The 136657-nt window shown below is 35.5% G+C and overlaps 9 protein-coding genes and 1 non-coding gene across 13 annotated transcripts; 2 read left to right on the top strand and 8 right to left on the bottom strand.

Annotated features, from left to right (window-relative positions):
* Nucleotides 1-29599: 29599 nt before the first annotated feature.
* Nucleotides 29600-32466, top strand: LOC135681546 (RWD domain-containing protein 2B). Its single transcript, XM_065196074.2, has one exon. It carries the CDS (start codon nucleotides 29639-29641, stop codon nucleotides 30599-30601), a length of 963 nt encoding a protein of 320 aa, XP_065052146.2. The 5' UTR covers nucleotides 29600-29638; the 3' UTR covers nucleotides 30602-32466.
* Nucleotides 32065-36078, bottom strand: LOC135681545 (plexin domain-containing protein 2-like). Its single transcript, XM_065196073.2, has one exon. The coding sequence runs from the start codon at nucleotides 35926-35928 to the stop codon at nucleotides 34546-34548; it is 1383 nt and encodes a 460-aa protein (XP_065052145.2). The 5' UTR covers nucleotides 35929-36078; the 3' UTR covers nucleotides 32065-34545.
* A 2117-nt stretch (nucleotides 36079-38195) lies between these two features.
* On the bottom strand, nucleotides 38196-45193 carry LOC135681542 (alpha-(1,6)-fucosyltransferase). Its single transcript, XM_065196068.2, has 4 exons — nucleotides 43770-45193; nucleotides 41545-41721; nucleotides 40512-40662; nucleotides 38196-39187 (listed from the first exon to the last, which is right to left on the bottom strand). The coding sequence occupies exons 1-4, from the start codon at nucleotides 44837-44839 to the stop codon at nucleotides 38882-38884; spliced, it is 1704 nt and encodes a 567-aa protein (XP_065052140.2). The 5' UTR covers nucleotides 44840-45193; the 3' UTR covers nucleotides 38196-38881.
* Nucleotides 45194-51212: 6019 nt separating this feature from the next.
* Nucleotides 51213-57201, bottom strand: LOC148958707 (alpha-(1,6)-fucosyltransferase-like). Its single transcript, XM_089111839.1, has 4 exons — nucleotides 55404-57201; nucleotides 54879-55055; nucleotides 53148-53298; nucleotides 51213-52541 (listed from the first exon to the last, which is right to left on the bottom strand). The coding sequence occupies exons 1-4, from the start codon at nucleotides 56495-56497 to the stop codon at nucleotides 52233-52235; spliced, it is 1731 nt and encodes a 576-aa protein (XP_088967965.1). The 5' UTR covers nucleotides 56498-57201; the 3' UTR covers nucleotides 51213-52232.
* Nucleotides 57202-57721: 520 nt separating this feature from the next.
* Nucleotides 57722-66758, top strand: LOC135681544 (endoplasmic reticulum lectin 1). Its single transcript, XM_065196071.2, has 17 exons — nucleotides 57722-58179; nucleotides 58970-59074; nucleotides 59662-59748; nucleotides 60033-60110; nucleotides 60521-60566; nucleotides 60931-60998; nucleotides 61402-61542; nucleotides 61859-61941; nucleotides 62128-62184; nucleotides 62474-62537; nucleotides 62704-62883; nucleotides 63643-63702; nucleotides 64490-64537; nucleotides 65022-65068; nucleotides 65405-65482; nucleotides 66016-66091; nucleotides 66589-66758. The coding sequence occupies exons 1-17, from the start codon at nucleotides 57973-57975 to the stop codon at nucleotides 66673-66675; spliced, it is 1512 nt and encodes a 503-aa protein (XP_065052143.2). The 5' UTR covers nucleotides 57722-57972; the 3' UTR covers nucleotides 66676-66758.
* A 4633-nt stretch (nucleotides 66759-71391) lies between these two features.
* LOC135681539 (uncharacterized) lies at nucleotides 71392-95127 on the bottom strand. The gene is made up of 19 exons (XM_065196061.2): nucleotides 94706-95127; nucleotides 94039-94209; nucleotides 90955-91009; nucleotides 89837-89878; nucleotides 89336-89445; nucleotides 88223-88262; nucleotides 86576-86707; nucleotides 86150-86196; nucleotides 84954-84997; nucleotides 83685-83892; nucleotides 83067-83124; nucleotides 82618-82706; nucleotides 80245-80318; nucleotides 79349-79397; nucleotides 78638-78763; nucleotides 77719-77907; nucleotides 75720-75917; nucleotides 74054-74110; nucleotides 71392-72711 (listed from the first exon to the last, which is right to left on the bottom strand). Exons 1-19 carry the CDS (start codon nucleotides 94997-94999, stop codon nucleotides 72688-72690), a joined length of 2007 nt encoding a protein of 668 aa, XP_065052133.2. The 5' UTR covers nucleotides 95000-95127; the 3' UTR covers nucleotides 71392-72687.
* On the bottom strand, nucleotides 85796-85867 carry Trnam-cau (transfer RNA methionine (anticodon CAU)). The gene has a single exon. It is a non-coding gene; the product is annotated as a tRNA-Met (tRNA).
* Nucleotides 95128-98097: 2970 nt separating the features above from the next.
* On the bottom strand, nucleotides 98098-114092 carry LOC135681540 (REST corepressor 1). Of its 4 annotated transcripts, none has more exons than XM_065196062.2 (15): nucleotides 113794-114090; nucleotides 109862-109915; nucleotides 108613-108690; nucleotides 107935-107987; nucleotides 106939-107017; nucleotides 106046-106128; nucleotides 105078-105193; nucleotides 104084-104174; nucleotides 103385-103429; nucleotides 102221-102369; nucleotides 101581-101686; nucleotides 101039-101218; nucleotides 100744-100801; nucleotides 99972-100235; nucleotides 98098-99363 (listed from the first exon to the last, which is right to left on the bottom strand). In XM_065196062.2, the coding sequence occupies exons 1-15, from the start codon at nucleotides 113957-113959 to the stop codon at nucleotides 99179-99181; spliced, it is 1707 nt and encodes a 568-aa protein (XP_065052134.2). In that variant the 5' UTR covers nucleotides 113960-114090; the 3' UTR covers nucleotides 98098-99178. The 4 variants fall into 4 exon arrangements, with proteins under 4 accessions (XP_065052134.2, XP_065052136.2, XP_065052135.2 ...); XM_065196064.2 differs by having other exon boundaries at nucleotides 99220-99503; nucleotides 113794-114092; XM_065196063.2 differs by having other exon boundaries at nucleotides 99220-99453; nucleotides 113794-114092.
* Nucleotides 114093-127651: 13559 nt separating this feature from the next.
* On the bottom strand, nucleotides 127652-131169 carry LOC135681812 (ficolin-1-A). The gene is made up of 2 exons (XM_065196437.2): nucleotides 130775-131169; nucleotides 127652-129360 (listed from the first exon to the last, which is right to left on the bottom strand). Exons 1-2 carry the CDS (start codon nucleotides 131064-131066, stop codon nucleotides 128720-128722), a joined length of 933 nt encoding a protein of 310 aa, XP_065052509.2. The 5' UTR covers nucleotides 131067-131169; the 3' UTR covers nucleotides 127652-128719.
* A 712-nt stretch (nucleotides 131170-131881) lies between these two features.
* LOC135681813 (ryncolin-1) lies at nucleotides 131882-135073 on the bottom strand. Its single transcript, XM_065196438.2, has 2 exons — nucleotides 134696-135073; nucleotides 131882-134278 (listed from the first exon to the last, which is right to left on the bottom strand). Exons 1-2 carry the CDS (start codon nucleotides 134985-134987, stop codon nucleotides 133611-133613), a joined length of 960 nt encoding a protein of 319 aa, XP_065052510.2. The 5' UTR covers nucleotides 134988-135073; the 3' UTR covers nucleotides 131882-133610.
* Between the last annotated feature and the right edge of the window lie 1584 nt (nucleotides 135074-136657).

Raw genomic sequence — 136657 nt, 5'->3', positions numbered from 1 at the left:
TTGTAACACTTAACTAGCCCTATTTTCGTCAGAAGTTTCCTTATTCGATATAGCTACAAAACCTGTCCATATGAGCTCTCTGTTTATTCTGGTTGTTTCTTTACATGTCAAATCGCAGCCGCCTCCCCTCCAACCACTTCAAGATTTGCTCCGCCACCCCTGTACTCTATTGTAAAAGACAGGTTCAGCTGGTGGAGTACTCCTGGATAGTTTTTAGCTTTAAATAAAGAACAACCCTATAATTTACTTTTACCAATAGGATTTGCATAGCACTTGCAACAAATGCTATGTAGTTATTCCCTTCTTAAACTCAGAATTTGAATTCATATCATTTTCAATAGTTTTTACTGTTATATAATCTGATTTTCATTGTTATCATTATTATATTTTAAACTCAGTACTTAGGGTGCTGGGCTCGAAAACCGTCCCGGTTCCTCCTAGCATCCTAGGCAACTATATTGTTAAAATTTGTTTATGCTATTGTAATTTGCTAAATATACTTCAATATTAATCGCTTTATTGACATCTGATTTTGCAAATTGTTGCTGAATATGAAATGAATTTGAATATTCAATAAACACTTCTATATCAAGAGCCATCGAATAGGGAATGGTAGATAAATCATAGCTTGCATTTCTTTTGGAAGAATTGAACAGAAACAGGTTTCTATAGAGATTTTTATGCTGCTGAACAAATAAACTTGAAATTGCTGTGTCTGTCAGCATGAATTCAGTTCTCTTTGTCTATTTTAACCACTAGACAAAAATTATTTAGATGACACATTAAGCTGGACCATTCAATTGTTTTGCCTAAACGGAAACCACTGTAACTGTAACTTGAAATGAATTGCTGTCGTTAACATTTTCACAACGCTTGATTTTCCTTCACTATCTTTTATCTAGTTAATATCGTTTGCATTCAAAGAGACAATGAATAATCTGTTTAAAATTTTAGCAAAAATGTTTTTCGGTTATTGATGACTAACTTTGACGAACTTCCTTTTTTACTTGATATGATATTAATTACGTGTTGGTTTTGTCCACTAACCGTTGCCTACGTGAACCTGTTAGAGGTTGCTTTTTGCACTTGTCTGAAATCTGTACAGACAAGAAAAGTCTCTTGTACAGACACTTGTCTGAAAAGTTTTTGTGAATGAAAATTACAGAAACTTTTTTCAATTTTAACGAAATCACTCTATTTCTACTTCAAAATCGCAGTTAAGAAATGTATTTCACAATATTCTAACTGGCGTGCATAACCTGCTTTTGAGAAAAAAAGTTTTTTGACACACTGGAAGGTATATTATGACTATAATTATAAGAGCAGTTATGCATAAAGATCAAACACAGACAAATATTTCCGCACAAGCTTAGGCCAAACAGATCTACCTCTTAAAATGATATGAATAAAACTCAATATGCGAGCTAATTGGTAAAGCCGTTCAGTAGCAGCTGCGTACAAGCCATTTCTTATCCAGAAAAAGAATTCTTATCCGCCTTATCAAAGCGAATTCTTCGCCTAAGAAGTGACAACTAATTGAATTTAAAAGTCTAAGCATGTTTGCTAGTTTTAAAAACCTACGGATTTCACTTACTTTGTTCACGCTATTCGGTGAAATATTGAGAAATAAGACGTTTGAAAAGAGGGCAGAATTGTATGGGATTCCCATTTAGCAGAGCCTACTTTTTAGCCTTAGATTATACGTAGGATAATCTTTGGCATGGCGCCCAAACAAACCTACTTCACTTGAGAAGAAGCCAACAAAACAATTCTCTTTTGTTAATTCCATAATTTTTATTCTTTTCACATATGAACATATTTTCCGAAATTCAAAAGATTCGCTTCTCATCTATTGAAAACGGTCATATCTTGCGCATACTCCAGAACATCTTTAACAAATCCAGAATGAATTTGCATGATCTCACATATGGTTTCCACCTTTCAGTCGATTCCATAACCTAGAAAATGTTTTCGTATACCTAGATAGCATGAAAATAAAATATTTTCAATTACGCCAACAAACGCTCGTTATGTGCAGTTTTACTTTGCAATGTGGAAAAATACGCAGTTGCTAGATACTCAAAGAACGTCTTTTGATTATGTTTGTAATACACCATACTAAGACAAATAAAGAGCAGAAATAGTTGACAAGCAATCGAAATACAACTATCTTTAATACAATCGAAAAACAATTGAAACAAGTTGTTAGAAGAAACGAAAATGAACCTGATTGGTTTTGCTTTGACCAATCAGCTTCCTGCACCTAATATTTGTGAAAGGGAACACAAGAAACAGCAAAACACTTCCATTATTCACTAAACAAGCAACTGATCTTAAGGTGAATTGCCTCCAAAGGACTGAAAAAAGGCCTGCAAATGTAGATTTTTTATTCAAATTAATGCATTCAAACTTTTACATTATTCCTGTTTTCATATTGTGACTGTTTTATCTTTCTGGAGCACTTGCAAGGGCATTTGTTTATTGAATTTTTTTATTCACTAGTGTAAAGATTCGTGTTTGATACTTGGAGTTAACTATTCCCCTATAAAAACTGTACGATTTCCAAGGTATGAAGTCATCAGGTAAAACAGGTATTGGCCAATAAAGTTAAGTTTGAATGACTAGGAATTTGGTTGTTTTAGCTTAAGCAATAGGCACAGAATGATAGAAAAATAACGTTTGTAAAATATGAACAAGAATGAAAAGATCATGCTATCTGAAAAACATTACAAACAAAAACATAACTTTTCTAAAAGATTAGTCAAAACACCTTTACTGTCTTTCTTTTGAGACATTTTGCTTTAAAAATTGCTTCTTTTGGCTATCCATTGCTTTAATCCGACACTCTACATGCTACTTTGTCATAGGCACAGATTAAAAGGCCAGTTCTACATTCTATCTTTAACGCTTACGACGTTGCTATAAAAAAGAAATGGTCTTTCATAAATTTTAGGTTATTAGTTGCCTTTAACATCGCTAAATCGTTTGAAATAGCAGATAAGAACAGTTTTATAGAGCACTTGAAACTGCGCAGTTGAATGGGCGTCATTGCAAGTGACATGCCACACAAGATCCATTTTCCATCAGCCTTAAGAATATTCTCTTGTCACCGGATGATATGCAAATCAATTCAAGTTAATTTCTTCCCTGAAGAATCTTCAGAAAAACAACATCTCAAACAGCTGCTAAATATTCACTGAAGAAACAAGATCACTGAAAATATGAAGCATTGTTGAGCAATCGAGGTAGAAATTTACGGCTTACTTTCATGGACGAAACAAGATTGCTAAAGAAACCATTGGAAAATTACAAGCATCAACAAGAAGCAAAATACTGTGCCATAACGCCTTCTATGAAATTACTTAACAAAACCGTTAAAAATTTTCAAGTCGAAACAAGTAGGAAAAACTTGAATAACCCCTTCTTGGTACCTGATACATACTTCCTAACACCATCAAATTAGATTTTTGAAAGAATGCAAGAAAAATTTGCTAACACTAAGCATTTATGAACCTGTTGCTGCATTTGAAAACCGATAGATATATCAAATAGCGAGAAATCAAAGAACATCATCAGTGATTCACGCAGCCAGACCATATGTGAGAAATCAAATGCTTTAAAGTAACCTTCTAACGTATGGCGATAACAGACAATCACACCTGGATGCTGCGAGACACAACAGAAAGGTGTGTATTCAGAAGACTGCTACCGTACATGTAGTGACAATGATGAATTTCAAAAGGTTTGTCAGGTATTCAACGGAAAGAGAGGGATCAAAACATTTCGCATCTACTTCAAAGAACTTTCAGTTTGTGTGACAGATACTAATTTAGGCACTCGACAGTCGATGGAAATGGTAACATATGTGATTAAGCATCAAAGACGCAAACGTGTATGGTTAAATAATCAAGATTCACATTAAGATCATATCAATATCATGGAGGCGGCACTGCTAGACATATCCATCAAAATCGTCGATAATTAGAGTTCGTGTCATTTGATTGGATTTAACATTATATACTAGTTCTTATCTGAAACAAATCTTCTCATCGGAGACGGCAAAGTACTCAACTGTCACAAGTATGTCTATCCTATTTAGAGATTATTCTTCCTAGTCTTTCTCTTATCTCAGAAACATTTCTAACTCTATTTGTTTGTGTCTTTCTTTTGATGTTGCAGAGTCCATAAACGTGTTCTCGTGTTCCTCTATCGATCAAACATCTTTCATCAAGAATCTTTTCCCAATCGAAAAACAGATTTGCTGTAGTTGGTACACACGTTAAACAAGACTTAAACAATAAAAGTTTGCCTAAAACATTGTGATATCTTCTTAACTCTACGACAAAATTTCGAAGTTGCTTGAAAAACCAATCTGAAAAAGAAACCATTCGTACCTCAAAACTAGAAACCTTCAGAAAGGCAAAACCATATAAATACAAACTGACACAGTTCATGCCTTTTGAATATACGATTTTATTGCATGTAAATAAGATTCCGACTTTTCAGGCAGTGTTAAAATGTACCATATAGTCTTACTTTTCATGCTAGTACCACACAGTCTCTCGCATTTAATTTCATATTTCTCGTTGCAAGCTTATATTGAATTGGCTGCGCAAATAAAAACTTTTCCTTTTCTTTGTGACGATGAATAATCTGCAGAAATTTATTTAGCTCCATGTTTAGATTTTTGACAGCATTACACAAAACAGAAAAAAATTTGAAATGTATTTTGAAATCTTTAGGTCTGTAGATTAAGTGTTCCAAAAATTGTTACTTCTGAAAATTTTTATGTTTTTCTTTAGGAGAAACGTTTAATAAAATGGAGAACTTGCCAGTTACCACAATTAAATCATTTGAGGGCATTTTATAAACATTTTTAGCATTCTTGATGCACTCTAAAAAGTTCAAAAATTTCAAGAAGCTTTTCAGAAATTTCAAAAAGCTAATCAAATCTGCTTGTTGATAGAATGTATGGTATATTTACCAGTTTCTTTCCTCGAGTTCCTACACTTCTAAACACAAAATACGAAACCTGGAAACTTTTCCGATCAAGTCTATTGTCAATTTTGGTTGAAGCCAAGGTCACTCGGCCTTATTGACACATTAATGTAAAATAATAAGTTTAATAAACATGGCTTTTTACAACATTTATGAGGAAGGATTTTTATACAGCCACCCACACGCCCTGTGTTATGATTACGTCATTATGACCACAGACGCATGAATCATGCATAGAAAAGTACCTCTGCAAGCATCGTCATTAGAAGAACAAGCGAGAAAGCTTTGAAACTGAAATATTATCTGGTTGATTGGAAAGTTGTGTCTAAATGAAATTGCATGGAATCTGCTATCTACTATCAATATTAAAAAATACTGGTTTAAGAAAGAGCGTACGACATCTAGTTTTCGTCGTAGTATGCACCCAGCACAAGTGAAACGAACTTCTTATTAATCTTAGAAAAAAATCCGGCCTATCAGCCCAAGTCAAAAATAGCTAAACATTTAGTCCAACGTAGTCATAAAAATCAGAGAAAAGTTACGAAAACATAAGAAAATGCAGAGAATCATAACAAAAATGAAACTGAAAACGAAAATAAGGGGAACTTGAAGAAATTTAACTGGTTTACATATTTATACTTTGGCTTTCAATCTTGAGCATGAAGTACTCTAAATGTCCGTTTCAAATGCTCGTTTCCACTAGCCATTTTAGAATGCTCGATACTAACAAACTGAATTTTTGTTACGATGGTAGAGTTCAGATTTAGCTATAAACTCGGGGGTGTACAGTAATACCTATACGGCATTAGGCACTTTATGAGAGAAAAGTAAGCATTATTTTCATAGAAATACAAACCTACACTCTCAAAAAATAAGCATTTAAATGAAAATTATCGATAAAACTTCTTAGTAATATTTGGGTTAAGTATCATTACGTTTTTAATATCAATACAAAAAACTTTTTGACAAATAACAAAATAGGTTATACTTAATATCAGTCATCATTATATTATTCTGACAACAAACAGTTTATGTGAATCGGGCTATTTTCTGAATCAACGCGATTTCTAAGTTCTAATCTATTAAAGCATTACAACGGCCAATATTGCCCAGATCCTGTATCATTCTATTGAGATAACTTTTTGTGAGAAACTGTGTTTTAACTTATTTGTAAAAAATTTACAAATAGATTTTTTCGGGCTAGCTGCCCTAGGAACATTGGATTTATGTGCAAATAAATTTGAAATAGATTGTATAATAAGAAACATTATAGTTTATGTAACACAACTGTTATTTCATATATGTTAGAACTTTATGTTTCATGTTATGCTTAAAATTTTAAGCATTAAAGAGATTCGATTTCAACACCAGTACATCAAGTATCGTTTCAAACTTTAATTCTTAAAACGAACGTCAAAGTTTGCAAATTTGTTGAGTTTTGTGCACACAGGAGACTTGTTCAACAGTCATGGTTTTGTTTGCTCATCTGGTATAATTCAGAAATTTAACAGTAACGTAGAAGACTTTGCTTTAAAGGCAAAGCAAGTGGTCAAAAACTGTGCAGGCTTCACCACTAAAAACATTGCATTTTGATTTACAAAAACATCGTTCTGCATCAATATTTAAAAAAAATAAAACCAGTTGCTAAAAGAACTTTTGAGAAAAGTTAACAAAGTATATACGTTTTTAAGAATGAAAGTATAAGATGTTAGTGCACCCTTGTCTCTTCATAGACAGACTGATGAAACACGAGTCTTTATATACGTTAAATTAAGAAACTAGACCGATTGGGGATATAATCTGGTTGCTTATATATAGGCTCTCTATGTTTCTATTTGAATAATACAAGGATGGCGCGACATTCATTTTCAAATGAAAAAGCTGAACTAAAGAGGGATTGGTTACAAGTAAAGAAAGAATAAATCGAAAGCGAAAGGAACTCTCCAAATACTTTAAGCCCTTAATTTTAATAGAAGACTGCTTGGAGAAAGATACCAAGACTGACATATGACAAAGTTAATGTCAATGCCAACAAGCAACGACTCTTCAGAAAGAATTCATAAAAGAAGTACTCCTGATAACATATAGCATCAACATCAACAAGAATCAGGATGAGGAGGGTCTTTAGGGGTCAGTGTGTGGATGAAACCTTCAGATCAGACTACATCTATTAATACAAATCTTTCATTCATACATAAAAAATAGAAGCATTCATAAACAGAAAGATCCTCAAATCCTCTTCTCCTTCTATTCATTTAACTTTTGCAACAAACCTTTTTAGTGACTAAATGTTCATGAAACCCAAATAACCAAATAACCAAGACAGTAAAGAGTAAACTTTTGCTCACTTTATAGGGAAACAGAGAAAGGGACGTTGCACATTATTGAGAACTATGTTGCTAAAATGAACGTTTCGAAACTGCTTATTAAATACGATAAAAGATATCAGATTCTAAAAGGACAATTATATCGTCTGGTTCTTTTCTTCGAACCTTTTGTAGCTTGACGAATGAAAAAATTTGCAATATTTACCGCAGCTTGTTACAATTTCAAGTTTTTCCCATGGTACCTATTTGGTACTCGAGAAAACAGAACATTTGCACCATTTTAAAGCTTTCAACACCACCGTATGCAGTTAAATCGTCGTCTTTTGCATTTTCTCATTCAGTATAAAAGTAATTATTCCTTTCAGTGTTACAATTTCCCGTAATATCTTTAATGCAAATACCATTTTAACACTAAACAAGGTTGGTTGGTATCTTAATAGTTCATATAACAGTTTAACTGTGTATCGATTTATGCTAAGACAAGATCTACAAAATCTCATGTTTGATAAACAAACAAAGCAAAAGTAAGTTACTATGTTTATGTCAGTTTCTAATGCCTTTCCGTGCGTCTATATCGATTTCATAACAACGATAAATCGCCTTGATACGCTAACATTAATACGATACTTTTCTCTAAAAGTTGCCAATTAAAAACTCACCTTGTTTTAACTGCCGTCCTTGGATCTCACAATCCCGTTATAATTCTGCCCTTCTTTGTCTTCAAAATACATCTACTTCTTGTGGCTGTTCAGTGTATTTGTCGGCCTTCTTACGATTGCTCCTCATAAGCTTTCCACTGTCGGAAAATGAAAAGGTGAAAAGGCTTCTTATCAAATCCTATCAATTCGTTACGAACAATAGATGTTGAGCTGTAGCTACGATTGATTTCGTTAATCCTGACAGCGTCCGCCCCAAAATACGGGCGTCTTCTGTGACTTACTAGCTAAATAGATGATCCTCCTAATTTCTTTTCCCAAATTTTTCCCTTCTCCTTTATTGTTAAAGTTGTTCTGTCCGGTCCATTCTTTCTTTTTTAAGGCATCTGTGCGCATACAAATTCATAGTTTTCCATCGATCAGCAGAAAATAGCAGTTCTTTAAACAGGCTGGAATTAAAAGGAATATAATTATTATCAACCAATTGCAAGTAATTAATTTATAGCATTAATTTATAACCCATATTAGAATATAGCTTTTCATATTTTCTATTCTCATCATTTAAAATTAATGAAAAATTTCAGAATAAATGCAATGAAAAGTAGATTATAGTAAAATTTCAAAATGTGGCACCAATTAGACTTGACTCAATTCTAGGGAAATATATCTTATTTCTACAAAGCCTTTTCATCAGAGATTTTTTATAAGATCAGATAATAGATTTCTGGCAAACTATTGTGAATATTGTCATGATATGTCCGTTATTAGAAGGTGTCCATGACTAAGTGGGTGTCCGTTGATCATTGTCTCAGGGACGTCATTGGAAATAAATCACATGCTCCCTCTAGTATTATCAAGTAGGAGAAGTTTGTTTGCTGGACGAACTATTAGCTATATTCATGTCATGCTTCAATGGTTGAATGCAAAGGTAGTTAAAAACGGAATTCATCTTCGGTCTCTATCACATATACTTTATGCTGACTAGCAAAAGTTGCTACAAACTGTTTTTACAAAAAGGTTGGGGTTGAATGGGCGTGAAATTGAAATTCATTTTTATTGAAGACTTAGTTGCTTCTGCACCCTCCACAGCCTTAACGCTACAACGCCCCTATTCTCGCCGTACGACAGAGAAACACTTAATATCAACGTAACTATCAATTTTGTGAAATAAAATCTATTCAACTCAAAAAACTAAGTGGATTACATCTTCAGCAATAAGACAACTTTTTCATTACTCTAAAAGCATATCAAAACTCATTACATCAAACAGAACAGGTAGTCCATTGCATGATTAAGAGTCTTATAGCAGGAAAAGCGTTTATAAAACTGATAAACATTTGGACATCGTGGTATCATTGCTCTCTTGCATACTTGTTATTTTGTTTATTTATATTTGTATTACTTAGTGCGAAGTTATCTTCAGTCTCAAAACAGCCCTCCTTTTCCATTTTATATAAAATGGTGAATGGCCTTACTAATAGATTAAAATTTAAGTAAATATACATTACATAAGTAATAATTTATAATACATACAAGTGAACATATATTTGTATTTTTTCCTGATATTAAACGACACTTTGACCCAACCTTTGTAAAAATTTTTAAGCTCCACTCAAAACGTTATCAGCAGATGAAAAAGAAGAGAAATAAGAGCAAACAAGAACTGACTGTTTAGCTGGAAAAAGAAATAAGCTAACCTCCAATCAAGGCAAGAACAGTTAAATTACACAAAATTATTTAAGATACTGATTAAAGACTGTTGATTCTTGATACAGATATTCATAGCAAACTAAAACTATTAGCTAGAAACATAGAAGTTGCAAACAAGCCGACAAAAGCATCAAACCCTTCTCTTGACCAAAAACAAATATAGTCCAATGCCATCAATGGCAACAATGGTTGTTCCTTAAAAAATAATTATGGTCTTCGTCGCATTTTTCTTGGTCTCACTGTATACGAATTTATCTCCAGTCTCAGAACAGCCCCCCTTTACTTTTATATAAAATGGTGAAAGGCCTCACTGAATCAGAGGTTTCTAGACAAGCCTCGATTAGACAGCGAGGCTCCATATCAACGTCTGAAAAAAAGAGTCAAAACAAGTTTCTAAATATTTTGCAAGCTCTTCTGAAGCAAATATGAATTCAGCTTCTCTTTGAATCCTACATCACTTTCATATCATTTGCATACTAATTCAAGTTAAAATTTATTTGTCAATTGTTTAACGTTATTTCTACAATAATACAATTTTAGATCTGCTGTTTTCGAGAAAATGCTACATATACATTTGTTAAAAGTAGTATCTTTTGCAAAATCTGCTGCAATAATACGAAGATGTTTCATGTAAAGCAAGTGGCTGTGAGAAGATTAAAAAAACTAATATTATGTATTAACGCCTCACTTAATCAAATATCCAAGATGCATTATGCTTAATACGATCTTAAGGCAACTGTTGAATTAGAGCTGCAGCTTTGGTGCGTCACGTCCTATGCACTAAAGCTTGTATCACATGTTGTAATTACGATCATATATCTAATGTTCCATTATTCGACTTATAAACTAAAACCTCCTGAAAAACCTATTAAAGCCATCATCACCAAGTTTAACGAGCTAATCAGCTTCCAGTATTCTACCCACGCCTATATCATAATGTAATCCCAACAAATTTCATTGGTCCCTTTTATCCAATAAGGTCCCTTTTTGGAAAATCAACAGCTATAGTGTAGTTAAGTGGTGACTTTCTAATTTTCTTTCTAATCAAATTTTAGCAAATTGTAGCATTTTTTGGTACAGTTTTTGTAATAAGAGCCATGGAACGTAAATCATAAAGAGCACAATGAGTTACCTGGAAATGTATAAAACCTGTCAAATCTACTAAAATTGCCAGGTTCAGTTTCATTAACATAAATCCTTTCCTCTGGCTCGTCAATTTACAAACCAGGCCAAAAATCATTGCAAAAATCAGGTCTTCCATTTGCTACATCTCAACCACCTTCAGTAGATTATCTGTTATGGCAATAGGCATTTTAGTGTGTTTTCAGGTCCTCTGATCAAAGTGCAAAAATTCGAAACATATACAAGTATCACATCATAGCTTTTCCTTCCTCTTGAAAAATAAGCAATTTTTATATTTTTGTTGGCAAAAATTTAAGATAACGTTCATGGAGTTTCTTATCCACATGGAAAGGAACTTTAAAATTTAAACTACAAAATCAGAAAAAGCAACGCCTCATATAAAATCAACCAAAAATTGAAAGTTTTAAATAGTGGTAAGTCATCAAGCCCAGGTTTTGGTGAGAATCCTTTAGGAAGCAACCCCAGTCGTGCATAATTTAGGCTAACAATCCCATTTCGAATTTTCAGTGACCTTTCAAGTAAAAAGGTTCGCGAGCTTCATATTTCTTTTAGACCCAACATCTACTGCGTCAACCTTGTGCAAATTTATGTTGTCGACAAGTCGGTATTCCGTTTTATTCTTAGCTGTAGGGAATTTTTATCATTTTACCCCCTGTGAAACAATATTAAATTTTCTGGATAAGCCTTTCTAAGGCGATTGTTGTTAAGAAGAAGCACAAAAATGCGACTCTGTGAGACGTCATATTTTGTATTCATAAGCGTAGAGTCCTAGCTGCTAAACACAAAGAGTTTCATAGCCTTTTCTTTAATACTTCTGTTAAGCCAATCCCTCAAAGGCCCCTAAGTACATTTCACGCTGCTAAAAATCTCCGATAAAAGTTTTAACAAAGGAATACTTAAATCGATCCCATCCACATTCGTATTTTATCGCGTATACTTTGTAATAAAGTTTTCTTTATTGCAACATGCCATCACCCCGTCAAATTATGATCTTTATTAATCATTTACAACCGTGTGTCAAATGAATCCGGAGGTTTCTCTCAGAGGATCGGGATAAAGAAGACTCAGTGTCGCTTCTCAGTTCGTTTTGTGGCGGTGGGGCGAACAAAGCAAAACCTATTAACAAATCCTAGAGCCTGCTCAGACAATTTATAATCTAAACTATAGAAAGACCGTAAGGCTAGTCAAAAATAGGGTCAGTCGATATATATAAAGCGTCCGAGGAACCACAATCTTGGCTTTCCGAAGAGGGGTCGCAGAACTGAAAATGGTATTTTGACAGGCAGTTTGGGCATGGAACAGTGTAAGAAACAAAGTAATTTGGTCACCAAATTTTTGCCGCGCTGAAATTTAAATGGAAACAGAACGAATTATCGGCCTTTGAAACTGGCATGAATGGGTAATACAGCATTCCCAACAAAAATCTTTCTTCTCCATCCAGACAGCAGGACAATCCTTATTTCCTTTTGATTTCCCGTACGAACACAACACGTGGTTCAAAGAAAGCGGTCTGTATTAATTGACTTCATTTACTTGATCCAATTTTCTATGAAAAGGGATAATTCTGATCTCCTGTTAATATATCATTGACCTTTGTCGGGGAAGTAACCGTTCTGATTTCTTTTTCGGGGTATACTGTGCAATGGGTGTGCTTGGCTGTTTTACCTTCTAAATAAAACTTCTAGATAAGAGAGACACAGTCACTTCGAAGGACACTACAACTTCCCCTTACATATCTGCAGACAATACATGTGAAAACCTTAATTACACAGACTATTTCCATTCCAGGCCTGGTTATTAGCTATGTCTTCCTTTTCTGATTCCATTCTTTAGAACATTAACAAATGAGATCTTTGATTAGATATATAGAAACGATTCATCCGACAGATAATCCCTAAAAAATCTCCCATGCTCGTTGCAAAGACTTTAATTAAAGAAAACGATAGTGATTCCTTGAAAATGCAGTAAAGACGTTTAGACAAACAGCTATACACAGACGGACGTGATTGGTCTGATTTTGACAGGCATCAATCTTACAATAGGATAAAGTTCCTTAAAAGGCGTCTACATATTAATAAACATTTGATGTGTGATACCTCCAACGTTCTATTACAACACAAGTCTAAGAATACCATCTTTGTGCGAGCAACATTCCCTTCTCAGTCATGACTCGAATTATAAATTTGAAAAAGAGTTGTTTTTCTAGTATGCTGACGTTGACTAATTTTTCCCGCTCCATACAATGATGTAGAATGGGGACCCCTGTTGACAGCCTCTAAAGGGATATAACTTCAAAGAGGTTACGCCTTGAATGAATCTGACGACATGACGCAGTTAAATAAGGAAAGAAGCCATACCGATGTTTATATGTTTACAAGCTCTGCTAGGGATTCTGCAAACTTATGATGAGAATAACAGAGACTTGATAATAAAACAAAGGCATTATCGGTTGATATGTGTAGTAAGCTAGAAATAAGAAGAAAAGATAATAAATAAGAAGGCAGTTGAGTAACAAAACTCTCTCAGCCAGATAATCTATTGCCCGTTTGGGTGCTTGCAGACCCTATGGCGGTTTCTTATTAGGATGTCAGTATGAAAGAAGTACAGCATAAAACAATTTGATTGAAAATCAAGTATTGAGCCTCTTTCCTGGATTAACCTCGCACTAGTATTATAGATTACGGCTTATCCGAAGACCTCCTTTAAACAAAATTGTATAACTGCTGTTTCATAATCTACGGAGTCTAAAACTAGACCGGCACTCACCGTGATAAGTGCACAAAATTATGAAATATTTATGTATAGAAAACAAGACTATCCTACGTGGCATGAGGGTCTTGATTTGATTCACTTGGTTTTAAATACAAATGATTATGAAAAAAAGTTTCAAGCTGAATTCCATATAATGGGTAGACCTGTACAAGTGATTTCGATTGTGCCACAGCGGGTCGTTGATCAGTTTGGCCCCAATTGTTTCGAAAGTAACATTTCAAAGTGATTTGGCCCCAAAAGAGACTGATATCGTGATTGGACAAGATTGATCATGTGATCAACATCAAACAATTAACATATCTCAGTCAACTGCAGCCTGTTGCAGTAACGTTTCCATGGACCTCTTTTTGGTAAGGTATGCCATAACAGGTGAAAATGTTGAATCAGTTTGACTGTCCAAGCATAAAATACCTATTCGAGTTCCCGACAAGTAAATGCAGTACTGGCAAATAAATGTTTTTCAATTTAAATTCTTTTGTTGGCAAATAAAAAAATGACTAGATTCGCAGATTTTGCTCCAATGTTTTAAACTTTGAAAATATTTGAATAGCGATCAACAAATCCATGCAAAAAATGTCCTCCATTCCTGCCTGAAAGATTGTCAGCGTATTCTCAAAATGTGCAAGACATACACTTGGAGAGATATTTTGCCCGTGTAGTATGCTAATTGGTCCCCCATGCAAAAGTGTCCTGCTAATCGGTCCCCCATGCAAAAGTGTCCCCTTTGAGGCGATACGTATATGCGTTTCAGTAACCTTCGTGAAACGGGTTAGCGTTTCAGTAACCTATATGAAGCGGTAAGAAGCGTTAGTGTTCTATAGAGGGGACACTTTTGCATAGTTTCGTTTTTCTATGCGTTTCGGTCCCCCCCCCCGGACACTTTCGCATACAGTTTTGTTATGCAAAAGTGTCCCCCTATTGTTTCACAGAGGGGACACTTTTGCATAGTGTCGTTTTGGTATGCGTTTCGTTCCCCCCGGACACTTTCGCATGGGGGGACCGAAACGCATATTACACCGGCAAATCTAAGAATCTGCTCCCCCACCCACCCTTTAGAATTTTCATCCGTTTCGCCGCTGTCTCAAATCAGGCTACTTGAAACGGTGTTAATCCATAAAAAGTGGATTGCAATGGAACGTGTCAAAAATGATGAAAGTATGACTGTCTTAAGAGGATGGGACTCCCTAATCTATTTTAGTTTCAATAATCTGACATTACGACATCATGCTCGACATCAAAATAGCTGTTAAAATATCTCATTATCTTCTCGATCGTTTTATATTCATTTTGTATGTATGAATAAGCTCTTGGAGGGAAAAAATCGACCCAAAACTTACACCCCTCTCGAGAGTTGTTTAGCGCTTATTTTCTACAAACACAAAACTTATTGACATGATTTTCGATGTAAAGTTAACGTCACTGACACGCTTCAAAGAGTTCGTCCAGAATCAATTTTGATAAAGTTATATTAATCCTTTTGTCTCTTGCAATCCGTTTTTAATATGGATTAAAGAGAAAGCATTACAATTAATAAGATTCTTCCGTGCAATAGAAGATGCCCAAGGCAGCTTTCGAGCCTCTTTATTACTCTGTTCCTTCATATGTCCATAAATGATTATTGATATTACAATGGCAATAAATATGTCTAAGATCACTATATTTCTTATGACAGAGTTATTGTTTTATTATTGCACAGTGTAGTTATTCATAAGAACTAACACAAAGATAACCAGCTGCTTATTTGATGGCTCTTTAACTTAATTTAGCAACGCCTTTAAAGTCTGCCTGGCTTGTCAATTATGCATCTTGCAACCTTTTTAAGACATTACTACCAGTATATCGTTTGTAGAATCCTGCTGATTAACTTTATCGAGCAAGTTGTCATATGTTTTTGTCATTTTTGCGATTCTTCATTGAGATTGAAAGACCAAATTGAAAGGCCAGAAAGCTAAAATACTCTGGTCAGCCAAAGTCAAATCTTGTTTTTTGTGTAAGCAACTGTCAACATGACATGAAGCACGCATATTAAAGACATAGACAGGAGCTTTTTCAAATGATGTTCCCATATAGTAACACTCTCTAGGCAGCAGTAGGAAAAGTCTTTTTGCTTTATGAGCCATCATCGAGCGAAAAAGACACCCAGACCACATATGATTTTCTAGATAGAGACCTAAAGATAGAGACAATGTATTTCAGAGGGACTTTGGTTCACAAAAAACTTTTCATTACTTAATCAATTCTCTCCTAAATTGGGTATACTGTTAAGCATAACTGTTGAAATGAGAATAACTTAAAGAAATACATGCTTTCCAAATTCAATGCCTTTTATCCCTGAGGTTCATCATCTCACAAAACGGGCAGAATGCCTCATAAAACATGTGCAGCATGTCATTCCTTCCTGCTCAATGATACAATATCAAAAGTGCTAGTTTTCACCACATTTAAGAGCATACGCGTCATTTCCCTGGGATATACTGCATTTCCTAGATACCATTATGTTAACTTAGTCAGCTGCAAACGAGATTCTATTTAGAAATATCATTATAATCTGATGAGGAGGTCTTTGTGGTATCCTTCTGTCAACCATATCGCATCACGATGAGTTGAAATGCCAGAAATCTTATTAGATACATCAGATTGAAAGAAATTGTGTATTAAAATGTTATTTAGATCGATTTAATATAAACGCTGGCATGAATACAACAGAATCTAAGCAACATGTCTGACTGGCTTGCGTAATCTCAACTCAGAGAGCTGCAGCAATAAGAGTGTATTTTATGCTGTATTTTGGGACTTTTGTAAGTGCAAGGCTATAACTACTTGAAGATGGCATTAAATAACGGAAACATATCATACTGCAGCACTGTTCACCTGCCACTCTTCAGATTATAAACGTCTGATAACGAACGAAAGTAAGCAGAAAATGAATGTCCATTTGTGGATCAAAGGCAGCGTTTACGAGATATCAGAATTCCTCGAGTAAAAAGACGAATTCTTGAGAAATTCTGAAAATTGAAGTAATGCATGTCCAGATTTCGTAAATAGCACGCTGGAGAAAATATAAAAGACCTTACTGGATAGGTGTTAGGAGCACTAACAAGCTCACTCAATATCTAATAAGAAAAAACTAACCTTTGACCAAAAGGCACTATTAGAGAGTGACATCTAATAGCAAATCACACCTCAAAACAAACAACAGGCAAAGAACTTGTGCCTACAACTTAAAGTAAAAAAGTTGAAATACACTGTAAGAATGATGTTACTAAGGAAAATAGACTTTTAAGAAAAAAATGGTAATTATTTGTGTACGTGGATCATTTTTGAAACAAAAGGTTTTAACTAAGACCCCGTTTACATGAGACCTGGACCAGATCGGATCGACAAATATCCGGATACTTTTGGATCCAATCCCTGAAATGGCAATGCGTTTACACGGGATCCGATCCAGAACCATTTGCGTTTACACGGGAACGGATCCAGATGAATTATACAGGTTAGGCGCATGAGCTTTTCGAAAATTGGCGCGCCTATGACGTTTTCAGAACTTTGTGCGTGATCAAAACATAGTTCAACCTGAACATGAAGGGAGGTAACGCTAAAAGGGGTAAATTTGTGTGGACTAAGGAAAAAACTGCGCCACTTTTAAAAGTAGTATTGGACTACAAACTGCAAAGTTTGCAGGTGGACAGGATTGGGAAAATATGGAAACTAAGTACGACGACATATCGTCAAAGTTTCGTAATAATTCTTCAACACAATAGTCTGTCAACTTGATGTTCGGTCGGATCCACTCTCGTGTAAACGGGTTCTTATAGATTCTCTTTTTGTTGAAGATTGGAAAGGCGGCAATTAATATGCAAGAGTCAAAAACAATTCAAATAAGCTGAACTTGTGCAGAACCTTTGGTAACAGCTTAACTCACGGTAACAGCTGTGCAAAATTTTTGGTAACAGCTCAACTCATTTTTGCTTTTTGTTTAAAATAATCTAAGGAGTGTTGTTTTTTAGCAAAGGCCAATTTAAAGGGATCCTTCATAAAAAGGGAGCAGGGGGGTCCTCCATAAATGGGGGCAAGACAAGGACGACACCAGCAGTGATATATTGGAGGGGGACGGAGATCATAATATTTCCGAAGACATATCTATTTCAATGGTAAATTGATGCTACGCATGCGTATCTACTTGTCAGTTCCTATTTGCATGATATTGGTCTGGGTGTTCACTGTACAACCCAGCTATATTCTAGATGCAGATATATTTCTTCAAGGTGTTGTCTCCTATTTTGCTGAAGTGACTAGTCAAGACAAAGGACCACTTTGGCTATTGTCAGACAATGCAACATAAAATAGTCGATTAAAAGCAAAATTACTAATAACAAAATATGAAAAGCTGAGAAGATTAACATCAGTCAGTCATTGCGATGTGACTTGTTGAGAGTTCTAAAATTTTCCGACAAACATTCAGATTTCCGACTAACAGCCTTAAAAGGGGCGACGCTGCCTCCGATGCCCCCCCCCCCCCCCATTGGCATCGGCTCTGGAGCAAGGGTCCTCCTTTTATTTTTACTTTGCATTTCTTTCACTTTATTTTGCATTTCTTTAACTATTCGAAATCAAAAAGAAAGTATTGAAAATGTTTCCTTTTTGCCAATACTTTAATCACTACAGATATATTCTATTTGAAAAAAAATGAACATATATTCTTCAAATGTTTCTATGATTAGGGCGGAGTTTTGCGTTTTGATGTTTATTAAATATCCGTTCTAATCCAAAGGTCTACGATCTATTTCGTTTCATGGCCGTTGATTCATATTGCAGTCGACCATTCAAAATTCAAATGAAAAACATTCACACCGAACTGGATCTACTGATAATAACCGGCTGAGTTACTGACAAAAGATAAAATTGATTGAGTACACATCAAGCCAAATTTGGAGATTATTTGGTTTGAGATATCAACAAAAGACGAGTTATAATGTTAATAAAGCCATTAATATTTGATTGGATTATTCACGCGAATATATGTTAAAGAAGCAATTTAACTTGTCTCTGCCACAGAAGATGTCTCAGCAAAAGATCAAAATCGTATTTCTAATGACTCAAGTCTAAAATCTTCGCTTTGCTTCACTCAAACTTAACTTTGATATCTAGCTCCATATTCAAATATTGTTTAGACTCCTTTTGGGAAAAGGACGAAGAAAGGAAATTCAATTCATAAGGCTTTCAATAGAAATTTACTCTTTCGTAGGTAACTGATGTTCTTTTACAAGCGATACCGTCTCATAGATAGATAGATAGATCGATAGAAGAGATGGAAAAGTAGATACCAGAGGTATGTTATTCTCAGGGCAGAAACCTACTTAACAAGGGTGGTGAGGCATGGCATTGTTGAAGCAATACCTTCAAATGTAAAGCAAAACCTTCCAAATACAGCTGAATATCCCTAGACAATTTCATTCACCAACGTAGGATCATTGGTAAAACAATTAGGGGGCTTGTTTTTTAATGAAAAATGTCCTGGAGTCTGTTGGCTGCACGTAAGTATAGCGAGGAGACGTAATGCACTTTCAAATGTTTGCTGTAAGAAGGTTTATCTAGATTAATGCTCCTCTATCCTATCAACAGTCTTGATTTGTCTCTCTATGTGACATCGTCTGGCTCGTCATTGACTTTTAAAAGAAATTGATTTCTAACCAATTGCAACCACATTTAAAACAACAATATTAAAACGAGCCTACTTCTTAGATTAATTTGAGATTAACAGAGGTAATCGGGTACAAAACATCCTACATCGCCGTCTTCAGCGTAAACGTCGTTGAATTTTCTTTTAGTTTTGACACCTTAATAATATATTTGCCTTCTGTTTGCATGGTTGAGTTTACGAATATTCTAGAAGTTTAGCAAAATCAAGTCACGATGACGTAAATGGTGTGCTAACTGCCACAATACAAAAAGGTTAAGAGAACAAAGCAGAACCTTCAACCTTTCTTACTTTCATGAAAACGTCTCATATCTACTGAAATTACAGCACACGAAATAGAAGTACCCAGGCCAAAGCTCACTTTAATTCAATCTGTATCAGAATCTACTTTAGTTCATATGTATCGACAATTGTTTATATGGATGAAAATTTTCTTCAAATTATCCCGAAGATGACATTTAAAAGTAAACTGGCTTACATTCAAACCAAAGCTTCAAAAACTGGGCTGGATTGCACTGGACTGTACTGGAATTCTATGTACAGTGACCCTTCCTACAACAGATTTCTATCCTTTTTGTTGAATACTGCTAATATTTTTAATTTTCGGAAATTGAGCTTTTTGCGAATATTATTTTTTAACGCCTTTAAAAGGCTGTCGTGCTGCAAAAAAATTTAAAATTACACGACCAATTAAAAAATTTGTTTGCATATTAGAAGCACTTTTTCTGACATTCCACGGAGTATGCATTCTCGGATAAAGATAGAAAGTGAGGGAATACATGCTTAGGAAACACAGGATTTGTGTGAAAAGAAATGATATGAAAATAACGCACTTGATTGGTTGACTCTTTAGCCTTGTAAGGTTGAAGTGTCAAACCAAGAAAGCTACTTTTATGTACAAAAATCAAGATTTTTCTCCATAAAACATTATCTATCCAGTAATCGACAAATGATCAGTGATTTTTACGCCGAGTTTCATTTAGTTCGAACAACCCAACAAAGTTTCTGACAAGTAACTCTGACTCACAGCACTAAAATTTTTAACCTGCATCCTATGAAATATACAACTGATTAGTCTGAAGAAAGAATAAATTATTTGTAAAGCAAAGTAGACATTTTAGAACGTATTCAAAAGTTTGTCCTTACCAAACTCCAGGTGCGAATTCATTTCCAACACTCCTTTGATGCCTTTAAATGCAGTTAGCAATGCTTTTACCTGGAAATGATAATACGTTTAAACCAAAATGTTACGAAAAGGTTCCAACACAATTGGGAATTTCCAATATGGATATATAGTGAAAAGTTACAAAATGTTACTATTCACTAAGTGTCCATATTGGAGATTCCCAATTGTGTTGAAACGTGTAGAGCTTGTTTTTTCCAAACAACGCATCTTGATGAAGAATAACATAAATCACTTAACGTAGAAAAGGCAATTTAAACGTTAGCTAGGAATGAATGGCAATGCTGCAACTTTCAGAAAAATCGAAGGCAAAAATGTGCCAAGCTAGTGTAATTACTTGATAGCTGGTCAGATTTCGTGTCAAAAGAAATAGAAATGATGAAGGGTAAGGCAAATGAGAACATATTTAGGTTAACCAGCTGTTAAACAAAACAGCCAGCAGGGAAGCAGATATCACAATGTTTTCTTGCATAATTGATCAAGCAAGGTAAATGTACACTTAATGTTTAGAATTCTAAAACAAAAATGTAACGAATTCATATTTCTTTAACAATACTAGCAAACAATTTTTTGTGTTATGTTCTGTTGGATGAGAGCTGTGCAAAGTGCGGAGCAAGGAGAGTAGGCGTAATCTTATTCAACAAGTGTTGATTGTTGTATTGATGCACTGCTTTACTTGCTGGTGAAAAAAAAATTGATAATAAAACGAATCGTTCGAGTTCATTGTCGTGCTACGTGACTTATTTTCAACATTTAGTTCTATTTATTCTAATAAACAAACAAGAAATGTTTATTTTTTTCGCTGACCCTCCTTTCTAGATACGGATGTACACTTTTTAAGTATTGCATTGGCTTGAAATTGCATTGTATTTTATGTGTATACAGGGCGGGATAATCTTGAAAGCTGTATATTTGGCAGATGTAAAGATGTTGCTTGGGTTTGACAATTATTACTCTAATCTTCATTCATCCAAGGAGTCTGACATATTCCCTGGTAATGCCGTGATACGAACGTCCATGGGTTCTCGTTAAACTAGCTGCAGCGGTTGCCTTTCTTAGAACTAAACCCCCAAGATCAGACGCAAAGTTGGAGAAGATAACCCAAGATAAGTTAAACCGCCATTGTAATATCACAGCTGTAAAGATGAAAGATCACTTTCAAAGTTGATTGTACATTTGCCTAGTCAAGGAGAAGTAATCTCTACTCTAGTCTTGGTATTATCACTAGTAAGCCTCTTGGTTCACTTCTTCTCTTTTCCTCTCGGTGTGGCGCTCACAAATCTTAAGCGATAATATCTTGCTTGACGCCGTACTTCCCATCTTCAAACATCTAACTGTACTTACAAGGCTTCCGAAAAACATACAAAGAAGCCGCGAGCCAAGAGCAACCCTAAGACAATCAAAGGATAAGAATTTCATGAAGCTTCTGAAGTGACAGTAAATTTTATTTGTTTTTAATATTAACAAATCATGGATATTAAGGTTTGTTTCACCAGATACTACTGAAATTCCTTTCAAGGCGAATTTTTAAGTTCCGTATTCAAGGGTATTCAGTTTTTTGCTACAAATCTAAAGGTATGTCTTTGTGAAGAAGGAATTACTGAAAATAAATGTAAAACCTTAAAGTCACTACCCTAGCAAGGTTTTTTAAGACTTACAGAGATACTAGAAAAACTCAAATTTGAAAAAATTCTTGCATCCAACTTGGTATGAGTAGCTGATAGACCCTTCAAGGTAAGGTTCTGAGGCTGAATTTAACATAGAAAAAGAAAGATTATTTCAATTTCATTCGCCGCAGTTGAAACCGAGAAAAACTTTATCACAAGCTTCGGCTGCTGCATTCGCAAAACTTTTTCAATGTAAAACTTGGTGCATTTTCAAAATTGATCAGCTTAATCTAAGGGATTTTCCAATTAATGAAAAATCACTTGGTTTATTTATATGCAATCAATATAGCACTGGTAACAGAGTCGCGGTTCCAGTTCTTTTTTGTTAGTATCCAACCGCGGTACATGACCACTTTTCTGATTTAATGCCGTCGCTTGTCCTCTTTACAGTAAAATATAAAGATAATCATTTGTTTCCGTAGCTGTTTCTACAGTGCGAGCGTAACCTCTAGTTTCTGTGTCTCGAAAATATTCTTCTTTCGGTCGGGAGATAAAAGCATCCTTGGCCTCTTTGATAGATTAGACTGATGCAGCTCTTTATAGTACTTTCCTTTGCCTTTGCTTTATTCTTTTAATTGTTTCGCAAAAGTCTTCTTTAGTATCATTATAAACTTTGCTTTATATGATGAAGTTTGCAAAGGATTTTCAAAGTTTGTAAGACTTTGCGAGGAACATTATTGTTTTCGAAGTCTGTCACGTGCTGCATGCTGCTTTATACGCACGGGTGGCACAGTCAAGATTTACTTTCAATGAATTATCTCAAATTCCTAGCTTTTGAGTAACCTTTTGTACATTTCAGAATAAACTGGGACCAAACAGAAATGAACCGAAACTCAGTGCCAAAGCCAGATCTGGAGAGTTGGGGGGGGGGGGGGGAGGTACTCAATAAAAGTTAAGTTAGACCAGTTACCTTGGGAAAAATGTTAACAGCTATTGTGAAAATATTGTGAAAAAATAATTTTCAGAACTTTCTTAAGACATGTTTTTAAGAAAACTAGGTGCAAAACTTGCTTCTAAATTCTAAAATCCAATTTTTAAGTTGTTTGAATGCTTACTTGTATTCAAAATTCTGACACTCAATTTATTCGTATTTGCTATTTCAAGAGCTGTTTGCTTTACCTAATCAAACTTTCAGATACTGAAGAAAGGTTTTTTAAGATGATACACATAGATTTGATTCTCCCAATATCATATAAGATGTCTTTCTTTGATACATGACAAGATATAGAAACTTATGATAAACCTTTCCTTACTAAGAACTATTGTAATTATAAATAAAAATAGTTTTCTTTTGCAAATAAAACAATTAATGCCCATTAGTCAATGCTTGCTGAAAGAAGATTTTTGTATTATGCAATAGGTGATATCAATATAATATAAACATGCTTTGCTAACTTATTCAAAATTTCATTCAAAGGATTTGATAGAAAGAATTGATCATTAATGAAATATGAATATTAGAAATTGCCAACACAATTTATGTTCCAGTACTCAAGGTGCTTGAAGAGAGTGTCATTTCAAGGCAACCTAGATCCTTGTTGAACAAATTTTCACATATTGCTGTGCTGATTTCACAATAAATTGTAAACTTAGTATTTCATCAATAATCTTCAGTGGCTAATGCTTGTTTGCTAATTTCCTTTTCATAAATCAATAAACTGTTGTAGTTAATTTTGAATTAAATGCTTTCTCAGCGTAATCATTGTACCTTGTGTCTTGTAAAATACAAAGTTGTCTCTTTGATCTTGATAGGAAATATCGATTCCCTTGCATACCTCCTTTCGTTATTATTGTTTCTTCACTTACCTTTAATTCAGTTTAGTACGTTAATTGATATTTTACATGAAACTTAAATTTGATGAGTACTTTCAGCACAACTATCGGACCACTTTTTCTTGCAATGATGAAATGAAGAATATTAAGGACCGACTACGGTGAATGAATCATAGAAATTCGCGCTTCAAATAAATTTTTACAATAATAAAACAGCAACTTTTGATTAATCAAACTGCAATGCTTTCTTTTTGTGAATAACATGATTTATATCTATCATTGCAAGAGAATGCTCATTCGTTCAACATGTCTAGGAAGTTTTCCCAAGTATGCAAGTCTCCTTAAGCGAAATATATTTCTTCGGCCTTGACATTTTAGGATATTAAAAACTAGATGATGCATGAAGGAACACGTTTGTAATCGATGTTTACTTTTCTAAACAATAAGAAAAGCACGGAACGACTGATTCTCTAGTTGTAGGATTTTCTGTCAGTTTTCATGTGTTGAAAGAAAAGAAAGAGTACTTTTAGACGTAATTAATGTCCTTGAGGGCAGGAAGTTTGATGTAAGTATCATCAAAAATTTGAGTGCATAAATTGACTGCATAATTTCAAAATGTCAATGAGTAACCACAATAGTTAGCATCATTTCGTGTTAATAACATGCGGGTCCTGCGAAGTGAATGCATGTGTTAGGCGCATCACAACAACTGTTCAAGCAGATTCAAAAATTCAAAGAAATAATCACACAATATTTGCCGAAAAAATTCAACCATATTTTCTGCAGGTGATTGCATGTATGAGCAAGCAATTTGCACGGAGTTCCCATACGGGCGCCGATTAATACGTCCAGCAGCAGTGATTAGATCAAACAATTCATTGGCTAATCCAGTCTAAAAAGTTTCAGCAAGAATTAAAGCAACAAAATGATCCCACTTTAAACTGATCAGCTAAGGTAGAGCTTCTCAATTACGGTAATAGCTACAAACAAGCCGCGTCGCATTTTACAGTGAAAATAATTAAATGACGCGAATTAAGATGAGGAAAATCTTGTCAGTGAATTAGACGTCTACCACTGATTTTTATTTAGTTGTGTGCAAGCCGTATAACTGTCCTAATTGCTATTATTTTCGGCAGTATAAAACAAACTGGTCACATGCTAAATGTCTCCATTATTGTACATTGTACCATAAGGGCGATGTGAAACCAAGAGGTGAAACCCTCTGCAAAAAATTGTTTATCGTGACATTGTACCATAAGGGCGATGTGACACCAAGAGGTGAAACCCTCTGCAAAAAATCGTTTATCGTGCCTTGTATAAAAGGTTGCATACTGACTGGATAATACAGATTAATGATATACGAATAAACTCAGCTTTGCTACAAAAAACAACTTTCGTTCTCATCGAAACTCAAGTTGAACATTAAAACTCAATTTTCATATATTTTATGTTATACTATGAGCAATCTTCGGAAAAATTTATGTGATTCAGCATTTTAATTTTGATTTGTGAAAGCTTTACTTTCACAGTTTTGTCTTTTATTGTGCTCGTTTTAGAGAAAGAAAATATAGAAATCAATCATAGATTCTTTTTCCTGCTTCTCTCTCTCTATTCTTCTTTATTCGCATTCGTTCTCCGCTAGAACAGTCGATCTAAGGAATATGTATTTAATCTAATGCATTTATAGTAAATTTTACAGCTAATCCTTGGAACCTTGATAATTCGTGTAAAGCTTGTGCGAAAAGCTGACGTCCGATCAAGAAAAGCAGGTGATTTCAATATACTGTCTAAAGCATTGAAAGTACTCGAATCAATTTGTCAGTGAAAGTTTTAATCTAAGATGGTACAAATAGCTGAGACAATACACCCATCCAAATTACGACCTCATTTTGTAAAATTCTTCAAATTCCTTTGTATAAAATTTTTGACCTCAAGTCCTGGCAAAAGAACTAAACATTTCACTGAACATTTCACTAAACTTTTGTTTAGCCAAAAGTTTAGTGAAAAGTTTAGTCGTTTTGCCACCCTGTTTAGTGTTGTTTAGTCGTATTGAGTGTTGTTGAGTGAAGTTTGATCCTTGCCAAAAATGTTTAGCATTGTTTAGTGTTGTTTAGCAAATGTTTAGTCGTTTTGCCACCAATAAAACACTTGTTGTGATCACGCAGGCGCACTAGCTGTGGAAATCCAAAGGTTTTCGTCTGTTTTCGTTGGTTTTCCTGTCTCTGCATGACTCAAAAAGCCTTTATGAGACATCTGCATATCTCGTTGTACGCAACTGTGTCTTCTTCAACAGTCAACTTCGTTGTCAATGTGCTAAAAAGTATTTTCTTTCCCCGTCGCTTCATCCAATTCTTACGTTTATCCACTGCTTCTTCAAGCAAAAAAATAACCCACAAGCAAATTCCTATGCAAGATCTCCTACAACCCAACAGCGTCATAGACAGCTCGCTGTATTTGATCTTTATTTTCTTTGTATTATCGTGGTTTTCAAAATGCGACCAAATTTAGGCCAACTTATGCTTCATAGGCCAAGTCAATTTTCGACCGCCAAGGGTGGCTGAAACTGGAGGGAAACATTTGTAGATAGAGCAGCAAGGTAAAAAAGTACCTGTTAGCAGGAGAAATCAGAAGAATTCAGGAGATGCAGAAGGCGGCAATAGAAAATTTTAAAACCTTCGGCATAGGAATGCACCAAAAATGGAAACAGCAACGTCATTTAGAAGCAGGCGAGAACATTAAACAAGTGACCTCTCTACCATGAAAGGATAGAAGGGCACTCAGTTACATAAGAACAAACTTTATAAGAGGACCAAGGCTAAAGTTTCCAAAAAAACACGAACGTCGCAAGAACGTGTCTAGCCTAAGATAACTAAGAAAAAGTGAAACATCACTGTGCTTTCTAGATTTTCTCTTGTGTTAGCAAAACTGACCAGATTTTATCAGCAAATCAGCCGTTCAATTGATAATTTCATTCAGAACTGTTAGTAAGTTGTATTAGAAACAATTAATAGTATGCAGACATGTGTGTTGAAAAAATGCTAAAACAAGACAAATATTAAGAGCGCCCGACCCTCAAACTAAGAACCTAAGAACATCGAGCGTCAACAAAATTATCTGGCTTTTGTAAAAAAGAGTGTTTTAGGCAATCATGTTCGTGACAAAGACAGTGCACTTGCAACAAGCTTCCGGGATTTGAAAAAACTAATTCACTTCCAGACCTAAGTTGAAGATCTCTAATGAATTTAGGACTGCCGTGAGGAGAGCTGGAATATAGAGAGTGCTGAAATACGTAGAGCGATGTACGTAGAGAAAAAGAAAATGAAGGCCAATCAATTGTGGTTCAGGAATATTTAGATTAGTGGGTAGGGGAGGGTTTCCCTAGATACAATATCAGCCATGGATCAAGTCTGTCTATCATAGAAACCACAGCAGCATATTTCACATCATCTGACTAAACTGACAGAAATACTTCCAAAATGAAAATGCTTTGCCTCTCATTTTGGTTAAGACGAATAAATGAGTGAAAGAACGATGTTACTATTACAAAGTTTAAACTTAGAAAACACAAAGAAATGTTCAATATAGTTAGAACATTTTGTTAGTCCTTGTGCTTGGAACTCGAAACTCGACTTCAAATCAGTCATCTCAATCACCAGAACAGCTAACCTTTATACATTTATGTTAATGGTGCATAAAGGTGCAGTCTTTTACAATCACTCTAGTGTTTACCGTTACTTTGAGAATGCAATGTATTGTGTTAAGTTAAGTAAAAAATATCACCAGAAAAACAAACTTATTTGCAGCGCTCTACTGACATTTACAAAGCTGAACAAAAATGCTATAAATCCAGTAAAATTAGATTTTTTAAATATGGGTGCAGCATTTAAAATTTCTCAAAGTCACACCCATATGATTGATTTCGACAACTTTTCCGGTTACGGCAGAAAAAGATTATTCTGTCGGATTCAGTCTATACGCCAAAGTAAATTCAGCTCTTCCTATATGGAATCGAGCGCGGTATGACAGACTGGCCTAAGAAAAGTCTTTTGCATCTAATGAAGCCGATGGTTAAAAAACATTTGTCAAGGCTATTTATACGTTGGGCATGTTAGATGATATTTTATAAGAAACATGGAAGGCGATATTCATCTATATATGTAAAATCTTCTTCAAAAGTAAAGGAAAAACCTCTTCAGGTGTTGGAATATCACTGTTAACTTTAAATGTATACACTCACTTTTGAGATCCTGATGTCAGCGAAATTTTCAGGTGACAGCCTGTGCTGCCTTCCTTTTCTTGACTATCTGAGTAGTGAAGCTACGAAAAATGGAATTGCAAATCATTTAACGTTTTCTACACATAAAATTAGATATTGGGCTCTGGATGGGTGTTTTTTGTCTTTTCAGCATAAAATGTTTAATTTGAAGGAGGGGCAGTTGGTAGTTGGGGCGCTGAAAAATTTTCAAATATTGGTTACGAGAGTACGCTGTATACAACAATTTCAGATACCTTTTCAGAATAAACAACATAACTTTAAGGTAATCCTTGAAGCAAATTAACCTATCGGTCCAAGAACTTTTCTCATCTGATTCTCATTCTTCAAAAGGGGTGCACAATTTCCAAAAAAGGGGCGCCAGACTTGCTTCAACTCGTCGAGGGAGGCGCAACTGCCCCTAGTTGCCCCCTTTAAATCCGCCACTGTGAGTGAGTGAATGAGTTTTTTAGCCTATAAATTTTGATACTTCCATATACAGTACTAGCAAGGCCATTTAAGGATAAACGACAATGCAGTCATCAGGTAACTATGAATGCAAACACCAAATCGTTTACCGATCTGACTCTACAACCAAAGGTAAAGTAAAACATGACAACTAGCCAGGGTCAGCACTAGAAAAAGTTTTCTAGGAGCGGGGCTCACTGCCGGGTAGATTTCATAATTTATAATGACCACATTTTTTCGAGCAAGCGATGAATAACGCCAAATCTGCAGAGTAAAAAGCAAATTATTGTATCTTTCTCAGGAACAAGGGGAGGAGGTTACCTAAATAGGTTTTGAGGTACGGGGACGTGCCATTATTTAGTTGTACCTTTTCTGAAAAGTGCAGAATCATCGGTATCAGTTTTTTAAATATGTGCGGAACTATGGGTACCATTTTGGGGAAATATTGCAAAATTATTAGTAGGAAAATTAAAGGCAATCTGTCACGACATTGATTGATTATAAGAACAAAGAATTTTTTTATTGTTTCCAGTCCCCCTTTAATTTATCGCATTGTAAAAATATTGCGGAGCGCTGGAATCATGTTTTGGCTATGGTTCCAGCTATTGTTCTCGTTAACCAATTTTCAAACTGTAGTATGTTTCCTTTATAACAGTGTACTGAATGAGAAGGGATACAATGGGCAGCACCCCCCCCCCCCCCCCAATTAGAATTTCGCTCCGACGGCACTGTTACCTTGGCATATACCACGCTGTTTACAAGTATATATTAGATATTTGTCTCATTTCTTTCCTTTATCCATAGATTTTCATATTTTAATTTGCATATTTGCATATAAAGTTCAAGGGCATATGATACATTTTAGATTAAAGTTGAGTATTATGGGGGATAAAGAAGAAATTTATATGAAGGCGATCCTTTGACAAAATCAATGATAGATGAAGTTGCAAGTGAGGCTAGCAGACCTCGCTCTAACAAAATTATTACAAATATGGCGGAAAATAATGAAAACATTGAAAACGTGGGTGAAGAGTTGATCGAATGCCTTGAGGCGCAGTTAATGGAAATTGAGACCATAGAATATATGTTTCCTAATGATGGGGAACTTGATATTACGAATCGAGAGACTATGGATGATATTAGGGGGGTTTGCGAAAAATATAGATCATGTTCATCAGAAGATAGCGATTACAAAACTGCTCTTCTCAAACAGGCAAACTTGCTGCGGAACATATTGCTTGACATAAAGTTAGCAGTTGAGTTTGAATTCAATTCTAGTGCCAATGAAGTAATCAATATTAATTTTTCACTCCCGTTATTGTACCCTAACAAAGCTGTACCTAGTGTATTTGTATCAGCTGATTCGCTGACTAGGGAGCAGCAAGGACTGTGGAATGAAAGACTAAATGAATTTATAAAGGAAAATACAACAGAGGATGCAATGATTTACCAGATCACAGAATGGTTAAAGGACACAGGAGAAGGTTATTTTAAGGAGAGTTGTTCACATTTTGATAGCTGTTTGTCAGGTAAAATGCAAAAGAATGATTCAAAAAGTGATTCAGAAACCAAAGCATCTATGTGGTTGTATATGCATCACATTTATAATAAGAACAAACGTAGGGACATTATAAACTGGGCGAATGAATTAAAGCTAACAGGGTTCAGCCTACCTGGCAAGCCTGGTGTTGTACATGTGGAAGGGTGTGCTGACAATGTTGAAGAGTTTTTTGTGCGCCTTAGACGTTTATCCTGGAAAAGAATGTCTTGTGTTCATAAAGAAATTCATCACGAGGGTAGCTGGAAGCAGAGTTTTGAAAATTTTGAAGAGCTTTGTTTTGATGCACATGGCAGAAGAGATTATCACATGGACATGGGGAAATTTCAAATGTTTTTAAAAGAGCATGACCTTGGACATATGTTTTCCACTTTATTTGGTTTGAAAGAAAAATGATATGACTAGTAGAATTTTGAAGTTAAATTTTTAAATTTATTTTTGTAATACAAAACTAATCAAGTTTAAAAAGACATGTGTCATTAACTAGATTTGGCTAGTGCAATACATTTTGTGTAATTTATTGTGTACCTAGTGTAATTTATTTTTGTTTAGCACAAAGCAGGGGGTTGAAGATGGATTTTCACAGCAAAAATATTTTATGAAGCAGATGTGAAAAGTTTGTGTTGTATCAGCCAACTGCTAAATGCAACATATGCCCTTTCAAGAATTAACTTAAAGCAAAGGCTCAGGTTCATCCACAAGAATTTGAGTTGGTATATTATTGGGCAATCTGCATTTTTTTGAAAATTTTAATGCATCACTTCGATTACACTTTGAAATCTTTTCCAATTTTTATATTTTTGTTCATACCGAAGTCTTGGCTCCAGCTTTGGTTTCAGCATAAAAATTCATTCCAAATACAAATTTGAAGATTGAATGAAATACCAGAAACAAAGCATACTTTAAAAAGTATTTACAAGTTTAAGATTTTAAGCTATTGTGTCGTTAGTTATTCATGGAAACCTGATTTGGAATTCTATAAGTGATTTGACTGTTCAAAATGCCTAAGGGTGTATAATGACTTTATATTACATTGTCACAAAATGACCATTGCAAACGCCATCATTTTAAAACAATGAACATCTAGCAAGATTAAGACTATAGGTGCTAAATTTAAATATTAATAAATTTTGTGAATGTTGCAAACGAGGCAGTTTATTTAAAGTTGTGTGTTCAATGACCATAATGCCCTTACCTAGCTGTTTTGTCATTAAAATGTTAATACGAGACTTCTTTCAAAAGTTAATAACAGATTGTGTATCGAGAGGTGAATATATTTTCAAGGGATCGGACCTGAGGAATGGCAGGGGGCCTTTAGCTCTCTAATTAGGGGTTGAGCTTTTATGTCTCTTTGGGCTTTTTGTTGATGAGAAAAATATTTTGCAGTGGTTTTGGAAAGATAATCTCAGTTTATTCACTTCAAAAGCAACATCATCACACTCCTCCATTACAGAATTTAGCCCTGGGTCAGAGAAAACCTGGCAACAACCTTGCTTATCAGTGATTGCAAATTTAACACAACTTAAGCTACCATTTGGTGTGTGTTTCGCAGGAATGTGATACTCTTGCAATCATTTACGATGGTAATTGCTATAGGTGAAACTCTTTTACTTCAATTCCACTTTCCAATTTCACATTTTAGGTATTCTCAACTGGAAAGTCCACCTAGATTTTTGGAAGTAAATTGAAAAAATTTTATTAACTGAGCTTTTTTCTTTCTATTATTCTTCTTGTATTGTCAGGCTAAAAAGGCCAGCTTAAAAAAAAACAAAATGTATCGACACCCTCTATGCAAATATTTCTTCAGAAAAAAGATGATTTTAACAACCAAGAACTTGTACAAAGAAACCTAATCTGGGAACAGATGATCAAAGCAAAATCTTTATGCCAGTAATACCAACTAAGACATGTACCAATTTAAACTCAAACGAAACAGCACACTTAAAAACATGCTACTATAATTAATTATACTACTTTGCTGCTGCAAGGGTTTCTACAATACTACTTAAACATGGGTGTAAGAAGTACATAAATTTTGAACTAAACCACAATATCAAATGATGTGGTGAGGGTAATTGAAGCATTGCAAAGCAAAAGGTTAACCATGTAATATTGAATTCTTACAATGTTTAAGTGCTTACAATGCTACTTGACAATGACACTTGTGGCACCTACAGCTTCCAAGAAGCAGAAAGTGAATGCTCCATTGAAATTAAAATGCTGAAATTAAATGCCTCTAGCTATACAGCTTTTTGTGGAAATGCTCAGTATCAAAATAGAGAGCCTTTTTTCTAGATTTCCCTTCCTTCCACTCCAATTCTGACAAAATTTTGTTTCATGAGTACATCAAATTTATGTTGATTTCTAGTAGGGTATAGCTATTTCTGGCATGTTTGTATGAAAGCCTCTTTTTATGCTGAACAAGTATCACAATGACATTTAAATTAAGCCATGAAGCAAATCTTCTATCTTTAAATGCTATACAAAATCAAATGCTTAAATACAAGTGCATTTTATCTAAACACTTCTAAAATATTAACAACATCTCCACAAATTTACATACAACTTCAATACATCATAACTTAGAAAAAACAATAAACAACTTCAAGCAATTAAATATTTACTTTGAGCAGAGGCTGGTGATAAAGGGCCTACAACAGTTCAAAGACAACAGCACATAGCAAAAGCTTTCTGAGACTTGCCTTCAAATGAGTAGCATTGCTAAACAACTCAGGGGGTGCTGAAAATTATAAATAATAAACCTGAAGTTCCATGTATGTATGGTAATAAAACACACAATTTCACTTTATTCCTAATAGCCAATTTCATTTTTTAAAAAAAATCCTACATAAGGAGAATGGAAAAATTGTTTCATATTTTGTCTCACATCCTTAGAAAATCTGAATAAAAAAGGGGAATGTTAAGGGGATTGCCTACATAGATATTACTAGATGCTCTTTTTAAAGCAACAAATGGTGGGGTTAAATATTAGGTAAAGCCATTTAAAACATGATGTGCTTCAAGGGAAAGTTTGAAAAAAATTAAAAAAACAGCACTTTAAGACATAAGCAAACACAGCTGTACTATCAGTTTATTCTACATACACAAACTCTTCGCAATTTCATTCAAGTGTACATGTTCTCTTTGTCAATAACTAATTTCAGCAACTGACATTTCATAGCGGACTACTTCTAAATGCATACTTAACAGGTGTGTGGGGAGATTTTTATACCAAAGCAAACTTCCTAAAGTTGATAAATCATTGAGAAAACTGCTGAATAATTCATAAAGCAGGAAACTATCATGGTGATCCCATCCCCACTTCATTCACATTTCATATGTGATTTCATATTTGCAAATTGCAAACATGTGCAAATTGAATATGCATGGGAGTGGGGTTTGGGAAAAACTTCTTTGGTATTTTAACCAATTTTATTTTATCATGCAGGTTTCCATACAGCTTTGACAGTTTCCTTGCAATTGTCATGAAATTTGAACATGTTGGCATTTATCTTCTCCATGCTGCTAGCTTTTTGCAAGAAACTAACTTACTTCATCCACAGCAAAACAATTTTTTTACTCTCCAGCATCTCCAAATTTAGGAAAAGCAATTTCAACTTTTTCCTATAGGTGTCTTTCAGATTACACCATTTTAATTTTGAAGGGGAAGCCTTCCATTTCAAGCAACATTTTCTTCACATTCATATTCATGCTGTTCCCTGCATCTCCATTCCTTGGACCATGGCAATTTTGCTGTGTTTTTGTTTCTTTGTTGTTTCTTTGTTTTGATTGGCACCTTGGGTTTCTGATTGATAGCCCTTTTAACCAATATTTTTAAATGCAAATTTTTGCAAAAAATTAACTGTGTGAATATGTGAATTCATAATGCAAACATTTGCAATTAGAATAGTACATTCTTGTGTGAAATGGCGATGCAAATATAGTGCAAATGGGCTTCAGTATTCATTCTCTCTTTTTAAGTTCTTCTAAAGAAAAGGACAATGTATCCTAAATTCTTGTAGAAAATCTCATTTGAAATCTAGCCAAGAACCTCTGCACCATAAAAAGTTCAAAAAGTATCCTTTGTTGTAAATGCTAAATCTATTTTCTAAACACCCTGTGTTCTTTGTGTTCATTTTGGAGTTGCATTAGCCTGAGAGAAGGTAATTTTAAATCATTTATTAATCACTTTTAATAATTTAATCACACAGAATAGTGCAAAGCAAAGCACATAGCATAGCCTATTTAAAAGATCAGAACCTAGTTATGGCACTAACTTTTTATAAAAAGCTTCTGTTATATGAAACATAAAACTCCAGTTCCTGCAGAGTGCCTTGTTCTTAAAATTTGCTAAAAAGCTTTGTGGGCCTATTCTGTATCATAAATAACCCAATTCTTGAAGTTGGATTCCTGTAACCATATAACAATATTCCTGCCACAGCAATTACTAAGATGCCAAAGATAACACCAATAGCAATACCAGTTTTTCTCTTGGCATCTTTATTACTTTTCTCTTCTGATATTGCATGAGAAACATCACCTGTGGAAGAATTTGTAGCAGTGGTTGCTGGTACACCCGTATTTGGTGAGACACATTTGGCAGTAGAGTCTATAGCATTCTTTGGACAATCATTGTTCTCCCACTTTTGGCGATGCCAATCAAAAGTATCTGAGCACAAATTAAGCTTACTGCACCACTTGCATTGAAAGTTTTTGGCAATCTCTTTACTGAAACAAGACTGACATGATTTCGCCTGAATGCAATTAGGGATTGGCTGCAATATGTATGAGCTGTTTGCTTTAATGCGATCTTGTTGTAATTCAACTTTGTGATATCGGTATATGATTCGGAATGGAATATGTAGATTTGTACCAGGAATACGGTAATATCTTATTTTTACAAACCCATCTGACAGACCAACTTTTGGAGGAAAACCAACACTTGTGAAGTTCACAACGCTGTATGGAATAGATTTGTAAGAAAAGATGATGGTGCCATTTTCAAAAAGTGAAACCTGAAAGGTAAAAGGGCTGCTGTTATTTTTTCTGACTTCGTGTATGTTATCCCACTGCGCTATGAATCTTGCACCGTCATCATGTAGGTAAACATATACAGGCTTGTCTGATGACGCAGCAAAATCAGCCATAAGTGGTGCAGCATAGTGGACATTATGGGCAAAGCTATGTACGACAGGACCAATGTGGAGAAACCCTGCTGATGTAACAACAACATTTTCTACATCGTGGCCATAGAAAGGAAACACAAACTTTAACTTATAAGTGGTGTACAGCATCAGCAATGATCCGACACTTCCTGGCAGCGTCATCTTCTTCATTGTAACATTGCGATCGCCTGCGTCGTATAAAGCTTTTATGTCTTTAAAGTATGCATTTGAGTCAGACACAAACTGCGATGTATAATATTTGTGATCTGATATAATGGTTTTGTTTGGTGGTACCGTATATGCTGTAGGGCTAACGGGTGCTTTCGTCGTCGTTGTGTTTAAGGTTGAACGTCGCTGCCTTGTATTCTCCTTCATGATATCGCGCTTGTTAAAAGGCCTTCTATCACTTACATCCTTGAAGTATGTTTTAATTTGACTTTCCTTTGCTTTCCCATATTCCTCGGAGATTTCGCGATATGTAATTTTTGCTCCACAACAGTAGAACCAACTTATGCTCAATATCAACGTAATTGAAAAATAGGCACAAGTCATCTTCATCTCAAAATATCACTAGAAAGTGCTCCAGCAATGTATTTTACAACTTCGACTGCGGTATTTTATTCAATTAGGCCACAGTGAACTTACACAACAACTCACTACAAACAATCCTTGGTATCGCAATTCACTTTAATTATTTTCGTTTCCTCGTACCTACGACGGGGGTACTGTTAGTAGCAGAGTGACGTCATTAAAAACAGCTTATAGAGTTTTTAAATATGTCCCCATAACCTGAAAGAGCACCATTGATATTTAGGCCTAGAAATTTCGCTGAAGTTTTGGTAAACCAAGAAAAACTAAACTAGATCTGTAAAAATTGGTTTCGAATATGATACCGGGAGCAATCAAAAGCGCTCCCTAGTTTCTCTATAAAACATTTTATATAAATTATTATTTTGTGGAATCTGATTTTGTGGAGACAGACAACACCACAGCAAAGCAAGCACCGCTGCTGTAAATGCACGGAAAATGAGAATGATTGCCTATATTTCCGGTACTGGCTTTTATTTATAAATTGAAGTACAGAATAGGATCACTCGCCAAGTTTCACATCGATATTCGAAAGTGAGGTAAACGAAACCAATCCTTATTTTCACCAAATTTACAAGGGCACAGTATGGAGTAAGTTCCTTTTGGCCACCATTCGAAATGACCGCCAAAACGAAATCTGCCTGCACAACCCGTGAGGAATTTGAAAACTGAATTCAGCCACAAGTTCATAACTTCCAACCTTCCCGATTTAATGGGCGCAGTCCCGATAAGCAAACTTTTGTGTCGACCACCATATTAAAAAGAGTTGTTTTAAAATTTACCCGATTTGAAGAAATCCATCTAACTGCTTATGTTTTACACGCTAAAACATATAACAATGACACCAGAAAATCGGCTTGAATCATAAAATAGCTTTCTGCCCGTATATTTAAGTGCATTAGATGCATTAGAAAATATTCATTCAAACAATGCTTTTTCCAAAGAATAGGTTCAAAATCTTGATATGAAGACTCGTATGGTTGCAAGGTCAGCCTGTGCTGGAACGTTTTTGTGCAGTTATGGCCTAAGTTAAATAGCTTCTATTGTTAAATGTACAAGCAAAGTAGAAATAAATCGACGTACATGCGTAGTTCAGATTCCATAAGATGGTCGATTTTGGCAAGACCTCTGATGCACCACAGCTCCAGTGCATCAAATTTCGAGACTCGGGTTAACCGACAAAACGAATGCAAGGCTTCAGTAATAAGTATGGTTAACTAAATGTTAAAGTATAAGTTGATAATTAGTTACGTATAAAGAATTGACAAACTACAACTATATCAAGTGCTTAGTTTTCAAATTTATTTTATATATAGTATAAATAATAATGTTTTTATACAAGCAAGCTAAAATTATTAGATAATTATCTAAGCAAGCAGGATCAATGATAAAATTTACGGTACTCACGGCCAAATTAGTTGTAAAACATGTTTGCAGTAGCAACGTATGTACAGCAGCAATGAGTGATGCTAACCTACTATATTTGCATACATCCCTAGAGAGTATATATCAATAACATATGCCCCAGAAGAATAGCATTTATGCGAGGGGAACAACGAACTTTGAGCAATACACTCATACAAACAATGCAAAATTGAAGAGCACAAAAAATCTAGTGCTTTACTGCTGCAGGACCACTCATTGTTCATCTGAAGTGCAAAAATCAATTTTGCGTAATGTGTATTTTATGGAAGATACTCAATGAAATACCTCTTGGGAGGAAAAACCAAAGTGGGTGTTTGTTCCTGTGTATATGTTTGAAAACCGTTTGAAAAGTGTAGAAGTATTCCTTTTTTTTCGGGTGCATTTTCTGCATCTTTTACAAACTGGCACCAGATTTCTCGCTAAGAATGGAACCCTTTGCTGTAGCAACGTTAGGTAATTTTCTTTATTTTGCTATTTTTTGTCCCTTTTTCGGTGATTTGCCCCCACTCCCACACTGCTACCATATAGGTCTATCGGCGTCTCTGTTTCTCGCACATTCAAAAGAGGGGAACCATAAGGACAGAAAGTGCAATATAAATTATTAAGCTTATTAGGTTAGATAATAGGTCTCACACTATTGGGGGACATATTTGAAAGGTATGGGACTATTTGAAAAAAGTTAAAATCATAGATTATCAGGTTACACTAGCAGTGCTAATAATAAAGAAAGGAAGAATGGATACCTCTGGAAAGCTCAGAAATGAGAGTTTTTTAGAAAAGTACTTAACAGGGGGAATATCATTTGTAAAAATTTAATTTTTGCTTCCTCTCAATATAACCAAATATATCTCAGCCACCAGTATGTATTTCAATATAAATTAGTATAAGTTACATTGATGCGAGATTAACGGGATAATTGTAAACTCACATCTTAAAGATTCAGTTTCAACCACAAAGTGTCAGTCCTAATAGCATGTGTAAGCTATTAGCAAATAAGAAAGTGAAAGCGGTAAAATTCAATTCAACACAATCACATAGGATCTGTCTGCACGGAGGTATCATGCGATTTAGTCGATTCAGTCTTTGACAGGGGGTGTCGTTCGATCGAACTATTCAAGTCAAAGTATCAGGAGGGCTCGCCTATTTTTTGAGTAAATTATGTGACGTCATATTAGGTACTATTTCAGTTTCGTTTTTAAATAACAAAATATCTCAATATTTTAGCAAAAAGTGGAGAAATAAAAAAAGTTAAAAGCTAAATACCTGGTAAATGTTCTTAAAATGATTATCATTAAAAAAGCATATCTGATATCAAATGTTAAACATACAATTATTTTCCATGATGCGTTATTGTATATGCTGTTGAGCCGAATGACCAAGGTAGACATAGCAAATACAGCATGTTATGGTTATCAGCACATTTGGAAAGTCGAAGTAAATAAATACTTTATGGGAAGAGGGTCAACTTTTACTAATCATTACACGAAACCAATTTTTACTAATCATAAGCAGGAAAATCTGCTAAATTCACAATCTCTTCTACTTTATAGGATGGAAAAGTCCCTTTCTCACCCCTAGAGTGTGAAAAGGCTTTTGAATAACCATCCCAATGATTTCCTGCAATGGCAAGCTCTTCATCAGCTGTCAGATCGAGTTCACTCTTGTCTCGTGCCTTGTGAGCGATTTTCACCCTCACTTTATGTTCATTTTGACCACCAAAGTAGTAAACGTCGTCTAAAGACTGAAATCTTCTCGATGCATCAACGTGCTTTCCGTTCATAATCTCATATGCCAGTCTGCATACCTAGGCGAAACACTCGAAAAACTAACACTAACGTATCAAACTACTTCACTCGTTGACAACGAGTCATTGTTGGAGTTATACCAGGGGATCATTAAAGATATAACCTAATGCTATTGTCATTGGTTCTATCACGATTCCCAGCAGTAAGTGCCATATGGCACATGTCGATTTTTCGTTTGAATTGTTATGTTTGTTTATGTTTAAAAGGACTTGCTACAAAGCTTATTTGCAGCATCATTACGCATAAGGATCAGTGATGTATATCCGTCAATTTTACGTTCTCATTATTGCTCTCAACTGGGACAGTAAGAAAAGACCCTTTTCCATCAAATCCCTACCAGTAAAAATTCCTTAAAAGAACCCCTGATATGAAAAATTCCCAAACAGCCACATTGATATGGCAATTTATTGCTGAATAAACTACAACCCAGTATAAGAAATTGCCTTGTTGCCAAGGCAACCGTTGTTGGTCAATCAAATCTTGCTTCCCTGCGTAACCATCAAAAAATACTAAAAGTTCACAAAATGATGCAAGATACCTATGTAAAAACACAAAGCAGCACCTTTCCTTGCCTCGAACATCACAAAAACACACATTGGTAAAAAACCACTACAACAACCATAGACCTATTAAACCAAACTTGGCAATATTTATGGTGTCAAGATGAGATAGGGCTGATAGAGTGCTGATCTTCCAAAATATTGATGTAGATGCTATCCATAATAACTTAATTTTTTTATCATAGATTGCTATCTCACTTAATCAAACTCCTCGAAATATTCTATGGAATTATGTCAGTCAGTACGCTGTAAGCAAATAGTCCCAATGACTACACTAAAGGCATGCAAGCTAGAGCCGGGGGCTGGAAAGGAGGGCCTGTAGCCCCTACTTCTTTCCTGAAATATGACATGAATATTGTCAAATCAAAGAAACTGTTCAAAGAACTGCCAAAGAGTATTCACAATTGTCTAGTTACCCCGACCCCAAAACAGTGGGCCTTGTCGAAATGAGCGACCATTTGATTATAATTTCTTACGTATTATAATTTTTCCCCAAGCTCACCCATTTGGATCAAGCCCTGGATCAAAGACGAATTGTAAAGAATTCTGCCGCACAATAATCAACATAAATTGGTAGAATCACCACTGTGTTGTATTCACCATCTTGCCTTATGCTCACTTTCAAAGATCTTTAAAAATAACCAAAGCAGATTTCAGTTTTCTACTGTCCCAAACTGTCCACTAAAGTTCAGTACTGATCACATAACGTACAATTATGATAAAGAAGTACCGTACGGAATGGTTTTTATATGAAACAGCATACCTGAGATGAAAAGGTGCATACAACGTAATCTGATTCTGAAAGCAACTCGATGTCCGATATGACACCATACAGAGATTGCTCACTGTACCTGTGCTCCAGACCAGCAAAGACCGAGGCGGTATTGTCACTAACAAACGTGATGTCTGGATACCTTTGAAAAGAGATTTGAAAAAGTACAATAAAACGTTGAACAATTTCAATTTAAAGAAACATAAGAAAGACGCTGAAAGCCACATAGAATGAAAATATCAACCTCGATTTCATTATTAACCTGTTCAGTATCAGACGCCATTCTCATCAAAAACTTTAAATTATCTTAAATTGCTAGTGGATTACGTGAATAGCACAGGTTTTTTTATATTTTATAGAGACTATTTCTACAATGAAGTTCCACAAAGAAATCAATTTTAGAATCACACTAGAATAAAAGAAGCCTAAACTTGAAAGTTGTGGTTTTTCTGTTTCAGTTGTAACAACCTCACTTTCTGCAAATTATAAATGGAAATAGCCTTCAAAAGAAGATCATAACCAGAGCCACTAGGGGCACATGGTTCCCCAATGTTTGAAAAAATGTCTCAAGAAAAATTTGAAAAAATGACTATTATTTGTAACCAACTATTCCTTTCTTACTGAAGCTTTCAATTTTGAAAAGACTAGGATGTCCCTGACAGCCTTAAAAGGTTTGGAATCTTCATCAAAACAAATGTTTTTGTTCATTATCGGGTGTAAAATTTTATATTTTAAGCTGTGTACTATGTTGCGAACCAACTCTGTTACATGAAGATGATAAAGCCATTACGTAACGGAAAACGTTTTTAAGCATTCCTCTGTTTCTGGCTTTATTGACGATAACAACATTGTCCAAGGGAAAATCAATATCCATTGCGAAAAGGTCACTGCAATCTTCTTTTTTATCAATCAAATTGCTGCCCTTACTGGTTCAAGCTAATACACGCAAAGATACGGTACAATCAAATATTTTTCAATGATATTCTTTCTTGTTGATATCAAAAGATTTTTGCTTATTTCTTACTTTTGTTTTGCTTCAGTTAGAAGGTTTTTGTCATCCGTTGCCATATATACCCTCTTGGCGTCGAGCTTCGTCTTCAGTTCCAGCTTTTTAAAATATCTTCTAGCCCATTTTATGTATTCGCCAATGTCATGATGTGCTGCCTCTACATTAATTTTATCAGTTCTTCTGACATGAATCCTAAAAAATAATTAGAAAGTTGAAGATGGCAAATAGCTTAGAAAATTGTTCTGTACTTAGTCCAGAGAATTAGACTTGTTCCATTATCTGGCAAGTTATCAAGACACAGCACTTGCTGTCATTGACGTCAGATCAGTGGCGGCCTGGCCCTTTTCGTCTGGGGGGGGGGGGGCCAGCATCAAAATGGCGCCCTCCATAACTAACATTGTCTTTTTCCTGCGAACATTGGCAGTACAGGGGCGGTGCCAAGAAGTTCAAGAAGAAAATTTTTGCGACCACGCCCTTTAGATTGGCTTAAAATACATTTCAAAATATTTCTTGCAGTCATTTTCTTGAAATCGTTTAAAAATTTTACTATTTTTAAGGCATCCTTCTAGCACGTTTGATTAATTCCAGTCTTAAAATGGATTTCATTACTTTTAATAAGGAAAAGAATCCATCCTATCTTTGTATCGTCGAGACACATTGGTCCTTTCATGAGAAATGAAGCAATGAGACAAAATCTACTGACCCCACATGAGCAGGTTTCTGAAGGCCAGAAAAGCCAAAGAGACTAATCGAAAATCAAAATTTTCCCTGAAAGGGGGACATGAGTCCCGACACGCTAAACACAGTCTGTGTGCACTATGAGTGCTGTGTTCTCCACATGAAAGAATTTAACTACTTAAGTTTCCTTACACAGTCCTCTAAAAAATTGATTAATTTTTTCGCTCCTGGGAACAGTACAAATGTTTTATTTCGATATTACAGTACTGAACGGGCACAAAGACGTGCCCTTGAAGTGAGAATGTTCTATGGGGGCGTGCGCCCCAATAAAGTTTTGAATTTTATGGCGTCTTTTTTGTCTTTGCTGGCCTCCTAGAGACCTAATAACCAGACAAGTCGGTCGTATCAAACTTTTTTGAGTTTTCGGTGCCCCTTACAAGTTTTGGCGCCCCTATAAAAATGTCAGCTGGGGAGCCCTGGCCCCCCCCCCTGCCAGGCCGCCACTGCGTCAGACAGTTGTATTTTCGCTTTCTTTCTGTAAATGGTGTTATTTAAGTTACATGTGATTTACCATTGAACGATCAAGACGAAGCTTGCGTTCATAAAAGTGCTGTCTCTCTAAGTTTAGGCCTTAGCTCCATCGATGCTTTCGAAAGAGTCCATGCACACTACAAATACTTTACTCTGGGTACCTTTTAGAATACAAAGTAGTGGGTTAGATCTGTCTCTCTTTCTTGAGGTAAAACCGTTAAGGTAAGTGGCAAAGCAATTATTCACAATGCAAAGAAGGGTATGATTTTATTTGATGTTACAAAATGTATATGAACACCAAATTAGTCATCAGTGTCTGTTGATGTCCAGTGCTCATTTTCACAACCAGCTACGAAATTTCTTGTTTTCGAGATTCAAACTAAATTCATTTCATTTTGGAGCTAAATTTGTTTACTTATTATCATATAATCGAGATAGGAGAACGAGCGCCAGTGACCTGATAGAGTTAAGTTATCTACGTTACAGGTTACCAAGCTTGAGGCACATTGTACGTCGCCATTCGTCATCTTGGAGAGAAGACGATGATACTCGGCTACATGGATGGTAAACGTAGTAGAGGAAGACGCAGATGTTTTCTCTAAACCAGAAACATAAAGAAATTTGTGGATGTTCCTTTGGTAAACTACATACGCCAAACATAAGACGGATATGTGAGACGTGATCACTACACCAATCACAACTAGTCAACCAATGAACGACGACGTCGACGAGAACCACGACGACGACGACGAAAACTGCGATGACGACGAATATCCACATCGTACCGTAGTATTCTTTAGTGCAGAATTACATCTTTTGATTATCAAAAAAATCAAGCCGAACACTCAAGAATAAAGTCTGTCGATACTGAATATGACGAGTTCAAACAACGGAACAAATCCTTTCAAATTTTGACTGTTTATAAATTCCTTATTCAGTTAGGATAGGTTTTATCTTTTTAAAGGAATTGCAGAGAGGAAACTAAAAAATAATTAATAGATAACAATTAAACAAAACTCGAAAAAACTTACCCAACAATAGGTGACTTGAAACCAATTCTTCTCTTCTTTTCATTGATCCTTTCTTTCATTAAAGGTTGATATCGAAATAGATAAGCACAGATCTGACCAACCCACCAAACAAATGGCCTGTCATTGAACGTGATGATTCTGTCTACTAAGTCACGTGGAACTGCCTGTGGAAGCTGGTCTGGCTTCGGGTAGATGGTGTCAATAATAGGCAGACTGGCGATCAAAGCTTTGGTATTGTAGGCAATACCCAAGTATTCGACACCAAAGCTAACATTACGACATGATTCACTCACAGGCAAGAATGTCCCTTCCCATCCTTTCTTTGAATATCTCCAGCCTCGTGAGTTTATAACCATGGTCCTATTCGAGCTATATGCCATTATCATACAGTAAATTATGTGATGTACTTGGCAACCATATCCACAAGCCTTGTTTAAAGTGCAAACTAGCCTGCGTGCCTTTTTGCAATCATCGGGGTTTTGCAGTTTATTGAGTCTTTGTCGTACTTCATTTGACAGTTTTCTGTGCATAGTTTCTCTATAAGTGCCCATGCCGTCAAGATCTCTAAGAATCTCTAATTCATGAATTGTATGTAATGATAACTGTTCAATGTCTGTTTTGAATTTTTCAAAACCATACTGCATAAAAACATCACCTGCCTTGTTCTTAAGCTTTTCGAATTTATCAGTAAGAAGATAATTCATTTCTCTGACATAATTGTCTATTCTACGTCTAGAAATTTCATACTCGATACTGGGTGCTCTATAAAAATTGTTATTTTTGAATTTGGTAATCAATTTTGGTTTATCGTGCTTCTTACCGATTTTGTGGCTTGATTCAAGGGTGATACCGGTGGCAGCAATAATTGGCCTTCTGCTCTTGTTCTTTGATTCTTTATGCAAACGTTCCTTGCCTTCTATTGCTGCCTTTTTTCTTGGCTCTGCAAACGTCTCTGACGTCTTTTGTGAATCTTGTGCCAGCTCATATAGATGCATGGCCATGTACAGAAATGTTGTCAGCCACACCAATACCATAACACAGAAGATTTTAAACACTTCTCTGCCTGTCATGCCTTTTCGTTTCTTTGGGCATTCACTATATCTGTAAGTATATTCATTCAATTATTAGATAATATGGGAGCAACTTTGAAATATTGATTATATCCACACACACCAAAACGACATGAAAAATATCTTGGAAGCAGCCAAGAAATAAGATAAAATTGCAATTTTTAGACACGCAAGTCCGTGTTCAAGAATAGTTTTGCCAGGGGCGGATCCACAATAGCCCGTTTATCAGCCGCCATTGTTTGTAAATCAAAGTTACTGTTTCACTGAAGCTGAATATAAAAAATTATTGCTTGTCTGAATTAGTGTATATCATCTTTGCTCTGTTTCCAAGTATACTACCTATACCGGCAAGGTTTCGTCACAATATATCTGAGTAACACCAAAAATGCGTACAACAAGAAATAAAACATCGAACGCAGAATGATATTTTATTTCTACTCTTGAACAAATCATTATTTACATAAAAATTGATGCGATAAAACTTCACCCGTAAAAAATAGATTTTAAGGTTAAACATATCTTATAAGTAAAGTCATACGTAAATGTGCGAGTTGTTGAATGCATTTGCCTATCTGCGTTAGCAATAAGTATGAAAACAAAGAGGTTTATTTTAAGAAATAAACGAAGCACCGATTAGCAAGTCGTGGAAGAGAAGAACAAATTGATAAATATGATGGACCGTCATTAACACACACGGAAAGCTAAGCAAATTAAGCTTCCCTTCCTAAATGGGATTTTAAATCTATTCTTAGCTATATTGGTAGTGATGCTTCATACATAGCCAGTCGCCTAGCAACAGAAATCTACCAAAAAAAGATTTCACACAACAGTGTTGCTAGGAAACACCAGCCTTTTCTGCAAACTTTAGATCAATCAACTAAAGTTTATATGCATCGAAGGATTTTGTCTAGCAAAAATTATGCAAGAAAAGTTTCTCCTAGGAGCGGAGCCACAGGGTAGACATGTGCACCTCACTTTTTCTAATGATTGATTTTTTTTATGAAAAGTCGACGAGAAAATAGTGGGAGGATGGGGATATGAGTTGTGTAATTTTGAACCTGATAGTCAGTTATTCCCTTCTAGCTGCAACGCTGATTAAAGGTTAGAAAAACTTTTTCAGATCAGTATAAAACGTGATATGGCGAACAGTGCTTGAAAGTATCGTAGAAAAATCAGTAAAGTGTTGGTTATCGACAGCCTTCACTATAAAGCATATAAAGAACACATCTTGATCATATGATATGTTGACAATAAAGGTGACAACGAGATAATTTTTTCGTCCTTGTTTACTTTGAAAATTTTGGAAAAAATGTTCGATTCCAGTACTCAAGAGGGCGTGGCAACTGAAAATTTTAAGGGCAACCCGAATAGTCTTCTTTCGACCCTATATACTTCCGGCAGATGCTGCCCTTGGTTTCTAATAGAAAAGTAAGACTACCTTGCGTTTAGAAAAAGAAAAATGGCAAAATACAATTTATCATGTTAAAAAATTTATATTAAGGATATCTACCTTTTTACAAATTTCCTCCTTCCTTCTTCTCTTTGGGACAAAATTTGTAACTAGTTGCCGGGGGAAAGCGCAGAAAAAATTTGCCAGAAGAAGTTATTACCAAAATAGTCAAATATCATTCCTGCACAATATTTTATCCTCCAAATTTTATCCCCCAAAAACTTTATGTCTAATATTTCAAAGAGAACTTAGGCTAAAAGATATTCTAGATAAATTTATAAACGGTAAATATCTAAGAAATTTTAATTCTTTACTGCTGATTTGACGTCATCTACCATTGTTAAAGCGTTCTTTGTTCAAAATATTTGATGAAATGTGTTACTTTACCCAACCCTGGGTTTGGTGTCAGTGCTGGGCAGAGCCTCAAGAAACCGGGGATATGGTACTGTTAATCAATGCAGTGGCAAAGAAGTGCTTGAAATCTAGTCACGCAAATGAAGATTTATGCAACTTAATTTAGATTTTGTTTTTGAGTTATGGAGACCCATAATGTGTGAACATCAACTCACAAGGTCTTTTACTTTGTTACAAACTCATCTCTTATTAAACGCCGCATCAAATTCTTCCATAAATCTAATAACAACAAAAGGGTTGGTTGCCAAAAGAAATACGGTGATATGCGAAATTTTCAGTAATGACAACAGCGGCAGTTTTCAGGAGTTGTTGTTGTTAGTTTTTACCACGTGTCATCATTATGCGCTTTTTTAACACCTTCATGCTAAAATAATACAAGGAGGATACTTGACATCAGTGGCAGGCTAAGCAATTTTCCGTTTCTTTTAAACCTTTTCTTCAAAGTTGACCTGATTTTGTTTAATTTTGAAAGGAATTTGGTGGATGACTTTACCAGTACGAAAGCTTGCTTTCACAGAAAAAATTATACTTTAAATTGATTAATTTTTATTCGATGTTCTTGTTTCATCTTGCCATCAGCCAATCTCCCAAAGACGAAACGAAATTGCAAAAATATTACCAGTGGTGAGGAAATGTGATAATTAACGATAAAAACAACATTTGATTCGACTCGAATTGCCTGGCATTTTCTAAATCAATGCTGAGCAGATGAGAGAATGAATCTTTATTGGGGATTTCGATATTAAAAGATTCGGCATGTTTCCATGCTCATTGTTTCTAAAGTGTTTTTTAATTTCGATGCATAAATTTAAAGATTTGGATTCCTTTTATTTTATGCAAAACACTTCCACATAGAATAAAAGACAACAGCAGATTACAGAAGATGAGTAAAATGAATTTCATGCTCCTGTCAGCTTTACCTTTTCACCTCAAAAAGTTTTTGCTCCTAATTTCATTATTTGCGATGCATTATGCATATAAAGTATCAGATTCGCCGTAAAATGTAAATGTAAGTTCAATTTTTGCACAACACTTCCTGGTGTCAGTTCCTGTGTCTTTTAAACAGCATTTTCCATTGCAACGAATTCTTACGAAGCAATCAGTCAGATACCGGTCGAACTGTTGAATCCTGATTCCTGATAGGAAAATACAAACAGCTTCATGTCATACACATCGGAAGGTTATTTACTTTATAAACGTATCAGGTCACAGGTCGCCCAGGGTCAGGAAATGCACTCCTGCCAACATGACACCCAGCATATTGAATTCTTAGGAGGAATGAATCAAATTCCTGACAAATTTTCTATCAGAATATACGGTTAGAAAAAAGTTATCAATGCTGCACTATTGTTTGAATATCTCTAATGGAGTCATACAAGCATATCATATCGTAGCAAGAAAAACCAACAAAATGAAAACACTTACACTCGCCTTCACTTTCATCTTGTTGAAATTCTTTTGCAAGACCTGTGCTAGGGCTCTGGGGCATGCGCAAAGAAGAAAGATAATTGTCGACAGTTTAACAACTTTTTTCTATGCATTTCTAAAGAAAAACAATGCCTGCAATAATTGATCCCCCGAGGGTGAAGTAATTTAGTTTCGTTTGGTTGATGAGTCCAGAAAATTATGTTTGTCTAGATAAAACTGAAAAATAGAGCATTTCAAGAACAAACTAAACACATTAATGTTTATCACTGGGATTACTGTTTATCAATGAAAACATTTCAAACTCATGGTCTTTAGTAACTGTGGTTTATGCATAGAGGTTTGTCTCTTTCAAATTACTAGATCTATGAAAAATAGAATCTTCTTTATTTCAGTGCTCAAAATTGTGAACTTAATAATATCTAATTGTTATTATTATCTTTTATATTCTTCAGAAACGTAGTCTTAAGCTGTAAAATCTGTACTTTTAACACGCGTCAAATCATGTCATCTTGGCCTCGAAATCAATTGCGAAAAAAATAATCAAAACGAATAATGCTAATCCGATTAAAAAAAATTCGTAAAATTCAGTCGTTCCACCGTTTAGAGTTAACAAAACGCTCTGCGGCGGAACAATAAGTCTATTGTATAATCCGACCAATGGGAATTCAAAATCGAAATGCATAGCTACCCAAGAGCAACCCAGAATCAGCCAGAACAACCAGCGCAGATTTTCCAAAGTTTACTGTGGCAATGTTAGCACAAGTTTAGCAAATATATTAAAATCACCTTTTCAGGTTTCTTTACTCCTAAATCATTGGCAAATAATAAGTTGTCTGATAAGATTGTCACTGTAAAAGCTGTAGCATATCCAAAATGCAGCATATCCAGATGATTTTACGGAAATTTTGAGACCGAATTAAGTTCTTCATTTGCAAAGGAGGTCATAAATTAAAATTTCAGACTAAGAGTCAGTCCTGGAAAATGTAAATATGATGCTCGAAAGCAGAGTGGGTTAATGCTTTCCAGAAGTGTACAAATCACTCATTCTTTTGGTGGTACAAAACTTGTAAATGGCTTTGAAAAAAGCAAACATTTAGTAAACTAAAGCTTTTCGTCTGACACTCTTCAGAGTTTAAAACATCAGAACATAGATCGAAAACTCTACGCTAAGAAATATGTATACCCAGTTGTGGATCGAAATAGGCCAATCAGAAACACGAGCACATGACTGTAAAGGTTGACCAATCAGTGCCGCTTGCCTATTAGAATGTTACCAGTGGAGTCCTACGGTGAAAACGAACTCCTTTTGTCTACACAGGAGCGGTTTTTTCGTGCTTATGTAGATAAATCATTCATTCTGTTTGTAACAATTACATTGACGGTTGCCACATCCGAGAGATCATTTTCGAAACCTAAATCCATTGATCAATTTCAGTACTTAAGAAAAAAAGTAAGTCAAGAAAAACTGAACTCATTGAAGCCAAATCAAATGGTCTGATCTCCTTGAACGATTCGCACATGTCAATGCTCGAAGGCACAAAATATTTGGCACATAGAGCTGGAATTTGATCTTATTTCTTGGAACTAGAATTTGATCTTATTTCTTGGAACTGGAATTTGATATTTTTTCTTGGAACTGGAATTTGATATTTTTTCTTGGAACTGGAATTTGATTTGGTAATTGTTGAAACTGATCAACTCAAAAGTGTTGGCGAAAGAATATTATGATAGGATAAGACCCACGGGCTCTCAACGACCACAAATGTATGGCCTCTTTAAAATACACAAGCCGAACGTCCCACTTAGACCCATCTTGTTTATGATTGGTTCAACATAACACGAACTGACTAAGTGGCTTTCTGAAGTTTTGGACCCTGTTTTGTCAAAAATACTCAAAACATTGCATCAAGGATTCGTTTACGTTCGCTGAGTTCATGCAAAGCTTGAACATCGAAAACGAAACATCTTTCATATGCTCTTTCGACATTAGTAGTCTTTTCACAAATGTTCCTTTGAATGAGACCATCAAAATATGCGCCGATACTTTGCACCGTTTATTCGACTACGATCAAAAGCTTGATATCTTTTCCGGTATGTGAATGAGGATGACACATATACCATTTTCAAAGAAGAGGCTGAGTGGAATATTTTTTTAAAACACCTTAATAGCCTATACCCAGCCCTCCAGCTTACGTTTGAAAAGGAAGAAAGTGATTCATTGCCATTTTTAGATAAAACCGATTCAAACTGCAACAAAGAACACCATTTGGAATGAATTTTTTTTGACACCTCACTTTCTCCGTTTTACTTTACAAAGGAAATGATCGACAAAAAGGTGCCCCCTTAGAGGCAATTAAAGCAGAGGAATAACAAACGGCTGCTTAAAAAATTCAAATATTCAGCCAATTTGGAGAATTACCCAGATAGATAAAAAATAAGCCAAATTTTTGGCTTAGTCCAAAACATATTTTAAAAGTCAAAGAAGCTTTTACACATTTAGTTTTGTTGAATCTGAATTTGGAAACATTCAAACCAGCAACTGTAGGCCTACCAGAAACTAAAAGAGCGCCTTCGGTGCGTTTGCAACCATTATAAAGCCTCAAATTCACTCTTCTTGCCCAGACCAATATGACTCTCCCTAGATCGGTATGACCCTGGTGTCAGATTGGTCAGGACCGATTTGACTTTTGGATATCGGGTTTGGGAGACAAACATTGGATTTCTTTGCGATTCGAGAATCGGATTAAGCAAGCCATCACAGAATATTTCTTTGCTGTAAATCCCCTTATTGTTTACAGTACTAGGAGAGCCCTTCCATCCATCCAAAAGGATTGCGCTCTTACCCACCAAAAAAGTCCTGTTGTTTATGAATTTACGTGCCAGTGTGATTTTGGCTACGTAGGACGCACAACCCAAAGATTTGGGGATAGGATAAAAAACATTTTCCTTCCAACATAAGAAACAAAACTGCCCCTCAAAGAGAACAGCCTTCTCGATCTTGTAGGTCTAGAAATACTGTTAAAACAAGTGATTCTGCGGCCTTCAGTCAACATCTTTTAGATAACCCAGATTGTGCAAAACTCTATAATGACGACATGTTTCAGATAATTGGCAGAGGCCGGTCGTCCTTCCATCTAGCAGTTTTGGAATCGATCTACATACAAACGAAAAAGCCGCCATTGCGTAGACAAAAGGAGTTCGTTTCTAGGCACGCTGCACTAATTGGACAACCATACCGATATTGTGCTTGCGTTTTTCCTAATTGCTATTTCGATCAACAACTGGGTATATATTTTTCATCGTGTTCTTTTGGACCCTTATTCGGACGTTTTATGCTCAGAGGAGTGTCAGACGAAAAAGCCAATATGTTATAGCATGTTTGCTTTTTTCAAAGACATTGAGGGGCCTTCTAATTGACCGATCCAACAAATCAAATGCATTTGATTGGTTGAAATTTAACCAAGTATAAAAAAATGGTTCAACTGTGTCAGTTTTAAATGCAGCATAAACATTCATTATTAAAACCAGTGCAGATGTGAAAAATAGTTTGATAGAGTTTCACTTTCAAAGTATTAGGGAAGGAGAGGAGTTGCTATTTCATTTCATGTGCCACCATCTGAGACAATCTCCAGGACCGTCTGGAATCTCTTATGCTAGATTCGTGCGAGAAAAACTTTTCACAGATCTTAAATTTGCTCCAACAAAATTTCCTGAAACCGGGCCTGCGTAAATTGCTCGAGATAAAGCCAGCAAACGTGACAAAATAGAAAGAATGTAAAAAGTATTGTCAAGATATCTGATAGGGAGTTAAATTTTATTCTAAGGATGTCTAGAAAGAAAAATCTAAGCTTTATAAAACTAGCAGATAGATGGTTTCGGATGAGGCCTGCCAAGGATGAAAAGCAGAAAGTGTTTTGTATGATAGTTTGCAAAAGTGAATAGAGAATTAAATCTAAACCTAAGGGAATCTAGAAAAGGAAACATTACATGGAAAATAGAATAAATACCAAAAAATAACCTTCAAGGCTGATAGCTAGTTTAATTGGAACCTAAGGTAATATAGAAGAGAATAAACTTGTTGAAACTAGCTAATAAATAGTCCTACAAATTATAAACTGGAAAATCTGCTAAATTCACAACTTCTTCTACTTTATAAGAAGGAAATGTGCCTTCTCTTCCCCTGGTGTGTGAAAAGGCCTTTGAATAACCATCCCAATGATTTCCTGCAATGGCAAGCTCTTCATCAGCTGTCAGGTCGAGTTCACTCTTGTCTCTTGCCTTATGAGCGATTTTCACCCTCACTTTATGCTCATTTTGACCACCAAAGTAGTAAACGTCGTCTAAAGACTGAAATCTTCTCGATGCATCAACGTGCTTTCCGTTCATGATCTCATATGCCAGTCTGCATACCTACGTGCAGACACAAAACTGTCATCAAAGATTTGGTTTCACTTGAATAAATTATGTTTCTTGCCGTCTTCATTCACCATGGATACATAAAAAAATTGGTAATATGATTCCAAAGTCCCACATGAAAATTACGTATTTTGCATGAAATATTTTAATGTATTATCTGGTAGCGTCCTTATGGAAAAAGACAGAATAAATGTATAATAAATGATAATTGCCACTGTGGTTGTTGATTGATTGTCATTGTAACTTTGTAACCGGTCAATCGTGTGATGCATGCTGACACGGAAATCGAATCAGTTTTGAGCAAAATTTACAAGCCTGTTGAAGTTATTTCTTGTCCTCTCCCTGCAAATTCTAAATGCAATATATTTGGTGACAGGAATGAGATGGCGGTGGCCAAAATAATCGGTTTGAACTTTGATATCATTTGGTTTTTCTTACTTTTTATATGGTGAAAGAGAAGGATGATCGACATGAAAACTTGAAATTGATACATTCATGCAATGCTGATTCTTGCTTTTTATCTTAGACAGCAATTCATTTTCATGAAAAAAGAGTAGAGAAATTGAGCATGATGATGCTAGATTAGATGGGTCAACATACCTGAGACGAAAAAGTGCAAACAACATAATCCGTTTCTGAAAGCAACTCTATATCCGATATGATTCCATAGAGCGATTGCTCGCTATGCCTATGGTCGAGATCAGCAAGCTTTGAAGCGTCGTTGTCACTAACAAAGGTGATATCTGGATACCTTGAAAAGCAAAATTGTGTATAGCTATAACAGAAGTGACCAAAGATCCGTAAATAAGTGAGTCTAGATGCTTCTATGCACTAAAGGACATAAGCCACTCACGCTAAGACACCAAATGAAATATTTTTGACTTACCAGTTTATTGCTACATAAGCTTAATGCTAATAGAAATTACTGTTGACTGGTCTGTCATAAAGTGCTCGATGTATGTCGTATAGGCAGAGCTGCACTGTTCCGGTGCCTGAGATCACATTAAGCATGAAAATCGGAGAAGCAACTTAGAACCATCCTGTTCTATACACCAATAAGCTCAAGCTAAGTACTAGACACATACAAGCGCCCAGACCAAATAAGCACCCACTCTTTTACAAAAAGGTTTTGATACCCCCCCCCCCCCCACTCTTCCGAATAATCACCTGCCTTCTTTCATAAAGAAAAAGATATCAAATAGAGGGATAATTGCACAGTCAAAACAATCACCTATCCTTGCAGCTTGGAAATATATAGTGCCTATGGCTCTGAATAGACGTATAATTGCCCAGTCAAAACAATCACCTAACCTAGCAGCTTGGAAAAAATACAGTGCCTATGGCTCCGAATCGTTCATTTACGGTAATGACGAACGGGAAAGAGGCAGAATATTCAAAACAGAGGAGCACTGAGAAGGTTTTAGTTAGAAGCTCGGCTGTAGAGATGTTTCATCTTTGGTCAAGCAGGGAATCTTCGTTTTCAGGTAAGGAAACAGGACTTTTTTAACGTTTCAAGATATGGGGCAATGAATTTTCGTCTGTGCGAGCTCGAAGACCTTAGGTTGATTTCCTTCTTTTGGAGTTTGACCATGTTTAGAAATATGGGTGATTTTTCAAACTGAATTAAACTCAACTCAATTTAAGCTATGAATTGAACTTGAAAAATCAACTAACAAAAAATAAATAAAAGTCACTATTTTCTTCTGTTCGGAAATACCAGTGAGAAGATTTGGATATTTTTCCTGTGTTCTTAGCAATAATTATAAGGAATCGATCAATTTTGAAAAATAGGAAGAGACACTGTTTATTACCATATTTTTATGGACATTCGAGGCCATAAAAAGACATATTGTGAATTTTTGTGACATTGATTACTTTATCTGAATTTAGAAGATCATTTTGACGACTTTCTTGTACAATCAGATAGATCAGAGGATGAAACTCGAAGCAAACCCAGTATCAACTTTCAACAAAGCCTTTGATGAGTTCATTCTAAGATAAAGTCTTTTAGAGAACTTCAAGGCCATTTTCAACTTAGGTGTCAATGTTCACTGTCATGTCGATTGATAGGATAGTATTATGATTAATATGAATCGCATCAGAAATGTTTTTTACCATTCAGCGATGTATAAAATTAAATTTTAGAATCCTTACATAGCTAAAATGCTTTTCAAAGTCAAAGGACATTTTTCATTTGATCTAAAAAAAGACAGCGCATATGCTCCAGCAATTCGGTCTATATTCATAAAGATCCCTCGTGATTGAAAAATTTATTCTAGCTAGAGGAAATTAAATGAATTTGGCGAAATAAAAGGCTTCAATAACACTTACTTCTCTTTTGCTTCAGTAAGAAGACCTCGATCATCTGTGGCCATATATATTCTCCTAGCATCTAACTTCCTTGTCAGTTCAAGCTTTTCAAAATATCTTCGAGCCCATTTTACATATTCCTCAAGATCATGGTGTGCTGCTTCAACATTGACTTTGTCAGTTCTTCTTACGTGTATCCTGCCAGAATATCAAAGCACTGCGTATGATTCTCTTTTATCCAGTACAGTTTTCGATGACAAGGTGGATGGAAGAAAAGAGAGTTTCTAGATATGTAAGCTTAGATTCATAACAAAAAACCTGATGAGCTGAATCATATTTTTAACTGACAATTATTGGACCGTAGCCTTAATTGTTTGGCATTGAAAGCCATAAACGGAGCAAACATTCTTCATACTTGGAAGCAGGGTAACTTTTAAGTTAGTTTGTGGAACATAAATTTATACAGCATTTCTATTTTCAACTGCAAATTTCCATAGAAGACGTTAACTTTAAATTAAAAACATCACATGCTAGAAGTAAGCATACCCAACAATTGGCGATTTGAAACCAATTCTTCTCTTCTTTTCATCAATTCTTTGCTTCATTGAAGGCTGGTATCGAAAGAGAAAGGCACAAATCTGGCCAACCCACCAAACAAAAGGCACCTCATGGAATTTGATAATTTTGTCAACTAAGTCACGCGGAACTGCCTGTGGAAGCTGGTCTGGCTTTGGGTAGATAGTGTCGATTACTGGCAGATGTGCAATCAGCGCTTTCGTGTTATAGGCCATTCCCCAGTACACTCTTCCAAAGCCAACATTACGACATGATTCACTCACAGGCAAGAATGTCCCTTCCCATCCTTTCTTTGAATATCTCCAACCTCGTGAGTTTATAACCATGGTCCTATTCGAGCTATATGCCATTATCATACAGTAAATTATGTGATGTACTTGGCAACCATATCCACAAGCCTTGTTTAAAGTGCAAACTAACCTGCGTGCCTTTTTGCAATCATCGGGGTTTTGCAGTTTATTGAGTCTTTGTCGTACTTCATTTGACAGTTTTCTGTGCATAGTTTCTCTATAAGTGCCCATGCCGTCAAGATCTCTAAGAATCTCTAATTCATGAATTGTATGTAATGATAACTGTTCAACGTCTGTTTTGAACTTTTCAAACCCATACAGCAGAAAAACATCACCTGCCTTTTTCTTAAGCTTTTCGAATTTATCAGTTAGAAAATAATTCATTTCTCTAACATAATTGTCTATTCTACGTCTAGAAATTTCATATTTGATACTAGGTGCTCTATTCGTATCAAAAGAACCTACAATATCTTTATTCACTAATGTATCAATCCACTTGTGTTCATCACTCCTCTCATTATTGTTGTCCTTGTGTTTAAAAGCCATCTCGATGTCATCATGAATCGCTCTCACTTTTCTACTGTTTGTTTCTCTCTGCAAAACCATGTTTTCTTTCCGTAGTATTTCTGCCTCGACTTTCGTTTCCTCCAATGCCATTAAAGTTTTTTGTGATTCTTCTACAAGCTGATACAGATGCATACCCATGTATACCAAAATCATTAGCCACGTCAATGTTACTCCAGAGAGGATTTTCAATAATCTTTTTCCCGCCATGGTAATTTCTCACTTGAAAGTGGTTATCATGGTTTTGATAAGAGCAAGACACTCAGCATTGAAAGAGTCAGAAAAAGGCAATTTCTTCTTGGAAGAAAGCAAATATTTTGTCTGTGGCTCTAATGATCGACGAGTTTCATAATAGAAAGTAAGCATTCCATGAACAGTTAACAAAATCTATGATAAATGGCTTCTTTGATTAGGAAGTATAAGGTCCTATTAATCTTCCTGCGGTAGTCATTGTTATCATTCGCTCACCCTTTCTCCGGCAGTTGTAACATACAGTTGAAAGCCATAAAGGCAACTCTAACCACATAAACAAAAGTTACCTACACTGCAGGCTGGTAGTAGGTTATCTTTACCTATTGACCTTTCCTTGACAAGTACCAGTGGTAGATCAAAATGCTACCAACTTGTGTTAAAAACTTGGCTCTTGGTAGAATCGTTTTGAGTTTCAAATTTAGTCTATTACAAAACTCAACTTTTCGCTTTTGAGATATATTTTCAATTGCAATGGTGCCAGGAAACCACGTTACACTGTTCACTTATTATGCATAGTCCGATCTTTTACCGAAATTTCTAAACAGTATCTTTGGCATATTTCGGCTGAATCAATATCATATAAAAACAAATCAACATTTCTATCACATTTCTACAATCTTCCTCTTGTGTCGTTTGTTTCTATATGATTATTCTAAAGCCCGTGTTACGGAAATATTAAGAAAGGATCACATTGTAATTTCTACCTAAACGAAGCTTCTTTCAAAATCAATAATTTGTACAATCATCTTGATAGATTATGTCAAATTTGGTCTAAAGGTCTTTGTTTTTTATTGCTTTAGCTCGAGGAGTTCAAAAATCGTCCTCTTCATAGAATGAGATACAAAATTAGCTTTAATCGCGCGAGTTAATCGTTTGCACAAAATCTTACACAAGCTATCTTCGACATTTTCACAGACATTGTTAATTAAAAAAAATAAACTTTATTATAATTCATAGTTTCAGAAAACGAACTAAGAATGTTTTTGTCAGGGTACATTTTGGCCAAAGTCTTAAAGTTATAGTAATTTTTCCTTTATTGCTGTAATTTTATGCTATTTAGTTCACTTCGCTTTAAAATTTGGATTACATTGCTCGGCCAAACGATTTCTCGTGTGTTTATTTTCTCTGACCTGTCGTTTCGGCGTGTTTTCATTCAACCAGTCGCATCGAGGCTGTTGTTATTTTAAATCGAGGTTGGTATCGTGTCTGTAAGCTGTATCTTTGGGCAGTACATAAAAATTGTAAACAATATATCATTTAACCTTCTGTACAGATTATTTACGACTGATGTTTTGATAAGAGGGAGTATTTTATTCAAAATATATCTGCAATCATTGTGTCTAGTTTAGGAGTATGGAGAAAAACGCCATCATGAAGACAAAAGTGAACTGACTCGATGAGGTGAAAATTTACAGAAGAATAGATAAACCAATATGACATCTGGAAGAAGTCTTAAGCAACTGTCAGCTGCACAGAAATTCAGAAGAAGGAAAATTTTGCAAAAATGCAGCGGATGTCATGTAGCATACTTTGTTTTCCTTTTAGCTGTGACATTCGATAGTATTGTATGTGAAAAATATACGCCAGAATTCGATGACAAACATGCATTTGAGATATCATGGCTTGGACCTGATACACAGGTTTGGTGTTTTCTAGGATTCCTATGTTACAGAAATATATGATATGACGGCAGATTTTAAAGCAGCAGTGGCATCAGTTGAATTTGACGAATTTTCAGAAAAGTCAAATTTTCAGTGAGGACTAGGGGTGACTGTGGGATGTATGTCCTTTCCTGCTGTGACTGAATGGCTCTAATCTTACTTGATAGAGAAAAATGTCTAAAATGGCCAGATTCTTTGGTAAATGGATACAATTATATTAGGAGGGGCCAGACACATTAGCAATGCCACATATTTAGAAAGTTATGACTCTGAAAAAACTGCAGAAAAGTGTAGACAAAAAAACGTGTTGTCTCGGCAATGCCAATGCACTGTGATCCCCAAACAAAATAATGATACACATCTACATTTTCAAACAATCTACACATGCCCGTTATTTGCATTAACTTTTGTGTAAAAGTTGTTGTATATTTTCGGCTATATTTGTAAAGTTGCATAAGATAATGAAGAAATCTATTTGAGAATTTATCATGTATCAAGTGATGTTTTGTATTTAAGCATCAAAAGAAAAGCAAAGCAATAAAAAGTGTTCTGCGCCAGTTGTAGGTGACATTGATTGTACAGTATCCATATATTTTTGTTTGAATTTGATAAGCATTCAACTTTCTTTTAGTTTCCATATCTTTGGCAAAATCTATTGGCTTACCATATTTGACAAATTGTAAATTGTTTATTTTGGAGTATTTTGAAGGTAGTGTATGTATTTGGTAGTTCTACAGGAGACATTCACTGTTTAATTTGTATTTTGCAGAGTACTATACTTAGCAGTTTGCAAAACCTGGAAAGCATTGTGATGAACACAAAAGATAAAGAATCCTACAGATGCTTTCTTCCTAAAAAAAGAAAATCAAACGGGGTTTGTAAATTTGATTTGTCTCTTTCAAGCAATTTTGTTACTGGAAGATGTTTGAATGCCGTTTTCCACTTCACTGGCAATCCAAAAATCACATGGGATTCTTTATTTAAAATTTGCATGCCAATGCTTTTGATTTGCAAGTAAACTTTTGCATTGTGAGTTTGATCTGTTTGCACAGTTCAATTTATGGCAAAAGTTTGCATGTAAAAAAAAGCTCTTGATAAAGCCTAAGCAAACAGAAACCATTATTTGAATATGGAGAAAATGCCATGAAACATTGAAGGATACAATGATGGAGAGAGGCAGTGGTAGCCAAGGATGAGTTGGTATGACAATATCAGAAGAAAGAGAATTATATATTTATGCCAACAACAGTATTTCCTAGCCTTCACATGTATTGCTATCACTGTTTCTGTATCATGTATTGTTATCACGGTTTATATATCACTTTCAATTGGTTTATGCTTCGATTTCAGGTATAAAAGGTGGATTTCATGTAACGAAATTTCGCCAAAATTTCGCAAATTACAATAAGCCCTTTTTTATCAATGATAAATAATTATAATGAATGTTAATTTCAATTATAGAACGATAAAGAAACAAGTAGAGGGCCAAAAGCAGAAGATCTTTTATCTGGAGTTCTTACTCTAAAAGGAACGAAATGTTCATATAGGGTTGGTTTTATCATTTTGTCATTACATACAGTATGCTACAATTATTAAGGTATTAAACAAACAGGTCATTATCACAATTAATTTCTTTAATTGTGAAAAAACAAACATTTTTGATTTTCTTTTCATAATTTACTGAAAATAACTGTTGGCTTGGTTAAGATTTCTTTAATTCAACTTAATAGATTTTACTTAACAAACTGTGTTAATGTTTTGTGTCAAACTGGTACAAATGACTTGATAAGCCGGATAATTGAATAGTTTCATAAGTGTCATGTCCCTTACAGCTTGAACCATACTGGACTTATGAAGTTTGCCATGGCTTACATGTGAGACAATTTCACGAGGAAAAAGTTCCAGGGCAGGTAAAAAACATTGGTTTATTACATTGAACTGACCAGAGACTGTTCAAAATCTTCAACTTGAAAAAACTTTGACAGTGCAGGCATTGATGATTGCAGTATAAGGCCAAATTGTCCAAAGTCAACCAAATGAAAAGTGGATGAATTGTATTCTCCACTAACCAATTTATCTTTGTAAGCTACTTCTACATTGCAAAAGTTGCAATGAAAGTCTGCAGCAAGATAGATGGAAGGAAGTGGTGGTCAAGTGTAATTATGTGCAATTATTGAACATTTTTTCCAACATAGAATAATGCTGACTGAGTACAAGAAATCAGATAATGCAATTGTAGGTAATTCAGTGGCAGAGACTGAGATAACCAAAATTGAGACAAGATCATCTTCCACTTCGTACTTTTCTTCACTCTTTTCAGGAGAAGCCCAAAGTTCAAGAGTATTTCCTTGGCAAAGTCATCACAGGTACACCTAAACATAGTATCTTTGTTTAAAAATGAGAGTTTTCATTTGAAAAACAGAGTATCAAATATTGTTGCTTTGATATTTTCATAAGGTTAGTTTCCAGATCACTCTTTCTTCAGAAATAAACAATATTTTTGACCTAGTTGAAGATCTATTTGATCCAATTCAGATATTGACCATTTGAGAACTGATTCAATTTTGAGGAAAAATACGATGGTACTGTCTGGGTTATCAGTAACATGCTAGGTGAATACTGATTCTTTTTTTTATTTGGTTACACCATTGCTGTTTTTCTGGCTTGAAAAACATTCTTGCAAAGGATTAATAAATAGTATTATTTCATTCATATAATCATGTGTCTTAGAGGATCCAGGGGAAGCTGCTACAGATGATAAAAAAGCAAATGAAAAGCAAGAGACAGAAAGTGTTAAGGTACAATAATTATATTAGTTGATTGATGTAAGCAAAACCCCAACAAGGAAAAAATAGAAATACTAAGGAATGGGTGAAATGAGTACAAGTTTGTTGGTTTTAGTTTTGAATGAGCAATATGTTGTACATAACCAAGGAGAAAAAGGGATATAATGCTCCATAGTTTGCAACATCTGGGAAAAAAGACGAGTTGTGGGATATTGCCCATGAAGTTGGCAGAGAGACTTGGAAAGGGTTAGCAAGGGAAGCTTCTTAATGTCTCAGCTCAGCAAACGATCAAAGACTCTCTATCTCTAGGAAGCAAGTCCACCAAAACATCTGGAAAGGTGTTAGGGTTAACAGCACAACAACAGTTAAACTAGTTTGCTTTGCATTAGTTCCAAGGCCTATCTTTTTACTTTAGATTCCAAAAAAGGAGATAGATGGCAGATTGACACCATACTTCAATTTCACAATGGATAATGGAACACCATGTGACATAAAACACAACAAGCCTAGACGTGTTGACATCTTGTACATATGTCATGCAACTGCAAATAATGAGGTATAATATCTCTACCTAATGACTCTATTTGGAGAAATTTTTGTATCTGCTAGCTTCAAAAAGCTTTCTTGATTATGTAAAAACTTTTAATAGAAAGGTTTGATTAACAGCCACAATAAATGAATAAGTGCATCCTATTCAGTGTGAATTTGGGAATTTTGGAAAGAAGAAAATTTCTATCAATATAACCAAAGCTTTATGGAAATGATATTAATGACAAATATGTTTTGTAAAATCTAAGAGTGCAAAGTATTTGGAATTTTATGAATCTGCTCTGTTAGTGTTTTTCAGTTTCTTTTTTTCCTTTCTGTTCAAGGTATTTAGCGTTAAAGAGACAACAACCTGTGAATATGAGGTTATAATTTTGACACCAGAATTGTGTCACAACCCAGCCTATTTGTGAGTATTTGCTGACGATTAGTATTTTCTTTATTGATGATTAGACTGGCAAGGAGCCTAATCTATCTTATTTGCCCCAGGGCGGCCCTGGCTGGTTTATCATTATTTTTTAAACAATGAAGTACTACCAAACCATAAATGAGAATTCCATGTTGCAAGTACTGTATAAAAGCTCTTTTCTTACAGGATGAAAGACAATCCAGTTAATGGCATTCATTGTCTTCCTTTAGAAGGAGCACCAAGGTATTAAAATCTTTACCTTAAAAGTTTTATCATTAAAACATATAGAGGGCCTATCATAGGGGGTCTAAAAGCCTAAAAACCATGCAAAAATCAGCAAAAATCCACCATTGAAAAGTGTTTAAAGGCATGACTGCTATTGCAAAACATGTCATGGCACAAAAAGTAAATCACTCGATTAAAATAAAAGGATAATTCCTAGAAGTAACTTTGAAGTATCTTTTAAAAATAGGACATCTTTCCCTTTTTTGTTACTTCCCTTTGAGGATGTCTGTACCTATTTTCTTTATAGTCGACCAAGTCGAATAGCTGACTCAAAAGAGAATTCGCTAGAAGAAGAAAACATTTCAGCTGAGGTGTGTATTTTAGATTCTTATTCACTTTATTCTTTTTTATTTTGCAGGAAGAATGACATCAATTAATCGACCTAGAAATTTACAAATTATTATTTGATGATTTCTAGAACCCCAAATTATTTGTACATAAATAGTAATTTGTTTCTCCTTGATATATTTCTCATAGATAAAGCATACAACATGGATGTCTGACTCGACACCAGAATCTGTAAAAAATGAAGATTCTGGGGAAAGAGAAAAACAGGATGTGGAACAGAAATTACCTGTGGAGAAAAGGAAAAAAGCCACAACATCTGATGACCAACTAACCAAGGACTTTTTGAGTGGTGAATATTGTCTTCAAGGGGTGAGTGAAAAACCCATCAGTAGTACAGAAATGTAAAAGAAAACAAGTCAAAACATTTTAAATTTGTATCAAACACTCCCTACTAACCTCCAACTAAAAAAGGCACTTAGTTGAAGCTTGATTGGGTATTCTCTGATTTGACATTATGTCAAAAGTTTGGTCCAATTACCTCAACTCCATTTTCTTATGAAAACAATATAAATGTACTGTTTTAGCCTTCTGTTACTATAACTTTGATATGAAAACAGATTAACTGGAACAGACAATGGAAAAATGAAAAAAATGAAAAATGGATACTGCAAATCCTGAAATAAGCACCTTAGATTCTCATTAAATTTTCAACAGTTGAAGGGTGGGGGGCTCCTTTGATAAGGCTGCTCGCTCCTTTGAGCAGGGTGCTTCTTCAAGTGGGGCACTCCTTTAAGGAGAGCATTTATGCGAGTGGGATGCTCATGCAATCAGGGTGCTCATTTGCTTGTTTCATTATTTCAAGGGGCTGCACATTAGTTTTTAATAATTTCTACAGATCATATGGTGTAAAAAGAAATATGCAGGTGCTTACTTTAGGGATGGGGCACTCAGTGAGGGGGCACTCAATAAATTTTTTTTATTTGGGACTTGCTCATTCGAGCAGGGCACTCTTTCAAAGAGGGTCCTCATTTCAGGACTTATATGAAAAAAGATATGTATATGAAAATAAATGAATACACTTGCATTCTAGCTGATTGATCAAGCATCTTAGAGTTAATGATTTTTTAGGGCAGTGGCTGGTGGTTATATGAATTTTGCTATGGAAAATATGTGCAGCAATTTCATCAGGTTTGACAGAGTCCTATTTCAGCATTTATTTCATGAATTTTGATTAAATTTGAAGAATTGATAATACATTATTTTTCAATTGCAACTTTACCATATAGTGATTTATTTGAATTAGAATGTTATTTATATCTATCAAAGTAATAATATTTTAAATTTATTAAAAAACTTGCTAAATTCTAACATCTAACATTCGTAACGAAAAAATTCTAACATTCGTCTGCATGATTGACTTCAGAATTGAGAATTTCTTCGAGCAGCTAACAGTGCCTTTTCATTCCAAACTTGAATTCCCTCATCATAACGCAGTACCAGCCAACACATATCCTTCCTACATTTCATTAGCCTTGAATTTTCATATACCTTGGATCAAAGGCTACATAGATCTCCTCGATTAGTAACTGAACAAGATGAACTTTCGTGCGTGATTTGCAATCAAGGAATAAAACATGGTGTTTGTGACATCACACGCACTGGGTCAGATGAAATGCAGACAATGGTCAAGCAGTTGGTGATAATTTCATGATATTTAAAGCGATATTGCGTCCAAATGGACAATCATAATTAACCGAAAACTTGAAACTGAGATTCCTTGCATCATTTTCTGCATTATATCAAAAAACAGTTTTGCGTGTCAGTTCACCTTTAACTGCAAACCAAAAATGATGGCCATTTTCCCTCAGTCTGGCAAAATGCACAGCTCGTTTGGCAAGATGACAAGAATCTTCAATGCCAGCTGTTTTAATCATTTGTTTTTAGACTGTAATTTAATTTCTAAAATATTATTCAGGAGCCATCAGGAAAAACAATGATTTATCTTGGATATTGGGACAAAAAGGTAATTGGTGGTTAAGCTACTCTAAATTTTTGTCATAATGTTTGTTAGATGCAGTGTTAGCAGAGCATTTGCTAATACTTTGCCAATATTTACTTTCAACTAAAAAGACTGATTGTAACTATAGTCTTATTTTGAATGGAAAAAATGTAAGTTCTTCTAATATTCTAATATCAATGTAAGCATGCTCCAATGCAATGGAACTCAACAAAGTAACCAAAAGGAAGAAAACATCCAGATCTTGTCTGATTTCAAGAGGGATACTTAGATTATGATTTAAACAGAGAGGCCAAGTCTTCCTTGTGTACATCTCTTTCAAATGTCAATGCGGTCTTATAGAGTTGAAAGGAAATGTCAAAAATTCTTTTCTACACAGCACATATCTGCCCATCTATAAAAGTTCTTCATATCTATAAAGTTCTTCCTATGATGCTATTCTTGATTTTGGGGCAGCTTGATTTCTAACACAGCGTTGCTCAATTTATAGAAACATGAGGAATGGATTAAGACCAAAAAGAACTTTGCATCAAAATCGTAAGTATCATTTCCTGAGTGATTTCAGCTTGCCATGCTTCAGTACACAACAATCAAAGATGTAATGTCCAGGATAGCAGAAAAGATCAAGAGTAGAGTTCCTAAGCTCCAATTACTATTTTTCTAAATGAGGCCATTGAAAATACCACTGGGAAAATTTGCATATCAAGTATCTTGGATAGGAAGAACAGCCTTTGGGCATGATAACCTTGGATGACTTTCTCAACAAGAGAAACAAATTTCTGCACGAAAACAGAAGCAAAAATGTTCAAAATAAAAATATCACATAGTAATTACAAGTTCTTTATATTGAAAATTTTCTGGCTTTGTTTACAGGCATGTTACTCATTTGTACACAAATGGAGATGTGTGTGACTTGACAGGGAAACCAAGGAAAGCTCAAGTCAAACTGACGTATGTACCTTCATTTTATTACCTAGATTTAGGTTCACAAAACACAGCTAAAAACATGTAAGAGATGCATGTATGCATCACCAAAGATGAAAATGCGACCAGGGTGGAAGCTAGTATGCTAGAAGTTGTTCATGGCATAGGGGTGACAGGATCAGTTAAAAGAGAGAGCAATCGTGTACTTGGAAGTAATAGTTAAATAGGAAAGCTCGCAAAACCATGCCAAAAATCAGAATGAAATCAAGAAATGTCACATAATTACGTAACTGCAAATTGTTTTCTGTCTGAATGGAAAATAGCACCTGAATGGAAAATAGCACCTGAATGGAAAATAGCACCGGAATGGAGCTATACCATACAAACTATGCTTTTGGAACCCTTCAAGCTTGTTTAGTTTCCTCTCATACCAATTGTCAGTCTGTCTACTAGCTGTTTTTTACTTATTGATTGATTAACTTGGCTTTTATTAAAAAAGATTCCAATTATCACACATTCTTATTATAGAGGTTTTTATTATCATGCATCTTATGTTACAGGTGCCTAAAAGACAAGTTGGGTCAGCAGATATCAATTTACATGTTAGAACCAAAACCATGTGAATACATTGTAGGGGTATGTCTGATGTCTTTTGACTTTGCACAGTTTAATTTGGTTTAGGACTGTTTTCAGCCAGCTAAGGCTCACGATAAAACATGAGATTAACCCCTTCTATACAGGTATAGGAGGACCATGGTTTATGGGGCAGAGGGCTGTAGTCCAACTAAAGCTTCATTTTTGGAAATTGTTAGGGATAATGTCAAATGTGAAGTGGGGTATGGTTTTTATAATGCACAAAGATACCAGATTTATTTAATAACAGAGCAATTTTCAATTTTTATTAGCAATCTGATGGTGTTTAATTATCAAGGTTGCCTGTAAGATGGGCAGTTGGAATAGGTCAGCCAATATAAAATTCTGTCAGACATGCTTTTTGGAATTAAAATATAAAATATGCCACTGCCTACAAAGTTACATAAAATAATCAACAACCTGCCCCATGAGCTTTTCTTTCAATTAACTCATCCCTTCTGTAATTAAAACAGCTCATGCAGTTATTCTTTCAATTTCAGATTGAGTCACCAATTCTGTGTCCATTCATTGAGTCTGCTGATGCACAAGGACTTTTTCAAGTTGAAATGAAGAAAGAAAGCGAATAGAACTTTTAATAGTTAGGTTTTGTGAACAATATTAAAATAAATTATGCTAATCTTCTTTGCTATAATGAGATCAAAATAGCACATATGAAGAATTATTTGGGTTTTCTACATCTCTGTTGTTCTTGAATAAGGCTTTCTGTGACTGATGATAGAGCATTTTAGAGTTCTGTCTGAAAGCATTACTGGAGGTTTTCGTCTGTCGACCAATATTATATGAATCTTTCATCATGTGATGAAATTCAACTGATACTCAAATGTGTATTGAGCCAAAACGTAAAGTCTTCAATATTTCCACACTAATTTACAGTTACACAAGATATTTATTTTAGGTGCCTGATAAATAAAATATTAGGTGCTTATTAGTTACGATTTTTCGAAGTCTTGTAACTTAAAAATCAAGCAAACAAACAAATGGTAGTGAAAAATTTGCTGACATTGTAGCAGGTAAAAAATCATATTCCATTGCATCTCTTATTGTTCTCATAGACCAGAGGGTGGAAGGGGAGCACCACCACCCGAACGGAGAATTTATGAGACCAATCTATTCTGGTTCAGTTTTTTGCGTAGATTTCGAATTTGGGTGTTGATCAACGGTTTAAGGGGGCTTTCCCGAGATATGGGGGATCTAAAGACAAATTTTGGGGTTAATTGCTACAAATTTGGTTTCCTCAATAAATTTCAATAAGATAAAGATAGATATGTTCTTTGACTATATCTATGATTGTTGGCTGATATTTGAAAGTGTTTTTCTATATTTAGAATTTAGGGGGTTAAGAGAGGTGTAAAAAATTAAATTTTTTCCAAAAGAAAACATTACTGTTACAATATATTTGAATACTATCAAGTCTACCTAAAAAATTATTCATCTTCATCCTTATCCTCAGACATATCAATGCCTTTTCTTAAGTCTTCCACTTCTACAAGATCGTAAGCCTCATTTTATAATATAATTTTCATTTTATAATATTTATACAGGTTAAAGGTTCATATAGATGTTTTTCAACCTGACCTGTTTAAAAGATTAAAATAAGAGCTAATAACTATGTTAAAATACTAGTAACCGAAGAAATTTACCAATCAAACCTAATTTACAATATTTAATAATACTAAGGCTATAAAAAGTGAACGTAAAGATGAAATAAAAGTTGTCCCCGACTATAGTTGTTCTTTGAAGGTTTTCAAGGAGGGGGCCAATTTTGTAGCCCTTTCTAGACTGTTCCACAGTTTTGGACCGCGATAAGAAAAAGCCTTTTGGCCATTTATCGTTTTTAGCAGCGGTATCTTGAGATCAGTTTCTGATGAACGCAGAAACCGTTCTCTATCATCCGAACATTTTTCGAATATTTTTCTCAAGTAGTCTGGTGCAAGCATATTTAGAGATTTGTAAGTTAGCGTGGCTGTCTCCTTTCTTACAAGATTTCTGATGGTTAACCAGCCAAGATTCTGAATTATCGGAGCAGCAGACGCATCGTATGGGCTGCTAGTTACAATTCTGGCAGCTCTATTTTGGATTTTTTGCAACACGTCAAGCTTTGATTCATTACAGCAGCCCCAAACGGAACAACAGTAGCTCAAATGGGGCTCAACAATTCCTCTATACATTTTGATGAGGATGTCAGATGGAAGATATTTCTTAGAATACTTAATAAGTCCAAGGGCTCGATTAGCCTTGGTCTTGATAGTATCGATATGCTTGTCCCAGTTGAGCTTACTGTCTATCTGAACACCTAAGTATCTTGTGTTGGTGATCATTTCAATGTTCTGATCACCTATTGAAAAAGAAAAAGATGGTGGAGCATCAGGCTGGCTTTCGATCTTACGGATGTTTGGACCAGAGCCTATAACAAGTGACTGCGTTTTCACTACGTGCAGGGAAAGTTTATTTGCATGCAGCCAATCCTGTAGTTTCAAAAGATCTAAGTAGTTTCGAACATCCTCTGGATTTTGCGAAAGAAATTCATTAAACAGAATTAGAAAAGTCACCTTTCCACACGTGGTGTACTTGAGCCTTCTTGCTCTATCATTGGTTAAGAGGCTTGTCTGCACATATGTGCAATGTAATTTGCAACGCTTGATGTATCTCAAAAGGCTGTTTTTGCATGGTGGCTGCAAAGAGAAGTCTGTGATTTTTGACCCCTTGAAAATTTTTCCAAAAATTTTTCCGTTGAATATCATGAACAGACGATAATCTCTTTTCTCCAAACAACGTACACGTAAACCTTTCAATACCCTCAATTACATAATTTATAGGATTACTTGATGTCCCTAGCTTTGCGAAAGTTGTGACGAATGCTTTTGTGCCTTGCATAAGCTTCCAACTTTTTCTAAAAAATACCTACCTACCTACCTTCCTTTCTACCTTCCTCCCTATCTACTTACCTACCTACCTCCCTATCTCCCTTTCTACCTACCTACTTACCTAGCTACATACCCACCTATCTATCCATCTACCTACCTGCTTTCCCGGACATCGAGCAGCCCCACTTCATATACACACTCTTCTTACATGAAAATAACGAAATATAGTCATTTCCACTAAATGCATGCAAGCCAAGCGGGGCTTCTTTTTGAAAGGCCGATAATTCACAAGCAGCTAGAGCGAAGATTATTCTATTTTTACCTGTCCCACTATCAATAAATATTTAGAAATGAGGTTCCTGCCTAGCAAGCAAGATAACAGGGATGTTAATATATCTCCAAAACAAGAACGCAAATCGTTTCTCGACCTTCGTTTTGTTGGAGAGCATGATGTAGAAGGAAGCAAACTTAAGCTAGTGATATTTATGCAGCGATATCTATATATATTTTTCCCTTTGCGAGAAAAAATGATCACTCTGTTCCCTAAATGACAGCCTTGACGAACCCAGACTTCTTTAACCAACTTAAACAACCGCTCTTTATTCTGTCTTTTCCTCAGAAACGAAACGAAGTTAGGAGGAATCTTTATGTTTGGCGATTTGATGAAGAAATGGTTCTCTGCATTCTTGATGAACCAATCGGCATGTTCGAATGCAATATATACACAGTTGTATTGTGTCCGTAATTCATTCAGCAACTTCGCTGCAAGCCTCCTGAAAGTGTCCGGTATTCTAACTGTAGATCGAATGGTGGCAACCAAATCAACAACAAAGCAAATTGCCTATCTCCTCTTTTCTGTTCTCCATAAGGCTGGTAACTGTGGTATTTATATGTGCCTCATACTTCTAAGTACCTGAGCTTCACGAGACAGCGAGGAAGGGGATACTATCACCGAACTCGGCTTCTAACCCCTTTTTAACTTAGTCTGCTGTTCTCGTTAATGAAACAATACATTCCAGTTAAAGTCTTCATTGCGATGGATCGGTTCATGATTTGTTATATATGAACATACAGGAAAGAGTCAGCTTACACTGTTCTTCGCTTGTTTCAAGTACTTCGTTAGTGGGATCGTGGACAGCTGTAGAAGTAAGGGTAGTCGACTTCTTACTACAAAATACTGTGTACTTATTATACCAGGAAAGCTTGACCCTCTCTTAATGCTGGAGCCTTTTGCAGAGTTCGGCATGATGAAAGTTTATATAAGTTTCAATAGTTGCTTCTTCCCCTTATTAACATTGATAGGCCCTTGTTATTAGGCGCTTGCTGTCGTCACTGTTTTCTTTTTTAAGGAGATGCCTTTTTGCTTACTTTCTTCCCCTTTTGCGTTTTGTTTGCAAAGACAGATACGGCCTTCGTAAAGTTCAGGTAAAGCTGGCGATATCGTTAAAAGGCAAAGGATCTGATCTTCAACGACTAAATGAGTGCAATGAACAGCTCATCTTCTTTTTCTGTTTGCCATATATTCTAACTACTTTCATAGTTTACTCTTGCTTTAATCACAGGACATTGAAAATTATAATGAATTTGTAAGCAATGAAATTGCAGTTTTTAGGTCATTTGAAAGAAAATCCAAACCTCTACACTTTTACACCCTCAATGGTCTTCAATGTTGACAGGTAATTATCGTTTAAGGCTGTGAAGTACATACAAGTTACATCCTAGGTTATGACACAAAACCATGTGTTAAAGTACTTCTCATAAAGATTTGCTTTTGGGCCTCATTTCCTTTCTGATCAATAGCAATAAAGCTGTTGTTATATGAAAATCTTCAAATCAGTCATTAAACATGTCTGAGAAACCCACATTCCTGGTGAGTACAAACAGCCATTTCCCTATGTGATCATGCTACAGTACTCCATTCAGTTGCGAAAAATCAGTTTTTCGTGGAATTTACAGTATTTTGTACTCCTGTTTCGTTTTCTATGGCCCCCTCACTTCCAAATGGGAGTCAACAAGCATAGATATCATCAAAAAACTGACTTGTCTATATTTTATTGACATTTATATTAGCCCTGAAATCGGACTTTAGACCCCCTATATCTCTGAAAAGCCCCCTAAAACGAGAGATCAACACCCAAATTCGGAATCTACAGGAAAAACTGATCCAGAATATATTGGTCTCATAAATTCTCCGCTCGGGTGGTGGTGGTCCCCTTCCACCCTCTGGTCTATCAAGCATTTCCTTGACATCCAACACCCCCATTTATCCAGTACTCCTTTCACCAAACCTATGAATGTTGTTGACAAAAAATTGGGTTTCCACAAGACACACAGACAGCCTATCCAGGGTGAAACATGAAAGAGGAAGTATTAATCAAAAGTGGCAAGGCTACACGTAACTAGAGAAAAGATGGCAAACAAAAAATGACTGATATTCTAGAGGTACAATGACATACAAAATCATACTCTATTATCTAAAAGGAGAAGATGATATGGGACTGGTTATACACCAATATTTACTATATACAACTGATTACAAAATATTTGATTAACAGATAAGCATTAAGTTATTATGTGCTAATATAATTTCCAACAAATCTAGAACTAGGTCGATATCTAAACGATAATTTCAACGTTACTTGAAAAAAATTGACGACGTCTACGACAGAGAAAACCTTTTGAATTGATACTGTTTGCGAATATTGAGTTGCTAGAGAGAAACGGCTGGCTTGAAAAGTGAAAACCATCTCTGAGACACAAGGAAACACTAACTATTTGGAGTGTCTACTGCTGCAAAATCGGAGTTAATGCCCAAGATCTCTAAGCTTTTTGAACACAAATGATAATCAATCCACTGACATATTTGGTTTAAGGTAAACAAACAGAAGAAAGTCAGGATGAAAGTGAATAACAAAGTTGTTTAGCAGAAGAGCTATACTGTATCAAATTTGATGACACGAATCGTGTCTGTTGTGTTTATAAACAAAAGCCATTACTTGCAGAGGCTTCAACCTACACCAGCTTTACAAAATAACACGTCGATACCTTTCTTGACTCAGCTGGTTCCTTCAACCTATGACACTGGGTCAACAAAAAACGCAAAAATTCACACGTTTAACCAGACACCGAAATTCATTACTTCTATCATTTAACTGTAATTCATAAGTATATATCAATTATTCGCCAAACACACAACGGTGAAATTACAGACGCCCAAAGACACAAACAGAACTTTACAAAATTATACGAAATGACAAACACACGATCAGTATAATGCAATAGACACGGACTAAGAAACTGCACATGCAACAAATACAGAGATAAATTCATTGTCCTTAATATGTACACAATTAGTGTTTCAAGTCTTGGCGATATATCATATGATAACTGTACAAAGAAACTTAGAAATCGATAATTAAAATATCGTTATAATTCGCTCGCTATTGAATATTATGATGTTTAAATGAAAGTAGTTTAAGATATTAAAGTACTTAAATATGGAAGTCATAAGGACCAGTTTCACGTACTTCTAAATCTTTTAGTGGGAATGTATTTGCTAGCTACAAGAATCCCATGGAAAACCCATTTATATCTTAGAGCAGAAAGCAATTTGATCTTCACTCCCAGCAAATCAGCGTTGAGTTGGAGTAAGGCCTTTTCTCTTGGCGCTAGTAAAAGGACAAGAGAAAAGCCCATGTGGCAGCCATGTCTGACTCATCTAGCGTGATGGAGCATGCTCTATTGGAATGAAGAAATTGAGCAGTCAAGATCTAATGAATGAAAATTTTAAGAGCTGAATCATAATCGGCAGAGGCCGGTTATTGTATGAATATTAACAGCAGGAGCAAGCTTTAGAAACAGTGTCGTTTCAAAGGAAATACATGAAGATTCACTCTGGGCATTTCAACTCAAAAAATTGCATCGAAAAATCGAACAGAAAGAGAGTGTTTCTGGATTTTCCATATACCAAGCTGATCAAGTTATGTTTCTTGAGAAAAAAACGCCCCCTACTCCATAAGGAACGAAAATCATTTGATGAAATCTATTGTTATCCGGAAGAAATTTGTCCACCAAACTGTTGCGACGAGAGCGTTCCGCAAGAACCGTTTGTTCCACGTAAAATGTTTGCTCCGAAAGAGCCGTTTGTTCCGAAAAAACCGCTTGTTATGCAAGATCCGTTTGTTCTGCATGAAATGTTTGCTCCGAAAAACCCGCTTGTTATGCAAGAACCGTTTGTTCCGCAAGAACCATTTGTTACACATGAACCATTTGTTTTGAATGGAATGTTTGCTCTGCAAGAACTGTTGGTTACGCAAGAACCATTTGCTCTCATCAAATGTTTTATGTGCAAGAACTGCTTTCATATTTATATTGTTCAGAATGTAAAAAACAATCGAACTATTCTTAAGAGGGAGGTACTGATAAGAAGCGGTGCTGTGATTTCCCTTATTGGCGACTCCAAAGTTTCCTTGATGGACAACTTTATATTCCACTAGAACCGTTTGTTCTACAAAGAACGCTTTTCCTCAGCTTGCAATGGCTTCTTGGCAAAAATATACGAAAATAGGCGCAAAGAACCATGGAAAACACCCTGTATAACACGCTTGGTATAACAAATTGTTCTCTTGCTATGTAAAGTGTTGAATCATGTGCAATATTATTTTATTTACATTGAATTGTTTATCAGGAAAAGCATTATTCATTTGGAAAGTGATAATGAAATGACACACACCTAGGAAGACACTAAGGTCTAGTAGCGCTGTAAGGCTGTGGCTGGGGGTTCTCTTTCTATTAAATATGTTCGAACTACATTACGGAATGACTACTTAATGGAATGATATACCATTAGAAATTAGGTGTGCAAAAGCCATGCATCGTTTCAAATCAATGCTTAAACACTTTTTAGACTAGGATATTAGACTAACACTTTATGTGTCTAAAGGTAGTCACTGCAATTTTACTTTTTCACTGCCAAATCTCTTGTTTTTTAGTTTTTTCACTGCACAGAATTTAAGTTTATCACTGCACAATTACGATTAATCACTGCACAAATTGAAAAAATTAAAAAAAGCAAAAATACCGTTAGATTTGTCATCTCGTGAGAAAATTCGCCCATCGATTTCGGCTGTAGACAATTCTGAAGAGGCAAAAAAGCTGAATAAGTCAAAATTAAAAATGATAGAATAAAAAAAACTCAAATTACGATAAAATAGAATAAACTCAAGGATAGAATAAATTTTAGACCTATCAAATCACATCAGATCAAATCAGACCAATCAAATGAATTTGCATTTGTGTGTATTTGAAGCATTCCCATAAAACAATTCTTTGACTTGAAATACATGTTAAATTTCAAGAAGTAATCCATTGACCTATCTTTATTTATCTAACTTGTGGTTTTTCAAAACAAAAACAAACAAGCTTGATCTTTTCTCTTTCTAATCACCCTCCCCCCTTCCCTCGTTAGGGTTTAGTCAAGGGTTGTTGAGCCTTCACCTAGCACTACCAACTAAGAAACAAATTGACGGCAAACGATAACAAAACATTGTGACATCACAATGTCCATGATAAATCTGCCTTCTTCTCAATTTTTTCTTGGAAAATCACCGGTTTTTTATCTTATCGCGTTATAAACAACTGAGATTCTGCGAATAAAGCACCAGAAATTATCATTCTTAGTCAAAATATATTTTGACTGGGGAGACACATTGAGCAAATCAAACTATCGGGGACATCCATTTAAATGAATGAGAGCATTGTAGGGGATTTGTAGAAATCATAAATCGCACTACAAGAGAAATACTGACAAATAAATTTCTTTGAAATTCTTAAGAGCTGCAAAAAAGGGAATGTTTATACATTTGTTTACACTTCATATGAATATCTACATATTTGCCTAAACCAGTGACAAATATGAGTGGAATTTCTAGGGATGTACCGGATATCCGGTAGGCCGGATAATCCGGCGCCGGATCGCTGATTTTTTGAAAATCCGGCTCCGGCCGGATTTGTTTCAGAAATCCGGCCAGCTGCCGAACTAAACAAGATCGACGATAAAACAAGCGCCTTGAAAAATCACGTAACAGGATGATATAATTCACAAATTTGGTCCAGGGTTGCCAGATTGGCTTTTTAGGCCAAATTTTTCATTTTTGGCTTTTAGATTTAGATTGCTTGGAAAAATTGTCTTTTGCTTACTACATAAATTTGACCTTGTTGGCCTTTTCAGCAGAACGTCTGAAATTAATGAGTAATTACTACATTCATGGAATAATTAGTAGTTAGTACAAAGTGTTAACCAAATTTCAAATTTTATCACCTAACCCTAATTATTATCTTGATATTAGCAAAGGGTTTTGGAAAAAAGTAAGATTCTTATCTAAGTTAAGAAATTATCTAACAGGCACAAGCGTAGAAATATAGCCCGTGCCTGCTCGATGGATTCATGAGAGTTTTTAATTTGGCCTTTTCTATGAGCATTTTGGCTTAAATTGCTCACCAGTCTAGCCTTCGTTTGCAAATTCAATCTGGCAACCCTGAATGGGTCTCTTTGATCTTCCCGCTATACATTTTTCACAAAGTGGCTAAAAACTTGTTATTACTGAAAAATCCATAAATGGCCAGGTTATCCGGTTAAATCCGGCCGGATATTCCACGAAGAATTCCGGTAAATCCGGTTCCGGCCGGATTCTGAAAATCCTGATTCGGTACACCCCTAAGCGGAATTGATAAGTCAAAAATCAGACCTCGTTGCTGCCGCTCTGTTCGTTGCTAACTGCTGGTGACGAAAGTGTATCAGAAAATTCGAACACATCATCAGGATCAAGAGCAGGGGGAGGCGAGAGGCACTGAGGTATATCTAAATCTTCAGGACATATGCATTGGTCCAATTCAAGTTCTGACTTCCGTCGTCGCAAAGTACCAAATGGCCCCTTCTTGCGAAGCTAGAAACATAGAAAAAGATATAATTAAAAGGGCAAAGGGCAGGGGCGGCTGGGAGTAGAAAAATATTGGTATTAGCCTCCGAAATTAAGACATAAGAAGTTCCCCCCGCAAGGTCCTGAAACTATTTAACAGGGGTGGAGCTTATATGTTCTTATTTAAGAAGGTGGGCAAAATGACCTTTTCGATATGATGGTTTAAAATAGCTTTTGGCAATACCATATCTTACCAAATTATTTGAAGGCACTGGCCCCCGTTGTCTCCCCCCAGACACTGATGAACCTGTGGTAATGTAGTTCATCCTACTAGTTTTGGGTGAAGGATCGGTCCTACGAAATACAAATGAATTATGGCTGCGACAAATTACTCGAGCGAAATCGTGTTTTGATACAGCGGTTTGCTGCCCAGTAATGGAGCCCCAAGGTATTAGCCCATTAATTCTAATACCATGAGGCTTTTGGCCCGCGAATGAGATTCTATTACGATAAAGCGAGCGATAGAGAAATGCAGCAAAAAAACGTAAGATGTATCATTTGATTTGAGAAACCGAGAGAAATAATGTGAGAATGTTGCCTGTGACTCTACAATCATATAGAATCAAAGTTTTACAAAACATACAGTTCATACAAAACAACTTTTACAACTGCCTTTAGCTTAAACAAATTATTTCATGACTGTTGCTCTTTATATTCAGTGTCTAAATTTTGTCAATCAAATTATCTATCCAAAGGCATTGCTAGCAAAGTACAGCTACATTTTGTAAATTCATAAAGTTAATTTCCAGAAATATTTTTTCTATAAGCTGAGGCCTTAGAATAGAGCTGGGGCTCTTTCCACCGTCCCTTCCACTGACAGTGGCCCTCGTAGTATTAGAAATGAAAAACTAATACCTTACTGCTGTTCACCCATTCTTCTACCATGGCTCAACAAGAGAAATTCACGTCATGCAGACCACAACACACAAAAGAAATTTCGGGGCAGTGTATTAGTTTTTGGAGGCTAATACCATGGCCAGGGCTGCTGATTACGGCATTGATTACACTTTTCAATGATTTCAATGAGGATTAGGAAAGCTTTCATTCAACGAACAGAAAAGCAAATATAGCTTGGCTATATGAATAGAGCTGGTCGCATCGATAAAATTGTTGTGAAAAAGTGGCAGCGTACAAAAGGCAAAATAAATTTCCTGCAATCTCAGAGACCCAAAGTCGCCTTCCTTTGAAAATAAAATGGTATTAGACTAATACCTTTAATACCACCCCACGCCGCCCCTGGCAAAGGGAATATACAATCTATATATCAGATAAAAATAAGATCATTTGCTTGACAGCAAGGACAATTGTTTTCAAAATAAAGTCGGAAAATGAAACTGTAAGGTAGAAGTAGCAGTGATGTAGGCCTATCACAGGCTACATACGAAAACAATGATTCCGTTTTTTTATATTATCAAAAAGATGTGAACGGGATTTTAAAGACTTCACAGAACACAAGTTAAGAAAGTGGTCTCTAAAGAACGAGAACCCCCACTGGAAAAAGCAGAAGCCAAAGGAATACAAGTTCTCAAAGAAAAGGAAAAGTCCCAGGAAAATTGAAAATATTCCTCTGGTAAGGAAAAGATTCCCGTGAAAAGAAAAAGACCACGAGTGGACAGTAAAAGATCCCGAATGTAAGGAAAGGCCATGAGGGGAAAAGAAAAGAACCGAAAAGCAAGGAATATACTTGAGTAAAAGGCAAAGAAACGAAGAGAAAGGAAAGTAACTGGAAGGGAATAGAAAGGCAAGAAGGCTCCTGTAAGAAACAAACCTTGTGTTTTTCTGATGAATTGAGAGGAATGAAATCAGGCGATTTTGCAGTCATATGTTTTTGCTTGAGGCAGCTTTCAGTGAGTAGTGTTTCGAACTGGGATTGCAAATGTCTCCTTAGCAGCGTCTTGCTCTGTGAGATTGCTAATAGATTCGCTAGCGTCTCAGCGTTGAATCTTGGCTCAAGTATCTACAAAGTGAATAGAAACAAATGTCTACCAACAGTGCGTTTAATTAATTTAAAGAGATTGAGTCATGATAAAAGGAGAGGGTATACCCAAACGTGCCAAATCCGCTGAGTCATGATGATCGTGCTCCAATGCTATTCGTTGATCTGGAACTAGTCACATGAGCTCATCTAGTACTGATTAATGAAACAGTTTCCATCAATAGCAAGATGTCAACAATGGATGCCGATATCACATGAAACTGCAGCGATCACGCCTAAACCAAGAGACTCCCTAAAGAAAAGGTCTATTTACCATGACTCAATGCCTTCAAGCTTCGCTTATAATTCAGTCTAGAATTCAACTAAAATTATCAATATTGAGAAACGTTCGATTCACAGGAAATAGAGACCAGAGTGCAGTTTTGTTTCTAGGAATCAGCCGTGGCAAAAACAGTAACAGGGCACAAATCAACATCTGTTCTCGATGCACTAAATCATCAACTATTCTAAACTCTTTAGCATTCATGTCTATCTCATTAAAATTATTGTTATGTTTAGGTATCTATAAAAGCTTAATAATTAAACATTGTGACTCTGTTGTAATATATGAAAAAATGAATGGATGAAAGGGAAAACTGTAGCTTAAACCAGATGAATGGCTCTCTATCAAAATCTTTACAAACATTATAATCAAAACCCAAATAGGTTTTCGCAAGTCACTTTGAGCAACGAAATTTGAAAACACACTTACCATCAGGGCTCCATGTACTCCACTGCCTCTTAGATTTGGAGCGTATTCTGCGAGGTCAACAGACCGTAGCCAATCCATCACCCGGCTATTTGTCCATAACATAACATGATTGCATCTGTCGTCATTCTAACACAAGCAAAATAACTGGATATGAGTATAGAAGAACTCATTTTGAGAGTTGAGCCCAAATCTTACAGGGAATAAATATCTGAGCCCTTTAAGCTATTTAATAAAAATCAGCTTGTTTATGGTTCATTTCCAAATGAACTCGAGTAACGCAAGAAAGATGCCAGAAACCAGTTGCAATTACCATGGCTCAGTTACATTCATATGAAAGCTGCCTATCCCCGTGGTTGGTTGAGGAGTTGCATTTATTTGGAAATTTCAATGCAACATCAAATTCTTCCAGAAAAACCAGTCAGTTTGGTTTATACCATCGTTCTGATTTAGGAAGTCTCGGTCTATTTTCTCGCTTCGTTATGATAAGTCCTATTTTGTGTTCATCACAAAAAATGCATGAAAAATATAATAAAACAGCCAAAATAACTTGAATCAAATAAAGAGTACGACGTTACTATTAACTATGAATGTACCATAAAAGGGATAGGATTATTTGAGGGGCAACAATTGCAACAGAAGGGTTTGGAGGGGCATAAGACCCCTCCCCTATGGGCAATAGGAGCTATGATGTATAAACAAAGTCGAAAATACCTGTGGCGTGAGACATGGTTTTAGATAATTCGGATGAAACTGTTGATGCCTAGCGAAAAAAATCAATTATTTTTAAAAGCAAATAATCTCATATCTTAATTTAATGCTATTTAGTCATATATCATGTCGTCATTGTCAAGTAGTCTCCCAAGCATGGTTTCATTTGTAGCAGTCGTTAAGGATAAATAAATAGTCCTTCAAATCGTATATAGGTTATAGGCCATCTAAGTCTCAATTCCTTTAAAACAAAAAGAGACATGAAATAAAACTACCACGAAAAATGAGCATCACTGCACGTTATTTTCTTCAATGAAATGTTTTGAAAAATAAGTAACTAACAACTACTAAAGGATAATACGACAGGCCTGAGTCGGTGGACGGCAGAAAATATTAATTCAACAAAAAGAGGAAATTCAGAGCGCCACAAAAGAAAGAACTCATTGGAGATCGAGTGTTGCTAAAGTTTTTAGATAATATGACACCTAGAGAGATACATGATAAATTTGGCCTTGAGAAAATAGTGTCAATCTTAAACAAAATTCACGCAGAGATAGTGACAAACAGTTAGATGGCTATTAAAGAAAAAGTTACATAATTAAATTACAAGGCTACGCTTAGGTCCCGTTCTAAGTAGGCGTTGAGAAAAGAATTGGCCACGGAGCCTGTAACCCAATACGGAAAAATTCAACCCAATATAGGACAATTGCTATCAACTTTCAAAAATTCAAGGCTACTAACTTTTAAAATATAACAACAAAGCCACTGATTGCATTAAATAAATGAAAGAGATTAACATGTTAGAAAGAGAGCAATGTTAAGGGAAGGACATCACAGTTTGTAAACATATATCAAAAACTAATTGGTATGGATATAATAAAACAAACAGTTACATCTACCTCAGACACTGTATAGCTCTTTTTAAGCTAACATGGTGCAGCGTGTTGTATACTTTGAGGTGAAACAAATCGTCCTGCAAAAAGGAGGTTTTGATTATTCTACTTCGTTAGCCAGATATAACTGAATTGTACTAGTCCAAGGACAATTTATGGGACAGAACAATTGAGCCAAGTCAGGCAGTAATATATCGGGGTCAGCCTGGACATCCTAAAGGTGCAGTGGAAGTTGTTTTTTCAAGATGAGGGGCTGAAAACACAAGGGTGCAGTTGGCGACAGATGCCTTGTGTGGGTACTTGAGGTATAATTATTCGACCAATTACTCTATAAAAAAATTCGCGCTTAATTGGATTGCCCATAAACAACGTGTGTAGCAAAAAATAATCAAATAAACATATAAAGTGACATCTCAGCACACATCGATGGCAACAGATGCCTTCAAGTTGTGCGGCAACATCTCGAATTGAATTTAGAAAAGCATCAATGTGGGGAGGGGGAGGGATTAGTCAGTAACATAATATGACAGGGATACTCTATAGACAGGACTTTGTCAATAAAATTGTAATCAAGTGAATTTTTCTGAATTAATTTCACTAGTAATGTTGTAGAGTTTGATTACATCAAGGGGTTCTTATTTTATTTGAACTGTATTATTCACATTTGGGCGTTCAGGTTCATGCTTTATGTGCTGCTTTTGGTGCCTTTTAGAATAATAGACGAGTAGCAGTTTGAATTCTTGCACGAAAGCTTTGTCCCTTGACTAAGATGTCTGTATTCGATAGGGCTACTCGTGACTGTTTGGAATAATCTTTCGGCGCTGTTTTCTCGTCCCTTCCTTCCTTTTAGGTATAAGGCAAAGTCTGTTTTTTTTTCGATTCCTTGTTACCGTAATTGATACCATAGAGGTCAAGGTTCATTGACATCACCTGACTTCTTTCCAAAATTCTTGTTATTTTTATCAAGGATGACTTGGATTTTTAAAAAAGCTGTCTCTTCCCCTCTCATAAAAGGTTTCTAAGTTAGGGCTGGCTTATCGGCACCCTAGTGATGAAAAAAGAGTTGTTCTTATCCATTCCACTACCCAGAAGTTAAGTTGTTTTGTAACTTGAGTCCAGTTTTAAAAAAGGCTTTGAAAGAAGCAAACATTTAAATATACTAAAGCTTTTCAGCTGAAACCCTTCACTGTATAAAACATCAGAATATAGATCGAAAACTCTACGCTGCGTTTAGTGTTTTATATGGGTTAGGTGGAGCGATTTGTGCCAATGCCTCAAGGGCCAATCGATGAATCTTTTGATGAGAGAATGTAGCCTCAAGACCTGATTTGATACGAGATGTGGCAATGCCATGTGAGGGAGCAATTTTGTTGAAATAAAATGGATTCATTTGTTGATGTTTTCTTCCCAGAGTAAGAAATTAACTGTAAATATTATCAATAAGCAGAACAATTTAAGATCAGACGAAAAACTTGCAGCAGTAAGGCTAGCCAGTTAGAAATGTAAGTGATTAGGTTTAACAGCATGTTGGTGATTCCAGCATCCACGGGTTAAATTCATTTTAGTCAAGCAATTGCAATTTTAATGCCCGACAGTGGCGTCTAGTCATATATGAGATAGGTGGCACTCCACAAATAAATCTGGAAAGATTTGACTGGAACGAATAAAGCAGTTTTTTCTGGTTTAACTGAAAATCAATTTTGCTAAGCGACGAAGGAACGAAACATAAATATTCTGAATCCAGAAATTTTATGATCCGCTGGCAGCGCAGATAGCCAGTAATTAACAACTGGTGATTCTCATCTTTGGTTTGCAATGCAAACACAACAAGAGACATAAATGTCGTGAATCTTTTTGTTTGTTTATTAGCTGAATACATTTGATATAAATCCCCATAAAACTACATTGCTGAAGAAGTAGTAAGAAATAATTTGAGGCTGAAAGATCTGAGCAATATACAAATTTACTAATTCTAGGCAATTTCAGACAAATTCAGGCTTAAAGGGCATATGTCGCATTAACAGTTAAAAAAGATAATTGAACTGCATTAGCCAATCATGTACACGACACATGCCCTTTAGGGACGAGGCGAGACTTTCGCTGTCAAAACAATGCTGTCGGCCATCTGATTATAAAACACAGATGTCTAACAGTGTTTGAGGGTATTATCAAGTTGAAAAAAACAAGATAAGTTCTGGACAAAACAGATAAAACTTAAACAAATCAAAGATAGGAGTGACTTTCCAAGTTTTACACGTAGATCAGTCCAGAATTAATTAGCAGATACTTAAAAGTATGATTTAGATTAAAGGCATAAAAGAAACCGATTCGGATAGAAACGAGAACACATTTTTAAGTCAAAATCGAGTTAAAACTTACAAGCGTCAAATTCTGTAAGATACGTCCGTCGACCCTATTTTCGTAGAAAATGCCTTTATACTGCGGAAGGCCAATATCATCAAGCCATCCTAAACATGAAACAAACAGGCAAATTGAGGCTTAATGATTAGCTTTAACTAGCTAACTAGATAAAAAGATGACAAACTGCAATTTGAATAGACATAAATGCATTTGCTGTTTTTGTCAAAAGATAAATCGAAAGAAACTTCCACGTCAATTTTTAAAAATCTAGGCCATCGCGAATTCTCTTCTATGAAAAACAGAGCCATTCACATATTGCCTTCATCTTTTCTTCCTAGCTCCAGCAATGCAATGTCACAAATAATCATTCTTATAGTTTGGATTTTTCTAAATGCAGTCGATTGAAAGCAGACAAACAAAATTAGAGGGAAATTGTTGACGCTGGTGGAATACAAATTCAAACATACTTGCGACCCAGTTGTGATCAAGTCTTCCAGGATAGTCTGGTTCCAATGACTGTAAAGACTAAACAATAAAAGATGCTTTTCGTCAATAAGAATTAAAAGAATTTTAACAAACTCTTTATAATATAACGTAAGCAAAAGAGTACAGCAAGAAGGAACTTTACTGCAAATCAAATGAAAAATTCTCAAATTTTGTAGCCGTTAAGAGCCCATAAAATCATGCTTTTATTATTCAATACTATTTCAAAAATCTTTACAAACGACAGTTCATCAGTTGTAAAAATACCTACAGGTACACGTAACATTTGCAGTATTACCTTAGAAGTCTTGATGACTTAAATTAACATTAGAAGGTATTATTGTTTAAGTAGTTTCAAACTGTTAAAAGAAAGTTATTTTTAAATGAATACATATATATTGGAGCTCAATACAAATATCTCAATTTTTTTATGAAATTCATATTTACAAATTTTTTGAACTGATGATTATAAACGTGGGTTTGTCAATCGATGCTTTATAAAACATAACTCCAAACAGCTATTATATATTAAATACAAATACCTTAGTTCTAGCAAAACTTGAAAATTACGACATTCGTGTAAATGAGTTAAAATATCACACCTTTAGTGCAAGTGTTAGTTTCTTTTGATGGATGTGTAAAGATATTCCTAGTTCTTTTTCAATTTCTTGATTATTCATTTTGAAGACATCATCTCCCCTGGCAATCGCTTTTGTAAACGCTGGTATGTATGCTGCCAGTCCCTCTTCTTCTAACCAATCATTTATCTGCTCCATGGTCCACGTGGCGAAAGAGTTGCCCAGAACATTTCTTGAAGAAAAATCGAGATCATTATAAGCAAGGAAGATTCCTTCATGATAAAATGATGATGGCTGTAAAGTACAGTAAAAACCTGCGTATAAAAACCTGGATTTTAAGAGTTTGTTAGGTTAAAATTTAAAGTTTAGGCCTCCCCAACATAAGAACCTCTTCAGGCTAAAATTTCAGGTTAGATTCTTAACAGTGGAGCTGCTGTAAAGGTTTCTAAGTGGAAAATGTTAAATAAAATATCATTATCTGCTTGTCTCTAAAATTAACTTGGCAAAACAATTCACAAGAAGCCAAAGTACAATACTGTGTCTATTGTTTCTATCATTCAAATAAATTCTTTTATTACTCAACATTTGCAAAGAACAAAATTTAAATTTTCATTTATTCCAAGATTTGCACACATGAAACTTGCCTTTTAAATGAAATTTCAGCGATTTTTCTATGAGTTCGTTTTAGTATATACTTGTTTTGTTAAAATAGAAGAACCTATTTAAAGAACCTTGGTAACCTAAATTCACTTTAAGTACCATTCATATAAGAGAACCTGTTTAGGCTAATTGAAAAAACCAGGTTGTTATGTGCGGGTTTTTATTGTATTACTGGTTCATAGACATATATTCGGATATGTAAACTAAAAATACAACTACGGTGCCCAGAAATTGGTAAAATCGGCCAAAAACGGTAGGATGATTTGCAGATTTACATAAACATGAAAGGGGTGTATTAAATTAAAGTAAATGATTTCCATTTTTCCTTGCTGACTTTAAGCTCACCTTAAGACGATCAGTGTTTGCAGCAAATATTGTTTTAGTTTGAACAAGGTAGTGTGAGAGAAAAACAACAAGTCTTAAAAGTATTACGGAAATTTGTTCTACTTTGGTTTGCTCCAAAGACAAATTCTCTCCATAATTTCTTTATCGGCGTATAATATTCATTCTAGCAAAACTCCATGATTTTAAAATTCTGACGCAACTCTGTCGTCTGAGCACTACGTGAATACCTTGCTAAACACCATTTTCTGTCCCTACTTCCAAATAAGGGAATTAGTTTATCAAACCAACCTTCTTTGTTCCACTGGGAAGCTTCTACCATTTGAATTGTTAGCCTGCAAAATATTTAGTCATCGTAAATTTATCATCGTACTAAAAGGGAACCCAAGCCGGCTACTTTTACAAAAAGCCAAACAGAAAGTCAGCTCTGGTGATAAAAAGAAAGTCGATATAAAATATGGAAGTGGTAATAATTTAATCACAGAGTCAGGAGCCTTTTACAAGTCACTTGATTATGCACTTCGCAGACAAAACGGCTATTTCAAAAAGAAATTTACTAAGGGAGCTTAAAATGAAAACAATTGAACGGCTGACGCGAAGACAGAGTCTTTACAAGCAGTATAATTTGTTGTTTCCTAGAAGCAAATTTAGTATGATCTTAATCGGAGCCAAACCATAGGCAAAATGGCCTCGAAAAAAGTACCGATGTGTGCTTGTTACTTAGCAGAAAGATCTTTGAAAACCATTTCACGCAAAATTGTATTCGACATGGGGTCGAAAGGGCAGAAAATTCTTCGAGCGCGGAATAATAAACATTGGAGCAAAATGGTTGGCCCCCTAACTGTCAATTTCGCAGATTAAAACTGTTGTTGCAAATATAAAATCAAAAAGGAATTAAATTTGCAATCTTCTGTTCAAACCTCTAAACAAAAAAGGTTTAACCTAACCTGATTCCTTTCGAAAAAAAATTTTTTTGGAAATATTTTTGAAAATATACGTTCACGAAATCTGCCCTTTTTATATTTTAAATTGTCGCCACAATTTCAGCAAAACAAATTGTTGACATAGTCACTATACAGATATATCTGAAGACTGGCGCAAGCAGAAAAAGGAAAGAGAAGAAAATATTTACGTAGCAGAGGGTAGTTTCGATCTACCGACCTCTGGGTTATGGGCCCAGCACGCTTCCACTGCGCCACTCTGCTGAATGCCTGCAAGCGCGGTATTTTTAAATGTATCGTGCGCACCTGCCTGATGCAACTGACATTATTTTGTTATTACCTGCGCTGATATTAACGGCGCAGAAATAAAACAAAATGTGGAATCTATTAGTTTTAAATCTATTAGTTGTAAATCTTTTAGTTTTAAATCTATTAGTTACCATTTTTTAATCAATTCGGAGGAAAGACTTTCTAGCTTTGTACTCTTTCCATACCCATCGAGAATAAAAGGTCTTAATCTCAAAGCAAAAATAACAACGAACTTACGATGGCAGAGTTTGCAGGTATTCCAACATTTTTGACATAGTTTCGTGCTAAAAACAAAAACAAATAAATCAATATGAAAGAATCATCAACACTTTTCCATTCAACTGAGCAGGGACCTATCCAATATAATTTTCCGTAAATAATTTTGATGATGCAGATTTCCTGAATGAGGATGAAACTAGGAACTGTAGAATGTCGATTCAAACATTGAACTTTTCATGCACTTGGTAAGGCCATTTAGGGCGGCGCTTCGACGTTTAAACAGGGCCTCATGCGAATGATTGTATACAGTGCGATAAGCAAAAAATCTTTGGGGATACAGATGGGGTTTACACTCTAACTTGAGTCAAAAGCTCATGAAATCTCTACTTTCAATTATCACTGACAGAGACAAACTATAATAGAAAGAAATCAAGTTGAGCTTACTTAAATTTGGTTCACTGGTGCTTCTCGTGTTTTGAAAAACACTGTCGCTATCAAGACCATCTTCTGATTTCTGATCTTCAATGCCATTCATGACTGCATGGTTTTCATTGAATGATTTCTCAAACTTTGATGCTGTAAAAAATGTATGTCTTTGTCTAAGATCATCAGACAGATCTTCGTAATTACAGCATTCCAAAAAAACACAAGTTCTATATAAAGTCGAAGTTTGAAATGTTTAAATAGAATTACAGTCGAATCTTATACAAAAATTCTACTCTGCCACGAAAGAAAGTTCATAATAAAAAGAACTCGCAGTAGACGAACATTTATTGTTATAACCGAATCATGGTTGCTCAGCTTTTTAATGGTTTTTTAAAGGCATTCAGCCATGGTGAAAAGGCATCCTCTGCAGATGGTTATTTGTTCTTAGTTGAGTAAGTAAAATTTCATGTGTTTTTAAATGAAAAATGACACTTGAAGGATAATGTTTTCAAAATCAGAGCAAGGTAATTTCATGCGATCGTTTTAAGTCTGCCAACAATAATGAAGAACGAAATTATGACTCAACATGTTTGAGTATAACCTTTCCCTTTAATCGTGACTCAATTCCTAAATTAGTTTGTACATGAAACAGTTGCTATAAAACATTGATTGAAGCAAAATTGTATTATCAGATTAGTATGGAGTATAGCACATAATCTGAAGCTATAAATTACTTCCATGCTGTAATTTCAAAAGAAAGGAGCATGTTAAGCAAACACACTCTAGCGTACTGCTTGATCGCATGATTTATGATCCCCTTTCTTTAGCCTTTCCGTACTTAAAGTTTTTTTCGCCTGTATTTTTTTATAATGAAGATGACTCTAGCTAGAGTCGAAACGTTAATTATAATAGACTTGTCTTTTTAAAGGATTTGTAATTGTCGATGTAACATTATGCCTTTTTTGTCGTGGTACTTATTACACAAAAAAAGCAAATCGAAGTGTTAAAAGGGTTTGGCAAGTAAAGCACAAAAACGAGCACCATTTTACGTCTCACAAGAAAAACCATAGAATGGTTATGGTTCCCTATGGTGGACATCAGACTTCCCACAAACATCACGGATGGGAAGTTAGATGTCCACCATAGGGAACCATAACTGTGAAAGGAAATACCAATACAATACGTTTGAAAATTGTGAAAGGAAATACCAATACTTTTTGTACACAAATTCTGTGAATTTGCGAAAGCAAAGTGACTTCTGAAAAGCCAAAACTGTTCAACGGGATCACAACAAGTAAATCGACGTTTCTGCAACTATTTTTTCAAGATTATTTCAAGGGAAAGTGGGTTATGTCACTGAACATATGCAGTTTTTTGCGCTTTGCTGTAAAATATTTGGCTGAATATTTAGTTGTCGGGAGTTTAAAGCAAATGAAGGTTTTTGGAACTTTGAGTGTTTACAGAAATATCTACGAAACGGATCTTTGCACAAAGACCATAACAAATTTGGAAAGAAGGAAGCCCATACACAGCCTTTTATGTTTTTAGCTTTCCTCTGCCAGTACATTTTCACTACTAGGCTACAGATTACAGGCCACGAAGGGCTAATGAAAGGTAACTTGGAACAACACTACATTAGATCGTCCAATAGCTTTGATTACAAACCTTGAGATGCTTCTAAAGACGTCTTCAAATAATCGTTTTCCTGCAATGTACCAAATAAAATTAATATATTGAAGTGGAACTCACGAATTGTTAGAAAGATCTTGGAAGTCAAGAAAGTTGTTTAAAAAATGGTCTCAAAGAAAATCTCATTTAAAAAAGACTTGTTTTGGTTTTACGAAAAAACACCAGAAAGCATTTGGCACAAGCATAAAGTTTAAGGGGCAGACTTGAAGAAGAAGAAATCAAATACAATTAAGATACTAGGAACTTTTATTATCATCTTGAAGTAGCATAACACGTCAAAATTTCGCTAGAAGCGTATTCTTGAATATATTCATTGTAATTCATTTCAAATCCATCTATTTATGGTTGGATTTTCAGGAAAAACTGCTTATCAAGTACAGTAGTAAGATACCAAAATAAACATTAACCAAAGGAATTTTAAGGAAATCTGTCACGACGTTGATTGATTATAAGAACAAGGGGATTATTTATTGTTTCCAGTCCCTCTTTAATTTATCGCATTGTGAAAAGTATGGCGGAGCGCTGGAATTGTGTTTAGGCTATTGTTCCAGCTATTGTTCTCGTTAACCAATCCACAACGAGACAGATTGCCTTTAATTGAAAAGTCTTGAAGCGTTTTAGAAAATGATGACGTGCAAACAGAGAAAATCAAAACTACAGCTCCACAGTCTTAGAATGCTCGCTGTCCGTCAAATGTTTTCATTAGAGGGACTATGAGATAAACAGCTGCAACTACATGTTTTACCTCATTTGATAGCTTCAAGCCATAAGGCGAGTTTAAACGTACCATTGAAACGCTCAGAAATGTTAAAAAGGAGCCTTTGAGACGGCAATATATGATAACCTATCAACGAATCAACCAATGACTACTTGTTATCCTCTATCTTGGACTAATTTTACATTTCAAGTTGCTTTTTATAAACAAACTGTAAAATTTCTGCACTTCATTCAAAAATACTGTTCAAAACAAGAAAATTTCAGCATTTTGAACTGAACCTCGACAGCCGATAAACCATTCTATGAATTTAAAATACACTGTTAAGAAAATCTCAGTGCTTTTAGCACCACCTAGTGGTTTATCAGAATTACCTCTCGCAGCCTCTCGATTTCAATTTGAATTCGCGACAATGCATTATCCTTTTCCTCGTGAGATAACTTTAGATCATCGACAATAAGCTTAAGTCGGTTAACCTCTGAGGCTAAAAAAGAAAGTTTCAGTTTAAACACAAGATAAAATTTGAAGATAAGCACAATAAAAAATTCAGAAATGTGTTCCAACAGATTAAAGCAAACTTTATTTGCGGTTATGCTTTTCGTTTCACTGAAGATCGTGATGTAGACTATTCAAATCAGTCCTTTTAGGCTCCTAAAGATGATGTAAATAAATAAATAACTTTCTTACTATACATTATTTCGGATACTTTCCGATCTTTAATACTCCAATGTTACAAACAGATTCCATTCATGATGAGATTATAAATGTTCCTTTGATTAAAATTTATTTCTAACTCAGTTCAAGTCATCAAAATTAATTTGTAGGTATTTCAATAGTATTCAAAAACAAATATCTAGATGAATAAAGCAACGAACCTTTTTCGCGGAGCCGCTTCTTCAAACCGATAGCGCTTTCATCTGAAATATTTCGGTAATAAGAAAATTAGCACGAAAAAAAGTATCATGGCAACAAAAATAATGACAGAAGATAGGACACAAATTCCTATCAACTTGCATTTTACCCTGCTCCTCCGGAAGGGAAACCAAGCCGGGCCATGGACAAGTATGATGAAAATGGCTTTGAAAAAAGCAAAAATTTTGAAACATACTTAGGCTTTCGTCTGACACTCTTTCAGAGTACAGTACGTCAGAACTGTTGTGGTTGTTGTGTTATTTTATTGTGACTGACATGTCATTCATTTTATTGTCACGCGTTCATATTTTTAGAGGAGGATTTTTAAAAGGTATTCAGGAAGCGTTTTGAAGAGGATTTCAAGAAGGTTTTAATGGTGTTTATATAATCATTCCAAATAGTTACGTATTCATTAAGTATTGTCATAAAGTATTGCTGAATTGATTTTGTATATATTTGATTGAAACAATGGCGTCTCCTCTTGAATCCAGCCTACCATAGCTGACACACAAATGAACTTTACATAACAAAACATAACAGAACATAGATTGAAAAGCTTGAGTATGTTTCAAAATGTTCGCCTTTTTAGAAGGCATTTTAAACTCTGTACCATAATAAGATTGTGTATACGTTATGTCGACTGATCGATATGGAAATTAACAACACAGCGGTAACAGCTTGATAAAATAAAATAGCGGCAGAACATAGGCAAAAACAGCTAACTGTGAGCAAGCCTTGGATTAAAAGAAGACCCACATGAACAGGCAATTTTTATTTTCACTCTTTGCAATTTTCAAAAGAGGTTCTCTTTCTTGAAATGAATTTTAAGAAACTTTTTATCACATTTTTCTAACTTGTTTGATTTGCTGAAGTGTAGAAGAAATATTATTATTATTCAGTAGAATGTAAGGTCATGTTGGTAATTTTGAGTTAAGGGCATAGAAAAGGCAAATCAAAAGCTCCTGCCATTAAGAAACCATTCTTTTAGAATACCATCAAACTGACTGATATAATTGCTGACCATGGAAACCATACCCAGTCAAGTGTAATACCGATATTAAGGAAAAAGATCTCAGATCACCTTGCGTAGTTGACTTTTTGTCATTTGCTTCAGCTGTTGTTTTTAATTCAGCACCCTGGAAGAGAAAACTTTATGAAAATAAATATATATGAGCCATTTCACAAGCCAAACTAAATGGAGCTGAATAATCTTTCAAACAAGTCTTTTAAGGTCATTGGATAATGAAAAAGTTTGCCTTGCAAATTGTTTACTGCAACACACACATGAAACATCACAGAGAGGATTGACTTAGTTGGTGAATAAATATTATATGCCTGTCTAGAGTAACAGTACAAGCCCAAAAAACTTGATAACTAAAGCATTCATCAACTCAGGCTGCATTTGAACCCAGGTGTTGTTGAGCATTGTTAGACAAACCGGTTAAATCATTTCTCAATCAAAGCTGTTGTACAAATCAAAGTTTACCAACAACCTCCATCCACACAGTATTGGGCAGTATTGAACTTTACCAATTGTAGTCAGTGATAAAACAAATGGTACAAATAAGAAAATAGATTGTGGATAGAAGTATTTTTAAAGTTTGCACAAAGCACAAACAAACTTCAAAAACAGAACTTCAAAGGTTTCCAAAAGACCCCCTTCTCCTTTAGAACTTTCAAACTTTACACAGGTAAAACCTTTTGAAAAAACAATAATTTCATTTTTGTCCTTTCTTAGAAATATATCAACCCTACTGAATAATCCTACATTACAATGAGCAGTATAAAGCCCTGAATAGAAATTCAGTGACATCTTGACCTGTTTAGAAATCAAGACAAAAAATATCTGCAAAGATTATGTAAAGAGAGTCATGGGAGACAATGGGGATTTTTGACATTTTACAACCAAAAAACATACCATTGAATGGATCAAATTAAGTTTAGAAAAGCTGTGAATTTGAGGTATCTGTTTGTGTAAATTGAAAGATTGCCTCAAATTATTTGAGTAAACTGCAAGACTCTAGGTATCAATTATTAATGATACCATCGCTTTGATATCAACAACCAAACACAATGCACAAAAAAGTTCAAAAATCATCTCAAACATCATCAGAAAAACTGGTTGGAATATTGCTAACAAATTTATAAAGAATTTGGAATAGCTAAGAAAATATATTATACATGTATACCATGAAAAACCTGAGGAAATTTCTTGTAATCAGCAATTACCTCAAGGTGGTATTATTCAACAAGGCAAATTCCTATGATTAGTGTATAGTCAGGCCTGGCTATAGCTTTTTAGCAGTAAACAGCTCTCCTAGTAGTTTTCGGGTGTTCTATTTGAAGATAAATAAGAATAGAAACAAACAAAAAAGCTTGCTTTTTAGAGCAAGTTAGGAGAGCAGTCTGTAGCTCTCATCTGGCATTTGAGGAGAGCTTTTAGAGGAGACAAGAAATCATGTTGAAGGAAGCCTTAAAGAAAGAGGTGATACCTAGCGGGGTAGCCCAATTAAGGGCACTTTTGTTCAACAAGTAAAGCCCCCCAATTAAAAAGGGGACCCTTAACTATTTTAAAATTTCTGTGGTTTTAAGACTTTCTTGAATTATTTTCAAAAATTTAAGGTCTTCAGTTGGTCCTGCTATAGTTACCAAGAAAAATTACTATTTTTCCATCTTGCTATTGCGTTTGACGTAATCTACAGCACTGGATGGGACTTTCTTGCAGTCTGTTAATCAGAGCTAAATTTCAGTTTTTCATTAGGGCCTCAAATGCCTCTTCTCTTTTACACCACTGGTGAAACCCTTCAAAGTTATCAATATCATCTGATAAGATATTTTTCAAAATAAGTTCAACCATTTAAATACTTTCAAAAATCATAAATTTTAGGCCTGGTTTTCATATAACTTTTATGTGTCAGATACATTGGCAAATCTAGTTCAAATTTTTCTTGCCTCTGACTTCGGTGATGACAGAAAATTTTAATGGAATCATACATTTCGGACACATCAGTTGTTTCTTGACCTGCACTAGCCAATCAAAGATCATTATATTACCATGTAAACTAGTTGCATGCAGTTTGTTGTCAGTTCAAATTATGGTGCAGCAACAGGATAACATTATTGATGAAAACCTGGGTGAGTGAGATTTAAACTGTCCTGTTTTTTTTAAGATAAAAGTCTTAGAAAATGCAAAGACCAAAGTCTACAGCTTCAATCCATGAAACAATATGAGCAACTGGCCAGATACCTGGCATTGGTGATAAATTTCCTTAACCCAGAATCTATGTTTTCATTTTGAACTCTGCTTTCGAATTGTGCTTTTTCAACTTAAGTTAAAAGAAGTGCATATTGTATTCAAAGCAAGAAATGCTTTGACTGCAGCTGCCATTTTGATGAATTACCCGCCCAAAGGTTCCCAAAGAGGCAGCTGAAGAGAATCATCGGTGAGGCATTGCAGAGATATTGCAGAGGCAATGCTGACACATTAAAGCTTTATGAAACAGGGCAAAGAGAATCATCAGCGATAAATTGTCTGTGATTCCTTGATGCATAAAAATTATGAAAAAACTAGGCTCTACAAAAACAAATTCACAAACAAAAACAGCAAGAAGTATGTTGAGAAGTACAAATGATGGTTTAATATAATTACATATTCTGCTCCATTCAATATTTTGGGTTTAATTACTAATTTTAAATCTCAGTTAACAAAATAGCATAGATGAGGAATAATTTGGTTTGGTCTACCCACAAAAAGCCTGAAAAACAATTGAAATACTAGATAAGAGAATAATTTTATTCACTTGACAAGTACTTTGCTGAGTGTAGAAAAGATCCTTGAATAGATAAAGACTATTTGGTGGCCAAAAATAGATCCAGTTCACCATGTGTGAAGATGATCTTCATTAAAAAAGCTATGCAACACAAGTAAAAAACAATCCAAATTTTATAAAGGAGGGGCAACTTTTTTCAGTTTCGGAATTTTTGCTGATTTGATGGATAAATGAATTTGTAATGACAAAGCAAAAGAAATTTTACTTGATATCTGCGGGTGCCTTAATACAAGTTTCCAAAAGAAAATTTTGGGTACTATAAATAATTGATTCAAAAAGAAAACAGTTTCCTGAGATTAAAGTAATGCAGATATATATTTAATGTGACTTCATACCAGTTTTGTGTTTTCCTTTTGTTTCCCTTCACTGGTATTTATCCCAAGTTCAATTTGCTTTTGAGCATTTTCAAGGTCAGTTGACAGTTGCCCAATTTGCAAAAGAAAAGCCTCTTTCTCCTTCTTCACATTTGATAGTTCATGTAAGATATCCTCTCTAGTCTGGCCATGCTAAAATAACAAATATCATATCTAGAAAGCTTTTTATGACGATGACTCTGGGTAGTTTTCGAATTAAAAGAGCATGATCTTAACTTGACTAGGATTTTATTCTTAACAACCAATACATATTTCCTCATGCTATAAAAGTTAAATAAAAAATAAAAATCATAAAAAAATTATAATTCAAGCATATTATAAGGTATGTCATATGAAAAGGAAAAATTTTGTCCATGAAATCTGCAACTAGTTAACCTTGTTTGTGTATCTAGTACAAATTTAACGATACACCTACGGACTTACAAGGCCAGTGAACAGTTATATTATCTTTAGTTAAATATTTCTTCTCAGAAGCAAACAGAACAAGATAATTTGTAGATATATATTTAGCTGGTAACTTAAAGAGCAGCTGCACTGCAATCCTTTTTGGCAGTTTCCGTCGAGATTGCCAAACGCCTGTGTGTATATATAACATCATCATGACCACAATTTTACATAAAAAGCTTACCAAATGATCCACCGCATCTTCTATAAACAACATGAAATAGGACAGCTTGCTTGCCAAATGAAAAAGTGCTTCTGCTTCCTGGCGCTTTATTCCAGATGGGTAATTATTTTCAACAAGAAGCACCTCAAAATTCTCGATTAATATCCTTATGCTATCCATGTTGTTGCCGATTTCGCCTGTATGGTGCCGTGGTGAGTGATAAACGGTAGGCTGCCCAGCTTCCTTGAAAATATCGTCCATTTCCTCTAGTGCCTTTTCAAGCATGGAAGCTGCTTCACTTCCCACTGCGGACATTTTCGGTATATGTTGTCCACGAGCTTCAACTAAGGAAAGCCTATAAGCTTTTTGCCCTCGAGTTCTCTTGCTGATTCGTATGTGATTCACACATTTGTGTTGCTACATTTAAGGAGATTTACTTCATGTAAGAGAATGCTCCTCCGCCATTCATAAGTCTGCCCGCATCGACAACCTCTGTTCTTTCGGCAAGAAGAAGGTAGGGGACTGTCAGTTACCTGAAAAAATCAATATCAAATTATATTTATTAACGTGAGCAAAGAGGTACTTGGACACAGCAGTGCCATAGAGGGGGCTCAGGGGCACAGGGGCCAACTTGATAAAAATTCAAAGAGATTTCCTGGGGGTGAGCGGGAGTTGGGCTAAGCCCCCTTAGCCTGCATCACAGACGATCACTTGGGGTCTGGAACTCAGGCTAACTATCACCACCGAGAAGGAGACTCCTGGGGATGGACGGGGCTCGTTATATCGGGATTCCATTGTAGTTTGAATTTCATATTCGCAACACAGAATCTTCAGCAAAAATGCAAGTATATTTGGTGTGCTCATCGGTGCAGTTTCTCAACGTTGCTTACATGACAGACAGGGGGTGTAGTGCCAGGGGGCTCATGAAGGCTCAAAGGAGCTCAGGGGCCTGAGGCCCCTTGTTAATGGCGAAAAGTAGCCAATTTCTACTTTTGCTATTGTTTTTCGCTGCGTTTTGCGCAAGAGCCCCCCCCCTTGTTATTTTGATTGCACTACACCCCTGATCAAACCCCTCCTAGCTTTTCAGAATAGAACCCCTACTTAGCAAACTTATATACAGGATTCTATCTGGCAAACTGGAGTAGGGCTTACAGAAAACACCTTTAGGTTGGGGACAGAAAGGACTAAAAAGTGGTAGTTGATGTTTAGATAAAGGAAAACTTTGATTGAAGAACATTTCTTGTATTATGCAAAATACTTTTTGATCCCAGTATCCTTGCAATCATAGTGCAATCCATTAAATGGCGATACCCCAAAACATCAGAATGTTTAACATTCAAGATAAATTAAATAACCCTCCTTAGCTGAAAATATACTAGAAGACCCCTACCTACTGGTCGGCTGCAATGCATAAATTTTATATTTCCCATACAAAATAATCTCAAAAAGGTATGGAGTGATATTTGCCAGAGGCCAAAACATACAACTGATGGAGTGATTTAAGTCTAGAGCAAAAACGTTCTGGTACGCAGGGCTTTATTTCCACTGCTGAAAAGAGAAATGCTTCCAAAATAACATTATATCTGAAGAAATCTTTCAAAATTATCAGTTGTTATCTAAGCAGGTATGCTGCCCAGTACCCATCCCACCCCACCCCGTATTTTAGGTGCAACTCTCCTCAACCAACCGAAACGAAGGAGACGTAGTTCTTCAGTGAATAATGTTTTAGTTACCAGACAATGGATTAGTGCTGAATAAGAAAACAACAGCTTGTTAGGATTTTCACCAAATGAAAACAATTGAGTTCACCACGCCTTCTTACAACAACCTGCCGGAATCCAGGAAATAAGATCCTTGAAACAAATGGAACCGCACCTAAATCACGCCGGAATTGTGGATGTTTAGACTTTCTGGCGCTGTACTTGAACTTATCAAGTTTCTGCTTCCTTTAAAATGGCTTTTCAAAACAGGGATAAACTCATAGCTTGTAGCAAGGGAACCAACTCCTATAGATACACATTGCTTCAAGAAAGCTATTTACACAATAAAAAACGGCAATTTTGTAAAGAAACTCGTAATGAGAGCTCAGTTGCTTAATTTTTGTTGATTGTAAGATTTCGTAAATACCAAAATGCCAAAGAGCTTTATTTAAGATCCCAAGTAACACAGAAAAATTAAAAAGCTCTACCATAATATTCGGACATGAAGAAGTAAAGTTTATAAAACAAAAACAACACAACACAACACAACACAACACAACACAACACAACACAACACAACACAACACAACACAACACAACACAACACAACACAACACAAGACGCCTAAATAACTTCCTTTGAAACAAACAATCGCAAGAAGCAATCATTTACAATTTTGTTCTAAAACTGGTTACTAACAACCCTTGCCAAAGTGTTACAAAATATTTTATAGTCATAACAGAAAGGCTAGTTTATTAAGACTTGTTGCAAATCACTTAACAACGATTACACGTTTAGGTTTTCTTTTTTAAAGTTTAGGTTTTTCTAAGGTTGTTTTTATCTATAACAGGGCCCTTATTGATAACAGCACCTTTGTTGCTGAAAAGGCAACCCTCTATAAATAATTATATTATTACTATTATTATTATTATTATTAATTTACCATCTACGCTGATATACCTGGCTATCTTTCACCATCAATCATATCTGGCGAAAACCTTCGCTCAGATCTGCTCTTGAAGACTAACAACAATTACCTATACATCTTAGAGCTTACTGTTGATTTTGAATCCAATCTTGACACAAATGCAGCAAGAAAACTCGGCAAGTGTGCTTCTCTTCTATCAGATTTACAGCGGCATTTCAAATGTGTCTCTTTTGTGAATCTTTCTATGAGCTCTTTTGGCATCTTTGGCAATTCCTGCATCTCCTTCTTCAAAATGTGTGACTCTCTCTCCATCGATCAACTTTCCAACATTGCCATCCGTACTACGTACTACATATTTTGTTGCAAAAATATACCATGGACAAATCCGGAATTACATCCTTTCTAATTCTGGTTGTTTTATTTTTCTTAGTTTTCCCTTTTACCTTACGATTGCTATAGTATTTTCTTGTAAAACCAGGCTAGCCAATTGCTAATTACCTTGTAATAGTGAGATTTGTAATTGTAGTTTAAGTTGAATTGAAAATGAAATGTTTCCATTATTATAATTTATTATGACACACTAAAGATTTAAATTGCTCCGACTTTTGAATTATAGATCGTGATATAATAGATCGTGTAGATTTGTTGTACTTGTTTGCTAATGCTTCCATGTCTGTTTTTAATAGCACAAATCATAATCGTGATGATGATTATTATTATTATCATTATCAGCTAGACTCATTTTCAAATTCAGACACAAAACTCCAGAAAGCACGCAAATAAAATACTGGTTATTTCTTTTCAATTAGATTTTAGTAAGAAAACATTTTGAATAATACGCAATAAAGATATTTCTTTAACCAAGAATAAAAAATTCCCATACACTGGCTAGATCAATCTTTAGACAGTAAATTTAGACGATTTTAGATGTCGAACGGAACAAAAACACCATCAGTAGAGTTGCGGAAACCCTACTGGTTCTTTACATCTTGCTCCTAAAGTGCATCTTCATATACTTAAATTACAGAAAGATCGAATAAATCCCAGTCACTCACGTTTAGTCGCAAGTTTTTAACACTTTTCAAATATAATTAAAGGATAAATATACTAAATTACAATTACAAATAACTTTCAAATATTTTGGCTTTAAAAATCTTGGGGAATATGAATAGGGGCAACAACGATTGGTCCTAAATTTAGTATCAATGGCGAAAGATATTCCTGAACGTAGACTCAAGAGAACTATGAACAATTACAAATAGAAAAAGATACCATTTTGAGAACGTAATTCAATCACTAAGCTAAATGGTGGGAGTTTTCCTGTTTGAAACTAAGAAAATATATTAAATAAAAAACTCTATTAACTATATAGAAGTAAAGGAGTTATCTAACAACAGTTTTATAATACGATAGGGTCGGAATAAATGGCACTTCAACAAAAGCAGATTTTACAACTGGTATTCAGGATAATAAAAGTCTGGTATACTATTAAACACTACTAAAAGATTATAGAAATGGCCTTTATAAATCTAGGATAAACTTTATCTATTAACGATCTGATTTACAAGGAAAGTCTTAAATAGATTCCTTGAATTGTCAAAACAGCAATCGTGGAATCTATCGTTGTGCTCGACTCAAACTGTAACACTTGAACTTACATATGGAGACGTACTAAATTGTGATACTATCATATTTAAACATGCACACTAATTTCAAGACAGTGCCTGACATATTAATCTAAAAATTCAAACGCAAAGAGCCGCTCCAAACAGATGTACATTGACTACAGCACTATATGATATGAGTTCAGTAAACCAAGGTGAATTACACATTCCAAACAAATCTCACTGCAGTTGCCTGAACGTTTTAAGCTGTAGGCGGATCAGATGCTGCTGCAGTTGAAGGTTTGTTGACCAGTGGTGGCGGTCCCTGACCCGGAATCAAGTTACTGCTAGGTCTCTGCCCACCTGGTGCAGCAAACCCAAATGGCCGGCTCTGTGGAGTTGAAACAGCTGGTCGATACAAAGGTGGTGGCTGTGAGCCTGGAATTGCTAGAGAAGAAGAAAACAGGACCAGTCAGACATCTGCTTGGCAGGAACTACCACTTGACAACCGATAAGAAACGTTGTTGAAATTTGTTTCTAGAAGAACCCAATTAGCATTTGATTGCATAATCATCAACCAATTATCCCTGCATTTGGAGATACGGGCTAAATTCATGAACTTTTAAGATGTCTACTTCGAATCTCTACTACAATGAATCTGTAAATCAAAAATACAAAACAAAATACATACAAAGATTTTACAGCATTACAGGAGTTTTTGATGGAAGGACATCAAAAGGTCGGTCTATTTATCAAAAACATTAGCAAAAAAGCTCTCTGCATCAAGTTGTTGATAACCAGAAACATACGGGTTGCTTAGATACAGCATGTCAAACCTTAAATAATTACTTTCTAGTTTCTCTTCATTTCAAAACATCCCACGCCATATGAGATGGTGATATCGTCTCAAATCTTTGGTCTGCTATGATTGCGATGTGGTCGTTGAAGGCGAGTAAGTGGTCGTTTGATAAAGGTGGTCCTTACAATGTACTGACTAGTTGCAATGCACACGTAAAACATTTCGAAAAGCCAGACAACCTAAAATCAACATCTACCTGAGACAAACGGCATTCTTGGATTTTCCGGGCCCGGTATGTTATTCATACCCGCAAAAGATTCCGCATCAGACATCGCTATTTCGTCCCACAGATCTCCGGTCCGGTCAGATACAATACTATTTTCTTTTTCGTATTCTTCAAGGATATCTAGTAGGTTGAACCGACGACGGTAATTAACAAAGAAATTTCTACACTGATTGAAAGTTTTATTTCCAAGAACTTCAGCCATTGCTTGGAAGTCCTTCCCATAAGACCGGACGCCTAGAAATGAAATGTACGTACTGCTTTAGCAAAGAAAATGCACATTCATAAGTTGAAAGAGAGAAATAATTTGCAAACACAGTTGAAAAGAAGTAATCGACTAGCTAGCTATCCGATTGACATTACCTTTTAACAAGGAAATACCCAATAATAAGTTGAATTTTAAGTATCTACGGTCGAAAGAGTAGATAGAGTAAAGACTAAAAAAGCTTGGTTATTCTATGTTCTACTCTTTCATAATTATACAACCCTCACAGGGGAAAAAACGCCACAACAACTTTGCAGATATTCTAAAGCATAACTAATTGCTTACTTGATAGAACAGAAAGAATGGGAGGTAAAATGAGATAAGCTTTCAATTATCAAATGTCATTAGAAATGTTCAAAGACCACAGCCTTTAATTAAACATGATGACCATTTATTTCTAAAATAAATCGGAGAAGTAACTTATTATCGAAAGAAATGAACTTCAAACTGTGGATACATTAAGGAACTTTCGTTACTTACACTGAACAGCTATGAGCAACTCTTCGTTCGTCCAACGTGCATTTAGTTTTTGATTTGGCTGCAGAAAATCCAAGAACATCATGCCATAAAAATCTTATTTTTAAAAAACTTCTAATGCAACCACGCTGAATAAAACTGATCAATACGCCATGGAGCCCTTTTCCTTTACAATTCAGTAACCTCTTTAACCAAAACTAAGCATAAAAATGTAGCTTTTAGCTCTGATTTTTTAATGAAAATAGCACAATCAATAAAGGAAAACCATTTAATTGTAAGGCCAATGCAAATGACTTACCTCAGGCGGCCGGAATTTATCCATCTTCTCCCCAGTTGCAGATTTGTCTTGACCAATAGCTTGCTTTGATGCTTGAACCTGGCGCCTTAGATTGATAAGTTCGATTTCCAGAGGGCGCACGTGACTATCACCATGAACTTGTGAAATGTCATTCAGCAAATCACCAGTCAGATGCATACCCTAAAATAATGTCAAACTACCCTTTAATATCTAAACACGCTTTCAGTTAGAAAAATGGAAAATAATACGACAGTTTAAAGAAAAATGTTTTACAAAGCTTCTAAAAGTTTAGAATCTAAGCTTGCCAACTTAAAAGCTTGCCAACTTTCAGTAAGAAATTAAGAATTCAGAAACAGGGTGACCAGAAAAGTAAAATGTGCTAGAGTTTGAACAAGCCTCGTATAGCATAATACTGCAACACAATAATACAACGCATTTCCAAATTTGTTATAAATGATATATACCAGCGATCCAAACGTTAAGAGTTGTGTAGCTAATCTTCCATCCAGTTTTCAAAAACTATAGATAACACCTCTACAAACCTTTGGAGGCCGTTTTTTGAGTTTTGCTTGCGGGCCTTTGTATAATTGATTTGTGTTGACGCCCTCTAAGGTTGCTGCAATTTTAGGCCGCATAACACCGGTTCGACTGTGAGAAAAAACAATGTGAGATTTATAAACGATGAACAAGCCAACTTCAAACAACGTCTTGATATTCTAACATGTCTCAGGTATAAATTTAACGTCATCAGTTCAAAGAGATGACTGTCCGTGATCATTCAGCATTATAAAGAAAGACTGTTAAGTAACATATAAGGCCCGTTTAAAGATCGTCTAATTCTTGAAATACTGATATAGAAAACCAAGCACTTAGATACTTTAGTTTATCTTTAGTTAATCTATTCAACAAATTTCATTCGGTATTTTATAAAAGTATAATTTACTGAAAATTTGCTAGATATTTAGGTTATGCTCTTTTATTCACCCTTGAATAAATTATTCTAACTGATATCAAATACATTTATATATGTTTATAAGCAAAGTTTTTAGGTTACATTTTATGGTTTATCACTAGATTAAACTTCAGTATAGCGCAAAAATGAGTATTTACTGATCGCTTTGGGTCATAATAGATATCAATATGATGAAGAAAACTGTTAAAAGCATCTTAAAAAGCTCTTGCCTCAAATATTCGTTGCACGCGTTACACAATTGCCCACGTGGAGTGTTGTTCAGCTGTGAAGATGCGAGGTTACAATTGTTACACGTGGCTGAAGTTTGTACTGGTGTAAATTGCACTGGTTTGGCTTCATTTGTCCCAACATTCGACAACTGAAATGAATACAATAGTTTTTACTATACTAACAATTTTCAAAGCTGAAACAACATCACAGGTGGCTTCGAGTGCCCTTTATGTAATGAACTACACAATAAGACACCACTTGTGTAAGCTTAGTGACAATAAGCAGGGAAGCTTAGTGACAATTTTTGTGCTTAGCACATAATTTTTGACTGGAAATAAGATTTTTCGAGACTGTCAATAGGAGGCAGTCAATTGCTTCTACCATGAAAATCTATGCTCTAATACAACAAAATTTTCAAACTTCCTCGGGTAATCTAGATAAAAACAATGGAACTACAGAATAACTGCATACCAGCATAAAAGTTTACGCTTTTGGTGTACAAAAAGGACGGTTCTAAGTTACCAAATTTCAAGCTTAATATGATCATCACGCAACTGTCATATTCTGCTTATACGGCATCGACACAGTAGCTTTCATAATAACAAAAGTTCAGACCAATTGCAAAGAAGTGAAAGATATAACTATTATTCGTTAAACAAAGAGCTGTTTTATTTCGAATTTTGATAGTGTTAGCCTAATCTATAGTTGTGGAATTTTATAATGCTTCCTGTAAAAAGGTATTGACAAGACTAGTCTGTTATTCGATCTAAATTTTAATTGATATAAAGAACGAAAGATGAAATGAACAAGAAATTTTAATTTTGGCATTTTAAGATCACCTGTCTGTAAAGGGTAAAAAAGAAATGTTGCATTTTTGCCTTTACGTAACCAGCAGATAAAAACGCTCTCTCGATTATCAGCTGTCTAAAATCTTAATCCAATCCGTTTCTATTGAGTCAAATGCAATCAAATTCATATTTGATACAACCATATAAACTCTTGTTTTGATTGGTCTTAGAGAGTTCTCAGGCTACTCAATCATATTCAAATTCACATTCACTAGAAAAGAACAAACCAAAACGGGAAAGCTGCTGGTTGAAGTGAGACCGAAAGGGAAGCAGCACTGCCACAATCAAACCAATTAACTTGGAACACGCACATACCTGCGGTACAGTTGGAGCCTTGACCTTCATGCTGCTAAAACGACCCTTCAGAAAGATGGACACGTATGAGTCAACGCATTTATTGATAATAACGAGGCATCACAGAAATTTAACAATGTACTCTGTTTTAACTCAGCGCCTTAAAATTTCTTGCAAAGATTAGCAAAAGAACTGTGCCACAGAATATGACTCGATGTTTTGTGACTTTGTCCTGTCGCTGAATCAGGCAAGATGCGAAGGAAATGATTTTGGTACAAATCTATAGCCATTGAAAAAATAAAATAACATAATCGAACAATAAGACAAGTATGCAAAAAACCCTAAATAAATAAATACTAATAAGAGACAATGTATAGATCTATCGATCGAAAACAAATACCAACATTTGTAAGGCAAGACGATAATAAGAGAGCTATTTCTTAACAATCATCCTTGGGGTAGAGCAAAAAAGGAATTCCAAATCTTTTTATGGGAACTCGAGAACATCATGCACTTAGTTCTTCAGAGAATCCTGTCGTTTACCGCAAATACTTCAATTGTTGCTTAAAGTTGATCTGTTATCACCACAAAAAACATACCCAGTAAATGTATTATCAATCGGATATTATCCGGAAACGCTACACTAAGAAATGTGACCTTATTGTAAGTAATTTCTTCTTTGCAATATAGAAAAGCATTTGCTTTGTTTAACTGACTTACATTACCACCCTCCTTTTCTGGTTCAAAGTCACTGTCGCTTGTGTCATCTTCGCCACCATCGCTTTCACCATCACTGAACATCATTCCAATACTAGACGAGCAAAACAAGCAACGTACAACTTTGTAGAAATGTGTGCCTGGCTATATGGTGCAAGCGATAAGTTGGATAACTGGCAGTAGAATGACTGAACTGAATTGGACATGTTAGATAAAAGATAACTAGACAAGCAACGAACAAAAAGAGATGATGATTGTCAAGAAAAGGCAGACAGTCGAAGAAAAATTAAGATAGCAGGGCTATGTGAGGGAAATAAGGCGATTATTGGTTTGAAGATATGTCATCGACATGATCGAGAACCATTGAGAAGTCCGATTCACACGGGTAACCGCAAAAAGCTAGTGGGATTAATCTATGGCCGTAGAAAAGAACAAAGAACAAAAAGAGGAAGAAAAGGGAAAACTGACACATTCTTACGGCTCTGTTTGGAACGACGAAGATAGTAGACTTGATCACAATAAGTACCAAATAATTGTTTAGATATTTTTCAAAAACCTAACGAAACATTCATGAAATATACAGCCATGACAGGTGTAGGCCGGTAATATGTGGGGTGAACAGTGGATAAGGGCCTGGCCCAGAAGCATTTCATATAACACGCCCTCTCGAGAGCTGAAAACGCACTTTTTAAAGACATGCTAAAGAAAACAGTGATGAAACAGTAATGTCGACCAAGCCTTTTTGACAACATATCATCAAATCTTGTTCATTTTATGCTTCTTAGTGGAAATTCTCGACAACCAGCTGTTTTAGATGTCAGCTAAATCGTGTTTGTAAAGAAAATATGTCACAGAAATAGCACACTTTCACAGCATTTTCAATTTGGCAAGGCATGAGCTTCATTGAGTTTTTTCTGAAATCATCCATGAATCAATTGAGTTTTGGTATGACTGGAAATAAAAGGGAAGCATGTCTAAGAAGTACACAGAAACCAACCCTGTAGGGTCTTTGTGCTGCCTCCTGGCTTGCCTATCCATAAGGCTCGTCCTGTTTCGTGTCTTTTTCCATGCATAATAATACTTTACCAGTGAGCTTATACTTTTGTCAGGTAGCTAGAAACAGATTAACAACAGAACTATAATACAGGTTTAAGTCCGAAAATCAAGTGACATCACGCTCTTTTTGTCAAATAGATAAAAAATGGCTTCCTAATATACGAAACGAAAACAAACAAAACCACAATCATGTGTATCTAAATACGTTATATTGGACTGCATGCCTTTGAAAGAAAATTTATCTGCAATTCTCTAGGTGTCTCAATCTTCTATCACAAGCAAATACCAGTCGTATAGAAATAATAATTTTTCCTTTTAACACTGTGTCTTAGCTAGACTACAAAGTAGGCTATCATTCATAGACTAAGCTTTGCATTAAAAAGGGGACATGTTGGCCGACAACTTAACACTCAGTCTGTAGAAAAAAAGCATCAAAAGCTACCTGTCGGTAAAACTAGAAGCCAGTTTTAGGCTAAAGACAAAAACAAAGAGCATCTTTAACTCTGTTGTTTTTTCTTGATTATCAATAAACCATAGAACTATCAACAAAACTATATTACTTTCTTGACAAGGTTATCAAATTTAAACAATCTTTTGGTGGTACAAAACTTGTAAATTGCTTTGAAAAAAGCAAACATTTAGTAGACTAAAGCTTTTTGTCTGACACTCTTCAGAGTTTAAACGTCAGAACATAGATCGAAAACTTTACGCTAAGAAATATATATACCCAGTTGTGGATCGAAATAGGCCAATCAGAAACATGAGCACATGACTGTAAAGGTTGACCAATCAGTGCCGCTTGCCTATTAGAATGTTATCAAATTTGCTAATTTGGCTATTGAATCTGTGTGATAATACCGATGCTTGTTCAAGATTTTAAAGAAACTTCCTCCACAAAATGGGCATTACCTGTGACCGAATTTTCGAGAAATGCTTCCCATGTGAATTGAAGGATTGCTCAAAGATTACTTTATCTTCCATGCTCCATTCATCTTTAAAAAAAACGAAATAATTAAATTTTGACAAAGTTTCTGGTATCGCCATCTAGCAAGGCAATTTCTATCTTAACGATAAATCATGAACATTGCTGATACTAGATAAAATATCCTAATATTCTAACAATAAAGCGACAATAAAAAATAAAATAGCAGCAATTATAGCATAAGACTTTTCTAAAACTGATAATGACTTCTTAATAAATTTTTTGTACCGAAAAAAATTGAAGGTGACACAAAACAGCAGAAACATAGCTTATTGAAGTACTTTTCGTCCGACACTCTTCAGAGTACAAACTTCGGATCTGGAAGAGATGGGGGGGGGGGTTAACTAAGCACAATTTTGGACGGGGACGTGCCATTTTGGTTTAAAAAATTTAGACCCATAATTCTGCACATGTCTGAAAAATGTGACCTATAATTCTGCAAACATGACAAAAACTATACCGGGTATATGTCCCATAATCCCACAAGTCAAAGAACAATTCTCAAGACACAACAAAATCATCAAACAAATTGTGTATGTCCTTTGCCCTAAAAACCAAATATTACACATATTTCATACTTTTATTTCTAGCAGGAAATTTATTTTGTTAATGTCAAATTTCCCTCCTAAAAAATCCCTGATACCAATAATTCCGCATTCTTCTGAAAAAGGCACCCTAAATAATGGCACATCCTCCTACCTTAAAAAATGTTAAGGTATAAATCCCCTCCTCCCTCCTCTGTCAGTTTTTATAACTTCTCTATGACTTTTCCAAAATTCAAATGATATGTACACAATTAATTAGATCAAAAATGTGTTACCGGGTAAAGGTGTAAAGTTCTGCAAATCACTTATAGACTTTTCAAAATTATATTTATGCCAGTAAAGCATCCCCAATGCCTGTAGAAGAAAATTCATAAAATAGATTAAAAATGCACTATTTCAAGTTGAATCAAAATACACTGTTTAAGGTTACAAAACATAGCAAAAAAAAGTTTCAAGCACTGAATAGCTGCTTGAAAAACAGACAAAGTAATACACACAAGCTATTTATAGGATAAAAATAAAAAAATTAGCATGCACCTAAGGATAATTTTTTTAAAAAGATAACTAGAACAAGTCTTGAATAGTTGGGCTTTTTATTTTTTGCAGTTGTGACAGAAATAACCAATCTCAGCTAAAAAGATTGGTGCTTCATACTTAGGTTTAATTTAATATAATTTCTTCGAAATGAGGTAAAACAACTGCAATGAAAAGTTGTTAACAGTATATAGGCAAAATGATAGAAAGAAAACAAAGGTAACGATGAAGGTACAGCCAAAGACATGTGTGTTTGATTGGGTTTTGGGTTGCATAAAAATGATGTATCTAAACAGTATGAAGACTTCAATTAGGGGTTATTCAATTGCATATAACGCAATGCATTTGAGGCTAAGAAACTAAAATACCCTTTTTGAAAATCCTGCCTAAACTCTTTGTGTACATCATGATCATTATAGGGCAAAGCTTTGCAGCTTTAGACAATAGAACTCAACTAAGGTTCCAGTGTGTTTTAGTCTGTAAAAAACTATGGTTCTTTTTATGCATTGAATCTTAGGCAGCAAGGTTTGAGACACATAGCACAGGGCGTTAATTCCAAATTAAATTGTGCAAAAAATAAACCCTCCAAAATAATCATAATAAAACCCTTTTAACAGCTAATCAAAAACTTCAACTAATACTAGAATTGGGCTCAGCAAGCATCTTAATGTTCACCAGCTAGCAACAAAGCAATTAACTTCCAGATTTTATACCAAAATCTGAAAACTGATTCTTACTTGTTCTACATTGTAGCCATATTTGTCTTTAGCAACTTGAAGATAATCATCCACTGGAAAATATTAAAATGAACTAACATTAGTAAGAAAATAAATAAGAAGATAACAAATAAAAAAATGAGTACATAAACAAAATACTTTTTTAAAAATATTTAATTTAGATAAAAGCAGAAGTATCTATCCATTTATTTATTTATTCATGATATTTCTGCAAATAGGCTGGAAGATCTGTGGGGCAGATAGGAGCAAAGCACCAAGAAGATAGGCAAAATAACTTGAGAAAATATCTAAATTTGTGAGAGAAACCGGGCAATCAGCCCCTCCCCCAATGTACCCCTGTATTCTAGTAACTCTGTATTCCTTTAGTTCAATAACTTGGGAAATATTTGCTTTTAAATTTTTTGTTCATCAAACAAGAAGTGGAAAATCTCGAAATGTTAACAGGTTTAGAGGGAAAAAGCACAGTATGCAAATGACACTTTAGGATGATAATTGAAATATGAAGAATTGATGAGCTTTGGCATCAAAGAAAAAACTGCAAGAAGAAGAAAATTGTACAAAGGATCTTTTAGGGGGAAATTGGGACATTGCTTTATTGGGTTTGAAAGCCTGAGTCAGGGGCTTGGCATTGGCAAGACTGTAGTTACAACAAGAAATAAACTTTAACTTGTTACATACATTTTGTTTCATCAAGTTCAGCATCTGGCTCCCACACTTGAAGTGGTTCTGGCCTGGTGACTTCATCAGGGCCTGGAACTTAAATTATATAGCTGTGAAAACCAATTATTAGGCAATAATAGCAAAGCAAAGAAAAAGCAGGTGTGGCATAAATGGTCTAGACATTTCAAGACAAGTTTTTGGTCCTTATCAGAATCATATGCAAAATAGAAAAATAAATAAATGAAAGGTGAGGCAAATTTGGATAATCGCATACACCAAAGTGGCCATATCTAAGGATAATGAAAGAGGAAATATTTCAAGCAATTGTATTCTTCAATGGTCATTCCTTGCTGCAAGTGTTTAGGAAACCCTTTTTAGCAGCCTCCAATGGCTAGTGCCAGGCAAATAATTTATAAAGTTCAGAAAAGTCACAAGTTGTAAGCTTTGGAAATGGAAATTATTGTGGTTTTAAAACAAAAACATATAATGTTGTTTTATACTTTGAATAGCTGCTAAAGCTATGGATGAGTATTAAAGTTAACTTGAGCAGAAAGCTGGAAACAAAGTTTTACAGAACTGTGATACCTATCACTAACTGTAAACAAGGGGCAGCTTCATAAGGAAATTTAAATTTTGTCAATTTTCTAACTCCCTTAAAGTTTTTCGAATATTTTTTTCATCTTTTACATTAGGAAAGTGGTTAGATTTGGAACATTGATAAGCATTTAACACCTTCCTGACAGAACTACCTTTTTTACATTTTTAGTAAATATTTTAAACAGAAACTACATCATCCTTTAATATCTGAAAGCAAATTGCCATATCATTTTTGAAAAAAAAATTAAAAATAGCTTTGAGATTCCTTTGATAAAAAACTGAAGAGTTCATCATTGGATGTTTTGCAAGAAGGCCTTTAAACGAATCATCTAGCTGGGACATGCAACAGCCAATGCCCTTAAATAATGTGGTCTTAATTATCTTCTACAATAAATTTCCTTTTCATTTTATTGCATATAAATAAAACATAACCATTGATACAGATTTGCCAGAGATACCATAATTTTTTGAAAAAGCTCCCACCTTTGAATAAGCCCTTTTGAATAGGCAATAAATTTATCCCAATATTTATGTACCTTTAAGCAGTGACAGCCTCCAATAGAGGAAGAACAATTTACCCTCTGGTGGTATTTCTGGCTGCTGCCAAATAAGCCCCCCCCCCCCTTCCAAAAATGTACTTACAGTACTATACAGAGAAAACTGTGCTCACTTGTGAGTTCAGGAATCATGGCTTGGTATTCATCACCTACTCTCATTCCAGATTCTGTGAAAAAAATGCTTAGATTTAAGACAACTTAAACATTAAACAGATGTGAGAGATTTTGGCACCACAGGAAGCTTTCTTCTGACCTTTAAAATTCCAGTCATATAAAAAAATTTAATACATTTGAGGAAAATAAGATTAGCTGCCTCAACAAAAAGGTTATTTACAACCTGTGAAACAGAGGTGACATGGATAATAAGAAGTTAAAAACATTAACAATATGATGAAGTTGACTCTAGTTGTTAATCCTGGGATATTTTGGACTTTGGTTTTCAAATAAATTACTAAAAATTAAGAAATCAATAAAACAAATTACAGCTTAATATTGGTAAGACCCTCTTAAAAATGATCAGCATTCCTTCACAAGCTAATCTCAAATATATTTTGTAAAGCAGATGTCAACAAACTTCAAATTATATGACCGTTCAGCATGCAAAATTCATTAGTATCAAGACAGACAAGACCGTTTAAAAAATCATAGAATGGAAATTAGAAAACTTGTCTTTGACCGTCAAAAAATGTAACAGGTAAACATTTTAATAAAATGATGACAGGTAAAATAAAAGATGAAAGTATAGGTAAAAAAAAGATGAAAGTATAGTGGAGACATAAAGAGGAAGAACAGACAAAGCACAAGCAAATAAATCTATTTGCTTATGCATGTTATAGTTTGTGATGACTTATTCATAATTTCTGTGGATATTAAAGACACAAAGAGGTGACATTGATTTGCTGAAGCCTGCAATATTTCATTCAAATTATAAATGTTTCTCACATGCAGAGCATGTATCCTCAATAAAGGTATAGAAAACAAAATTCTCAGTCGCATAGCACAGGGAGCCATAAAACAACATTTCTCAACTCATTTAATCAGTTCTCCCACAGCTTTAACAAAAAATGTATGTGGATTTTACTAAGGCAAGGTAAGCGGAAAGAAATATTAAAAGTTATGTGTGTCAGGTTTTTAGCAGAAATATTTGTTCAGTAGTTGATCATTTCATGCTATAAATTGTGTCTTTAGAAAAGTGTTTGAATAAAGAAATTGGGAACTTATCAAGGCGTCTTTTAAGTTGAAGTAGGGTCTCTTTGACTGTGATAAAATTTGTCCAGCCTTTTGCAAGTGGGCCCAAAGACCATAGTTTATGGCAGGCACACTTTGCGCTGGGCAGTTATCAGTGCGTAAAAACACTTTGTCTTCAACATTGAAATAGTCATAAAGAATACATTCCATCTCTGATCAGAACAAAAAAGATGTGCTCTGCCTAGTGAGCCTTGATGCAGAGAGGAGATGGTGAAGAACTTTACAGCCCTCAATTTAACAGAGCTTCCACTTGGAAGGAGATATCCTTTTCTTTGAGAATTTGAATAAATAAAGAGTCTCTAAGAAATTGGGGTCAGATTTCTGATTCATAAATAAGAAAATGGTGTTGTCAGTTAGTAAGCAGGCCAATGACATTGGAAGTGCTTCAAGGTTTGTGCAAACCGAGGCTAGCAAACTGACTTGGCAAATTCAATGTTATAACTGTACAAAAAATTGTTTTTACAATTTCTAACTTGGATCACATAATATGTTTCTGTGCTAAAAACTGGCCAAGATCTGGTAATTCAAGCACAGGCTCTGTTCCCGTCAAATCAAACTATTTTTTGTCATTATTTAAGCAGTATGTAGCAATATGAAGCAAACTTAGTATCATTTATTGGCCATTGCTCACCCAATTTGTAACATATCTAACTGTTTATGCATAATTAGAGATAATTTGTGGTGTTCTATTCAGTAATGTGGTACAAAATTAAAAGTTCTAAAAATATATTTTTATGGCGTCACACTTAGTAACTCTGTTGTCACTACTCCCCAATTCTAAACGCACCAGAAGTTTTGAAAAGGTTCGAAACTCAACAAGGGAAAGTTCTGAAACAAAAGAAGGACAAGTTTGGAACTAGACAAAAAATAAGTTGAGGAAGCTTGTGTGTTCAAGGCAACACCAGGAACAATTTCTTGAAAGTGAAAATAATGAGCCAAAGCAATTAATCTATATAAATCTAGTAACAGGGAAATCGGAAGAATTTTCGTGCCATTTTGGAAGAGATTTTAAGAAAATAGAAGGAATATTTTCGGAATGTATGTAATGAAAAGGCCATGTTAGCCAACTGTTTGATGGACTCCATTGGAATACTTGCTGCAAAAAGCCAATATAATGTTAAAAATAAGAAATATTGCAATGCACAGAGAACAAATGAAAAAAATACAAATAATTCGTAGATCGGTTATATTTTGGCATGGCATATAGCTTCATTAGATCATTTACGACCAGTTTTAAGGTTTTGTATGTTGCTTCTCATATTTTTTGCTTTTCTCTGTGTCAGACAATAGAACCATTGTTTGCTGGGCAACAAGACACCATTGGATATGATACATTTTCATTGGTTGAAAAACTGTCCTTAAGTGTGGTGTAACAAAACAAACAAAGAAAATAGATAGCATTGTTTGGCAACTCTTAATTCATTTCATGTGAGCTGTTTCCCAAGAACTTGAGAAATTTAGCTTTAAACAATTTGGCTTTATATCTGACATGTGTCTCTTAAATGCACTATATCCAAATGCATTTGAATTGTCATTTAGATTTCCCATTGGTATGGACTATTGCTACATTATTATGGATAAGAGAGCCATTGCTACGTATCCAATCAGCAACTTATGACTCAATGTTTTTCAGTCATAAACGCGCCTCAGAGCCCCACTCTGAACAGTTGATAGATGGGACATAAAGCCTTTAAGCAAAATTAAATCTCAGTTCAGACCAAAGAAGATGTATGTATTCTAACTGATCTAACTCTGGCAATCTAATTATTTTCAATCAATACAACATCAATTTATATACTTAATGAGGATAAAAATGGAAAAGTTTCACTCTTCTGAATTTAAAAATATTTTTCTATGACTTGCCCTTGTGTAGCTTATAGGTCAAAAATGGTTTACTTTTTAAAGAATTACATCAATTGTGCCTAGGTGTTACAGGAGACAAAACCACACAAGCAAACAATAAAGGTTAAGTCAAAACTGGTCAAGCTTGTTGCTGCCAAAATAAGTAAGGGGTGATATCTTTAATCTTGTTGCAAAAAAGGAAAACAAGAATCAACTTGGAAAATCATTAAAAGGGGTGCCCATCTAGGTAGTACTTCCCCCACCGTCTCCCCCCCCCCCCAAAAAAAACGCGGAAACTCTTTACTTTGCTACAGTTGTCTGCAGGGATAACTTTCTTTCTTTGGTATTTAGTTGAATAGCTGACCTTTTTAGGAATTTTGGAAATTATTCTCAGAAATTATATTTATTTATTTCACAAAACACCTGACTAAAAATGAACAATTACTACGAAAATATCACATCTTAATAACCTATGGAAAATCTGCAGGACAGTAACTTTAGAATGAGAGACTCTGTAACAATAGTCTAACACTGTTACAATCTTGGGCAACCAACAACTTCATTATTTCTCGGCTTCACAGTCGCGATAAAATGGACGAGCCATAACGTATCGGCCCAGAAATCAGTTTGTCGATGCAATCAAAACACAATTTGGAGTTCTTTTTAATACCAAAGCCAATTTATGGGTTTGTGGACGGAAATATGTTAGAGTATAGAGCAGTGGGGAATAAATTGAATACAAAAGAATTCACAGTTCCAATGAATGCTTAACAAGTGTACGAAGCAGATAACATGCAACATTTATGAAGGCACCTACGAACCTCTTCATGGCAGCCTAAATACCACAAAATGAACACTTTGCTTTTACGAATGAGAAAGAATATTTCCATCACGAAGAAAAGATGAGATAATGCTTTTCATCTAACAACAAGTGAATCGTCTAAACAATATTTACCATGATCTGCTTCTTCGTCGTTATTAGTTGGGGTCGTCTTCTCCGATTGTCGATTGGCTGGCTCGTTGCTGGTGTTCGGCGATACTTTGCCTTCTTTCTCGACCTTATTTTCATTTTCTTTGTTTTGTTCTATAAGATCTAGCTCCGTATCGGTTGATTTGACCATTTTCTGTATTATTTTACTCAACAAATCTATTTCGATGCAGTTAACATGCTTGTTGAAAGGACAATTTACAAGAGATGATTTTTCTGGATGACCGGTTAAGACACCTGGACAGAACAAAGGAATCTCAATCAATGACCATTGCTCCATGTCATCGTTCTCACGGGGTTTTGGAGGGCGGCGAAACGAGTAATTGCGTCTTGGTCCTATGATGAAGACTTCTCAAAACTTGTTGTCGTAATTTTATCATCTTTTAGTCAAAATCTAAGCATTCTATAAGATCAAGACATGGAGGAAAAGAAATACTGTAACAAAATTGTTTTCAAATAACTGTTTGAAGTTTTGGATGCAAGTAAAAATTTCTTGTGACTTCCTTTACATATGGATTCTTGAATTCTCTAAATTTTTTTTCCTTAAAATTGTTCTATGGAAACAATTTGTTAGATAAGTTGGTCAGTCGCGCCCGGGGCTGTAACCCCAACCAACCCTTTTTGCTGAAGTATGATATCGAAGCACGAAGTGGGCAGGACATGTAGCACAAATGAAGAACCACGAATGGGCTAAGAAAACGACAGAATGGACTCCGTGGGACAGAAAGAGAGGAAAGGGAAGACCAAAGAGAAGATGGAGAGATGAGATCGAGCAGAAGGCAGGCAGCACGTGGACCCAGAGTGCCCAAAACCGTGATGAGTGGAGAAAGATGTGGAGCCATCAGTGGTGTGACAGGCTAATGATGATGATGATGATGATGATGATGATGATGATGATGATGATGATGATGATGATGATGATGATATCGAAATGGTTGGCAATCGGCATCACAAATAATGGTGACATTACAGATAACTACCATAAGAGTCTGCCAACTTGTCTAGAGCTCCTCCACTTCAAGATGTGCCCCCGGTGGCTATGTTAAAAAAAAATTATCACTGGACAAATTTGATTTTATCGCTGCACATTTATGATTTATCACTGCACAGATTGGTTATCACTGCACGTTAAAATAAACCCTTTAATGAATCCTGCTTGAGGCCTTATCAGCTTAAGAACAAAATAAGAACAAACCAGCCTCAAATTTTCGAATATTTTTAGAACAGTCGGCCTGAACTAAATTTATTGGTTCTTATAAAAATAGAGTGTACAGGCATATTTAAATTTATGTACAAATTGTTACTGATTGTGGGGCTTTGAAGTCGATTTCTGAAATTTTTTTTCATGAGACTGTATGCAGAAGCTAGCCTCTTGCAATCTGCAGAATGCAAACAAGAATCCTGGCCAAAACATTGTTTAGGGCATCCCAGTCGTGCTTGGGTGTTCCAAAAGCTCGCAATACCGTTTACGGACTGTTTTTATCCATGCTGCTCTGTTTCACATCTTCGTATTGGTCAGCTGAGACACAGAGGTCAATGTCGGGTGCAACTGCATCATGGACTTTACAAATGCCATCCCTTTCTGAATTGAATTTCACGAAGTTGGAAAAACGGGCCTTGATATTACATCCAGCTTCAGTCTGTTTCTCTTTGAATTTTTCCAATGCAAACAAAAATTCCTAATTTATTGTAATATTATAACTTCTTGTTTCAGAAACAAACTGCTTCATCCGACTTTGGCGACGTTCTTTTTGCCACAGCACTTTCTCGAAGAATGTACCCTTCTCTTCCTCAAAACCTTTATTGAAAGTTTCTTCCCAGCCTCCCAAAATCGGGCCTTCGTGCAGCCTTCCAAGCTTTTTTATGAACACTGTGGTTTCTGGAACGACATCTACTAGATGATGTCGTCTGCTTGAAGCTTTTTCTGGAAAATTTTCAGCAGAAACAACACATCGCCAAGAAAGCACATAAGGGCACCAGGGATTTGACCGCAAAAATCGTTCCAGATGATCTTTAACACCTTAGCTACCAATCACGGTCAAATCCCGTATGAAATTTTTATCTTTATGTCGTCATAAATCAACATCGTGAGCAAAAATATTATGAAAACTTCAAAATAGACAAGAATTTTTCTCTTAATCCGAATCTGTGGGTGGGGTGAAAGTGTTGTAAAAAAATTTGAAGAATTTTATCAAAATGAGGCTGTACGTTAAATTGATGTATACTCTGCTAGTAGAAGGGGCGTGGTCATTAAAAAAATTAGAAAGACAACGCCTATAAAATAAAGTTTTACCTAAATATGTGCAGTGATAAAAAATCTTTAAAATAAACCCTGATTCATTAATTTTCGATGAAGGTATTAGAATTTGCTAACAGATACTTCGAGATCTAGCGCCAAAAAGGCCAAAAGAATGTGGTAAAACTCCAAAAAAAGCAGGGGATATTGGTATAAGTATCCCTTAAAGCCTCTTATCTCAGAAGTTTCGACTTTAGAACTTTTGGAAAGTGAACTTTCGGAAGAGACTACCTTTGAATACTTCCCAAGTTTCTAGAGATATATACTAGGTACTCATAGAATTACTATTTCATCCAAAACTGGAGTCATAATCATTATGTTGCAAGGGAAAAATTCATAGACTCGCGATTAAAACTTTATTATTCTTGACAGTTTAATAAGCAAAGAAAATGAAGGTTCCTTTTGCCATTGATGTCATCCACGTGGAGCTGGCTTAGAAATAACTGTACAAAACAAGGCTTTGGCTAGGATCAATCGTTTCCCAGACATTTAGACGAAATATCAAAAATCGTGCCCTCTAAAATTCGTTTATTTTCAAAACACAAAAACCTAATTCTAATGTTCTGTCCAAATTGAAAACAAGAGGCTAATAATTCTAGCAATGAACGAGGTCAAAAGAGCGTGACGATGGTTCCCTTCTATTGTCATAACCTTTCTGTTTCAATTGATCCCTGCATATCAGCTTTCCACTTTTTCAAAACATCTAGATAAGGCGAAAAAAATTATTTGAAACCCGATTTTGGGCCTTTTTGAATTATGAGATTGAATAACAATTGAGAAAGATACATAAAACCAATAAAGCTGATTTACTTCTAAAATAAATGCTTGGTACTTACTCGCCTTTCAGACACTTATACTTCCTCGCCCCTTTACCCCCCTCTCCCCCTTCAAACTTTATTTACAATGGCAAAACTGTCACACTATAGCACTCTGTGAGCACCATGACAAACGGACTGAAGTCCGAGTTAGACTTTGATACCGGATGCTCTCAGTGAATCACGGAACAATTAAAATTAAACCGGCAGCAGGATAATCTTCGAAGGTTACCTTACTTTATTGCAAGTTTGTTGCCATCAAGAGAAGCCAAAAATAGATGAAGCAAGGTTAATTTCAATGAACTGCTCTTCGATTATCTTGTACAGGGGTATCTCGTGAAATTGAGCAGAATGTAAGCCCCTTCCCCGGGATTTATGTAGAAATTTCTATGGATAGTCCGAGGGGCAAATCACCCTCGGGATGTTCGGGTCGACAATTAATGAAAAAGGGCACATTCCAAAGGCTTATCATTTCCATACAGGCATTTTTGATAAGAAAAACTCTTAAAAGAAACAACAGGCTGAGATTTGCCCAAAAATAAGAACATCGTTGGAAACAAGGCAGGCTGAAGTTCAACAAAACTCAAAAGTACCAGCAAAAATTTGGAAATGAAAGAGTACCAACCGCAAAGAACATAAAGTGATAAGCAAAATAACCTTAAATACTTAATCGAGCACATTTTATGTCCGTGCACTTCCATGCACAGGAAATTCCATTAAATCCCTAAGAAACAAAATGAAAAACTCGTTAGGCTGAATTTATGCAAAAAAAAGAAATGCCAGACTAAAACTGGATCCAAGTGTTCTTATTAAAAAAGCGCGTGACACTTAAAACTAACCCAAACTCAAATCTAATGGCGATTGAGGTGGAAGCAAAAAAAGTAACATTTTCGAGTTGCCTCCACACCGAACATTGAGAAATTCCCATACCAACATTTCCGTACAAATACAGCACAATACAGTACAATACAGCACAATTCCGCACAATTCCGCACAATACAGCACAATACAGCACAATACAGCACAAATCCGCACAATGCAGCATAATACAGCACAATTCAGCACAATACAGCACAATTCCGCACAATACAGCACAATTCCGCACAATTCCGCACAATACAGCACAATACAGCACAATACAGCACAATTCCGCACAATACAGCATAATACAGCACAATTCAGCACAATACAACACAATACAGCACAATACAGCACAATACAGCACAATTCCGCACAATACAGCATAATACAGCACAATTCAGCACAATACAGCACAATTCCGCACAATACAGCACAATTCCGCACAATACAGCACAATACAGCACAATACAGCACAATTCCGCACAATACAGCACAATACAGCACAATACAGCACAATACAGCACAATACAGCACAATTCAGAACAAAGACAAGCTATGTACACGTAATTGTGGCAGATCAGGACGATAAAATTAAATCTACAGCTATATCAAATAACGGCTAAAACATTATTGAATTCGTTTAGTTTCCTTGAATAATTCAACGGTGCATTTCAGTTTCAATTTATTTGCTTTTCTCGTTGTAAGCATTACTTCCAGAAAGAAATAGATGAATTAAATGGTGGTCAGGTAGTTGAGCTATCTAATTGCCAACTATATCAGATGCCTTATCAAGCAGGTTCAATCTGAGGAGTCAATATTGGCAGCAATGCAGGGAGTAGTGGAACGTAGATTCGACACATAAATTACACATTAAAACATAGGACTTTTACAAGCAAAGTTATGATTCGCAGCACTTGATGATACCATTGAACGATTTTTGAGTTGGATGAAGTTTAGAAATTAGTAACTTTTTGAATGAGAATATTGTCGGATCACGTCAGATTCTTTTGGTACGAATGGAGAAAAAACTTTCTTTTAGTACAATGGACCCTCAGTTTTTAACCCTTCCGTGGTTACAGGGGCATTTATTGAGCTTAAAGCCATTGCTCCTATTGGAACTAAAAATCTTTATTGGTCATTTCAAAGACTTGTTTTTGTTGGGCCCCAACAGATGTTACATATTATGCTGCGTATTACAATTAGGGATTAACTGACCCAACCTCCTCTCTCCTTTCCCTCTCCTTCCCCTAATCAATAAAATTAGTCAGACTCGCAACTTAAAGCTATAACCATTACCTACTCTGATCATTAGCCATTCGTAAATCAATAGCAAATACACAATGTATTTGAGGATAGACAACCAAACTATACTTGAATCGACCAAGGCCATATTCTTTACAACGCCTGTGGATTTGCGGTGTTTTAGGGAATTGGTTTGGCTTCTTCGAAAAAAATTTCCAATGATGTGTTATTTCTCTTACAATGCCATGGCTTTGAAAGCATGTTTTTGTTAATAGTGTGCAAAGACAAAAGTTTAGAATGCTAAGAGGGTTTTGAGAGAAGATTTGTCAGAGAGCGCTAATTTCTAAATAATACACTGCAGGCGCGGATCTAGACCGGTTGCACAGGTTTCAAAAAACCGGTCAAATTTTAAGAGCTATGTTTCTCCGTAAATCTTGACTTTTTGATCTAAAATTTCAATTGCAACAATTGCTGCATTTCTCCCTGACTTACTACAGTTCTTCTGTTTACATAATGAATTGAACCCCTACAAGATTCCGACAGAGTTCCCAGCTTCCTAATTCATCTTTTATCCCAAAGATTTCGAGGAGTTCACAATCGAGGAAATCAGTCGCCACTCGAAGTGACAGTTTGGAGTATGCTATCTATGCGCCAATATTGAAACCGGTGGCTATTGTTTTCTGAAAACCTGTGAAAACCGGTGCCCATATAAGTTTCTGTTATGCGAAAAAAAAACGGTAACTAAAAAGCATATTCGATATCGATATCCATAGCTCGAAAGTGTGGACGCTTTAAAACAAAATGATACAAAATGAAATATGGATGCAAATAGGAATCTGAGGTTTTGCATTGCATTTACACTAGACTTTAGTTCTCGGAAAAATTCATGAAAATTAGAATTGAAAAAGGGAATTGCAAAAAAGGAATAAAAGGCCATGCTGAACAGAGTAAAATTGTGACATTTTAAATAAAAAGTGTGGGCAAATCAATCATATTTAAAAATTGCTAACCTCATTAGCAACTTTTAGCAATATTTATGGACCAATAGAGTTGTCAAGTGATGACGTCACCAAAATCTATTTTGCCATAGCTGACAAATTTAACTAGTTTTGCGTTGCGTATATGGGAGTATTTTATGGTGTTCTTTTATTTTACGTGATCAAAATCCGAATATTCTGAAAATTGATTTTTGTGACGTCATACTTGAGAACTCTATAAAGCCCAATCTCCAGTGAGAAAAAGTATTGCGAAATTTCGCTGCGAAATACTTCACGCGAACAAATTCCTTTGAATGCTTTTGTTGACCTCACGACATTGGAATGCTAAGTTTGGAAGCGTTGGATTTTGCAAGCGGCTTTGCTTGGCTGCTGAAGGATTTCGCAAGCGAAAAGCGAAAAAAGTTAAACTCATTTTAACTTTTTTTCGCAGAAAAATTCTTCGCGAGAAATCCCAGCATGCCCATTAAGTATTTCGCGCGAACCTTTTCGCATTTCGCCGATTTTTTTCTCACTGGAGATTGGGCTTAACACACAGGGCTGTAACGGGGTAAAAGAACCCGAAACCGGTCAAAATATTGGCTAGATCCGCACCTGTGTGACTCTGCAATACAGTCAAAAGCTTTAAAATTCACTTACCTGCAACGGAATGCATTTAAGTTTATTCAGAACAATGATTAAGTATCCATTCCCTTTTCGAGCTATTAACATCAATTTGTGCAAAGAATTCAGAGTGGCTGTGAAATTGTCCAAGCTAAAAACTCTATCATCATTTGTAACGAAAGTCTTTACGTACTTTCATTAGAAACCAGAAGCTCAGCGTACTTACTCGCATATCAGATTTCCTGGATCCTGTCAAATTAGAGCTTATGATGAATACTTTTATAATATCACGTTTCAATTATTGACCACTAGTATGGATGTTTAATGACAGGGCTACCAATTCAAAAGTAAATAGGAATTATGATAGACCACTGCGATTGGTATGAAAATATGGCGATGTAGAATAAATTCAACTGTTCATCACGCAATTTGCAACTGCTAATGATTACATACAAGAAATTTTACTGTTAGATGCATATTAGCAAAACTAAGGATTAGTGCTCACAATCTTCAAATTAAAACAGGGCGATTTAGTAAAAACAAAACTCCAAGAGAAGAAAAGTTTTGCCCTTATTGTAAAACCTTGACAGTCGAGAATGAAGTCCATTTCCTCTTAACTTGCCCCCTTTTTAATGAGAAACGATAAAAATTTGCTTCCAAACAATCTACAAAACTTTTCCAAATACTTCCTCGTTGAACCAATTCGATATGTATCTTTGGTTAATAAACCAAGAAGATTATATTACAACAAAGGTTTTAGGGAACTTCTGCAAAATATCCATTCAAAAAGATTAAAATTTTTAAGCAACCCCACTTTAGATTAACAGCTAATATTTTTTTAGTTTAGTAGCTTTTGCTGAAAATTTAGCTTTGTCTTCGCCATAATTGTTTTGTTATCGATGCGTAGTTTAAAAATTGTAATTGTAAAATTGTAATTCGCTGTAGTACTGAAAGCAGTTAAGGGCCAACTCGGCCTAGATTCTTGAATTGCAAAAAAAATGATTTAAGTATTCAAAACCAAAATCAATTTTAGTCCCATCTTCATAAATGAATTTTCTGTTGAAAATGACAGTAACTATATTTTAAGAAAAAAGAATCCTCTTCAGTTACAGAAAATAGAGACTACCATATATGGCAAAGAAAATATGGAATTTAGAGGATGCCTTTGGTCTTTTCTACCAAAGGAATTCAAAGGTATCGCCACACTACCTGTGTAATACTTGAGAAGAATAAAATCATGGCACGGAAAATGCTGGACTTGCAGATTGCGAAAGTTTTTTTACAACAAATCTGTTTTTTGCAGTTTGTATCATATTTTAAATCGTAATTTAGGTTTTATTATTGCAATTTATTGTTAATTAGTATTTTCATGTTTTAAATTAGGTTTTTCTAGATGCTCGCGCTAATTAGCTCATAATTTTCATTATGGCTACAACGACTTAATTGTTGCCAACAGGAAGCACAGGAATAAGGGAAACTTTTCATTTTCGATTCAATTAAAGCTACAATTACAAATTTCCCTTCTAAAACGGTAATTTTCAATTGGCTAGCCTAGGTTTACAAGGAAAGAGACTATTATAACTACAAACAAAATGAATTTAAAAAGAAAAAAGGAAAAAGTGTGTTCGTCTTTCTTTGTTTAAGAAGTTACACCCCTGTCTAAGTGCCCAGGCATATCCTGCCCCGGCGAATTCCCCGGTGAAATAATTTAAGCAAAATCCTGCCCCGGGCAAGGCAAGATCCTCAATGAAGTTTTGCCTGTTGTACGTCGAAAATGAACAAAACATGATAAAATAAAAAAACGACTTTGTACAATAAATGAATATTTGGTAGATCGAAACGTTGTACCTAATATTCATTTCTCGTACAAAGTCGTTATTTTGTTTTATCATATTTTGTTCAAGGCAAGATCCTCCCTGGTACAAAATAACTGTCCCCGGGATAGATCGCCTCGATCAAATCCCTCAGTCACAAGTCTTGTAAATCCTGGTACCAAAAGCGCCTCAAAGTTTCCCTGGCAATCCAACTTGTCGCAAAGTTTGGAATCAGTGGTGGCGCCAGAGGGGGGGCAGGGGGGGCTACAGCCCCCCCGTCGGAGGAGGCTAGCCCCTCCGTCGGAAGATAAATTATGCTTGAATTTTTTTTGTCGGAGCGAATTTTTTAAGTTTTGGCGGAAATAGAAATTTCTAAAAGGACTGTTATCAGAATTCAGGAAGCTCATCCCAAAACAACTCATCGACACATCAATTTCATGGTAAATAATAATCTGTTATAAGAAGTTTGAATTGGTTGTTTAGATGTTCAGTACCAGGTGTTTTCCGCATGCTGTTAAATTTGATCTTATGTTATGGATAGTGCAGTTCGTCCAAATCTTGCTTGCTATAACCAACCTACAACATCGGAATATTTTTGTGCGATAGCGATATGGCAACAAATGTTACCCGTTTCAGTGTTAGATGTAGTATATGTAATGACGTATTTAACAATGATTACGCTGCCCGCCACACGAAGTCCAAGCACAAAGATTTGGCTGCAATGGGAAGGACTGCTCCTACGACGGCAATAGTTGAAACGGACTCGCAGCAGAGAAAAATAAAAACATTTTTTCAATCAAAAGGCGGTACTTTTCCAAAGAAACGAAAGGTTAATGATTTTGAAACTGAAAGAACAACAGAAGACCCCGAAGAACAAGAAGTTGAAATTTCGAAAATTCAAGACGAAGAGCAAATCGAACGTGGTATGTTATACGTTTTAATATTTAAGTCCTTTTAATACGATTAATACGTGCCCTTAATAATATGTCAAAAAACGTAGTAAAAAACACGATTACACCATTTTGATAGCATTTTTAGCCAATCTAATGGGTGTAGCCACCAAAATTTTCCCGGGGGAGTACCCCCGGACCCCCCGAATTTTCGGCTCGCAACGCTCGCCTTCGGTCTCCAGTACCCTTACAATTCCTTGTCGCCCCCTAGCCCTATCGTTCTCTAAAAAAATTAGCCCCTCCGTCGGAAGTGCTAGCCCCTTTGTCGGAGGAAACCTAGCGCCACCACTGGTTTGGAATCCAGGCTGGAACCGACAGTCATTTATGGCTGATGCATGCGTAAGCTGCCTTTTCAATTTATTGGTGTGAATTCGCATCTCCAGCAATCTGACACTCAAGTAAACGAATCAGATAGCTACTTACAGACATTTGCTGAAAAGATCAGCAATGCAACGGTGTTGCCATTTTCACGGACTACGAGACTTGAATTTCGGACCAAATTATTGAAAAGTTCCAAGGCTACACAATGCTCTAAACACCTCTTGTAGCCTGACGAGTACCAATCCCACGAAAAGTTGATTTAGTTAAACGTATCTATGAATTTTTAAAGGATGAAAAATTGGCAAGGAGGGAGCCGAAACCGCTTGTAATAGCTCGCAGAATTTTCTTCTGTAGTAGGAATAATGGATTAAGATATTTTTCGTGGGTAAGGCTCCATGCACCTGAGCTATAGAGACAGATGAGAGTAGGAAGAAGGAAATGATCAGGTAGTCCTAGAAAGCTTCTTGCAAAATTCAATAATGTGGTAGTTCCACCACTGAATCACAACCCATTTTCCAGATAGAATACTTCGCTATGATGGTGTGCAAAAAGCCTAAAATACTTCACAACGATGATATTTGATGGTCAATTTGTCAGATTCTTTGCCGTTCTACGCATGTGCACCTGAATCTCATCCATCAATTTCTCTAAAAAATTTGCATAATTTGCTCTTTGGATAGACTGTTCACCAATCAGGAGCCTCCTATGGTAAAATTATACCATGTGTCAAAATTTTCTACAATTTTTCGGAAGAATCGCTAACTGAAATTCACAATGAGATTGAGATCCAGATCTTTTTTTACATGCGAGAAAGAAATTCTAAAATGAGAAGACCATCGTCAATTGAGGGTCAATTGACAATTAGTAGTTTTGTTTATCTGGCATTAGAAGTAGCGCAAAAGCATCCTATGTTCAAGACCACGGAAAATTGTATCAGTTGTTTTTATCTGCTGCAAAATCTATTTGCAAAAATAAAGGAAATTTCAGTACGATTAGAAAAATTGCTGTCGTGTAAATTGCTTGGAACAGTGCACTTTCCAGCGAACTAGAATCATGAAAATTTGAAAATTTTTTATTCCTTCGCCGGCAACCATTACCGGCGTAATATGTGTTTCGGTGTTAATGCATTCAGAGCTCGTCCCGATATATAGGTCAGATCTTTGGGGTTGAAAGGTATGTTAGTCCGTTATTATTATTTTGGCTTGTAAATGTTTCTACCAAAGGGTCCTGAAAAATTTGAACTGTGCTACGTTTTCAAACTTTCTATTTAATGTTTGTATAATTGCTAATTGTATAATGTGCAGCTAGTGCTAATGCTGATGTGCAGTCGTCCAGCTAAAAGAAGGCTTGATGCAGGGAAATTACACATGCCATGTTCATGTTGTTTTATGTTCCCATTCGAAATTGATACAAGGGTTGCCAGATACAAGGGGATTCCTCCTTTCTGGCTGTTTTTCAAAGCTGTTGGCCGTCGAAAATTGATTTGGCCGAAAAAGAAAAAGTTGGCAGAATTTTGGCTGCATTTTGTTAATATATCCAATACTTTGTTAAAATAATCTAAAAATTGCAAATAACAAAGCAAGAAACAAAGTAAAAGATAACAGTAAATTGAATTGAAAGCAAGTGGGACCTTTTGTAACAAACAAAGCCAATTTTGATTACACTATTACTCCAAAGAATTAGCCAAAATGTAGTTTTTTTGCATATTTGGTTTTGCTTGCCGAATTTGGCCGTCAAGCGTACAATATTTGGCCGCTAACCATTCCAAGCATCTGGCACCCTTGGATGATACTGTCCTCGGTACAAATTTAGGGATCCCCGGTTCTAGATTTGACCATCATTTCCCCCACCAAAAAGTGACCGCCACCCCGGAAAAATCTGACCTCTGACCGGGGCACTTAGACGAGGGTGTGAAGTTTTCAGTAGCAGAGATCGTTAGGATTAATGAAGTTCAGGATTATTCCAAGACTTATTTCTGCTGTAGAAATGGGTAGTACGGATAGTTAAGCTGGACAGTTTGGAGATCATGAAGCGGAGATGATTCTCGCTGATATTTAGAGCGTTGCACATGTCGATGAAAGAGGAGCAGGGGAGACCAAAGATACTTAGGGAACTGATAGAAAGATTAACAAACATGATAGAAGGGTAGGCTGAGCTTAGGCTGTGAACTAGATACGAATATTTCTCTAATTTGCGATTAGCATTAGCATCCAAATTAGTTTCGTATCCTACTGTAAGCTCGAGTATGAGTAGACGATTATCAGAAGTGACTAGAAGTAGATCAGGACGGAAAAAGTCTCCTGTTATGATAAGAACAGTGGCGGAAATTCAGGCTTTCATTTGGGGGGGGGGGGGCAAGCTTACAATTTTCCGACAAGATAACATCTTGGATCATGTCTCATTTTAAAGAAACTGCACATTTGATAAAAATAGGTGGTTATTGAAGGGACCCTTTAGTATTTCTGCCTGACCACATCATGATTAAGTAGCAAAAAGAACAATCCATTAATGATTTTTGATATCAAGATCGATATTCCATCTAAGACAATTGATGATACAAAAGGTCGACCAATTACACTTTTTATTTTGAACATAGCTTCGGTAAAGCGTAGACGTGAATGAAACTCCATATCGTTGATTTTATCTTTAGATATATACAAAACGTGACTATATACAACTATAACGTAAACGTAACTTGTTAGCCCATCATAAATTTATAGCGTGACTTTTTCGTAAATTCACTACTTCAAAAAACTTAACCTTACAATATAGGGCGTGAATATAACACGTAAGAAGACTGGGGCGAGTAGGAATCCCCCATAATGGCGTGGGCTGCGAAATATACTGACTTCACAACACTTTTGATAAGTCGTACCGTACGTTACGTATTTCATGCATTTCATCTTGTTTTCGTCAGTGGGAAATACGTTTGAAAATAACTTTTATTCGGAAGATTCCGATGGAAATTTAGGCTAATCTTTACGGAATTGAAATTAAACATACAATTCAAAAGCAGTTTTGATTTTGGTCATATATTGTTTGTTTGATTATTTAGTACTGGATAATACTTTATCAACTATGCTATGTTCAAATTTTGCAAAAAGGGCACAGAGAGGTTATAGAGGCCTCTGGGGTAAAAAGGGAAATTGCAGAACACCTGCGAGCAAAGCGAGCAGAAAATTTGGCAATTACGCCCCTTAGATTAGCTTAAAATTCCTTTTCAGAACGATTTCTTGGAGTAATTTCGACACGTTAAACGGTTGTCAATTTTCCGACAAAAGCCCGAATTTTCCGACGACATCGCCGATTGGGGGGGCCCGAGCCCCCCAAACCCCCATAATTTCCGCCACTGAGCCCGAAAGGTCTACGTAAAGAGAGCAGTTAGGTATAGCTTTGAAAGACTGTGCTAGGAAGTTTAATGCAGTGTTATGGCACCATGTGTAACGGCCTTCTTCGAGCTATGTTTGGCAGCCTGCAACAATGTGTGAAGTAACGTTTCTCTTGCATATCGCGAAAGGAGCGATCAGAAGACTGAGTAATGTTCCATTTAGATAGGTTTTTCGCATGGCAAAGGAATTGCTAAGATATTTGATAGTAAAACTGTTCTTGGGCATGTTGCTTTGAACTGTGGCCCATATTTTAGCGACCATATGAAGAGAGTGTTCAAAGATGAAAGAAAGAACGGTACCTTGAGATGCAAGATAGTTTTTATGTTATGACCTAACAGCCTTCATCTTCAATACCTGTAATTTAATTCTAGTATTCCTGTAAACATCATATTGGATGTTCATGCTCTAACTTTCTTTCACATATTCTTTCACAAAGATTGGATGTTTTTGTTTGGAGAAGATTTCAGTGCATTACAATAAATGACACTGCATGCAATAACAGAAGGAAGAATCAAATTAAGAAAGTGACACTTGTGGGCAAATCGATCCAATGGGCAAATCGGTCCATATCTTTGATAGGTCGGCTACTGTAAGGGGCCACGAAACTTGTGAGAGATAGAAAGATGCAGCTTATTTTTTGAATAGAGAGGAAAAGAATCAATTTGCGAGCTGAGCTTAAGGATATGTTCTTGGTTGCACATATCAAAGTCGACGTGACGCCGAAGATACCTAAAATGCTCTCCAGTTACGACAGGAGGGACCCTTTCATTATTGATGAAGAGGTCTGGCTAAAATTGTAGGTAGCGTGTTCAGTATTTTTAATTAGCAAAGGTTGTGTAATTGTCTACTCTTATGATTTTGATAGACCGAATAGCTGGTTTTCTTTCTCACCGCTCGTAAGGACTGCTGCACCGTAAGTAAACTGAAACTAGTGCTCTGGCGTGAAAATGCAGTCAGGTTGGCTGTGGGGAGAGAAACCAAATTGCTTGAATTTTTCTGCCTTTATGCATTAAATGTAGGTGTTAAAGCACATGTTAAATAGAAGAGAACTGAGGCAATCACCTTGAAGAACTCCACGTTTAACAGGAATAGCAGAGGTAACAAATTTATCGGTGATGTAAGACTTATAATCAGAGATGGGGTGTTTTCTGGTACTTGATGTAGTGATAAGACAGAACAGATTTGAGCAGATTGTGATGAACCTCTCCGAAAGCTTTTTTTAGACCCAACAATGTTATGACTAGATTCCATTGTTTTATTCGAGCTTTCTCGATTATATGTCTCGTCATTGCAGTATGTTCTAATGTACCCGATATCTGATGGGTAAAACCTTTTTGAATCTGGTGTTTTATGAAGCCATTTTGTTTGAGGAAATCAAATACAGAATCTCGGGGGCAAGATGTGAAGGTTTTTAGAGGGACCGATTGGAGAGCGATAGGTCTAAAGTTTTAGGGGTCCTCAGTATCTCCTGGTAAAAAACAATAATAATAATTATAATAATATTGTTAAACAAAACAAGGCAAAAGAAGTCATTCTTTTTTGATCCCTCGTTTTATGATGTAGAATTTTAAAAGTTTTCAATTTTTGTTTAAGAGCTTTTTCGTAGCTCATGTTCGTCTGATTTTCATTTCAGAAAAATTGATGTTGCCATAATCACCATCAATAGGTATCCATGACATATAAGTAGGATATGACGTATCTGTACTTGGAAATAACCCATTAAGCTGGCAGTTGTGACATCCATTATACCACCAGCCACTTTTATATTGCTGTGCACAATTATGATTATTGTCGCGGTCCTTTGTAAAGAATTGCATCTTATTATTCTTCCGGGCATTTTCAATATTAAAAGCATCCCCAGCTGTTCCAGAATATCCAGAAACTCGGATACGGTATCGATCACTCTCGTCGCTAATTTGGAAGCTATGATATGTTGCGAAGAAAAGCTCATCGCCTTTAAGTCGGTGCTTCAGATCTATTCGAAGGGTGGTACTGGCATTAGGACTAGCAAGATAGTGCATATTCTCTAACCCAATCCACATATTCTTCCCAACATCGCCAAATCCATCTTTATAATCAGACCAGCCACGGTTGAAGTCAGTTGAGCCATCAATACGGCGCTGTATCACAGTCCAACCTCCGCCGTCTGTTTCCATATCACAGTAAACTTCCAATACTTGCTTGTTCGGTCTGGTTATGTGATAAATGCCACTGTCTCGTTTACCGGTGTCGTAAAGGTCTTTGCAATCTATAGTAGTAAGTAAAAAGATCATTTATAAAAGAAAAAAGAATTTTGATCGGCGGGTGTCAGGGGAGGGGGGGGGGGTGTGCAAATGTGCAGTAGCTTTCAGTATATAATCTATTGATGCTGGTGTAGTTCGTGCTGCTCGGCGTTGCAAGACAGCTTGAAGTCGGACTGTGGAAAGCCAAGGTAATTTGCAATATAGCTCCTATGCACAATGGTTTTAAATGTCTGCTCAGTAGGGATGTCCCTTTGCCTTTGAAGGTGGTTGGATGGATCTGTCTGATTTTTTGTGAAAATGTTTTTCTACTTGAAAAGATTCTCTCCACCTCTAAACATTTACAAAAGGTATTTCAATAATCATGATGTCCTCTTCTTCACAATCTTGTCAAGCTTCATATTGTCAGTTATATCTCTCTCTGCAGCAAGAACTGTCAGGTTGCTCAATTTTTCTTCGTCTGTCTTGTTTCTGGCATATCTTTCTACGCTTTACATTAGGCTGAATGACCGTTTACTTGTAGTAACAGAAAAAGCATCATAAAGCTGTTTAACATAAAAATGCCATCTTTCCCCTTTCTCGGACATGTTTCATTGTACGAAATGGCAGTGGAAAGAATGCTAAAAGAAGTATACATTGATAGATTTTCATTTTTCATTGTCTGTCCATACCTTGAAGTTAAAATCCACCGTCACGCCATTTTTTTTAGTTTTCTGTCAAGCTGAGCTTGTTTCTCGTATGACTTTAAACAAACGAACAAACAACGAGCTGGCAGTCCTCTTTGAGCATGAAAATAGAGCGTATAAAGAATACCAACAGAGAGGTCTAAAAGAAGGAAAATAAATTCCACAGTTGTGTTGCACTGCAGCAAAGACTGTTTTACATTCCGAGGGAAAGGTACGGAATATTCAAGCTGGCAACAAAACTCTACAGGCTTATTCTCACTGCAGCCCTATCTGTTGCTACAAATAAACGGTTGTTCAGCCTAAAAAAGATCATAAATAGATTTGCCAGAAACAAGTCAGACGAAGAAAAATTGAACAGCCTGACAGTTTTTGCTACAGAGAGAGATGTAACTGACAATATTAAGCTTGGTGAAATTTTGAAGATCAATTAATTAAGACATCATCATTATCAAAATACCTTTTATAAATGTTTAGAGGTGGATAGAATCTTTTCAGGTTAAAAAAGGCATTTTCGTAAAAAATCAGGCGGATTCATCCAAACACCCCCTACCCAAACTCAAAAGTTTCGGGACGCCCCTGGCTAAAACAAAAGTTGTGTGCACGCCAAAAAGAAAATTCAACTTTGATATTAACGTGTAAACGAGGAGGCTACCGATGCAAATACCCAAGTGTAAACAGGGTCTAATTAGCTCCTCATTTAAAAGAGGGAAAAGTGAATAAAATGTGAAAAATTCACCTTCTGCTCGCGGGATCTTTTTCCACATTTCGTAAGACTTGTCATTACTCAAAGTCCCTTCATGAGCCACAATTTCTTTGCTTCTGACAACTTGAGAACATCGGTCTTCTCTTTCGCAAGCAAAGAAGCTGCGCTTTAGAAACATTCTGTCGCTTTTATGGTTTCCTACCCCCTCGTTTTGAGATTGCTGAAAAAAATGACCAGCAGTAGATAACGTCGCTTTGACATTATCGTGACAACATGACGAAAAGGCTGCGTAGATGAGCAAAAAATTCAAAACTGTTGAACCCATTTTAACATTTTATCTTTGAATCATCAAGTTTGAAATTGTCTGGGTATGGAAAATCGCCAAATAACTTATATTGAAGGATATTTATTCAAGGCAAATAATAACTGCTTTAAAGCAACGCTTTCGGAAAACTTGTTTGCATTTATCGCTCAAAGGACTTTCGTTTTAGGGTGCGATTGAAGATTTAACGAAGATTAATGCATTATAGAGAAAAAGCCAAAATGCTAATTGCTTTTGCATCTAAAGCTTCCTTTAATTAAAAATAAACAAGCAATCCTGGGAAATATTGAGAATTTTAGGCTGTAATGAATTCATTAGCAAATGCAGATGGCTAACTGTTGTTTAGGCGAGAAGAAATGCACCGTAATTTGTATTTTCATGCAAAAGAATATTAGGTCAGTGTCATTTGCGTTTCTGCATGGGTATGAATTTCTGCATGGGCTGAGACGCGTATGCGTTTTGAGTGCTACAGTGTAATGGCGGAAATGGAGGGCCTAGCTGTGGGAGACACAACGCGCACATGCAAACTAAAAAAGGCAAAACCATATCAATATGCTGTGAATTCACAACTATCACAAGTACGTGGTTGTTAGAAATCAACCTTGTACGTGCTTGTTGGCCTCGTATTCACATAAAATCTGCATTGCGACCTCTTTTACGTTCATTGACTTATCCCATTCATTTTGCACATATTATGGCTGTTGGCGCCCCAAGAAAACCACAGAAAAAAATTTACAATCTGTGTCATCATGAGGGTGAACATAGGGTGCAGAAAATAAGATAAAAAGCTTTCATTGCGTCAAATGTTTAATGGCGTAAAAAAGATTATATCGATATTGTATTAAAAAAATATTTCATAAATTGTCTTTAAAATTGCCTCCGTTTTATCATTTCATGACCAAAAGATGGTCATTATCATCTTCTCAACTGACCGCTATGTAGATGTAAAAAAGAGTTTTACCTTTTTTGACTATCTAGCAGAAAAGACAAGAGAAAACGGACGAGGCTTTCCAGTACAACAATCATGGGAAGATTTCAAACATAAGTGGCCTACTTATCAAGTGACCTATGTTAATATCCTTATTTATAATGAAATGGTTTCTAGGCCTTGAAAAATCTCGAATCTTTTTATAACTTTGAGCTACAATAAAGTAAATACCATTAATTGCAAAAAAGCATCAAACAACATCATTGATAAACAATGAAATTAAACATTATGACGTAAAGACTAGTTAAACTAGATTTCAAAACAAAGGTGAAGCTTGTTTGTGAAACTGCCAGAAAGGTAAAGACAAGTTTGGCGATTCGTCTTTCTTTTTGAAACATTTCAACAAGAAGGTTTCTACACTTAAGTCAGTCACTACACTTTTTACATAAAGGCCAGATAAACCTATTCAAAAGTCTCGCATGCTTTATGTTAGGATATAAGCTAGCCTGCTTACTTTCTTGAGATTTTATCTTTTTATTGAACGGAGGAGATATCATTACAATATGTACTTCATCGCCTAGAATCTGTATCCCTATAGATACACAATGCAGTCATGTGCAAAAGTTTAACATCAATATTTCTAGATTAACATCAAAATTAGATGTTTTTTTTTTTAAAAAACCATTCTTATGTACATCACTGAAATTTTAAAATAATGTCTGTATCATAGATATATTCAGAGTGTACATAACCAGTAGCGTAGCCAGGATTGTAAGATTGGGGCAAAGGCGAGTTGGGTCAGGGAATATTGGGGGTATACATCCCTCTTAAACGCCAGAAAACGCCCTTTATCAAAGATATGTTTTGCTATTTGAGGGACGCGTCCGCTTTCTTGCTACACCACTGTTTATAACGATCGTATATGAAGTAGCATGAAAATATTGATGTATATATTTTTTTTGGAAGAAATTGCGCTTCCACTCAATATTTTCCTGATCTTAAATTTTTGCACTGTATTTGCAAAACTATTCAGCCCTTTTTATTATATTTTTACCATAGTATCAAGTATTTTACAAGTACACTGCACATTCGTATTGACAATTATCAAATTTTTATTAGTAAATTTGGACATACAATGACGTCACTGCTAGGGTTACTGATAATACTTTGTAACAGCTTTGTTGTGGAGTAGAAGTCTCCTGTCAGTCTTGACTTTTTTAACCAATATAAATATCTTTATATGGTACACTGGATTGATAGAAAATATGTACCTGAATTGATATGTCTAGTATAATGGATCTGACTGAATCTCATAAATCAAAAGTAAAGGAATTAGGGGCGGTAATTATAAGGGTATAAGCGTTTCAATCGAAAAATTCATTTCGTGTATATACTCAGCATTAAATTGTGTACATAGCAACAAAAGACACAAGAAGCTTCCTTTACGCTTAAAAAATGTAAAATTTATTTTGCTGAAGATTGTTTAATATTTTTGTTCCCGTTACCCGTTATCAGTTATCATCGCAATTGCCCTAAGAAAAAGTACACATTTTCAATATACTACCGTAAGCAAAAGTACACAAGTAAAGTTGCTTCTATAGTCAAACGTAAGACGCTGTTCAGTTGTGTCTGATCTTCATTTCAGAAAATTTGATGTTGCCATACTTAGCATCAATGGTTATCCATGACATAAAACCAGGACTGTTTGTATTTGTACTCGGTAATAACCCATTAAGCTGACAGCTGTGACATGCGTTATACCACCAGCCACCGTTATATTTCTCTGCACAATTATCACTTGAAAGATCATTGTCGCGGTTCTTTGTAGAGAATTCCATCCCATTATTTTTCGTTATTGAATGAGCATTTTGAATTTTAAAAGCATCACCAGCTGTCCCAGAATATCCAGAAACTCTAATACGGTATCCATCAGTCTCGTTGCCAATCTTAAAGCTGCCATACTTTGCGAAGAATAGCTCGTCGCCTTTAAGTCGATGCTTTAGTTCTATGCGAAGAGTTGTGTTAGAGTTAAGACCAGCAAGAGAGTGCATGTTCTCTAAGCCGATCCACATATTTTTCTCAACATCGCCAAATCCATGTTTGTAATCAGACCAGCCACGGTTGAAGTCGGTTGAGCCATCATTACGGCGCTGTATCACAGTCCAACCTCCGCCGTCTGTTTCCATATCACAGTAAACCTTCAATACTTGCTTGTTTGGTCTGGTTACGTTATAGACGCCACTTTCTCTTTTGCCATTGTCGTAGAGGTCCCTGCAGTCTTTGAACACTGATGTGAACAATTTAATAATACTTTGTGATTTAATAAATTCAAAAAAAATTAATGTTAAAAGGTAGATTTATTTGTGCAAATTTTTTAGAATCTTTATTAGCTGTTGACAGAGCAAGATTAATCTATGTAGCTCAATCAGCTAAATTTTGTGGCTTTTTACCTCAAGTTTTTGGGTAAAAGTTTTTCAAGAGATTTGCAAAGCCAAATCACTCTCTCTGTTTTGTGTGCTCGCCTATCAAGCTAAAATGCTAGGAAATAAGGGATTGTCATGCTTAACGCAAGTGTCCATAAAGAATTGTAATCTAGCTTTTTACTGAAACAAAATTAAAGGTTGTAAAGAGACCCAATATCATGATTACTTTCAAGATATGAGGTATGACACTTTGGAACAGAAAGACAATGCCAAGAACCTACCCGTAACCTTTTGCCATTCACCATAAGAACTATGCCCTTCTAGTGATTTTTCCTCTGCATTGCTGTATGTATTATGACTTGTCTTCTCTCTAACAACACGAAAACAAGTATTTTTTCGTTCGCAATTGAAGATCTGAGGTGTTAGGAAAACTTCATCGCTCTTTAGTTGCTTTTCATCTGCATTCTCAACTTTCTGAAAGAAACTGCCTGTTGCAGCAATTTCGCATTTTGCTTTATATCCGTTATGAAGTACGAACATAAAGAGAAAAGTAATCGTAGCAGAGAAATTCATTTTCCCATTAATACGCCGCTTAAGCTGATCTAAGACTCGATGCCTACATCAATCTGAAGCATCATATGCTTGCAGCCACCCATTTTCGCTTTATATACAATTTTTTTCAATAAGGCTACCTGTTGAACACAATAATTTAATTTATTTCGCACTGACTATTAAATTGTCAAAGGAAGAAGAGTACCAATAAAAGTATGTTTACAACTTTAAATCAAAGCAAACAGTTGCAAATATTTGAGTTGGGAACGAATTAAAATTACCAAAAATTCATTTCATAATGTATGCATAAAACTTTGTAAAAAGTACAAATTTATTGTAAACAGTTTAGCTGAATCTCGTGATTCTATTCAAGAAACGACAAATAATCTCTTTTGAATTTCAGCCTTAATTGTTTTCCGGTCACAGATATTGCCGGGGAATCCTCATCGCGCTTTCTTCGGTATTCTAGTTACTACAAATTTTTAATTATTATTCCTAAACCTTTTATTCTTAAATCAGCACGTTTATTTCTGATTGTGTATGCTTTTGTTACTTTACTGTGAAATTATGCAATTTGCTTAAAATCTCGCTTTGAGGCTGAGACAGGAGGTTATGAATCCAGCCAGAATCTTCTGGAAGCAAGCTATTAACTACGTCAATCGTATTCTTAACTTCTATTGGCTTGAGTAGTAGTTAAAATTGATTGTGATTGGCTAGGATGAATTTTAGTCCCGTGTTTGTTTCAATAAAAGCTAATAATTGAATCGAGAGCGGGAATTCGTAGAGGGAAATTTTTCTTTTCACGATGTACGTTGAGTTGCGTTGAGCAGAAAATCATTGAAAACTTCAATCATTTATTGAGCCTGCGTTAGCAAATAGAATTATTCTCTACATTGATGGTCCACCGAGCCGGATAAATGGAATAGAGCAAAAGAATTAGGGAACCGATAATGGAAAATTTGATGAAGACAAAAAAGAAGAGAAAATCTCATCGCGGAACTACGACCAAGCTCCTGAATAAAGTGTGAGATGCCCTCAGGAAAAAGGACAAAGATCAGTTACGTTTAAAACAGTTACAAGCAGATCTAAAAGACAAGCCGAAGTTTTAAAAGCGTTAAATAGTGAAACTTTTGAATTATGATCGAAAAAGCAGACGACGATGTCTGTGATAGAGAAGCAGAAGAAGCTAGCGACATCAAAGGGAAAATGACGTACAACTAAATTTCGCTTGCAAATGCATTGAATGAAATGGATTTACGATCATTAAGATCGGAATCCGGGACAAACTTGCAACCAGAGCCCTCGGGGATTTGGCAAGGAGTGGTTTCAGAGAGAGCCTAAATTCAATCGCATCCTCAGTCATATCTGCAGTAGAAAATTGAAACTCCCAAAGCTGGAATTGGAAAAATTTTCGGGAATGATTGCAGAATGGCCAGAGTTCTGGGGTGGTTTCAAGAGTCCGGTACACGAGAATAGCCAACTTGCCAAGGAAGACAAATTTAAAAATTTACGAAGTTTTCAAGAAGAACCGGCACGAAGCATTGTGACGGGATTTGCCCTTACAGACGCTGATTATGAGTCAGCCATTGAACTGTTGTAAAGCAGATATGCAAAGTCTAGCGTTATTAGGCCCACATAAATGAACTTATCAATATTGCCCCAGTCTACAATTGGAAGAGTTTACAGGGATT

The sequence above is a fragment of the Rhopilema esculentum genome, chromosome 12, assembly GCF_057945365.1.
Source record: "Rhopilema esculentum isolate cy_ngs chromosome 12, ASM5794536v1, whole genome shotgun sequence".
Taxonomy (NCBI): Eukaryota; Metazoa; Cnidaria; class Scyphozoa; order Rhizostomeae; family Rhizostomatidae; genus Rhopilema; species Rhopilema esculentum.
This window is presented reverse-complemented; position numbering and strand designations above follow the sequence as displayed.

Bases quoted from the DNA above. Each gene is read 5' to 3' on its own strand.
- LOC135681546 (XM_065196074.2), top strand. From the start codon at position 29,639: ATGGCGGAAAATAATGAAAACATTGAAAACGTGGGTGAAGAGTTGATC.
- LOC135681545 (XM_065196073.2), bottom strand. From the start codon at position 35,928: ATGAAGATGACTTGTGCCTATTTTTCAATTACGTTGATATTGAGCATA.
- LOC135681542 (XM_065196068.2), bottom strand. From the start codon at position 44,839: ATGACAGGCAGAGAAGTGTTTAAAATCTTCTGTGTTATGGTATTGGTG. The intron at 41,722-43,769 runs GTAAGTTTTTTC...ATTATTTTTTAG, and splicing joins TTCAAGTCACCTATTGTTGG to GATTCATGTCAGAAGAACTG. The intron at 40,663-41,544 runs GTAAGAAATAAG...CTCTTTTCAAAG, and splicing joins CTAACTGAAGCAAAACAAAA to GTATCCAGACATCACGTTTG.
- LOC148958707 (XM_089111839.1), bottom strand. From the start codon at position 56,497: ATGGCGGGAAAAAGATTATTGAAAATCCTCTCTGGAGTAACATTGACG. The intron at 55,056-55,403 runs GTATGCTTACTT...ATATTCTGGCAG, and splicing joins TTCAAATCGCCAATTGTTGG to GATACACGTAAGAAGAACTG. The intron at 53,299-54,878 runs GTAAGTGTTATT...TTGCTTTTCAAG, and splicing joins CTTACTGAAGCAAAAGAGAA to GTATCCAGATATCACCTTTG.
- LOC135681544 (XM_065196071.2), top strand. From the start codon at position 57,973: ATGACATCTGGAAGAAGTCTTAAGCAACTGTCAGCTGCACAGAAATTC. The intron at 61,543-61,858 runs GTATAATATCTC...TTTCTGTTCAAG, and splicing joins ATGCAACTGCAAATAATGAG to GTATTTAGCGTTAAAGAGAC. The intron at 65,069-65,404 runs GTAAGTATCATT...CTTTGTTTACAG, and splicing joins AAGAACTTTGCATCAAAATC to GCATGTTACTCATTTGTACA.
- LOC135681539 (XM_065196061.2), bottom strand. From the start codon at position 94,999: ATGTCCGCAGTGGGAAGTGAAGCAGCTTCCATGCTTGAAAAGGCACTA. The intron at 91,010-94,038 runs GTATGAAGTCAC...TTTCTCTTCCAG, and splicing joins AAAAGGAAAACACAAAACTG to GGTGCTGAATTAAAAACAAC. The intron at 89,446-89,836 runs GTTCGTTGCTTT...TTTCTTTTTTAG, and splicing joins GAAGCGGCTCCGCGAAAAAG to CCTCAGAGGTTAACCGACTT.
- LOC135681540 (XM_065196062.2), bottom strand. From the start codon at position 113,959: ATGGTCAAATCAACCGATACGGAGCTAGATCTTATAGAACAAAACAAA. The intron at 107,018-107,934 runs GTAAGAATCAGT...TTTCTTCTACAG, and splicing joins ATGGCTACAATGTAGAACAA to GCATTGGGGATGCTTTACTG. The intron at 101,687-102,220 runs GCAAGAGCTTTT...TTTTTCTCACAG, and splicing joins GCGTGCAACGAATATTTGAG to TCGAACCGGTGTTATGCGGC.
- LOC135681812 (XM_065196437.2), bottom strand. From the start codon at position 131,066: ATGGGTTCAACAGTTTTGAATTTTTTGCTCATCTACGCAGCCTTTTCG. The intron at 129,361-130,774 runs GTGAATTTTTCA...TTACTACTATAG, and splicing joins AAAGATCCCGCGAGCAGAAG to ATTGCAAAGACCTTTACGAC.
- LOC135681813 (XM_065196438.2), bottom strand. From the start codon at position 134,987: ATGAATTTCTCTGCTACGATTACTTTTCTCTTTATGTTCGTACTTCAT. The intron at 134,279-134,695 runs GTAGGTTCTTGG...TGTTCACATCAG, and splicing joins TGAATGGCAAAAGGTTACGG to TGTTCAAAGACTGCAGGGAC.